Source organism: Salmo trutta, chromosome 14 (assembly GCF_901001165.1).
Source record: "Salmo trutta chromosome 14, fSalTru1.1, whole genome shotgun sequence".
Lineage (NCBI taxonomy): Eukaryota > Metazoa > Chordata > Actinopteri > Salmoniformes > Salmonidae > Salmo > Salmo trutta.
Window position 1 is genome coordinate 47,744,858 of NC_042970.1, and position 131,566 is coordinate 47,876,423.

General features: G+C 43.9%; 1 protein-coding gene across 2 annotated transcripts; it reads right to left on the minus strand.

Moving 5' to 3' along the window:
• Positions 1-28,504: 28,504 nt before the first annotated feature.
• On the minus strand, positions 28,505-114,538 carry LOC115208290 (plexin-A1-like). Of its 2 annotated transcripts, none has more exons than XM_029776225.1 (23): positions 114,314-114,538; positions 94,609-94,705; positions 91,117-91,307; positions 84,029-84,180; positions 80,303-80,426; positions 80,034-80,170; positions 75,764-75,931; positions 67,773-67,866; positions 66,266-66,502; positions 64,692-64,835; positions 61,124-61,358; positions 57,574-57,716; positions 54,850-55,106; positions 52,320-52,386; positions 51,316-51,462; positions 50,824-50,983; positions 50,571-50,674; positions 39,907-40,003; positions 39,344-39,534; positions 36,300-36,469; positions 34,417-34,629; positions 33,456-33,606; positions 28,505-33,150 (listed from the first exon to the last, which is right to left on the minus strand). In XM_029776225.1, exons 3-23 carry the CDS (start codon positions 91,264-91,266, stop codon positions 33,055-33,057), a joined length of 3,237 nt encoding a protein of 1,078 aa, XP_029632085.1. In that variant the 5' UTR covers positions 91,267-91,307; positions 94,609-94,705; positions 114,314-114,538; the 3' UTR covers positions 28,505-33,054. The 2 variants fall into 2 exon arrangements, with proteins under 2 accessions (XP_029632085.1, XP_029632084.1); XM_029776224.1 differs by having other exon boundaries at positions 57,568-57,716.
• Between the last annotated feature and the right edge of the window lie 17,028 nt (positions 114,539-131,566).

Consider the following 131,566-nt stretch of genomic DNA (forward strand, 5'->3'; position numbering starts at 1 on the left):
AGTCTTTGAACGGCACACATACACAATCTCTGAATGGCACACATACCCAATCCATGTCTCAATTGTCTCAAGGCTTAAAAACCTGTCTCCTCCCCTTCATCTACACTGATTGAAGTGGATTTAACAAGTGACATCAATAAGGGATTTCACCTGGATTCACCTGGTAAGTCTGTTATGGAAAGAGCAGTTGTTCTTAATGTTTTGTATAGTCAGTGTATGTGTGTTTATTTGTTGTTTTTTTTGTCCCACAGAAGATGAAAAAAATATAATCCGTAGCCTGCACTCGAATAGCGAAAGTAGGTTACTTGCGCTTACATTTTTAATATGCCAGTTGGCCATACTGTTTGTAAAGTGTATTAATGTGCTTAATTTTAAGAATTGAGCAATAAATATAGCAGCACGAGAAAGCTGGGATCCGCTTTTAAATAGCGGCCAGTCAAAACTCTGTTTTCACATGCGAATGCGCAATGACTGGGCTTATAAGAACACGTTTCCATAGGCTCTGTAGGCTACGGGCTCTCAAACCGTGTTCCAGGGGTCTTGGGTCTATAGACTACGTTTGGAGTTATTTGGTGACTTTAGTTGTGATATAAACCTTAGTCAAAACATATAGGCCTATGGGCAAGGCTACAGGATGCATTTAACTATGATTTTTAAAAAGTCGTCCCAAAAAAATGGCTGTTTATTGCCTTAGACTGCACACACTGGGCATCGTTCACAAGTGATACTACACACCCATCAGTCTATTCTCAATTTAAGCTTGTCTTTGCATATACTAAACAATATATGTGTGAAATTAGTTTTGATTTAGAATGGACCATTACCTGTCGGAACAGGGTAAAAAAAAGACATGTCATCCTATGCACTTGAATAGTGAACGGAGCACGCTTTACCCACAGTGAATGTTCATGCCAGCCAGGTAGGCTAAACAGGTTGTAAAGCGAAGCAATGTGCTTCATATTAGGAAAGTTGTGAAATAAATATAGTTGGCCTAGTCTATAGAAAGCTGATGCGAATCCTTCTCTTGTTAATAGACGCCATCAAAACTCTTTTCTCACGCAATTGCATAGCATAGCCTATAGAAATGTTGCGCAACATTGGCTTATAGGAAAATGGATTTCATTCCATGCATTAACCAGCTATGAGGAGCTGGCTCGCCTGCACAAAAGGTGATCCTATTCCGCTCAAACTCTGAATGCCAGGGGTCTCGTGAAGTGTTTGATTTGATAGGCTACTAATGACCATCAGCGGCATTAAAGCGCAGTTTTGGCAAAACCTAACTCAGAGGTCATGTGGAATTTGACTGAGGTCATGACCGGTGACTACCGGTGTAGCTGTAATTCGGTCATGGTAACATCCCTATCTACACTCTCTAGAAATTCCCCTGTGCTCACGCGATATCACATCAAATCAAATTTTATTGGTCACGTACACGTTTAGCAGATGTTATTGTGGGTGTAGCGAAATGCTTGTGTTTTTAGCTCCAACAGTGCAGTAATATCTAACAAGTAATATCTAACAATTTCACAACAATAAACACAAATCCAAAGTAAAGGAATGGGATTAAGAATATATAAATATTTGGACGAGCATAGTCGGAGCAGTATAGACTAAAATACAGTAGAATAGAATACAGTATATACATATGAGATGAGTAATGCAAAATATGTAAACATTATTCAAGTGACCAGTGTTCCATTATTAAAGTGGCCAGTGATTTCAAGTCTATGTATATATTGCAGCAGCCTCCAAGGTGCTACTGATGGCTATTATACAGCCTGATGGCCTTGAGATAGAAGCTGTTTTTCCAGTCTTTCGGTCCAAGTTTTGATGCACCTGTACTGACCTCGCCTTCTGGATGATAGCGGGGTGAACAGGCAGTGGCTTGGGTAGTTGTCCTTGATGATCTTTTTGGCCTTCCTGTGACATCGGGTGTTGTAGGTGTCCCTGAGGGCAGATAGTTTGCCCCCGGTGCACTCTACAATGACATGTTACTCAAATATTATTTGAGTCTTATTGACCAATGTTAGCACTGCGTTTTGCTACAATGCCATTGATTGGCTAGCTAAATGGATGGTGAAACCCATATGATGTGGTGTTTCCATCACCAGGTAGTTAGCCAGTAGCCACATTGCAACATGGCGGACTCCCAGCAAGGCACTTCTTCTCAGGTACGAAAGCTAGGTAGCAAATTAAGCTTAATACTATTTCAATGTTTTGATTATTTCATTTAGAGATCTGCCAGTGGATATCTGTAATGGTAGACTCAGTAATTCCAGTTTAACTATAAACCTTTTTCTGATGTGATCAGTCATTCCTTTAAGATTGAATCCCACTCAATTATCTACTGTCGCCCACATAGCTACTAATGTCACACATTGCATTCATCCTAGTTACTGTACTATCAAGTGGCTTGCTATATTAGGCAGCTCTAGATTTGAGGGGAAAACCAATATATTTATATTATCTATAAAGATTATTAAAAAATCATTAGATAGCTAGCAAGCTTAAATGCAATAGGATCATGATCAGGCTGATGCTGTCTAGTCTTGTCTGCAGTTCAGGGTTAGGGTTAGCAGTTTAAGCCTGTTTGATGATCTAGCTAGCTAGGTTGAAACTGCTGGGGAAGAGCTAACTCCCACCATCAGCTGAGTTCATCAATGTAGCTAGCTAAAGATTTTATTAAACAAAAACTATATATTTGCTAGCTATACTTTAAAGACTTGCTACTGACTATTGAACACATATTGCCAAACAAGTTCGTTCTCCTGACTGTTCATTTATAAATTGGTAACTGAAAAAGTAGCAAAGAGGCTATTGTTTTGGTACAACTTGGCTGACAAAGAATAGGCTTGTACATGTACATTGTACATTTGTGTTTCATTAGTTAGCTAAGTTACTGACTGAATAGGCACATTGTTATTCGTGTTTTTGTTGTTATTGCATTTCGGGCGAAGAGGGAGTAAGATCACTAGAGAGGAGCATGCTGACAGACCAGGAAGAAAACTGTTGTTGCACAGCAGAGGTATTACAGTCAATGCTTATGAACTGAATATGTTGTGCATTTTGCCAATTTTTTTCATTGGCACTTACAAAAAAGTTTGGATTGTTCAGCAACATGAGCAGTAAAAGCTAACACGGCTAGTGATGAAAGGTATGTGACAGAGGTGATTATGTATCTATTAGAAGCTGTCCCAATACATTGCATTATACGCCCAGAACCTAATTCACCTGGTACAGGTTTCACCGAGACAAATATAAGGTGTGCACGTCATTTTCCCCTGGTAACTCCTCCCCATGTTGATCGCAAGAGTAATTCATTGATGCATCACTGATTGGGACCTGGGAGATGCTTGCCCTTGTTCTTTATTTAAAGTGAACGCCAGAAGCAGCAACCTGTCAATGTGAGCAGCGTGGTTGCAGAGCCGAGAACCGAGGCGACAGAGAAGAACGTGCGCAGTTACAGCAGCAGAAACGGTGAGAGAAGGCCTTGATGGGAATTGGGAGAATGCGTCACCCTTCCCAAAGCTAAGTTCCTCTCTATACCCAACTCTAACTTAGTGCCCGATAGAGCTGTATTCAGACATTCTCTACTGTGTCGTGTGCTACGCAGTCATTAATGCCAGTGTGGATTGAGCATGTTTTTTTTCTAGAGTTCCATGGCCCAGCAGACTCACCTGGGGACAAGGGAAAGGACACGTTTTTTTTATTAGTCTGGGATACTTTTAGAGGGAGGAAAGAGCGTGAGTACAGTAAATCCAACCAGTGACCCTTGAATCTATGCTATCACACACAGATGGCCATAATGAAGGTGCATAATTATACTACTGCGAGCAAAGCCCACTTCTCTGTGCTCTTCGAGAGATCGCAGGAAGTTGGTCTGAAGGCTCTGGAGGTCCTTGGGAATATTCTGTTTCTGTAGCACCTGGAGAGAGATGGATAGAAGTACTGAGTGTGCTTGAAAGAAAGAGAGCAAGAGAGTTAACGTGTAACAAGGATTACATTGTCGATTATGGAGGACTATAAGGGGTCCTTCAAATCAGACGAACGGTTGTGTAAACGACGCAGCAACTCAATGGTTTTCAAAGGGAGGAGTGTGTTGGGAGGCTCTAGACTTGTGTTGCGCTGTCCTTCAGAAAAGTTTCAAAGATGTATCCATTGAAAACGTAGAGTAGTGTTTCTCTTCACCACACTGCTGCATCGGACATACATTATATGCGTTTTGATTTGAAGGCAGCCATACTCTGTATTTCAAGTAACATCACTCTTACTGGACGAGTCGGTTTTGCATGGCCCGGTGCCCCGGGTGGGTGGAGATTTCACTTAAGGACCAATGGAATGGTCTAAAATGTGCAAACTCCACACACCAGGGCACCGGGCCCACTCTCTCTGACCTAGAAGCCCTCACCTGTGACCTCCCATTGGCCCAGGGCCTCCTGTCTAACCCTCTAATCACAGTTTCCCTGACAGGAAGTTACTCCAGTAGACAGGTTTATGGTGCATATGGCTTCTCCACTACTCATATGACCACAGTCAAATTCCACAATTAAGCGTACACACAATTCAGTCCCCTGGGACTAGGATTGCAAAAGTTCAGTAACTTTCCCAAAATCCCCAGGTTTTCCAGGAATCCTGGTTGGAGGATTCCAGATTTCCTGGTTATTCCCTCCTGATTCCGGGAATGTTCCAACCAGGTTTTCTGGAAAATCTATGTGGGACAGAAATCACCCACATCTGTATTATAGAACGAGCTCCCTAAGTTTCAATGAGATGACAATTGTGCATGATATAAAGGATAACATGTGTGGATGTACATGCAACTGCCAAAATAAAGAAAACACCAACCTAACGTGTCAATGGGGCATTGCCAGATCAGCTTCAATGCACCTTGGCGTAGATTCTACAAGTGTCTGGAGCTCTATTGAAAGGATGTGACACCATTCTTACACGAGAACTTCCATCCTTTGATGTTTTGTTGATTGTGGTGGAAAATTCTGTCTCATGTTCAGCTCCAGAATCTTGTTCAATTCGGTTGAGATAATGGCCAAAATAATGGCCTGCCCAGCATTTATATACTTGACCCTAGGCATGTGGAATGTTGTCCCCTTCAATGGCTGTGCGAAGTTGCTGGATATTGGTGGGAACTGGAACACGCAGTCGTACACGTCGATCCAGAGCATCCCAAATATGCTCAATGGGTGACGTGTGTGGTGAGTGTGCAGGTCATGGAAGAACTGAGGCATTTTCAGCTTCCAGGAATTGTGTACAGATCCTTACGATACAGGGCGGTGCATTGTCATGCCGAAACATGAGGTGATGGCGAGGATTAATGGCACGAGAATGGGTCTCGGGATCTCGTCGCGGTATCGCTGTGCATTCAAATTGCTATCGATAAAATGCAGTTGTGTTCATTGTCAGTAGCATATGCCTGCCCATACCAGAACCCCACCTCCACCACGGGGCACTCTGTTCACAACGTTGACATCAGCAAACCACTTGCCCATACAATGCCAAACATGCTATCTGCCATCTGCCCAGTACAGTTGAAACCAGGATTCATCCATGAAGAGCACACTTCTCCAGCGTGCCAGCAGCCATCGAAGGTGAGCATTTGCCCACTGATGTTGATTATGATGCCAAACTGCAGTCACATCAAGACCCTGGTGAGGACGACGAGCACGCAGATGCGCTTCCCTGAGACGGTTTCTGACAGTTTGTGCAGAAATTCTTTGGTTGTGCAAACCCACAGTTTCATCAGCTGTCCAGGTGGCTTGTCTCAGACCATCCTGCAGGTTAAGAAGCTGGATGTGGAGGTCCTGGGTTGGCATAGTTACACGTGGTCTGCGGTTGTGAGGCCGGTTGGACGTACTGCCAGGCAGATTATGGTAGAGAAATTAACATTCAATTCTCTTGCAACAGCTCTGGTGGACATTCCTGCAGTCAGCATGCCAATTGCACACTCCCTCAAAACTTGAGACATCTGCAGCATTGTGTTGTGTGACAAAACTGCACAATTCAGAGTGTGCTTTTATTGTCCCCAGCACAAGGTGCAGCTGTGTAATGATGATGCTGTTTAATCAGCTTCTTGATATGCCATACCTTTCAGGTGGATGGATTATTTTGGCGAATGAGAAATTTAATTTTGATATAATGGATGGTCAGTCCTTGCATACAACGCTATGAATTTAATAGTGGCTATATTTCTCCTGTCCCATCCCTCAGCTTGTTACCGAAACAGGGGCAGGGAGAATGCTTTCAACTGCTGAACACGACATAACACATCAACTGGCATGACAGTCTGTCTCAGAGCAGGCCAAGAAGCACTAAGAAAAAGCCACGCTCCCAACACGGCACGCCTCCAAGTCTTCGAATAGGCTGCCACCACTACAATATATTTTGTCAAAATGCATCGTTATTGTACTTGACAGACACCAAAAGTATACCAAAAGCACTAACATGCATTTAAATTACAAAAGAAATGACTACAAACATGATACATTATCCGCCATGTAGTGACTCCATGTCTATCATTTGCATATGACAAACTTGACAGGAGCATTGCTGTCAACATCCAACGGGCAGAACTTAACGTGTACTGCGCCGTTCCGCGAAATGATTGCCTTTTGATATGTTAAATAGAAATGATGCACCAACATTGAATTGTAAACTCCTGTTATTTGAAATTAAGTGCCCTTTAATATAGACCACAAGAAGAATTCAATAAATACATTTTTAATATGAATAAAGACTTGTCCCTCCATGCACCCTCTGTGACTTCTAGGAAGATTAACTCACTATCACCCCAAAATACTCACATTTTTCACCATCATTGTAAAGCACTAGAAGATTATTACTCTTTTTGGCCATTTTCTGGTGTTTTGTGGTGAAAAACAGAGCAGGTTGAGCATAACACGTCAGCCCTGTTACTTATAGATAGACAGGCTAGAAATGTTTTAAATACCTTTCAAAAATTTGGGGTCACTTAGAAATGTCCTTGTTTTCCATGAAATTATTTGAATAGGAAATATAGTCAAGATGTTGACAAGGTTATAAATAATGATTTTTAATTGAAATAATAATCTGGTCCTTCAAACTTTGCTTTCGTCAAAGAATCCTGCATTTGCAGGAATTACAGCCTTGCAGACCTTCTAGTTGTCAATTTGTTGAGGTAATCTAAAGAAATTTCACCCCATGATTCCTGAAGTTGGATTGGCTTGATGGGCACTTCTTACTTACCATACGGTCAAGCTGCTCCAACAACAGCTCAATAGGGTTGAGATCTGGTGACTGGCCTGGCCACTCCATTATAGACAGAATACCAGCTGACTGCTTCTTCCCTAAGTATTTCTTGCATAGTTTGGAGCTGTGCTTTGGGTCATTGTCCTGTTGTAGGAGGAAACTGGCTCCAATTAAGCACCGTCCACAGGGTATGGCATGGCGTTGCAAAATGGACTGATAGCCATCCTTCTTCAAGATCCCTTTTACCCTGTACAAATCTCCCACTTTACCACCACCAAAGCACCCCCAGACCATCACATTGCCGCCACCATGCTTGACAGATGGCGTCAAGCACCTTTTAATTTTTTCTGCGTCTCACGAATGTTCTTCTTTGTAATCCGAACACCTCAAATTTAGATTCATCTGTCCATAACACTTTTTTCCAATCTTCCTCTGTCCAGTGTCTATGTTCTTTTGCCCATCTTAATCTTTTCTTTTAATTGGTCAGTCTGAGATATGGCTTTTTCTTTGCAACTCTGCCTAGAAGGCCAGCATCCCGGAGTTGCCTCTTCACAGTTGACTTTGAGATTGGTGTTTTGCGGGTACTATTTAATGAAGCTGCCAGTTGAGGACTTGTGAGGCGTCTGTTTCTCAAACTAGACACTCTAATGTACTTGTCCTCTTGCTCAGTTGTGCACCGGGGCCTCCCACTCCTCTTTCTATTCAGGTTAGAGCCAGTTTGCTCTGTTCTGTGAAGGGAGTAGTACACAGCGTTGTACGAGATCTTCAGTTTCTTGGCAATTTGTTGCTTGGAATAGCCTTCGTTTCTCAGAACAAGAATAGACTGACGAGTTTCAGAAGAAAGTTATTTGCTTCTAGTCATTTTGAGCCTGTAATCGAACCCACAAATGCTGATGCTCCAGATACACAACTAGTCTACAGAAGGGCAGTTTTATTGCTTCTTTAATCAGAACACCAGTTTTCAGCTGTGCTAACATAATTGCAAAATGGTTTTCTAATGATCAATTAGCCTTTTAAAATGATAAACTTGGATAACATGGATAACATGCCATTGGAACACAGGAGTGATTGCTTATAATAGGCCTCTCTAAGCCTATGTAAATATTCCATAAAAAATCTGCCGTTTCCAAGTACCATAGTCATTTACAACATTAATAATGTCTACACTGTATTTCTGATCAATTTGGTGTTATTTTAAATGGACAAAAAGGACATTTCTAAGTGACCCCAAACCTTTGAACGGTAGTGTAATTTTTTTTGTGAATCTTGCATTCAATTGCCCCTCCTTGTTGTACACAACAAGCTTCCATTACCCCTGTCACAAAGGGATTCATGGCTGATTTATCTAGTGATTACCAGTTGGAGGGCCGACTAAGCAGATTTTTCCCAGATGTGGTAAATTCCCACCTGGTTACAAACGCATATTAACACTGCTAACAATCTACTGTAGAGCTATGTAATGCCACGCATTGGAAGCAGAAGACCTAGACCTACACTTTGACATAATGTGTGGCTCAGTTGGTATAGCATGGTGATTGCAACGCCAGGGTTGTGTTTGATTCCCATGGGGAACCAGTACGAAAAAGTACTAAAATGTATCCAAGTCGCTCTGGATAAAAGCATCTGCTAAATGACTAAAATGTCAAAATGTGTCCCGTTTCAGGAATCTAGGCGTATGTCACAAGTCATGACTTCACACCGATCCTCTACAGGATCGGTGTCTCCCCGCGGGAAGGTTGTGCTAACATATGCTAATCACATTAGCCTGAGGTTGTAAGTAACAAAAGAAATCCCAGGACATAGACATATCTGATATGGGAAGAAAGCTTAAATTATTGTTAATCTAACTGCACTGTCCAATTTACCGTAGCTATTACAGTGAAAGAATACCATGCTATTGTTTGAGGAGAGTGCACAGTTATAACTTGAAAATGTATTAATAAACCAATTAGGCACATTTGGGCAGTCTTCATACAACATTTTGAACAGAAATGCAATGGTTCATTGAATCAGTCTAAAACTTTGCACATACACTGCTGCCATCTAGTGGCCAGAATGTAAATTGCTCCTAACCTGGAATAGTACATTATGGCCTTTCTTTTGCTTTTCAAAGATATTTTACCAGATCTAATGTGTTACATTCTCCAACATTAATTTCACATTTCCACAAACTTCAAAGTGTTTCCTTTCAAATGGTATCAAGAATATGCATATCCTTGCTTCAGACAGTTAGCTTTGGGTATGCCATTTCAGGCAACAACAAAAAATGTAAAGGGTCCAATCCTTTAATTAAAATGCTTTTTTTGGGCAGAAATGCCTTCAGGAACGTGAACTTTCATGTGCCTTAATAACAAACTTGTATGCCATCTGTAAATATGAATAAAATTGCTAAATTATGAGCCTTGTTGGTTATGCCACAGAAAAAGTCAGCAACCTTCCCGCTGGCCATGATTAGCTGAGATAATGAGTGGGCTGGACATGCCGAGATACGAGTTCGGATTAGTCTGCCATATACAAGGCTTCTGTCTATTTGAGCTGGTCAGTCTGTGTTGGTAATCCTGTCAAACGCAGCTTTTTTTATGTATCGTGTATTGGAGCTGCATAAGTGTTACTCTCCACTTTCTGGATGTCCGAGTTTTGAAATCAGTGGAATTAGAGTATGATAGCTAAAGAGATGGAGAAAACACTCTGGATTACATCTTCAAACTAAGGGCAACCGTGGCATGGCATCTGTGACAAGGAGACGTGTCCATCATGCATGATGATGTATATGGGTAAAATAGTCTAGCTAGCTACATTTTCAGATATTACAGCTAGCTAGCTAACATTAGCTGGCTGGCTCCCTAGCTATGTGCTATAACGTCATACATTATGTGTATGACATTATTATTCATATCCCAGAGCCATTTGCTTTGCTAGTTAGAGCCTAATGTTAGCTAGCTAACATTGAACCTGGTATATTAGCTCCCAGCAGATTCATGCAGGGTAGTAATGACATGATTTGGCACTATGTTCATTGTTGTTTAACTAGCTAACATTAGCTGGCTGGCTCGTTAGCTAACGTTACGTGACGTGTGTGATCTTACATGTTGTTTACCTAGCTAGGTTCATTGTTTACCTAGCTGGCTAGCTACATGTCTTAAGATAAAGTGTACAACACCCGGTGAATATGGCCGGTGTCAGTAAACATCGGCAAAAAAGCATTACGAATGTTACCAGCTAAGCTGGTTAGGCTGTTTTCATGTTATCCAGAGGTAAACAAATCATCGGTCAGGTGTGAGCTCTGAACGCCCCGAGAGCGAAGCGAGATGGGTGGGGCTAAAGTTGAAGAGGGTGTGAACGATGCTGAATGGGTGTAGACAAAGAAGAGTGCCTCACTAGATACTAAAACATTCAAAGGCCATTTTCTCAGAAGTTAGTTTACAAGTTTATCAACTTTCGTAGCAGAATTCCTTTCCCATTGTTCCTCAAAAATGCAGCGTATGATATACCATTTTGTAGCTCTGAGTTATCCCATGTAAAAAACATAATTGCAAATGCTGCTACTCACCAAATCAAGGTGGTGAGTCCCAAATGTACTAAATGTGTCAACTTCCCTTGGTTATTTTCCACACTTGGCTTTTCTCTCTCTCAACATTCTCATCTTTCTAATTGTTACCCTTTCTTCTTGTCAATTATCCCTCTCCCCCTCATCTTTTCCATCTGCTCCACTTCTCCTCCCTTTCCCTATTGTATCCCTTATTACACACTTATTCATGGTCCCCCTGTTTGCTCTCACCCTCACTCCCCTTTTTTCTTCCATCTTTCTCCATCTCATCTCTTCTTTCATTCTCTCTCTCTCTCCCTTGTCCCGTCTTCCGGATTCATACCTATACCCTCCCAGGAGTGGACTGGGACCAGAAAACATCCCTGGCATTTCTAACACACCAGACCATTTTTTCCCCCTTGAGGCCCCCATACCAGCCCATTATGTTCCTCATGGCCCCCATACCAGCCACTTTTTGTCATCGAGGCCCCCCTCACAGACCCATTTTTTTCCTTGAGGCCCCTATTATTTTCCAGATAACGATCCTTTTACCCCAAAACTCCAATTTAGACTGGCCCACTGGGCTACAAATGGCCCGAAATGCCAGATGGTCACTCCGCTCCTGTTCTCTCCTCTCTCTGACATTCTCTCTCTATATCTCTCTTTATCTCTCTCCTTCTCTTATCTACTTCTCTACCAGTACTGCAGCGCACACACACACACACACACACACACACACACACACACACACACACACACACACACACACACACACACACACACACACACACACACACACTCCCTAGTGTTGCAGTGGTGTTAACCAGTGTGACTGACTGCAGCATCTTCTTCCTCTCCATTACAGTGAGTGTGAGTGATCTCGATATGTCTCTTTGCATTACAGCCCCTCTCCTCTTTAGCACTGGAACACTTAGCAAAATAAACAGCACGCCTGCCATTCCGTTTCAACAGAGATTCAAGTATGTGTGTGTCCGTCTGTCTGTCTTACTGTACATCAGAGCAAAAACGTGTGTTTGTGTCTCAATGTGTACTTGACAGGTGTGTGTGTGGTGTAATTTCCATCTCTCAATTCGAAGGAGCAAGGAAGCATGTCGAGAACACGGAGGATAATGTTGAGTGCGTGGAGAGAGTTGAGAGTTGAAAATGTGGAGGGCGTAGAGGATTGTGTTGAGGAGCTGAGAGAGTAAAGGCTTCCGCATGCTTTGGTTAGGCTGGTGCCTAGCCTAGGTTCAAACAGGTGTGCTTGCATACTCCCTTAAATTTGACTAAGATGGTGCCGCCAGAGAGGGCCACCTCACTTCCAGTCCTTAGGAAACTTTGCAGTATGTTTTTTTTTTAAGTATTATTTGTTAAATGATTAGCCCAGAAAATCTTAACTGTTATTACATACAGCCAGGAAGAACTATTGGATAGCAGAGCGACGTCAACTTACCAGCAATACGATCAAAAATACGACTTTCCCGAAGCGGATCCTTTGTCTGAACCACCCAGGGCATCTCAACTTATTCCAGAGGTGAGGGCACTCAGAGTGTGGTGTCAGGAAAACAACCTCTCACTCAGCATCAACAAAATAAAGGAGATGATATAAAGGACCTCAGGAAACAGCAAAGGGAGCACCCCCCTATCCACATTGAAGGGACAGGAGTGGAGAAGGTGGAAAGTTTTAAGTTCCTCGGTGCACACATCACGGACAAAGTGAAATGGTCCACCCACACAGAGTGTGGTGAAGAAGGTGCAATAGTCTCTTCAAACGTCAGGATCCTGAAGAAATTTGGCTTGTCACCTAAAACTCTCACAAACTTTTACAGATGCACAATTCAGAGCATCCTGTCGGGCTGCATCACCGCCTGGTACGGCATCTGCACCGCCCACAACCGCAGGGTTCCCCAGAGGGTGGTGCGGTCTGCACAACGCATCACCGGGGGCAAACTACCTGCCCTCTAGGACACCTACAGCACTCAATGTTACAGGAAGGCCAAAACAATCAAGGATAACCACCCGAGCCACTGCCTATTTACCCCGCTACCATCCAGAAGGCGAGATCAGTACAGGTACATCAAAGCTGGGACCGAGATACCTAAAAACAGCTTCTATTTGAAGTCCATCAGACTGTTAAACAGCCATCACTAACACAATGAAGCTGCTGCCTACATACAGACTTGAAATCACTGGCCACTTTAATAAATTGATAACTAGCCACTTTAATAATGGCACTTTAATAATATTTACATACAGTATCTTGCATTACTCATCTCACATGTGCACACTGTGCAAAAGTTTTAGGCAGGTGTGAAAAAAATACTGTAAAGTAAGAATGCTTTCAAAAATAGGCATGTCAATAGACTATATTTATCAATTAAGAAAATACAAAGTGAGTGAACAGAACAAAAATCTACATCAAAATCAACATTTGGTGTGACCACCCTTTGCCTTCAAAACAGCATCAATTCTTCTAGGTACACTTGCACACAGTTTTTCAAGGAACTCGGCAGGTAGGTTGGCCCAAACATCTTGGAGAACTGACCACAGTTCTTCTGTAGATTTCGGCAGCCTCAGGTGCTTCTCTCTCTTCATGTTATTCCAGACAGACACGATGATGTTGAGATCAGGGCTCTGTGGGGGCCATACCATACTTCCAGGACTCCTTGTTCTTCTTTACACTGAAGATAGTTCTTAATGACTTTCGCTGTATGTTTGGGGTCGTTGTCAAGCTGCAGAATACATTTGGGGACAATAACAGATGCCTCCCTGATGGTATTGCATAATGGATCTGCCTGTACTTCTCAGCATTGAGGAGTCCATTAATTCTGACCAAATTCACAACTCCATTTGCATAAATGCACCCCCAAACTTGCAAGGAACCTCCACCATGCTTCACTCATGCCTGCAGACACTCATTCATGTACTGCTCTCCATCCCTTCGGCGAACAAACTGCCTTCTGCTGCAGCCAAATATTTCCCATTTTGACTCATCAGTCCAGAGCACCTGCTGCCATTTTTCTGCACCCCAGTTCCTGTGTTTTTGTGCATAGTTGAGTCGCTTGGCCTTGTTTCCATGTCGGAGGTATGGCTTTTTGGCCGCAGGTCTTCCATGAAGGCCACTTCTGACCAGACTTCTCCGGACAGTAGATGGGTGTACCAGGGTCCCACTGTTTTCTGCTAATTCTGAGCTGATGGCACTGCTGGACATTTCGAAGGGAAGTAAGCATGATGTTTCTTTCATCTGCTGCAGTAAGTTTCCTTGGCCAACCACTGTCTACAGTCCTCAACGTTGCCCGTTTCTTTGTGCTTCTTCAAAAGAGCTTGGACAGCACATCTGGAAACCCCTGTCTGCCTTGAAATTTCTGCCTGGGAGAGACCTTGCTGATGCAGTTTAAGTACCTTGTGTCTTGTTGCTGTGCTCAGTCTTGCCATGGTGTATGACTTTTGACAGTAAACTGTCTTCAGCAACCTTACCTTGTTTGGCTGTTTCTCACCCAGTTTTATTAATCCCACACAGCTGTTTCAGTTTATGATTGTGTTTCAATCTACATATCGAATTGATGATCATTAGTACCTGTTTGGTATAATTGTTTAATCATACACCTGACTATATGCCTACAAAATCCCTGACTTTGTGCAAGTGTACATACAGGAATTGATGCTGTTTTGAAGACAAATGGTGGTCCCACCAAATATGGATTAGATTTTTCTTCTGTTCACTCACTTTGCATTTAGTTAATTGAAAAATATAATCTATTAACATGTCTACTTTGAAAGCATTCTTACTTTACAGCATTTTTTCACACCTGCCTAAAACTTTTGCATAGTACTGTATATATTGTATTTTATACCATCTATTGCATCTTGCCTATGCCACTCAGTCATTGCTCATCCATATATGTATATGTATATATTCTTATTCCATTCCTGTACTTAGATGTGTGAGAAATCAGCAATAGTACTGTTTGTCCTTCTTGAGACGTCGTAGCCAGTACACACTTTCTCAAAATAGTCAGAATTAATCTAAGAAATCAATAATTTAGATGTTTTTCCCGAGGAGATCTTAGTAGCACAATTTTACATCTAACTAAGATGTTTGGTGCAGTATTTCTCAAGTGAAAAAATGTGCATGAAAAAGTTGTCTATCGTTGAATGACAAACACTTAATTGAAGAACCTCTACTGTTGACCAATAACCAACAAACGGGCATAGACTTCAGCTCCCTAACTTCGGCTTCCCTCCAGAAATATTTTTGTGTGCCCGAACAGCTGAAAAAACCCTTACCCAAAGACCAAATCAAACAAGGACATCACAAAATGTCATCATATGTCGCACGTCACTACTTCACAGGAGAGGCATTTGAATGTAAAAATGTTTTTTTTTTGGCAGAAATGCCTTCTGGAACATGTGAACTTTCATGTGCCTTAATAACAAACTTGCGTTTCATCCTTAAATATGAATACAATGGTTAAATTACGAGCCCAGTTTGTTTAGCCATGGAAAAAGGCAGGAACCTTCCCGCTAGCTATGATTGGCTGAGATAATGGATGAGCTGGACATGCCGGGAGATGAGTTTGGATTGGTCTACCATGTAGCATGCTTCTGTTTATAACGTGAGCTGCTCAGTATGTGTTGACAGTCCTTTCTACCGTGCCGTTTTTGAAAGATTTAACGTTAGCCATCGAGAAATTCAAAAGTTTTGCTACTTTTCTCAACAACGTTGATGCCCTGAATTTAGCAGGTGCTATCGACAGATCAGTTGGAAAAAGTGATGGGCTACTTTCTGCACATGCCACGGTCAGTGTGAACCGGAGTGACTTGACAACGCTGGCCAAACAAGATGTAGCTAAACAAAATAGAGTTAAATGTTTCCAGTCTGCCGTGAAGCATTCATCCACGTATACGGGTAAGAGTCTAACTACATTTTCAGTTATAAGTTTCTAATTTTGTCAGAAAGTAGTTTTTATTGCAAGTTAAAATGTACTATTAGTTAACTAGATTACTGTTAGTTACCTGCAGATTCATACTAAAGCTATGACAATGTTTGTATTGGTGGTAGTAGTATGAGTTGGGATTATGCCTGTTCATTATTTAGCTATTGTATCTATTGTATTTCATGAACATGACAATAGTGACCCATCCACTTAGCTAGATGTGGCTGGGGGGTAGTTATAGCATTTCCTTTACATGACACATCAATTTAGACAAGTGTCGGGTAGTCGAAATCTAATAATGTTAAAATATTTATAAAATATTTTTATCTGGACACTTTCTGTTTTTGGTATTGCTAGTATGCAAGTAACCACTGTACCTTCTGTATCCTGTGCATGTGACAAATAAACTTAGATTTTATTTGATATAGCATGTGTTTACCACAAGGCCTCACATGTGAATCCTTAAAGAGATGGGTGGGGCTAAGGCTTCAGAGGGTGTGAAAGATGTTGAATGGGTGTTGACAAGCAAGAGCTCTCCAGTAGGTGTACCAAAACATTCAAGGACCATTTTCTCAAAAGTGTATTTACAAGTTTATCAACTTTCAAAGCATAATTACTTTCCCATTGTTCCTCAACTCCAGTGTATGATATACCACTTTCTAGCTCTCAGTGTCTACTTTTATCCAATGTAAAAAACATCATTTCAAATTTTGCCACATAAGACTGAATCGAGGCAGTCGGTCACATATATACACAAACTGTTTCGGATGGGAAGTGAAGGGGGTTCACCTAGGGGTCATGATAGGGGCTGTACCAAATGTTTGATGTATTATAATAATTGATTATGCTTATGTTGTATTAATAGAAGGGGGGGTTATAAGACCCCTCCCTCCTTACATTTATAGGGTCCTAGACTACAGATGAACAATATATATACACATTGTGAGGTTTAATATTGTTTCACAGTACTTTTCTAGGCTCTCTGTCTCTTATGAAGAAACTGTCTGAGAAATGTGTGACTGTGAAGACAGAACTCTGCAGGGGAGTGTCAGATATAAGAGATTAGTCAGACATACCACTATAAATCAACTTGGACATTTACTGGTAAGGTTTTAGATAGCTATATAAACAAGAGTTTTAGTGTTGAGTAGGCATGGTTTTGGTCTCAGGCGTAGAAGATAATGACATAGGCAGTGACATCCCTAGGGCTTTACTTTGGATTTGATAAAATAACTTGGGACCTTTTCTTTGATGCAGAACTTACTCGGAAACATGCGTTATGTTCCTGTTGTCAACTTTTGTCTGCAATTGCATTAATAAAGGTTTTTGAATGATTTAATTAAAGATATTGTCACAATGCTAATTTTGCCAATGATTGACAAGGAACAAGGAAACGAACCCCAACAGAAGCAAGTCGCAAACCTTCAGAGCTCAGACAAAAATGTAGTTTGGAATTGAGCACAAGAAATTAAGTGCTGGGCACTGCCCACGGTACACTTGCCTGTGCTTAGCACTGTGGCGGTCCTTTAATTTTGTCAGTCGGTGATTGTCATGCAAATAAACTGCCAGTCTCACGGTAGTTGGCCGTTAATGAACACAAACACGTTAAGCATGTGAATGTGAACAGCAGATAAATGTACCGTATGAGTAAGTGTGTGTGGGCGACATGCGTATGTATGTGTGAGTGTATTCGCATTATACAAGGGGTTAGCCAAAAGCAAATTTGCACCCGTAGTCCCTGGGCAGATAAGGGCCTTTACACAGGCGCTATACAAATACTCACAAAAACAATACAAAATACAAATACATTACATCCAATAATATATAATTCTAACAACAACACTATCATCAACTGTCATCTTACATATGAGGAACCACAGATAACTCATTTGTACAGGTTTGGATAGATTTGAGCCATGTTTTCATTGAAATAAAAAGAAATACAATTATCAAGTCCATGGGCATTGCATTCCAGTATATTGTAGCTCTAACAGAGAAGGCCGATTGACCAATTTTACTGTGCAGAAAGGGGACAACGCAATCCCTCTCTAGTTACTGCCCTTGTTATCCTGGAGGTGCTTTCCTTTCCTTAAAGCTATCCAGACTAAACAAATCATGTTCGTAAATGATATGACAATGCTGGTAACTGTTTGGTTTGTTCTCAAAAACCTTAAGTGTTTGTTTGTAGAAGTGATTCAATTGGTTTCAGAATATTAGCTTCTGTTTGTGCCAAGCATGTGAGGCAATAAGATCTTTGACCCTTTGTAGCTTTCTCACTCATCTTAATTCACGATTCATTCAGGATTATCCGTACTCACGATAGCATCCTAATTGACGTAGAAGTGTTTAGAAACACATTCTATTCTTATTTACAATAAAAGTGACTCCAAAATGACACAATACATTATATGCCATTCATCATGTCTACTTGGCCGTGTTTTTGAATCCATGGTAGGACAGATGCTCTTCCCTTACCTCTCATTTGCAGAGAGAAAGCAGAGATTATCTCATGCTGCCATTGTGTGTGATATCTGCTGTGTACGAGATGTCTGCTATGTCGTATATAATTGCCTGTGCCTCACTATCCATCATTGAGTTGTATTTTTCCTCCATTCTTTGCTGTCGCCTCTCCAATATTTCTCCCCATCCTCCTCTTCCTCTGTGGATAGAAAAGCCAAACTTTTTTTCAAAATGGTTCTGACAAGAGTACTTTGCCAACTCAATAAAATTCATGATAACAAACTTTCTAGTGAAAGAAGCGTGGGGGAAAACATCATACCTGTCAAAAAGAGATGCCATTGAGGTGGATACCACATTAGTCACTGATGATTCAGATTTACCCAGGGAAATGAATATTCTTGTCAAAACAAGGTACTACGGTTTTCTTCCCCCACAGAAGCTGAAACAACCTGTCTACCTCTTCTAAACTTTCCAGTCCATATATATTCCACCTTGATTTGGAATCGTCAGGCCTAGTGAGATGCAGCTGGGCTAACTTTTCAGCAAATTATCTTGCGTTAGCTGGCTAATTGCCCCGCTCGCTTATGGCGTCGCTGTCGGAATACTAAACAGGTGTAAAGGGAGTAAAATGAGGGGGGAAATGAGTTCAAGGGAGCTTATTGCCACCTTTTAAAGACTATCATTATCTTTGTACACAAGATGCTTGTACACAGTCACTGGGTACATTTGAACCACAGCCATAGATAATTTGGCAGAGGCTCTGCATGTTGGCACCTATCATCCCATAACAATGTCATTGTAATTTGTTTTCTATTTACAATCTTATTGAATGACAACTTGGTGCCAACTTGGCAGCCAAATGAAAATGTTTGCTGAACTTTTTGAAATCTTTAAATGTTTGCTGTATATTATGTTTCACTGTGTTGCAAACATTCATTCGGTGTATCGCCTACAAACGTTGTTTAAACCCTATACAGAGGAATTGTTACAGTAAGTATTTAGATAGCATTGGCACTGAGGTTGTGAAATGAAATAAATCAGGTGTAGTGAGCGTTACTGCAATACTAAGGCTCATACCATGGAGTAAAAATGGCCGCCTGCCTGGCATTTCCTCAAACTCCATTGTAATGGAAATGCCTTTCACAGACCCGGGGCCAGTTTTTACCTGTAATCATGATAAATGACCACTCCACCGAGTACACTCAGAGGCACAAATCCCCTTATCTTCCTCCATTACAAAAGATTTGCACCAGTATGTCTCTTTTAGTCCAGTCAAGAGGGCACATTTTCCCCATCATATTAAGGCTGTAATCAGAGCATCAGATACAGGACTATCAAGGGTTGGATATGGTTTTGGGGGGTGTAGATTGGTGGTTATACTGGTAGCGTATATGATGTATGGCCCTCATCAGTGAAGGTTATACTCAGATGACCACTATAGCCCATGTCTGTCTGTAGGTCTATGAACACAACATAATGATCCATCAGTCAGTCCCCTCCCATCTATCCCACCGTCCAATAAAACAAGACGCTGCCATAACTGACACAGAACTAATATGTCCGCTCAAATGCCATAACTACAATTGTTAAATGTCAATATTTTGACATAAACTAGGCTACCATAGTATACTAGATCAGACAACGGCTCACAATTCGGGCAGACTGCCTTTGTTTTATTATTGACCTGCCTGTACATATATAAACGTCTTGCTTTAATGCCAGACGTCCAAGATTCAGCCTCAAAGGTTGAAATATTGATGCGTTTTTCAAAGATTCCTTTTGAGTTTGTGCTCTTCCCTCAGTTTGACGTTAGCTGGGGATGGGCATGATTTGGCAAGCATGAGCGTGTGTCACTTATTTAGATGGACAAGGACCAGAGAGACAGCTGCCAATGGAGAGAGAGAGAGAGAGAGGGGTGCGGGGGAGGGAAGGTTTGGGAGAGATGGAGGGAGGGACGAACAGAGAGACTCAAAAGCTCTGAAATATATGATATTTGCACTTCAGGTATATTATTAACGGTTAATTTGACAGTGACAAAACAAAACGTCCATCAGTTTTCAATGTGCAAAATGTATTAAACGCTGTCAGTTGCCTCAGCGTGCAATGTGTGAGTGGTGTGTGAGAGTGAGACCAATAATAATTCATGATAGTACTCTATTTATTTCTAGCCCCAGAGGGAGTTTTGCATTCTTCTTCGACACACAAAAAGAGAAAAATGAAGCATTTGCAAGTCAATTGAGCGGATTGACACGCCACGCGTTAACAAAAGGGACCTGCTGGTCTTCTTGTGTAGATATTATTGCAAACAAGAGGAGAAAGTATGTAAATAAACCCTAAGTTAAATCAAATTGGGATCAACAAGTAATGTATATGAAGTATACATTTTCCAGTAAAGTGTGTTAAGATGTTAAATATGTCAGCTTAGGTGGTTAAACCTCAGTCATTTGGATGTATTCTAATGAGACTGTGTTGATTTAAATGCACTTTAAATCAAGTTTGTTTTGAAGCGTGTCGATGCAGGGGACATGGCTGGTTAATGCCATGATAACGATGCGTGTCTCTCGCCCCTGTAGACACAGTCATACACGGTCAAGCCCAGTGACCAGGACACAGTTGTGGTCCAAGGCCAGGGAAATTGACCGTGTCTGAATGGCAGTGGACCCGGTCAATGTAAGGGTCAGCACACTCTTTGACTGGGGCAGAGCCAAGGGGAGCGCTTCAGCACAGGGGGACAAAAATTCTCCACTACACCTCATTGTGTAGCATCATGCAGCCAGTGTCATGCACAGCTTGAGTCAACGGGCACAACTGGTTACACCTTCAAACAGCCGCTATAACTGGAATTGTTTTATGATGTTACTGTCATTTAACAACGTAGTGTATTGAGATGTTGAACCAAAATGGTTGCATGCCAAGCAATCGTACATATTATCCCTTGAATGGCTGACACGAAAAGTCCTGGCCTACAATACGTCCTGCAAGGTCTTAGACAAATGAAAACTTTACAAAATAATGACAGAGAAAGGAGAAAAATTCACAATGAAAGTAGCAGCTTCTGGTGTATGGTATGATTTCTCCAGCCTCTCACTTCAAAGCCCAAAGAATCTGTCTTGCTGTGGGCTCCTGTCATTGTTGCTGTCACAGTGTTGTTGAGTCATCTCTCTGGCTCTGATGAGAGCTCATGTGGACATGGAGATGCGTATGGTGGGAGGGAGGATGGTGTGGAGTGGCTGGCCAATCTAAAGCATCTCCTCTCTGGGATCTCGGTCTCTGCCACCCCCTCCCTTTCATCTCTCCTTCCTTCTGCCTGGTGGAGCGACAGAAAAACATGCCTGGTCTCCACCTGATCATTATTATTTGTACACCTGCTCCCTGCCACTCTCCCTCCTTACTGTTTTTCTGTTCTCCCTCATTCTGACTCATGCCCGCATTAAGTTCCAGGTCCTTACCAGGTCTTAACTAATGGGTGTGAGTGAGTGAGTGAGTGTGTGTGTGTGTGTGTGTGTGTGTGTATGTGTTGATGGGTGGGTTCGGGGGCTGCATGTAGGATAGATCAGAAAACTCTGTTTTTGTGAGAACCTTAACAGGTGACGACCACAAACCAGCATTTTGTTAGAGGTGTCACCGCTGGAACACTAAATATCTTTCACCTTTGTTTAGCGTTACAAGTTGCCTTTTGGTCCTAGACTTGGTGCTCCGGTACTGCTTGCTGTGCGATAGCAGAGAAAACAGTCAATGACTTGGGTGACGGAGTCTCTGACAATTCTTTGGGCTTTCCTCTGACACCGACTAGTACATAGGTCCTGGAATGCAGGAAGCTTGGCCCCAGTGATGTACTGGGCCGTACGCACTACCCTCTGTAGCGCCTTACGGTCAGATGCCGAGCAGTTGCCATACCAGGCGGTGATGCAACCGGTCAGGATGCTCGATGGTGCAGCTAAAGAACTTTTTGAGGATCTGGGGACCCATGCCAAATCTTTTCAGTCTCCTGAGGGGGAAAAGGTGTTGTTGTGCCCTCTTCATGACTGTCTTAGTGTGTTAGGACCATGATAGTTTGTTGGTGATGTGGACACCAGGAACTTCAAACTCTCGACCTGCTCCCCTACAGCCCTGTTGATGTTAATGGGGGCCTGTTCAGCCTGCCTTTTCCTGTAGTCCACGATCAGCCCCTTTCTCTTGCTCACATTGAGGGATAGGTTGTTGTCCTGGCACCACACTGCCAGGTCTCTGGCCTACTCCCTATAGGCTGTCTTATCGTGGTAATCAGGCCTACCACTGTTGTATCGTCAGCAAACTTAATGGTGTTAGAGTTATGTTTGACCAAGCAGTTGTGGGTGAACAGGGACTACGGGGGGTGACTAAGCATGCACCCCTGAGGGGCCCCAGTGTTGAGGATCAGCGTGGCAGATGTGTTGTTGCCTACCCTTACCACCTCACGGCTGGGTTTCCTTTTGTAATCCGTGATAGTTTGCAAGCCCTGCCACATCCGACGAGCATTAGAGCCGGTGTAGTAAGATTTGATCTCAGTATTATATTGACACTTTGCCTGTTTGATGGTTCGTCTGAGGGCATAGCGAGATTTCTTATAAGCGTCCGAATTAGTGTCCTGCTCCTTGAAAGCGGCAGCTCTAGCCTTTAGCTCAATGCGGATTTTGCCTATAATCCATGGCTTCTGGTTGGGATATGTACGTACAGTCACTGTGGAGACAACGTCGTTGATGTACTTATTGGTGATGCCGGTGACTGATGTGGTAAACTCCTCAATGCCATCGGATGAATCCCGGAACATATTCCAGTCCTGTAGCTTAGCATCCACTTAATCGTACCACTTCCGTATTGAGCACGTCACTGGTACTGTACTTCCTGTTTGAGTTTTTGCTTGTAAGCAGGAATCAGGAGGATAGAGGTATCGTCAGATTTGCCAAATGTAGGGCGAGCTTTGTATGCATTTCTGTGTGAGGAGTAAAGGTGATCTAGAGTTTTTTAACCCTCTTGTTGCACACTTGACATGCTGATAGAAATTAGGTGAGACGGATTCCAGTTTTCCTGCCATATGACTATACAATTATACACGACATTACCACTGGGACCAGACTATGAACCCCACTCCCAAAAAAAACCTCACATTGCTTTCCCCTTTCATTACTACGGTATAGCCTACAGATGAACTACACTGTGACTAGTCTTGATAGACTTTGACTATGAAACATCATCCATGAAACGAGAGCGTAGCAATACAATTAACCCATTCTCTTTAAAAAGGGTGATGCCGGTCTTATCTCTTTGCTACAACACAGTCATAGGGCTGAACTGTGGCATGTTTGAACTGTGAACTGTTCTGTTGATCAGACATGAAGAGGCTTAAAGACAAGTGGACTAAAGGGAATAAAGACAGAAACAGCGAGGCTTATGGGTCCTCTTTGAAGGTTTTAGGAGTCCGCTGCTAGTGCCTACTAAGAATATGGTGTCCATCGGTCCTGTGATTCGGTTTGAGTTATACATCAACATATTTATGAAGGAATACGTTTGAGTAAATTGTTTTGGGGAACTGTTGTATGCTTAGAATACCAAATTGGTACCCTAATTTTCATCACTCAGGCGTCTGAGGGAAAATTCTAATCAAGGAATGTTCTTTAAAAGAGGTGTGCAACTCAAATGTGTAAAGATGTCTTTGCTGCTCACCCACAAAGCAAGAGCTACAATAGACATTTGGACTGTTTCTCACTGGATATGCCTTTCATATTAATTCCAATGAAAAACCAAGACACGTTTGAAAAATGTAAAAGCTAAGCGGCACATTTCCACATCAAAGACGGTTGCACTGTGTCTGTGACACTGGACTCCTCCAGCCATTAGCGACAATTCTAGATTCAGAACAGTCATCAGAGGTGACCCATGATTAAATGGAGCAGCAATGTCTGGTGAGGGACTTTCTGTGCATGACCCCGCTGAACTCTAACACACACACCTCTCCAACACACAAACACTCCTCCCTCCCTCACTCCCTCCCCACCACCACCTCATTCTCCATCCATGATTGAAGATGTGAGGACTGTTCCGGGTAATCGGATCGACGCCTCACATTCCACAGGGGGACTCACCCCATCACCAAGAAGACAGGAGAATCCGACAGCTGGAAAACCAGACCACCCCCGTGGACCACCAATCTCCAAAGGAGGGGGTGGAGAGGGAGGATGGGGTGGGGTCGGGGGGGGGGGGGGGGGGGCTACCGAAGGGCTCAATGCGAATGAGGTGCTCACAGGTCAGTCTTCATTGTACATCTCTATCAGTGATTTCAGAGTTGGTCTGTCCATAGAAAAAAAGGAAATAGTCACCTGTTGAACAGTTTGATGGAAACGTAAAGTTACAGTTTGTTGGAAACGAATGAAGTATGAGATGAATTCATTAACATTGTACTCATTCTTGTTAACTTAGTTATTCTTGTTTAAATTGATTGTTAAGTGTCTGCCTCATGTATCATCTTATTCTGTCATCTTTAACTTTTACTTCCTGTAAGCAAACGTTTGACTCCCAAGTCCATATTACACCAACATTTCTAGGTGTTACCGACTGGAATTGAACCCAGATCGTCTCCAGCTGTGTGCCACCAGGCTTTGCTAACCCGCAGAACTAAAGTCTAGGCATTAGCTTGGGGAGCTAAGGCAAGTCTTTAGGTGTCAGATAATTTTACTCAACACACAAGCATGGTTCACCGAACAACCTCTTTCAGACAGGCTCTAGCTGCATTGTATATTTATAGGGTTCATAAGGTTTATGGCACTTCAGCTGCCCATTGTGGCTGCAGAGTGGAGTGACTACTCTTAGGAGAGAAGAGGTGTGTAGGGCTGAACGTTGGCACTACCTGTCCCCCACCACACACACACACACACACACACACACACACACACACACACACCAGTTGCCTATTCAGTGCACCTATGAATTAAGAACAACACTGACAGTAATCCAGCTCGTAGCATCCCACCGACCGGTCACGCCTGTCACCTTGGCCTCGCACAGAACAACTGAACCGCGCAACGCCATTTAAGAGCCCCAGATATCGCCGCAACAGAGGGTTTTTGGTTCCGCTGTGCTCCTGACGCGATGCACTCTGACAGATATACCAAGAGTCCTCAGCGAAAAATAGAATTCCAATTTTATTTGGTTCAGTGTGTGATAACATAAAACATATGGCGCTGCTCTCTAATTGTAACTAAGCAAGATTAGAGAAGAAGAAAATAACAGCTCGTGCCTTTATTAAATAGCAACAGCATTTTATATGCAGGGACACACACAGATACACACGAGTGCACACGCAGACATGCACACGCATGCTTACGGGTACACACACGCTTACGCGCACACACACACGGAATTCATCATAGTGTTAGTGGAGGGAGATCATTTGCCTCAGACAGGTTCATACTTGATTCAGTGCTCCCACGACCATTACGCAATTTCAGCATTCCTTCTCGGAAAAAAAAATATTTTTTAAGATGAATAAAAAATAAAACAATAATACACGTTGCTTAGATAAGTATTCACCCCTCTGAGTCAATACATGTTAGAAACACATTTGGCAGCGATTACAGCTGTCTTTTTGGGGAAGTCTTATAAGAGCTTTGCACACCAATATTGCGCAATATTTTCCCATGAATAAACTGTAACTTGTCCACTCAGGAACATTCACCGTCTTCTTGGTAAGAAACTCCAGTGTGGATTTTGCTTTGTGGTGTAGGTTATTGTCCTACTGAAAGGTGAATTCCTATTCCTATTTCTCATCCTGAAAAACTCCCCAGTCTTTGCCGATGTCAAGGATACCCATACCATGATGCAGCCACCACCATGCTTGAAAATAAGGAGGCAATTACTCAGTGATGTGTTGTATTTTGCCCCAAACATAAGGCTATGCATTTAGGCCAAACGGGGTATTCCTTTGCCGTGTTTTTCTGTTGCAGTATTACTTTAGTGCCTTGTTGCATACATACAGTATGCATGTTTTCGTAATAATTGTATTCCTTTCACTCTGTCATTTAGGTCATTATTGTGGAGTTACTACAATATTGTTGATCCATCCATCCGCAGTTCTCCCATCACAGCCATTGAACTCTGTAGCGGTTTTAAAAAGCACCAATGGCCTCATGGTGACATCCCTAAGCAGTTTTTTTCCCTGTCCTTCAGTTCAGAAGGACGACTGCATCTTTGATGTGTCTGGGTGATTTAATACATCATCCACAGCATAAGTATTAACTTGACCATGCTTAAAGATATATTCAAAGTGTGATTTGTTATTGTTACCCATTTACCAATCACTGCCCTTCTTCATGAGGCTTTCGAAAAACTCCCAGATCTTTGTAGTTGAACCAGTGCTTGAAATGTAATACTTACCAGAGGGACCTTACATATGTTGTATGTATGTGGGACAGAGGAAGGGGTAGTCATGAAAAAAAATCACGTCAACCCCTATTATTTCACACAGAGTAACTTTTGCGATTTGTTAAGCAAAGTTTTACTTTTGAATTCATTTAGGCTTTCCTTAACAAAGAGGGTGAATACTTATGCAACAACTATTTTAGTTATTTAACTTTTATAAAATTGTAAAAATTTATTTTCACTTTGACATTATGGAGCATTTTGGGTAGATGAATTACAGTCTTACATGGAGCAGTACCAGGACTTTCTGGTACACATACTGTACATGTCCACATACAGTGCCTTTAGAAACTATTCACACCCCTTGACTTTCAATGTTTTACTGTGTTACAGTATGAATTTAAAATGTGCCACTGGCTCTCCACAAAATACCCCATAATGTCAAAGTGGAATTATGTTTTTAGACATTTTAACCCCTTTGTTATGGAAAGTTACTAAATAATTTCAGTAGTAAAAATTTGCCTAAAAGTCATAATAAATTGCATGTATTTAAATACTGTGCAATACGTGTTTAACATGATTTTAGGAATGACTACCTCATCTCTGTACCCCACACATACAATTATGTGTAAGGTCCCTCAGTCGAACAGTGAATTTCAAACAGATTCCACCACAAAGACCAGGGAGGTTTTCCAATGGCTCGCAAAGGGCGCCTATTGGTAGATGGATAAAAGACAAAAAACCTATTGGTAGATGGGCAAAAGTTTTTAAAAAAGCAGACATTGATAATCCCTTTGAGCATAGTGAAGTTAGTAATTACACTTTGAATGGTATATCAATACACCCAGTCACTACAAAGATACAGGCATCCTTCCTAACTCAGTTGCCAGAGAGGAAGGAAACCACTCAGGGATTTCACCATGAGGCCAATTGCGACTTTTTAAAACGGCTACAGTTACATACACATCAAAGATCCACCCGGCACAGCCAGAAAAGGACTGGTCACCTCTCAGAGCCTGGTCTCTCTCTAGGTTTCTTCCTAGGGAGTTTTTACTAGCCACTGTGCTCCCAGATCTGCATTGCTTACCGTTTTGTGTTTTAGTGTCTGCTTTCCAACAGACACTGGGAGACAAATTCAGCTTTCAGCAGGACAATAACACAAAACACAAGGCCAAATATACACTGGAGTTGCTTACCAAGACGACACTGTGAATGTTCCCGAATGGCCTAGTTACAGTTGACTTGAAGATCTATGGCAAGACTTGAAAATGGCTGTCTAGCAATGATCAACAACCAAATTGACAGAGCTTGAGGAATTTTAAAAAGAATAATGGGCAAATACTGTACAATCCAAAGTTCTTAGAGACTTACCCAGAAAGACTCACAGATGTAATCATGTAATCAAGGTTATTCTATATTGAGTCAGGGGGTTGAATACTTCTCCAATTAAGATATATTAGGGATTTATTTTTCATATCTCTTTTTACAAATGTGAGAATTTGTTAGAGTATTTTGTGTAGATCGTTGAAAAGAAATGACAACGAAATCAATTTTAATCTCACATTGTAACACGGCAAAATATGGAAAAAGTCAAGGGGTGTGAATACTTTCTGAAGGCGCTGTAAATTCAGTTCTACATTGAATCCCCCCCTCCAATAGTGGCACAGTTGAAATTCCCTCTGACATCCAGAAATAGACAGACATAAACAGTAATATGATTCATCATCATATATTAGAAACCTTGCCACCTGTAGAGACACATCGTTTCAGTAGGGCGTTATGGGACTTCAGGGAAACGAAAGACCATTCAAGGATAACAGTATTGTATTTTTAAGCATGCTCTGTTTTCCAAGTAATATCATCCTATTGTAAAATAAATTAATGAATTCACTCTGGCTACGAATAATTCAAATCCTGTGTGTGTGTTTGTGGACACTTTTCAACACCAAATAGAGAGCGGAAACCCACATTTTACTTAGCAAAAAATGTTTAATCTCTCCTTGATGAGTGTTTATTTACAAGTAGTAAATCTGCAAAATAGGAAACAACAGAATATTTACACAATGAACATTAACCTACACACTTGTGACAGTCACTTCAAGTCTGAAACTTAAAGTATCAGAATTATTGGATGTAGGAAAAAAAATACGTTGCCAGTTTGTCTATAATTGATTGATTTTGTATTTTCTTGTATCCTTTGCAGTTTTCAATTGGAAAAATTAAAGCTACTGAGTTGAGAGTTTGGCAAAAAGTAATGAAGAGGAAAATAAATGGTCAGAATCTTCTCAAACCAGGGCTTGGGAAAGGCAATAGTATGACAAGGCATGACTGGGTTGATCATTTTGGGTCAGATTCCCAGATCAGAATTAAACGTATTCCAGCTCCAAAAATCATGCTCATTGGAGAATCTCCTTTGAAAAGGTGCTTTTTAATCCAGGAATAGGCTTATTCCGGTTTCCCGGGAAACTGGCCCAATCTGTTTGGGTGTAGATGGTTCAGGGAAAGATTAATGATGAGTTAACTTGAGTTGATGAGAGATGGACAATGTGAGGTCATAACAGTTCATGACAGTTCATATGTATATCGACTGACAAAACACTATAATATGGCATGAGATGGTCAACCAAACATAATGTGGGGCTAACCACAAACGACTTCGGCAGGCTGTCGATCATATGACAGCACTATATCGGTCCTATGAGAGCTTTATGTCAGCCTGTGTCAAGTTTTAGCGCCGGTTCCTCTTGATCACATTAAATGGCCATGATGCTACTAAATCGACATGCTGTACATTGTACCACTTCAGTGACACCAACACAAGCCAATCACCATACAAACAAACAAACAAACAAACAGGGACAGATCATGTGAAACAATGAAATCTCACGTAGGAGCCTTCTGGACTTGGGGGAAGCAAATTGATCGAAAACTCAAGCAGTCATGCAAAAACAAGCTAAAGTCATCCTTCCCTCAAGGCCGTAACATTGAAACAACGGAACTACAGCGCAGAGAGAACGTCGCAAAACAACAGAGGAAATGTCCTGAGAAATGGAGAATAAGTTGCATCTTCATAAAAAAAAACAACCAGGGCAGTGATGGGAGAAACGCACATTAAAGAGTTTGGACAGGCCGAGCTGCCAGCGTGTAATGTATTTTCCGCATACATGGTTACGATGCGGTTATTTCATAGGACTGCTATTAACAAATTCACTGAGCTCCGGAGCTTTGGAGACCAATCTACTTCATTAACTTGTGATCTAAGAGCACAGAAAGATAGACGCAGCAAAAGAGGGAAAGTTGTGTACTCAGGGAAAAACATGTTTTTTAAAACCCTGTAAAGCTGACTAATCATTTAAAAAAGAAATTGCAGTATGTACAGTAGTTAAAAATGTTTTATGTCAAAATGTAAAGCTTTCTCCCAAGTTAGTCAGGTACACGGTTGCTTAGAAAGAAACCCTGTTCTGTTCGAAGAAGCTAACTTTGGAATGTTGTTTTGGCCCAAGAACGCTAGTAGTGCAAGACGAGTGGTCCCTAGAAGGGTTCTGTTTGGCTCTCAAAGCAGCAGCAGTATAGCCTGGTCTCAAATCTGTTTGTGCAGTCCTCTCAACACATTGTTAATACTGTCTTGGCTATACATCATAAACTGATCTGGGACCAGGCTAGCACCCCTATGTTAACGGTCCGATATGTAGAGAAAGGTACAACAGGAATGCAGTATAGCTATATACATCAATGTCTGCGTCCAAAATGGCACCCTATTCCCTATATAGTGCACTAGTTTTGACCACTGCCATAGTGCAATAGATGGGTATTATAGTGCCATTTGAGATGTACCAATGTGTCCTGTCTATTTAGGGGTGTTTTTTTTCTTCATTTCTGTGCAGAGGAATATTGGAAGGAACCTGGCATACAATGGAATTGCAACAGCATTTATTTCTGAGTAAAATGATAGCCCTGATGGTTTAAAAAAAAACATTCTGATGTGGATTATAGCATCAAGTCACTCATTCAATCGTGAAAAGACACAGATGCTTATCTGATGCAATGTTTTCCACTGATAGTGGAGATCAGAAAAGAAACCTTTAGATCGGTCAAGTACTTAAACTTCAGATAAACCAAAGACGTCTTTATCTTCGGCGTACCGTATTACGCACAATATACATGTTCAAAAGAGAGACGAGAAAAACAACGAAAACAACCTAATTACAATAAAATTGGCCAAAAGCTTCATTTCACTTCATCATCATGAAAAAAACCTAAGTAAATACAATGTACAAAATCAAACAAAAATACATTAGACCACAGTTTGGTTTTCGGCAAGCAATAACAAAAAAAATAAAAAATAAAATAAATAAAAGCATCGCACCACAAAGTCAAACTTTCAAAACTTCAAAAAAAGAAGGGAAATAGAAGAGCAAGAATAACAATTATCTGAAGAGAGAAGTATTTAAAAAAGCTTAAGCCACACATGGCATTAGGGTTTGTTTAGATGGAAACAAGTGCCAGGGGAGCTAAGGGATTACTTAGCCTTGTGTTGCTAATGAGTGGAGGGTGCATCTTCTCCCCAGTCCCAACCCCCCGATGGGTGAGAGCTAAAGCCCCGTCTTGTCTCATATCTCTGGGTTAGGAGAGAAAGAGATTTCCGTACCGTACTACCATCACCTTGCCTATTATTTGCATAATAGCATTGGGAAGAGATGAGCGAGAGGGGCCTGCAGCTGGAAAAGGCTTTCTGTCTTTCTCCACTTTGTCATTTTAGACTGAGAGGCTTAGTAAAGCCCTACCTGACCCCATTTAGCTATTTATTTAACCCTTATTTTACCAGTTAAGTTGACTGAGAACACATTCTGAGGCTAACACTAGTAAATAGGTGGACCAAGTCTGGAACCACCAAGAGTTTGACTGTTGTTGGATGTTACGAGGATGAGAGAATGCCTAGGGACGTACAGAAGAGATTAAGAGAAATACTGAAGGAGGGTGGATTTCCGGTTGTATAGGGGTGGAGATACGAGGCTTGTTTAGGGGTAAAACTGTGTTTTCATCCTGTTCACAGCCCCTCAAGACGTACTGTACCCAATACGTTATTTCAGGTCACATGTCGGGTAGAGTGGATGTTCTATCACATGTGCACTCGTTGACCTATGACCCCACTCAGCATTGGTCATTTCCTGCCAAGCTCAGCCAATCAGATGTGGTGATGTTAACTGGTGGTGGGGTAGCTTATAGATGGTTATTGGTTCAAGTAGTGCAATGCTCTACATTGGTCAACCACTGTAGCACAAACTGTCAAATTCTTTAGCCCTGGAAGATACAAATTAGCCTTCAAACTAGATTTAATCTGAAGTGTCTAGGAAAAGAAGCAACGCTTGCGTGAGTCTGTGATGCTTTTCAAAAAACGAGATTGCACAACAGATCGGAAATGACAGCAAATTCTTATTTTCGCAGGACCTCTCCAGCCCAACTTTCCAATACAAAAATTTTGACAATATAATGAGATGCCCTTCCTATGGTGGCCCTAAGGGACAAAGTTTACATTTTTGTATCTTTCCATCTTTTATTACTCAGAGAATAATTTCAGTCACTAGGCATATTTATATTTAAATCATACGGTAGCATATTCCATCTAACAAAATGTATTTTCACTTCACAACAACAACAAAAACATGGCACAGGATAACTTTTGTTTATTTTTCTTTTGCGGTTGTTTTATTCTTCTAATGTAGATTTTTTTTTTGCTCGAAATATCAAATTAAAGTTTCATTGTTGATGGATTTTTTAAATTATGTTTGTCAGCTAAAAACTGAAATGTTTTCACCCTAATCTTAATTTCTTAAAAAATGTAGTTGTATTTATATATAATATCTATATAGTCTTCCTTTGTAACTCTTCTGCAAATTGTGCAAATTCAGCAGTAACACAGGTGGCGAGAGATCAGAGTGGGCAGTTGATTACATTTATTGAAAAAAATTATACGAAAACAAAACAACAGTAATAATGTCTTTGACTCCTACAGGAATCATGTGACCCGAGGAGCCACTCTCTCATTGGCTCCGAGAAAGGCCCATGTCCAAACAACATTCCGTCCTTTTCGTGATGCCAAAACGGAGTTCCATTCCAAAACTCCCATCCTGTCTATCCGAGACACAGCTTCAGCGAAGACAAAATCCAGGAAAACTGACAGCGGAGAAACAAAACCACGACGACAACAGCTACGATAATCAAAATGCTTTCCGGTGATGTTGTCTCTCGGTGTATGTTCGACGAAATGTCCAGTGCCCCGGTCTCTGACACACATACACACTTATAGACCTGCATTTACACACACATACACACACGCACAGGCCCGCCCAGTACTGCTGAATCGCCCCTGTGCAGTGTACTGCCTTCTGTCCTTTGCAGTAGCTCATCACGTGTTTTTAGGAGGGTTTGAAAACCACACTGTCTGAGTTTCATTTTCTCTGGGTGAGGAGAGGCGGAGAGGAAGATGGAGAAGAATAGGATGAGAGGAAGAGTCGTTCCTCAGCTGGCCAGGGCCATTGTGTCAATGACCTGCTCCAGCTTGCTCCTGAGTCTCTGCCTCCGCGACTGCTCATCCCTCTCCAGAGCTGACAGGATCTGAGGATGGAGAGAGAGAGGGCGAGAGAAACAGAGAGAGAGAGAGACCGAGAGAGACAGAGAGAAGGAAAGAGACAAAGGGGAGGGATGGAGAGAGAGGGCAAGAGCAAATGAGAGAGAGGAGGGGAGGGAGGGAGAAGAACAATGAGAAACCGTCACCTTAATTTGACAAAAGCAGTAGTTGAGAGCAACAACGGAGCAGTTTCTCAAAGTGATATATTCCAAAAAGTAGGGTGCAATCCTTTCTAAATAAAGGCTAAATAAATAAACAAACAAAAAACCAAAATGGTGGCCACTGTCCTCACCTCGTCCTTGTACTTGACTATGTAGGAGTAGATCTCGTGCAGGGCGCTCATGCTGTTGAACTGGCTGAGGTGGAGCCGCGACTGCTCCGCCAGGTACGCACTCATATCCTGGTCACTGATGACAGGCATCCGCGAGATGTCGGAGTAGTACCTGAGAGAGACAACAGGATTAAAGTAGGGTGATTAAAGGAGAAAAAGAGAGCGAGAGAGGAGAGAAAGAAAGGAGAGGGAGAAGAGACAGTGAGGGAAGGGGAACAACAAAAAAAGGGATAGGAGAGAGGATCAAAAGACCAAATGATTCATCGAGGCGCTTGCCATTAACCCTGTCGACACCAGGTAGAATTCTCAAGTTTAGACCCCCCGTTGTTTATATCAAAGGCCCGGTGCAGTCAAATTCAGTTTTCTCCTGTGTTTTGTATCATATTGTACAACAGCTGATGAAAGTAACACTGTAAAAGTGTAAAAAATATGATCAGTGTTATTGATAGGTCCTGGTCTACACAGGACCTTCTAATCAGCAGGTTTTACATGGGTGAAGTTTCTCCTTGCCTGGTGATATCACCATGCGGTAAATTGGTTAATAGACCAATAACAAAGAGCCAATAACGGCTAGTTTTCTGTTTCTCCCTACCCACCCAGACAGTCCTAGCAATATTCTTGCTTGAGAAAGTTATTTGCTAAAGCACATAAAAAAAGACCATTAAATGGAAAACTACTACAGTAAGGTAATTAATTGTTACCCAGAAATTATTTAAGAGTAAGACACTTATTGTTAGAAAATACCTTATCTTGAACGGTGCAAATTACTCTTTCATACAGTATGATACATCATATGACGCATCAAAAGGCTTAAAAGGAGGATAGAACCCTGTTTGAATCCAATCTTAAACAAAGTGAAAATCAGGTTTTCAACCTGATCCAAAAATGTCTGCCAGGTGCATAACAAAGCTACTAGCCGTACCGTTCCACCCAGTTCTTGTAGTTGGGAATGTCTTTAGCGTAAAGCAGCTTGTTGGAGGGTGAGTCTTTGCCCAGCTTGTGTTCTGAGGTGGAACAGGAGTCCATGAAGGTCTGGGCCACCACAGACAGACAGGCGTCTGTGATGCTGTTCTTGTGGATGTCAAACACAAACTGGGGGTTCTTGATCACGTTCACCCAGAACCTCAGAGGAAGACTGGGGGGGGGGGGGGGGGAGGAGAGAAGGAACACATTTTAGTTAACCATAACCAGAGGAGGCCGGTGGGACGAACTATGCAGTGGCAAGAAAAAGTATGTGAACCCTTTGGAATCACCTGGGTTTCTGCATAAATTGGTCATCGAATTTGATCTGATCTTCATCTCAGTCACAACAATAGACAAACATAGTGTGCTTAAACTAACACCACACAAATTATTATTTTTCTTGTCTATATTGAATATATCATTTAAACATTCACAGTGTAGGTTGGAAAAAGTATGTGAACCCCTGGGCTAATGACCTCTCCAAAAGCTAATTGGAGTCAGGAGTCAGCTAACCTGGAGTCTAATCAATGAGACGAGATTGGAGATGTCGGTTAGAGCTGCCTTGCCCTATGAAATAAAACACTCCAAATTTCAGTTTGCTATTCACAAGAAGCATTGCCTGATGTGAACCATGCCTCGAACAAAAGAGATCTCAGAAGACCTAAGATTAAGAATTGTTGACTTGCATAAAGCTGGAAAGGGTTACAAAAGTATCTCTAAAAGCCTTGATGTTCATCAATCCACGGTAAGACAAAGTGTCTATAAATGGAGAAAGTGCAGCACTGCTGCTACTCTCCCTAGTGTGTGGAGAAAAAAAGGCACAGCACACCAACATCAAAACCTCATCCCAACTGTAAAGTATGGTGGAGGGAGCATCATGGTTTGGGGCTGCTTTGCTGCCTCAGGGCCTGGACAGCTTGCTATCATCGACAGAAAAATTAATTCCCAAGTTCATCAAGACATTTTGCAGGAGAATGTTAGGCTATCTGTCCTCCAATTGAAGCTCAACAGAAGTTGGGTGATGCAACAGGACAACGACCCAAAACACAGTAAATCAACAAAAGAATGGTTTCAACAGAAGAAAATATACCTTCTTGAGTGGCCCAGTCAGAGTCCTGACCACAACCTAATTGAGATGCTGTGGCATGACCTCAAAAGAGCAGTTCACACCAGACATCCTGAGAATATTGCTGAACTGAAACAGTTTTGTAAAGAGGGATGGCACAAAATTCCTCCTAACCGTTGAGCAGGTCTGATCCGCAACTACGTAAAACATTTGGTTGAGGTTATTGCTGTCAAAGGAGGGTCAACCAGTTATTAAATCCAAGGGTTCACATACTTTTCCCACCCTGCACTGTGAATGTTTACACGGTGTGTTCAATAAAGACATGAAAACACATAATTGTTTGTGTGTTATTAGTTTAAGCAGACTGTGTTTGTCTATTGTTGTGACCTAGATGAAGATCAGATCAAATTTGATGACCAATTTATGCAGAAATCCAGGTATTTTCAAAGGGTTCACAAAATTTTTCTTGCCACTGTAGGAGGACGTGCCCATTGTAATGTCTGGAATGGAGTAAATGGAACGGAGTCAAACGTGTATTTGATACTGTTCCATATTCCATTCCAGCCATTACAAATAGCCCATCCTTCTATAGCTCTTCCCACCAGCCTCCTCTGTCCCCAACACTCACCCCCAAACACTGCAAGGAAAAACACTATTACTCAACTTCTGTCACATATACTCTCTTAGACAACCTGCCTCACACACAAACTTGCTCTTCCTCCCTCTGTCTCACACACACACCCAACACACATGCACAACTGCCCTGACCCACTCACCAGTTGCTCTTCCACGTGTGCCGTACGTCCGAGTCAGAAATGGAGTGTTTATCGGCCTGCTCGTCCAGGAAGTCAAACATGTACTTGATGGCGAGTGGCAGGGCGCTACCTCTGTGGGCCGTGCTGAAGATAGTCTCAAACAGGTCGTCCACAAATTTCTGCAACGTACCCTGGGGAGACGAGAAGGAAGATGGAGATGAATCACAGACCTGGGTCAAAAAAGTATTGGTTTTCTTTCAAATACTTGGAGCATTTGATTGAGGCTGCTTGGAGAGCCAGATTGGCAGGGTTTGCACTTTGGGGATTAATGCACTTTTGGGAAGAATCGAAAGTATCAGGCACTATTACAATAAGTAGAAACTACACTTGGCCAAGTCTCCTGTTGTCCTCCCACTTGCGTTAATGATTAAAAACACTCCAACCCCCATATTCCTAACCTTGCACTTTTCTACCTGAAGTAACAATGGAAATCACAAGATAATGAGAAAAGAACAGGGGAGAGAGATTGCAAGGGTGAGCAAAAACGCCTTAACGTCGTTAGCGCCTGTAAATGACTGCATGGTATTGTGGGGCATTCTGCTCCTGGTAGATGATATGCTACCAACAAGGCATGGAGGAGCAGAAAGTAACAGGCTGTCGGTTAATAGCATAACACCGCCCTAGTGCTTAATCCTAGTGTCACTAGCACCAGTCTCATTAAAACATGGGCTGGGCCGCATTCACGTTGTGGAACGATCAGATAGAAACAAGAGCCTTCTACCTGCAAGAGCATTCCCATCTGGAAGGTTCGGTACGATGCACCCTTACGAACGCAACTCTGGACAGCAAACCTGGGCCCGGGTGACTTGAAGGAATGCACATTTTTGTTGCAGCCCAACACAAACCAACTCATCTGGAAGCGCTCGATTCAACCAAGGTGTGTTTTATAGCTGGGCTAGAACAAAAATATGGACACCCCATTAATCAATTCAAACACTGCCTTGAGGGTACCAATAAAATGTTCTAGGTCCTAGGAAAAAGCCCCCCCCCCCCCAATCCCCACCCCCCCGACCGGGACCCGATTCCAGCTAACACCAAACAGCTCAATAGCCAAAGGTCAGGCTGCTAATTAAGACACAACGTAGCGTTTGGGAGCTGCACCTCCTCATGCAAAAGGTTATGAAAAATGTTAATGAGCCTCTGAGCCAGTCGCCGGGGAAACAAAGGTCAATGAGCGAGCTGGCTGCGGGAGGAAAGCGGTTAGAGCTTGGACAGTGGGTGTTGTTTTTCTTCATTGGAGGAGCGATCCTCCTTTTATAGGATAGCTGTAGGCAAAGTCATTAATATTCATCAGTTACGTCGGGTGATTGGTTGAGCCTTCTTGGGTGTGAACCGTCACACAGACGCGCTGCGGAGCCGTCTGTTAAGCTTGCTCGCCGGCATTAGCAGTAAGCACCGAACGACTTGGGAAACCCAGCCTCAGCTTAATTAGTTGTGAAATGAATAAAAGCTTCACCAGCTAGCTACCAATATATTGTAGTTTCACTGCCTGATCATTCATAAAACTTGTCTACTAGTTGTTATTTTTACCTTTCCACAAACTGTCTATTGCTTGATATGAGCAAGTTGACCAAAATGTATCAAAGAATAAGACGATTAGTTGGCTAGATAGGGTATAACACGGGTAACCGGGATCCCGGTACATTGATTTAAACCGGTGTTGAGCCAAGGGCCTCTATATAGCCTAGGCTATTTTCCTATCATCCCAATCCCACTGAAACCAGAAATTCGCATAAAAATTCCTAACTTGAATCTATAATCGATAGGTTGCATTATCAAAGCACGTCTCGCCTATGCATGTCAAAATACCGCCATAAAATGTATTGCTGCCCATATGAGAGCTTCGGTAGAGAATGTGTGCTCAAGAAACGGTATGAGAGTAGATATGGATATTTTTTTAACAAAGTTGGTCTCCACCTTGATATTTAAACAATTTCCACTCTTCATCTCTTCATTATTCATGAGCTGATCTGCTATCTGTATAATTATCAACGTGATTTAGCCAAATAGTAGATATTCTGTCATTCGTTGGAGGTTATCTAGCAAGCTTAGCAACTTTGGTCATTTGACTTTCGTTTGACTGCCGTTACAAAGTTTGTATGATTCGACAACGCTAATACCTACTCGGGGTGCGCTCTGTGCGTCCTGAGCGCGCTCTGTGTCGAGCCTACTGCTGAAATGCACTGAATTAATTGAGGAACATGATAACGCTCTGAATTTATGAATGGCCTGTTTAGCAATTCACAACAATGTCATTGGCGACCAAAGTTATTCTATCATTACTAAATATCAGTTTCACTTGCTGTAAAATATTTACATAGTGGTGCAGCCAAGATGGCAATGTGGCACATCGACAATCTTATTTTGAGGGAACCCTGAGTAACCCTATCTTGGTTTTAAAATGCTTTCAAATGGACAATTCTGATTTTTAAGGTATTTCCCGGGACAAATATGAATAATTCCCGGTATAGAAACTCTGTAGATTTTGAGAAAATGTTTAATCCCTAGTGTGATTCAGCATGCTAGCTAGCTACATTTCAGTCAGTAGCTATCTTTCTAAATGTGGTGGATAAACTAGCTATGAGTTGAACATATTTGGCTGAAAATTAACTAGTAGCCAGTTGTTGTTGCCCATGGTGGAATCATATCTAACCAGCTGGCTCCTGAAGCCTATGTGACATGTCTATGTGCCCATGAGCTCCAGAGCCTAGACGCAGTGTAGCTAACGTCAGCCATTTTTTATAAGAAAACGTGGCTTATAAAAGGCTTGCTAACAAGCCCTTTTTGGCGACAATGTCATTGGGGTGCAGGAATATTAGTCATTGAAGTTCGTGGTTACAACTAGTTTTAGATCCGAGGGGAGAGAAATTGTCTGCCATTGTTTTGTGTTTTGTCACGCACCCAAGAAGGCTCAACCAATCACCCTGCCTGCATACCTGTCAGCCTGTGTGTGTGTGTGAGCTCTGCAATGCTGTAGAGAGGGAAAGTGTCTAACTTTGTTTTACCTTGGTGGCGAGCAGGCGGGTCAGGTAGATCTCAGAGACCATCTTGCTGCCGCGATCTCCCTCGCGCTGGTCCGAGTGGTCGTGGTTCTTGACCAGGTGCCACAGCTTGGTGCCACTTTCCAGGTCGGGCGTGATCATGGGGGTGCGGGAGCGCAGGCTGTCTGGACTACTGGCCGTCCTCAACATACTCTCTGGACGGGAAGATGGGGTAGAGGGGACATGGTTCGGATTCAGATGAATGCATTATGTGACATGTGATAGAGATAGGATATGAGAGGAAGAGAGGGGGGAGGGGGTAGTCTCTAGTCACTTACATCACTCTCAAACCTTACTGTCAAGACTTAGCAAGCATGCATCATTTCTATTGATATTTCTCATGTTTAGCAGTGCTTTCTGAATCATATTCACAGAAAAGCACTTAGCACTTTTTTCCACTAGTTGGTGTTTTGACCAATCATATCAGCTCTGAAAAAGACCTGAAAATAACTGATGTGATTGGTCAAACAAACAGTGGATAAAAAAAGATCAGAATTGGGCTGCCTGTCTAAACGCAAAACACACACCGTATCTGCTGAGGGACTTGGTGAAGGTGGAGGAGTTGGAGATGTTGTAGGCAGAGTTCTGCTTGGGCACTAGGGCGATCACAGAGCCATCCGTCACCTGATTGGGAATATAGGGAACGTCAAAACAGTTAGACTCACCGGCCAGTTCACAAAAATGGATCGCTTTTACAGACAGTGAGTCACGTGGCCATGGCTTGCTATATAAATCAGGCAGACAGGCGTCCAGCTACTGTAAAAGATAACGCTAGAATGGGCAAAATGAGTGACCTAAGCGACTTCGAGCGTGGTATGATCATCGGTGCCAGGCACGCTAGATCCAGTATCTCAGAAACGGCCGCCCTCAAGGGCTTTCCACGCACAACAGTGTCTAGGGTTTCCAGAGAATGGTAAGACAAACAAAAAACATCCAGTCAGCAGCAGTCTTGTGGGCGAAAATTGCTTATTGATGAGAGAGCAACCCAGAACGAGAGTGGTGTGCAGAACGACATCTTGGAACGCACAACTCGTCAATCCTTGTCACAGATGGGCTATTGCAGCAGACGACCATACCGGGTTCCACTCCTACCAGCTAAAAACAAGAAGAAGTGGGTCGAGTGGGCATACGATCACAAACACTGGACAACTGAGGAGTGGAAAACCTCCCATGGTCCGACGAATCCCGGTTCCTGTTGCGCATGCTGATGGCAGAGTCAGGATTTGGCGTAAGCATAGATGAGACCATAGATTCATCCTGCCTGGTGTCAACGGTACAGTCTGGTGGGGGAGGTATACCGCCATCCAATCTGCAGCAACTACATGATGCCATTGCGTCAGCATGGACCAACATCCCTGTGGAAAGTTTCAGACTTGTAGAATTCATGCCCCAAAGAATTCAGGCTGTTCTGGAGGCAAAGGGGGGTCCGGCCCGGTATAAGATGGGTGTACCTAATAAGCTGTCCGGGTATACATGTATTGGCACTGTACAAACAAGTAGTGACCACTCAGAACACTTTGCACATGACATACGGTCAGAAAATACTGATACACATTTCTGGTGACTGGAGTGATTGACTCCAGTACACTGTAAAGCACTTTGGGAGGTACTTTTCCCTCCTGGGATTGGTTGGTTCCTTGTGGTAAAAGGCATGTTCAGGAAGGAACCATAACCCCGCCATCTGGGAGGGGCGGACACTGCGGTCATGAGTGGGTGTATGATAACAACAAAGGGACTATGGTGGTCTGCTTGAAACATGTTGGTATTACGGACTCGGTCAGGTACAGGTTGAAAATGTCAGTGAAGACACTTGCCAGTTGGTCAGCACATGCTCGGAGTACACGTCCAGGTAATCGGTCTGAATGTTGACCTGTTTAATTAGGGATAGGCGTCCCGTTAACGGGACAGTTGTAAATCATGCAGCGCGTTATGTCAAGATCGCAGATTTTAAAGAAACAACAAATGTCGGTTCATATAAGTGTCTTATATTGGCTGAAAATAATTAAATTCTTGTTAATATAACTGCACTGTCCAATTTACAGTAGCTATTACTGCTAAAAAAAATGGCATGCTATTGTTTGAGGAGAGCTCCTAACAACAAAACACTTTTCTCAACGTGATAAATTCACCTCTGAAGGTGAAATCTGTACTTACATTCTGATATCTTGCTCTAATTTATCATCCAAAGGGTCCCAGAGATAACATGAAGTGTTGTTTTGTTAGATAAAATCATTTTTCATATCCTTAAAAGGTCCATATAGCGCGCACAATCAATTTTGTATTTCCACTCGTTCAATTTGCAAAGAAAGGAATCTGTGAAAGTCTCACCCTAAACGTTGTTCGAACGAGTCAAATCACGTTCGTATCTATTCCTCAGAGATCCTAGAAGGACTTCAATATTTCATTAGGGGTGTAGTATATCCTTTAGGACACCATATTTGGTCAGAGAGTGATGCCTTCATGGCACACCGATGACGCGGCCGGCCATCAAATAAGCACATATGGGTTCAAACAAAGCTAGCTAGATAGCCAATGAGCTGGGCTTTATGGGAGTATCCGGAAACCCCGTCTTGGTAGCAAAATGTAGGCGCTAACCTTTTGCGAAAGCATGCCTTTTCCGTTTGGACACAACGTATAAGAATATTCAGAGTTATGAAGTTATGAAAACGGGTTGTTTTGCAAATCTTGAACTTATAATATGGCTACTAATACTTGGAATGCTAAATAAAAGTCCAAGTATATAGATTTGACAATATTCTTGCAGAAAAATGGAATATGAATGCAAATGTCTCCTTCACAATTTCCCCAAATGTACCCGAGGACTTCACACTAAAAGTCTTCTTGTTCACTCATTTTTCAAGTTATCCATTTGCACATATACTGCTGTCATTTTGTGGACACTATCGGAATTACAACAAGAGTGATGGCTATAACTATGACCTTTCTCTTGCATTTCAAAGATGGTGGTAGAAAAAGACCGGTTGTTTTTTTCTTTGTATTTTCTTCTACCAGATCAATTGTGTTATATTCTCCTACATTCAATTCACATTTCACAAAATTCAAAGTGTTTCCTTTCAAATGGTACTAATAATATGCATATCCTTGCTTCAGGGCCTGAGCTACAGGCAGTTAGATTTGGGTATGTCATTTAGGCGAAAGTTGAAAAAAAGGGGGCTATCCCTACATCGGCTACGGCGAGCGTGATCACAGTCGTCCGGAACAGCTGGTACTCTCATGCATGATTCAGTATTTCTTGTCTTGAAACGCGCATAGAAGTAATTTAGCTCGTCTGGTAGGCTTGTGTCACTGGGTAGCTCCAAGATGGGCTTCCCTTTGTAGTCTGTAATAGTTTGCAAGCCCTGCCACATCCGATGAGCATCAGAGCCGGTGTAGTAGGATTCAATCTTAGTCCTGCAATTACGTTTGCCCGTTTGATGGTTTGTCGGAGGTCATAGCGGGATTTCTTATAAACGTCTGGGTTTGAGACCAGCTCCTTGAAAGCGGCAGCTCTACACTTTAGCTCAGTGCGGATGTTGCCTGTAATCCATGGCTTCTGGTTGAGGTATGTACAGTTGAGGCCGGAAGTTTACATACACCTTAGCCAAATACATTTAAACTCAGTTTTCACAATTCCTGACATTTAATCCTAGTAGAAATTCCCTGACTTAGGTCAGATAGGATCATCACTTTATTTTAAGAATGTGAAATGTCAGAATAATAATAGAGAGAATGATTTATTTCAGCTTGTATTTCTTTCATCACATTCCCAGTGGGTCAGAAGTTTACATACACTCAATTAGTATTTGGTAGCATTGCCTTTAAATTGTTTAACTTGGGTCAAATGTTTCGAGTAGCCTTCCACAAGCTTCCCACAATAAGTTGGTGAATTTTGGCCCATTCCTCCTGACAAAGCTGGTGTAACTGAGTCAGGTTTGTAGGCCTCCTTGCTCACACAGGCTTTTTCAGTTCTGCCCACACATTTTCTGTAGAATTAAGGTCAGGGCTTTGTGATGGCCACTCCAACACCTCGACTTTGGAAGACCCATTTGCGACCAAGCTTAAACTTCCTGACTAATGTCTTGAGATGTTGCTTCAATATATCCACATAATTTTCCCCCCTCATGATGCCATCTATTTTGTGAAGTGCACCAGTTCCTCCTGCAGCAAAGCACCCCCACAACATGATGCTTCCACCCCCGTGCTTCACGGTTGGGATGGTGTTCTTCGGTTTGCAAGCTTTTTCATCTAAATATAACAATGGTCATTATGACCAAACAGTTCTATTTTTGTTTCATCACACCAGAGGATATTTCTCCAAAAAGTAGGATCTTTGTCCCCATGTGCAGTTGCAAACCGTAGTCTGGCTTTTTTATGGTGGTTTTGGAGCAGTGGCTTTGATATAGGACTCGTTTTACTGTGGATATAGTTACTTTTGTACCTGTTTCCTCCAGCATCTTCACAAGGTCCTCTGCTGTTGTTCTGGGATTGATTTTCACTTTTCGCACCAAAGTACGTTCATCTCTAGGAGACAGAACGCGTCTCCTTCCTGAGCGGTATGACGGCTGCGTGGTCCCATGGTGTTTATACTTGCGTACTATTGTTTGTAAAGATGAATGTGGTACCTTCAGGCATTTGGAAATTGCTCCCAAGTATGAACCAGACCTGTGGAGGTCTACAATTGTTTGTCTGAGGTCTTGGCTCATTTCTTTTGCTTTTCCCATGATGTCAAGCATAGAAGCACTGAGTTTGAAGGTAGGACTTGAAATACATCCACAGGTACACCTCCAATTGACTCAAATGATGTCAATTAGCCTATCAGAAGCTTCTAAAGCATTGACATAATTTTCGGGAATTTTCCAAGCTGTTTAATGGCATAGTCAACTTAGTGAACTTCTGACCCACTGGAATTGTGATTTGGTGAATTATAAGTGAAATAATCTGTCAATAAACAATTGTTGGAAAAATTACTTGTGTCATGCACAAAGTAGATGTCCTAACCAACTTGTGAAAACTATAATTTGTTAACAAGAAATTTGTGGAGTGGTTGAAAAACGAGTTTTAATGACTCTAACATAAGTGTATGTAAACTTCCGACTTCAACTGTATGTACGGTACCTGTTGGGACAACGTCATCGATGCACTTATTGATGAAGCTGGTGACTGATGTGGTGTACTCCTCAATGCCATCGGATGAGTCCTGGAACATATTACCGTCTGTGCTTGCAAAACAGTCTTGTAGCTTAACATCTGCATTGTCTGACCACTTCCGTATTGAGCGAGTCACTGGTTCCTCCTGCTTTAGTTTTTGCTTATAAGCAGGAATCAGGAGGATAGATTTGCCAAATGGAGGGCGAGGGAGAGCTTTGTACGCATCTCTGTGTGTGGAGTAAAGGTGGTCTAGAGTTTTTTCCCTCTTGTTGCACATGTAATTAGGTAAAACGGATTGAAGTTTCCCTGTATTAAAGTCCCCGGCCAGTAGGAGCGCAGCCTCTGGTTTATCATGTTCTTGTTTGCTTATGGCTTTATACAGCTCGTTGAGTGCGGTCTTAGTGCCAGCATTGGTTTGTGGTGGTAAATAGAGAGTTATGAAAAATAGAGATGCTCTACCTCAGGCGAGCAAAACCTTGAGACTTCCTTAATACTCGATTTTGTGCACCAGCTGTTATTAACAAACAGACACAGACCACCACCCCTTGTCTTACCGGAGGCAGCTGCTCTGTCTTGCCGATGCACGGAAAAAACAGCCAACTGTATATCATCCATGTCGTTGTTCAGCCACGACTCGGTGAAACATAAGATATTGCAGTTTTTAATGTCCCGTTGGTAGGAGAGTCTTGACCGGAGCTCATCAAGTTTATTCGCCAGTGATTGCAATTTGGCCAATAGGGTGGATGGTAGAGGCTGTTACCCACTCGCCGATGAATTCTCACAAGGCACCTGGACTTGCGTCCCCTGTATTTGTGTCTTCTCTTCTCGCGAATGACGGGGATTTGGGCCTGGTTGGTTATTTGGAGTAAATCCTTCGCTTTCGACTCGTTAAAGAAGTATTTTCTGTAATAAAAGCCCCCCCCGTTGCAACAGACTCTTTGGTACCTTATGATTTATTTAGTGTTGTTTACATTGCTCCAAATGATCGGAAAATGATATTGTAAACAAACAGCACCTGTTTGCCATAATATGCATGCAGCGCTTGCTCCTTACCTTATTTTTCTTGATCAAGTATTTTTACTCATTATTTCCACACATTTGACTTTCAAAATACCCCCTGAGCAACCAAACATTCCCACATTTCAAGTTTATTTGTCACATCATTTGCATCCATTTTGCTGTCACATGTATTACGGTGTTCAGAGTTTGTTATAACCAATTTATTAATATGATTACGAAGTGCTCTAGGTCAGGCCCTATTGGTCACGTGCATGCGATGCATACATTTGTCACGTGAAGAGAGACATGGGGATTGTTTCTCCTAAACGAGGGATTTCGGTAACATAACTTTTCAGTCAGAAATGGTTGTAATTCTTATTTTTTTTACCTTTTATTTAACTAGGCAAGTCAGTTAAGAACAAATTCTTATTTTCAATGACGGCCTAGGAACAGTGGGTTAACTGCCTTGTTCAGGGGCAGAACGACAGATTTTTACCTTGTCAGCTCGGGGATTCAATCTCGCAACCTTTCGGTTACTAGTCCAACGCTCTAACCACTAGGCTACCTGCATTATGATGCAGCTTCAGCAACACAGACAGCATGATAAACACTGCTGATGTTCTGTGCTGGTCACTGCAGCAGGGAGGAGAGAGAAAGAGACAACGGTGCTAGTCACACAGTCACTCACTGTTATTATTATAATTCTTTCTTCAGTGCAGCAAGTCTCAAGCCGGCCCAGCACAATCAAATCAGTTGCGGTCGGACTCCCTCTAGTCATCTGTGTGTCTTAATTATTTCATCAAACAGTGCTCTTAAAGCGTCAGACAAGCTCAGTGGATATAGCTGATTTGATTGAAACCCAAAGGATGTGTCTATGGAAAATAACACATTTGAAAAAGACTCGGTCGACCAATACTTTTTTAGTCGGAGTCAGCCCTAAATATCCTGAAGCTCAATGACTGACGTTTTTATTGGTGTGAAAGCAAAAATATGTTTATAATCAGTATACAAGTAGCATGAGAGTCGTTTCACGAAATGAAATGAGTCCCTTTTGCGTCCCTTTGATATTTGAAGAAGAAATTGTGCACCAATATTGGATTTTAAAAGCCTGTTATATTAAATGAAGTGCCCTTTAATATAGACCACATGAAAATGCAATTAATATGATTTTTAATATGAATAAAGACTTGCTAAAGCGCCAACATTTTGGCATGTCCCTCTGAATTCTCAGAAGATTTCTACCCACTTAAACTCAAAGTTTCTCCAAGTTTTCACCATCATTGTTACTTTGGGAAAGTAATTTCTGAAGATTACTATTTATTTAATGTGATTAGTGATTCATTTTAAGGTAAAAAACAACAACATGTCCCTCATTTTGAGGTCAAGCATGTTAACGTGAACTCAACTTTAATATGGTAAAACTATTTCTTTTTAAATCCTGAAAAAAAGCATTGAACGTCTACTAGTCAAATCATAGTGTAAAAGCAGGTGAGCTGGTTCTACTCTTTTGGCTATTTTCTGGTGTTTTGTGGTGGAAAACTAAGTGGGTTGAGCATAACACGTAAACCATGTTCCCCATAGACAGACAATTGTTTTTTTAAACAATTGAATCTTTTTTTTGTGAAGCTTGCATTAATTTGCCCCTCCCTGTTGCACACAACACACTTCCATTCCCCCTGTCACTAGGGGATTTATGGCTGATTTAAGATTAAATTGCCCCTTAAAGGAAAGATGCACACATTTTAAATGGTATATCGTATTTGTGCATCTCGGAGCGATGTTCTATCACTGTATTAATTTGGGATCTATCGCATCCCACCACTGTCCCAGAGTATGTTTGGAATATTTATTTGTTGCACAGAAGAACAAGTTGACCAATAGAATAGGTCAACTTTTGTGCTATGGGGGATAGTAAACAGTCCCTTTTTCAGGACCCTGTCTTTCAAAGATAATTCACAAAAATCCAAAATAACTTCACTGTAAAGGGTTTAAATACTGTTTCCCATGCTTGTTCAATGAACCATGAACAATTAATGAACATGCACCTGTGGAACGGTCATTAAGACACCAACAGCTTACAGACGGTAGGCAATTAAGGTCACAGTTATGAAAACTTAGGACACTAAAGAGGCCTTTCTACTGACTCTGAAAAACACCAAAAGAAAGATGCCCAGGGTCCCTGCTCATCTGCGTGAACTTGCCTTAGGCATGCTGCAAGGAGGCATGAGGACTGCAGATATGGCCAGGGCAATAAATTGCAATGTCCGTACTGTGAGACGCCTAAGACAGCGCTACAGGGAGACATGATGGACAGCTGATCGTCCTCGCAGTGGCAGACCACGTGTAACAGCACCTGCACAGGATTGGTACATCCGAACATCACACCTGTGGGACAGGTACAGGATGGCAAGTTACACCAGGAACGCACAATCCCTCCATCAGTGCTCAGACTGTCCGCAATAGGCTGAGAGAGGCTGGACTGAGGGCTTGTAGGCCTGTTGTAAGGCAGGTCTTCGCCAGACATCACCGGCAACTATGGGCACAAACCCACCGTTGCTGGACCAGACAGGACTGGCAAAAAGTGCTCTTCACTGACGCGGTTTTGTCTCACCAGGGGTGATGGTCGGATTCGCGTTTATCGTCGAAAGAATGAGCGTTACACCGAGGCCTGTACTCTGGAGCGGGATCGATTTGGAGCTGGAGGGTCCATTATGGTCTGGGGAGGTGTGTCACAGCGTCATCGGACTGAGCTTGTTGTCATTGCAGGCAATCTCAACACTGTGCGTTACAGGGGAGACATCCTCCTCCCTCCTCATGTGGTACCCTTCCTGCAGGCTCATCATGACATGACCCTCCAGCATGACAATGCCACCAGCCATACTGCTCGTTCTGTGCATGATTTCCTGCAAGACAGGAATGTCAGTGTTCCACCATGGCCAGCGAAGAGCCCGGATCTCAATCCCATTGAGTACGTCTGGGACCTGTTGGATCGGAGGGTGAGGGCTACGGCCATTCCCCCCAGAAATGTCCGGGAACATGAAGGTGCCTTGATGGAAGAGTGGGCTAACATCTCACAGCAAGAACTGGAAAATCTGGTGCAGTCCATGATGCACTACAATACTTAATGCAGCTGGTGGCCATCCAGATACTGACTGTTACTTTTGATTTTGACCCCCCTTTTGTTCAGGGACACATTATTCCATGTCTGTGGAACTTGTTCAGTTTATGTCTCAGTTGTTGAATCTTGTGATGTTCATACAAATATCACACATGTTAAGTTTGCTGAAAATAAATGCAGTTGACAGTGAGAGGACGTTTCTTTTTATGCTGAGTTTAGATGACATAGGCTAGTGCTTTTGCTGTTCGTTAGGCCTATTAATCTTGTTGGCTGACAAAAAGTAGGTTAAATGTGGACAGTTTTAACATCTTCAACATGCGCCTCAGATTTTAATAAGAGGTTGTGTCCCCGATGTGTCTGTCTTCATTCACTTGTAGCAAACTCTTAGCTGAAATGCTTGTGAGCAGGACCCGATCACTTGACAGGCATTGGCTACATCTGAGAGAGCCATGTGAGTGAGAGGTGCTTCTTAGCACGGCAGCCTGGAGAATGGAATTATAATTAGCCTATTATATTCAGCCCAAGGGCACAACGGCCACTTTGGCTGCAAAAGGCATGGATTTTTTTAGGGGGGCATTATGGCCACTCAAGGGGCATGCCGCCGGGAGATTCGAGGCCTGGTGTGAATATTATCAAGTGCTTGTCAAATGGTGAATGAGAGACTGATGAAGTGTGTGAAGCTTGCAACTTTTTTCAAATCATCATTAGAGTCCCATCATGCAGCCATAGAATGTATTAAACATCAAAACATATAGCTCAACGTTTGTACTATTAAAGTTGCATAAATAACTCTAAATTAAGCATATAGGAGGGCCAGTTTCTTTGTTAACCGCTCAACACAGAGTACATTTGCACATTTGCTTTGAAATCGTTAGGAGAAAACATCCTTTTTATTTTATTAAGCTATGATAAATTGAATTCTTCATACTATAAAATAATTTTAAAAATTATGCCATGGAATTCTAAGCAAATCTTGTCTGCTAAATGAACTAGTGTAGCACACAGCCTTATTGCATAGCCAGATCAGGGCCTAACATACTGTAAGGACAACTCAGAGTATGTTATTCTGTTCTTCAGAAACATTTTCTTCATATCATGTTTCTTTAGACCTGTCTAAAATAAATCATTGATTTATTGTGATGGTGTAGGCTATATTAAATAGATTTTTTCAACTTTTTTAAAATGTAGATGTTTCAACGGTCTGCGTCAATGGCTTGTAGGCTATGCGTGGAAGCCAGGAGATGCTAAGCGTGTTAATGTTAATTAACAGTCAATTACTGTGAGACCGGCAGTTATTTGCATGACAATCAGCGGCTGACGGAATTTCATGACCACCACAGCCCTATTCACACCCCTTGACTTTTTCCACATTTTGTTGTGTTACAGCCTGAATTTAAAATGGCTTAAATTGAGATTGTGTCAATACCCCATAACGTAAACATTGAATTATGTTTTCATTAGTTGTTTTTTTTACAAATTAATAAAAAATGAGAAGCTGAAATGTCTTGAGTCAATAAGTATTCAACCCCTTTGTTATGGCAAACCTAAATAATAAAAATGTGCTTAAAAAGTCACACAATAAGTTGCATGGACTCACTCTGTGTGCAATAATAGTGTTTAACATGATTTTTGAATGACAACCTCATCTCTGTACCCCACACAAAAATCATAGAGAAAAACCTGGTTCAGTCTGGTTTCTACCAAGACACAGAGGGGAAATTGGTGATATGACACCCATGAATTTGTGGCTGCAGACACCAAGTGATGTTCGAGTGGTGTCCTACGTCGATGCAGAAATATTTGTAAATCTGTAATTGTAAAGTATAGACTACAAATAAAATGTAATTGATTGAATAATTGACTGATTGATTAAACAACATGACTTAGTCAACTTTGAGATCTAAACCTAAAGCATGAGAGACTTGCCTGGTAATGGGCCAGTGTATTGAGTCTCTTCCAGTCGTTGTCTATCTTGGTGGTGACGTCCTCGTCCTGGAGGATGATCCGGGCCATCCTTCCCTGACGCCACTCTGAACACAAACATAGGGGACAGAGAGAGAGGGGTGTTAGTGTGTGTGTGTCCGTGGGTCTGCATGCACTCATTTGTGTGTATGTGTGTGTGTATGACACGTACGCAGGTGTGTGTGTGTGTGTGCTTATAAGTGTGTGTCCTCCTCACCGAGGTCCATGTCTCCAGCCTTGGGTCTCTGGGAGTAGGGACTGCCTTTGTACACCGCGTCCAGCAACTTCTCCTTCACCTGAGTCACCGTGTCACAGTTCAGCCCCTTCACCGTCACCTCTGGGGAATTCTCGTTCTCCGGGTTCACACAGTGCAGGGTCTAGAGGGTGTGTGGTGTTAGGGTAAAGGTCAAAGTTCAGATTGGGAGGGAGGAAGAGTCACTGGACTAGAGGCTTGAAGCAGAGCGATTAGTGTGGGCATGTGAGGTGACACTGTGTGATACACGACAGTTCAGCTAATATGTTTCATATTACATATTAACTCATATTATACTGTTATGCCAAGTCGCTTTATTGACGTCTATGCTATTCTAGCTACTATATTACCTAGCAGGCCAGACGAATGGTTCTCAGGGCAATGAATTGATTCAGTGAGATAATGTCAAAGTGTTCTGTTTATTTTTGTGATTCAAGCTCTGACTGCGGTACTGACCAGGGTCTTGTAGTCAATCTGCTGTCTAATGAGCTTGTCCTCGCTGAGTGAGTAGCGCGCCTCTCCGGTGATGGAGTCTATAGGACCCTTCTCCATCTGCTGCTTGATGGCACAGTACAGCATGAACAGGGGCTCGCCAGCACACTCCTACACACACAGGGGCAAAGGTGAGAGGTCAATTACACACATAAATACACTTGCAACATGTCACTGATACATACACACAACCCTAATTTCAGTATTTCGGAAACAATAGGAAATAGAGTAGTCTTCAAACGCAAGACAACAAGTATGCTTTCTTAACGGAGAAAGTCAAGTTTGATAATGCATGAAAGGTAAAATTTGTGCATTCCAATCTGCTGTTAGCCACAGTGCCTACGGCACTGCTAAATGATAAGGTCGTAGCAAGCCTCCCACGGCTATTGGCATGGTGACAAGTGAACCACTCCCAGGTAGCAATTTCTCCCGTGCATTTTAACCCGGGGAAAAACAGCCTTTAATAAGGCAGAACGTTTCGAAATGAACACTCAGCTTGGGGCCAACGTTGAGAGAACGCTAGCGGCAGTCGATGGAGGAGTTAACAGTAGGTTAACGAGTCAGGAGCGGAAAAAGCACTCTGCTGCGTGAAAGGTGTCAACGAGGAAATGAGAGGTTGGCTAGCGGGGTCTCTGGTTTTTCATCCTTTTCTCCCCTTGTTCCTCCATCGTTCTGACTTCTGCCTAGCACAGTGATTCTCACCTCCAACTCTTGCTAGTCTCGTGCTAGTTTCTCCCCCTGGCTAAACCTTTTTCTCCATCTCCTTATATTTCTCTACTCCTTCCACCCAGCTGGTTCTTAACTTTTGTGATTTTTTCCTCACTTTTCCTTGAGACTTGAGTAGACGTATAAATTCAGAGCCTTTCTTATTGGTCAAATCCAGGTCGTCCTTCCCCGTTTCAGTTAGTTTGCTTCACTTTGGTGCCTAACGAACACGAAACACGTGCTTGCGTCCCTGACAGACTTACCTTGAGGAACTTGTAGAGGAGGAATGTGAACCAGTTGGTGAGCATCTTCTCAGCCACCGACTCAGTCCTACGGGGGCGGGGGGAGGAAAAGAAAGATTGAGAGAAAAACGTTATCTTCTGGAATGACAAAGTTTTAATGGCAACAACATAAATCGACACTTGACTGACAGAGGAACGACTGTACAAGGGTTGGAGATTTTGGAGTGAATTCTGCCTTCTTCCTCCTAGTAACAAGTGACCAACCTACCCTCGGGCTAGTAACTGAGAGCAAATACACACCATTTTCCCTGGGAAAAGGTATTTAACATGGAAGTTCACTTCAAAGAGCTTAACTTAAAATTATTCCACAGAATGCTGGTAGGCTATACCCTTCTCTCTGCACACAAACAAATTAACTCAAATAACAAAACCCACATTTCTTTTTTCAAAGCAAACCCAGCAATCTTCATTAAAAACACAGCAATTAGTCTAATTCGTTAACGTCTCTTGCTAATCACCAACCTGGCTCGTAATGAGGAGCCTCCAGAAAGGTTCCCCCCCTCCAGAAAGAAAGTTAAAAACACAAGTAATTAAAAGGCATTGTAATTAACGCGACTTACTACATTTAATTTGTTAACAGCAACGAGGGAAGAGTGTGTGTGCGCACGCGTGTGTTTGTGTGTGTTTGTGACACAGTATGAAAGGAAGGGACTTAAGGGGGAAAAGCTTTGTTTTCTCACCCACCCCCTCCTCTGTCCCTCCTTTTAGAATCAGTGCTGCCGTCTCCTGAATAATACATTCCCAGAGACTATGATTACTCAGAAAAGGATGAATCAAGGATTGTGTGTGTATGTGTGTGCCAGCAAGCAGGTTATCCAGGGTTGAGACTGGGAGCAGAGATTGTGCGAAGAAAAGTCAATTTTTCTAGAAGTCTGTTCAGATTTGTTTGATGTGGGCAAAATGTGTTATTTTTCCTTCGCATAGAGGAGAGGAGAGGTAGAGGAGAGGGGTTGAAAGTAGAGGACCAGGAAAGAACATGCTTTTGTCCACTACCTGACCTAATACTTGGGGACAGGTGAACACCAACTGAGTGCGTGAGTGAGTGAGTGAGTGAGTGAGTGAGTGAGTGAGTGAGTGAAAGTGTGGGCATGCGTGCGTGCGTGGATGGAAGTGTAGTATAATTCATAATGAACATGGAAAATGTTTTTGGAATAGTGTAGTCTAAAACCTAAAAACACCAACACACAAAGGGTATTCTGTAGCTCAAATCTGTGTGTGCGTGCAGCCATATGTGTGTCATCTTCATAACCAGGACAGTGTATGTGCCACATTCCTCCAGCGGGGCTTTTAGCAACATCATGTCAATTTCACCGCCGCAGCAGACTGGCTCAGTCATTTATTTGATTCGATTTTAATTACATATCTCTCAATGGAGAGGGAAAAACTTCCCTTTTTCATGATTTCATGTTTAATTCCTGTGTCTATCATTTCTCTCTATCCCTTTCTTCATGTCTCTCTCTCTCGGTCTTACCTAACTGATTACCAGTCTATGTCTCCCCTGGGATATTTCTCCCATTTTCTGCCTTAACATTCCATTCTCTCGCTCCCCAGTGCCGTGCACTCTCTCTCTCTCTCTTGACCTTCCTCTACCTCCATCTTTCTCTGTCTGTAATCTGTCATTCGTCCTCCCACTAGCACTCAGTCTCTCCGTCCCACCCTCCCTCCCTCCCCTTCTGGCCACCTTTGTTATTCACCTCTCTTTCCACACTCCACAACCCCTTTCACACTCTCCCCATCTCGCAGTCTTCCTCCCTCGCCTTCTCTCTCCCTGTATCTCTCCTTCTCCTTCCCCCCCTCCTCTCTCTTTCCCTCTCCTTCCCTCCCCCTCTCTCCCTTTTTCCCTCTCTGTCTGGCTCAGTAGTCCTGTCTGCCCTGTGGCTGGCTGAGTGGCTGGGCCTCCTGTGGGAGTCAGTGGGTGTGCTCAGGGGTGTAATCCTTCCTGACAGAGACAATGCTGAGGTGGAGGAGAGGGAAAGGAGGAGAGGGGGAGAGAGAGGAGAGGTAGGCTACAGTTACTGGCCGTCTACAGCGTCCCTCTTTAGTGTAACACGCGTTAGAACGGATAACTGGTAACTGAAACGGCTAACTGATAACAAAAAACGGCTAACTCATAACAAACACGGCTAACTGATAACAAAAACGGCTAACCACTAAGCTATGGCAGATCAATCCTCTCTCTTTCCTTTCTTCCAGGCTCAATTGTACACCTCATAGGCTACGCAGATAGGCTAGCCCAACCCACCCTTAATCATAGCCTAACAGAGGCGGACCGTACCTTCGAAGCAGAACCTTTGGGGGTGGTATTTGCTTTCCAGGTTCTTGATGATTATATAGCAAAGCCCAACCCAACCACACCCCAACCTACGCGGATCGTACGTTCTGAGCAGCAGCTTGGGGTGGTTCGTGCTCTCTAGGTTCTAACCCTCTCTCCCCTCCCACTGCTACACAGATAGACCAGCCCAACACAACACAACCCAATGGTGGACCGTACCTTCTCAACAGTAGCTTGGGGTGGTTCTTGCTCTCCAGGTTCTTGTCGATTAGGTCCGAGAGGAGCTGTTTTAACACCCCTGTGGCGTACTCCATCTCGCCCTGGAGCGCAGTCATGACCAGCGACGCCACGTTGCCGCGGTCTCGCATGGAGAAAGAGCGTTGAGCTTCTAGCGTGCGGATGAAGGTCAAGAGGAAGTGCTTCTTGGTGAGCAGCTGGCCGAACAGGGTGAGAGCCTTCTCCACATTGGCCTGAACCTATCAGAGAGAGGGGGCAGAGCAGTCTTTGAGGTACAAAAGACCCAATATCACAGACGTCTGGTCGCGCACACAGGCACAAACTTGCACACACACTCTCCATGAAGCTGTATGAATCAAACAACTACAGCCCCACCCCCAATAGAACACCAGGTTATTTTGAAAGCAGCCAGTGGTGGCTGGTTGTCTTGTAGGGAGGCGAAACCTGGTGGTGTGAAGGGAAATTGTATTGGCGCACCACAGTTGAGGCTAATCGCATCTGGGATACAAATGAAAATCCGATGCTAGGCGCCAGACAGACGTGCAATACAGTTCATAACTAGTAGATATGCCGTCTGTCACGCTCCCCTCTCTCTCTCCTCGCCCCTCAGAGCTGATACCGTACAATACATGCACCATCCAGAAAACGTATCTTCTTATAAGTCTATGTATGTATGTACAGTTGAAGTCGGAAGTTTACATACACCTTAGCCAAATACATTTAAACTCAGTTTTTCGCAATACCTGACAAAATTCCCCGTCTTAGGTCTGTTAGGATCACCACTTTATTTTAAGAATGTGAAATGTCAGAATAATAGCAGAGAGAATTATTTATTTCTGCTTGTATTTCTTTCATCCCATTCCCAGTGGGTCAGAAGTTTACATACACTCAATTAGTATTTGGTAGCATTGCCTTTACATTGTTTAACTTGGGTCAAACGTTTCGGGTAGCCTTCCACAAGCTTGGCCCATTCCTCCTGACAGAGGTGGTGTAACTGAGTCAGGTTTGTAGGCCTCCTTGCTCACACAGGCTTTTTCAGTTCTGCCCACAAATGTTCTATGGGATTAAGGTCAGGGCTTTGTGATGGCCACTCCAATACCTTGACTTTGTTGTTCTTTAGCCATTTTGCCACAACCTTGGAAGTATGCTATGGGTCATTGTCCATTTGGAAGATCCATTTGCGACCAAGCTTTAACTTCCTGACTGATGCCTTGATATGTTGCTTCAATATATCCACATAAATGTCCTCCCTCATATTGCCATCTATTTTGTGAAGTGCACCTTTTCCTCCTGCAGCAAAGCACCCCCACAACATGATGCTGCCACCCCCGTGCTTCACGGTTGGGATGGTATTCTTCGGCTTGCAAGCTTTTTCCTCCAAACATAACAATGGTCATTATGGCCATTTCATCAGACCAGAGGACATTTCTCAAAAAAGTACAATCTTTGTCCCCATGTGCAGTTGCAAACTGTAGTCAGTCTTTTTTTTCATGGTGGTTTTGGAGCAGTGGATTCTTATTTGCTGAGCAGCCTTTCAGGTTATGTCGATATAGGACTCGTTTTACTGTGGATATAGATACTTTTGTACCTGCTTCCTCCAGCATCTTCAGAAGGTCCTTTGCTGTTGTTCTGGGATTGATTTGCACTTTTCGCATCAAAGTACGTTCATCTCTAGGAGACAAAACCCGTCTCCTCCCTGAGCGATATGACGGCTGCGTGGTCCCATGGTGTTTATACTTGCGTACTATAGTTTGTACAGATGAACGTGGTACCTTCAGGCATTTGAAAATTCCTCCCAAGGATGAACCAGACTTGTGGAGGTCTACAATTTTTTTTCTGAGGTCTTGGCTGATTTCTTTTGATTTTCCTATGATGTCAAGCAAAGACTTACTGAGTCTGAAGGTAGGCCTTGAAATACATGCACAGGTACACCTCCAAATGACTCAAATGATGATCATTTTCTGGAATTTTCCAAGCTGTTTGAAAGGCACAGTCAACTTTTCATATGTAAACTTCTGACCCATTGAAATTGTGATACAGTGAGTTATAAGTGAAATGATCTGTCTGTAAACAATTGTTGGAAAAATTACTTGTGTCATGCACAAAGTAGATGTCCTAACCGACTTGCCAAAACTATAGTTTGTTAACAAGAAATTTGTGGAGTGGTTGAAAAACTAGTTTTAATGACTCCAACCTAAGTCGATGTAAACTTACGACTTCAACTGTGTGTGTGTGTGTGTGTGTGTGTGTGTGTGTGTGTGTGTACGTGATGGTATCGTAATAGGTTATAGGCCATGCTATCTTGACCTGATGATGCAATGTGGCGCAGTTGAGTGATCAACACATAACCTCCCTTGGGTGGTGAAATAGTGGAATAGAATGGAAGAGTGTTTCATTGAATGTGTGAGTCCTGTTTCTCAGACCCTGGACATGCTATGGCCATCTATCAATCTCAACGTTTCCACAGAGTGTTAGAAAGGTCTCTGGCTCCGTATTCATAAAGTGTTCCAGAGGAGTGCTGATCAAGCCCTTATTAGATCATAATAGGCCTATTAGATTCTCTTAGGATCAGGAGGACCTGATCCTAGATCAGCAGGGCTATTGGGTTACCATGGTTTGAGTACAAGCCCCCCCCACCCCCCAAAAAATTACATCACCCCTAAGAATCAATGCATAATTGGAACCCTGGGCGTTACTGACCCGTACCTCCATCTCCTTGAGCACAGGGTGGTCCTCGATACCGGGGAAGAGGACCCTCATGGCATAGGTTCTGTAGTCCAGGAAGGGGATGCCAGCTCCGTCCAGCTCCTGCGTCAGCTCATGGATGTCGGTCTGCAGCTCCGCAAAGGCTTGGGAGAGAGAAGGGAGGGAGGGAGGGAGGTAGGGAGGAGGAGAGAGAGTTAGAAGGATAGTTAATCTATTGTTAATGTACGTACACTATTGCATTGACAGTTTTAACATTGGTCCCGTGTTAAATATTTGTCAGTGTTGTTGTTGGATAAAAGCTAAACATTTTGGACTGATTTTAAGTGAACTCGGGTAGAGTAGAGAGTACACAAAGAGCTGGAAATATGGAAATATGGACACACACCTACGCAAACACACATTTCAACTCTCTCCCTACCGCAGAGCTCTCCACGCAGCGGAGTGGCCACAGTGACATATCTTAGTGTGTCCCACTGCTCATACACATTTTGCTCTCTACATGCATGTCCTGTGACCCATTGTATGTCCCCTCCATTTCTTTCAGTGGCTTCTAAAGTCGGTAGCCATGAAGTGCTTTGAAAGGCTGGTCATGGCTCACATCAACAGCATCATCCCTGAAACCCTAGACCCACTCCAATTCGCATACCACCAACAGATGCACAGATGTCGCAATCGCCATCATACTCCACACTGCCCTTTCCCACCTGGACAAAAGGAACACCTACGTGAGAATGCTGTTCATTGACTACAGCTCAGCGTTCAACACCATAGTGCCCACAAATCCCTCTGCAACTGGATCCTGGACTTCCTGACGGGCCACCCCCAGGTGGTATGGGTAGGCAGCAACCAACACTGGGGACAATCAGGGGGTGCATTCTTAGTCCACTCCTGTACTCCCTGTTCACCCACGACTGCAGGCATGACTCCATCACCATCATTAAGTTTGCTGACGACACAACAGTGGTAGGCCTGATCACCGGCAATGATGAGATGGCCTATAGGGAGGTCGTCAGAGACCTGGCAGTGTGGTTTCAGGACAACAACATCTCCCTCAATGTGAGCAAGACAAAGGAGCTGGTCGTGGACTACAGGAAAAGGAGGGCTGAACAGGCCCCCATTAACATCGACGGGGCTGTAGTGGAGCGGGTCGAGAGTTTCAAGTTCCTTGGTGTCCACATCACCAACAAACTATCATGGTCCAAACATACCAAGACAGTCGTGAAGAGGGCACGACAACACCTTTTCCCCCTCAGGAGACTGAAAAGATTTGGCATGGGTCCCCAGATCCTCAAAAAGTTAGAGAGCTGCACCATCGAGAGCATCCTGACCGGCTGTATCAAAGCCTGGTATGGCAACTGCTCGGCATTCAACCGTAAGGCGCTACAGAGGGTAGCACGTACTGCCCAGTACATCACTGGGGCCAAGCTTCCTGCCATCCAGGACCTATATACTAGGCGGTGTCAGAGGAAGTCCCCAAAAAATTGTCAAAGAGTCCAGTCACCCAAGTCATAGAATGTTCTCTCTGCGACCGCACGGCAAACGGAGGGCCAAGTCTAGGACCAAAAGGCTCCTTAACAGCTTCTACCCCCAAGCCATAAGACTGCTGAACAATTAAATCACCTCAACTAACTTGTTCCACCGCATATTGACTTGGTACTGGCACTCTCTGTATATAGCCTCGTTATTGTTATTTTGTTGTGTTACTTTTAATCGTATTTTTTTTACTTTGTTTACTTTGTAAATATTTTCTTAACCTGCATTGTTGGTTAAGGACTTGTAAGTAAGCATTTCACGGTAAGGTCTATCTATACCTGTTGTATTCGGCGCATGTGAGAACTCTGTGTGAATAATCTCTCTGTCTTGTAGTGTAATCTTGACTAAAGAAACCCCACAAATAAATAAGGAAATAAACACAGTCTGATCGATCTCCCTCTCACTCTCTCTCTCTCATATCTTTTTTCTCTGTCCTTCATTATCCACCTTTCTGTGACCCCCCCCATCGCTCTCTATCTATCTATCTTACCCTCTCTCTGTCCCTTTATCCATCTCTCCTTATGCCCTTTTCTCTGTTTCTGTGTCCCCTCATCTCTCTATCCATTTTTACCTGTACCTCCCTCTCACATACCCTCCTTCCCTCTATCCATCTCTCGGTTGCTTTATCATACCCTGCCTCTTGTCCCTCTATCCATTCGCACCTGTATCTCCCCCTCTCGCTATCCATCTCTCCCTTCTCTGTGGCTCTATCCATCTCTCCCGTCTCTGGGGCTCTATCCATCTCTCCCTATGCACCTTTATCTATCTCTCCCTGTCGCTCTCCATCTATCTGTGGTGACTGTGGGGGACAGACAAGGTGGTGACCCCTGGATGGACAGTGTGGCGAAGAGGACGGCCAATCGGTGTCTGTTGCCATGTGGCGCTGGGCAGAGATGGCCATTGTGATGACAGGGACCACAGCCTGGTCTCCTGCATTCTGTGTTTGTTTTTACTGTACAATGCATTGTTACTAGGACTGCTTCATATCACACCAGTCTTGCTAGCCTGGGTACCATTCTTTGGCAATGACACAGTATAAGGAGTGGAATGTTAGATAAACAGACTGGTACCCAGGCTACAGTCTTGCTACCTTGTGACAATATTTAAGCATGGGATGAGCTACTTCTAGGTTCTCTAAACTGCAGAGCAGATGCTGCAGTTTGATTCCCCTTATGGCGCCTTCAAATCTATACACTATCCAAATCTCTCTCTCTCTCTCTCTCTCTCTCTCCTTATGGAACCCTCAAACCTCTCTCTACTCTCGCGCTCCCATTGTCTCCATCTATCTTTAAGGAGCCCTAAAATCAAAATCTACTCTATTTCCACTCTCTCCCAAAACAGAGAGACAGACAGTATCGCTGGCCTCCCACCAGATCAGGAGTGTGCCAAATGAACAAATGTTAATGTGGGAGCACGCGTTGCAGACACCTCCCGCCCTCTCTTTCCTTCCCCCGCTCTCTCCCCATCCCTTCCACCCGCTTTTCATAACTCTCCATCCACCATTCTCTCCCCTTCCCTCCCTCCCTCCCTTCCTAAAACAGAAAGGCCATCCAAGCAGACCTCGCATGGGGAGGAACCCAACATCTGGCGCCGGGCGGCGGAGCCCCGATCAAAGTGTTCTTCTGGATGGGTACCAAGAGCAAGCAGCACCCAGTGGGAGGGCCATTTTGTGTGTGTGTGTGTGTGTGTGTGTGTGTGTGTGTGTGTGTGGGGGGGGGGGGTTGGATGGAGAGGAAGGACATGGATATATTGAGCTTGTCCTGCTCTGCCTCTAGAACGATGCTCTCCTATTTCGATTTGTTTTGTATACTTCTCAGGAAGACCACGATTCATCGACTGTTCGTGTGCTGGGCTGGAACAGATGTCTGCACCACCGGTGCAGCAGCCCCTCAAGTCGCGAGAAACCTGGCCTACTTTTTGTTGATTGACAGCTGTTGCTTAGCCTCCTCGTCCTGAATAGGTCAATGAAGTGGAATTGAATTGAATTTAATGTAATTGATTGACAGGTGTGGCTTACCTTCCTTGCACTCCAGCGCCACCCGGGACTCCAGGTTGTCCATTTGGAGCTGCAGGCGTTTCAGCGTGCGGTCGGCGTCCCTCGACTTCCTCTTGTATGCGATGAGCACGGCGATGATGACCAATAGGAGCAGGCCGCCGCCCCCTCCGATGCCGATGATGACGGGTAGGGTAAGCAGGCTGTCAGAGTAGATCTGGAGGGTACCGGGGGAGTACTCAAAGCCCCCCACGCGCACCTTGGGGGGGGGGGGGGGGGGTGAAACACTGTTTTAGATTCTTCATAAGACAATAACTTTAAAACACACATTTCTACACAGACATCTGGTGCATTAGTAATTTAGCTGAAAAAGAGTGTACGTACACACACACACACACACACACACACACACACACACACACACACACACACACAGGACTTCCAGCTCTTTGTCGCTGCTATTTCCATCTAGTCATTCATTACCTCCCAACCCTCTCTCAGTGAGGATCTGTTAAAGGGAAATGTCTATATTTTTCAACTTCATATTCATAATTTCCAGCACCACCCCAACGTCAACATATGTAATAAAAAAAATGGTGTGTTTCTGTTTTGTAGTAAAAAATAGAGAGAAAGATAAGTGTTTCCAATGACATCATCGGTGTGCATTGTGTGACGTTAACCAATTATGAATAGGCATTGCCTACTAATTGGTTGATGATGTCATTGGAAACAATTATCTTTCTATTTTTTACTACAAAAAAGAAAACGCGCAAATGTTTATTATTTTTATTTATATTTTCCATATGTTGACGTTGGGGGTGTGCTGGAGGTTATAAATACGAAGTTGAACATTTTTTGAAATGTCCATTTAACAGCCGTAATTTGCACAGGCAGAACCCAACAAGCCATCTAGGGTCTCTCTCACACACCAGTGTCTGTCACGCATGCTAGTGTTACGTTCCCCGGCAAGAAAACCAAAAACGTCACTCAAACAGAAGTGGGAAACTAACAGTCGCTGACCACTAACCAAAACAGCTGGGGGTTTAGGAGTTTTTTTTTTGAAAGACACTCATGAGGGTGTCCAACAACTGGAACCTAAAAGACACACCCACCATGAGCCCCTCAACATTTTCCCAAGGAGAGGAAAACAAAAGACAAACCCCCACCAAACAAAGACAGGAAACAAACCAAAAAGGTGGAGCAAAACCAAATACGGGAAATCGGACAAAGGAATATTATTTTTTCGAGAAATCAAATAGGGAGCACCAACTGAAGGCGTTGACCCGCCACTTCTCTCAAGACAATTGGAGCACTGGAACAGCCACTCTTAAATAGCACCTGGGCCAGCACAAGTGAAACACATTCACACTAACAAGATGGCAACCAGCACAGGTGTAACACATGCTGACTAATGAGTCGACAGCAAATCGGTGTGCCCTGCGTGCTAATGAGCACGAGTCCAACCTCAAAACATAAATTGAAAAACCAAAGCTTGTAACACTAGCGCTACACTACAAAGCTAGTGTATGTGTGTGACAGCACGTGAGCATATTCCAAACCTAGTTTTATACGTTTCCTTGTCGCAACGCCCGGGCTAGAAGCAATAGTCTTACCTTCACACAGTATGAATTACACAAGCCCTAGTTTCAACTCTATAACTACAATAAACAAAAATATAAAATGCAACATGTAAAGTGTTGGTCCCATGTTTCATAAGTTGAAATAGAAGATCCCAGAAATGTTCCATATGCACAAAAAAAGCTTAGTTCCCTAAAATGTTGTGCACAAATTTGTTTACATCCCTGTTAGTGAGCATTTCTCCTTTGGCAAAATAATTCCTCCACCTGACAGGTGTGGCATATCAAGCTGATTAAACAAACGCATTGATAATTACACACCTGCACCTTGTCCTAGGGATGATAAAAAGCCACTTTAAAATGTGCAGTTTTGTCACAACACAATGCCACAGATGTCTGAAGTATTGTGGGAGCGTGCAATTGGCCTGCTGACTGCAGGAATGTTCACCAGAGCTGTTGACAGAAAATGTAATGTTATTTATCTACCATAAGCCGCCTCCAACATTGTTTTAGAGTATTTGGCAGTACGTCCAACCGTCCTCACAACCGCAGATCACGTGTAACCACGCCAGCTCAGGACCTCCACATCTGGCTTCTTCACCTGCAGGATCGTCTGAGACCAGCAACCCAGACAGCTGATGAAACTGTTGGTTTGCACAACCGAAGAATTTTTGCACAAATTGCCAGAACAGTCTCAGGGAAGCTCATCCGCGTGCTCGTCGTCCTCACAGGGTCTTGACGTGACTGCAGTTTGGCGTCGTAACTGACTTCGAAGGTGAGCGTTTGCCCGCTGATGGCCACTGGCACGCTGGAGAAGTGTGCTCTTCACAAATGAATCCCTGTTTCAACTGTGACGGGCATTTTGGGTTGCTCTGGATCGATGTGTACGACAGCATGTTCCAGTTCCCGCCAATATCCAGCAACTTTGCACAGCCATTGAAGAGGAGCAGGACAACATTCCACTGGCCACAATCAACAGCCTGATCAACTCTATGCGAAGGAGATGTGTCGTACTGCATGAGGTAAATGGTGGTCACACCAGATACGGACTGGTTTTCTGATCCACGTCCTTTCTTTTTAAGGTATCTGTGACCAACAGATGCATATCTGTATTCCCAGTCATGTGATCTCCATAGATTAGGGCCTAATACATTTATTTCAATTGACTGATTTCCTTATACGAACTGTAACTCAGTAAAATCTTAGAAATTGTTGCATGTTGCATTTATATTTTTGTTCAGTGTAACATTACTTCCGAAAACTAGGCTACTAAGATGCAGCTCCAATTCTTTTCCTTGTCACAACATTGTGGTAATCAGTGCAGAAGAAAAGGAGACGAGGAGAGGAAACTACAACAGTGTATTGAGATGCACCCTTAGTAACCCTTTCAAATCAAGAACATAACGCTATAGGCCTTGAATTGTAATTTGCTGGCCTATATCTATCAAACACCACATGCAACCGAGGGACTGTAAAATATAGATATGGACCTCTTTGGCCATACGTCATTTCTGGGCTGCATTGGATACCAATGTCTATGCAAATCCCTGAAGAAATGTCAGCCAAATTAAGAATTGAATTCATCAGGTTGCCGTGCCTATAAACACAGTCAACGTTATGCACCGGAAGCCTCAATGTGTGTGGATTTGTATGCGAACGGAAAAAAGAACAACGCAACGGAGAGAGAGCGGTAGCCCAAAAGAAGAGTAGAAGAGACGGCGAGAATTAAAAAGGTCCATCCTTCTAATGCTCTCTCCATCTCTTCTACTCTTGCTTTGAACCGAATCCAGGCAAGAAGAAAAGAGGAAGGAATAGAGGGATGGGCATATGACATGAGTAAAGAGGAGACCGGACTGTCATGTGATATTGAAAGAGTATAGAACAGAAAGAGGACAAGATGAGCAAAAAAACAGAGAGACGAAACGTGATTGGGACACAGTGCGATCCAATGACGCACAAGACGACACACGGCACAGCCCAACCCAAAGTCGAAGAGGCTTCAGTAGAGTACTTACGGTGACTTTGTGTTCTCCGGTGAAGTTGGGCCACTCACAGAGCAGCTGGCTCTCTGACAGGGTGAGGACACAGGGTGTCTCTCCGATCAGGACCGTGTAGTTGAGACGAGCGTTACCAGGAGCCGCCGGGATTAGGTTCTTACCCTAGGAGAGACCGCGACAGACACACACCACGTTAGACACACAGCTCAGGATAATGCATAGGAACGCATGTGCGCACACACACAACACACTCAACACACACACATACTGTGTACACGCAAGCACGCGCGAAAACACACCCTCTCACCTCTAACCGTCAGTCACGTACATGCCTATTTAATCATACATTAAAAGGGGGTGATTTCTGATGATCGAGTCCTAATTCCACAGATGCCGTAGCGAGGTCTTATTAGCCATAGGCGGTTCTTTAGTAAAGTCAAGACCTAGCGTAGGGGGACCTGGGATTCTGGTGGCGTTTAGTTGAGCCTGACGGGGGCTTTCGCGGCGTCTCATTGGCCGAGAGGGAACCAATTTAGAGGGATAAATAAACCCACCAAAACACACGTCTCTGCCTGCCCCCCCCTCCCCTCCTCCACTTACCCACGAGGCTTTGCAGGGAGAGGAATTAATTGCTTGGAAAATCTGATGCACATCTAATTTATCCACAATTATTTAATATGATGCCGGTTTTATGTGTCCCCCCCCCCACCCCTCCGGCTTCTCAGAGAAACGGAAGACGCAGCAATCAAAGGATTGTAAGGGTTCATTATGGAATCTTTATTTAAACTGTGAGGGTCACAATTTTCTCAACTCCCCAGCTCGTTTCTGATTGGCTATAAGGAAAATAAAGCTGATTTCATATAAAATATCCATGATATACAGTATCACGGTGGAGTTTTTTTTTCTCCGGAGGAACGTCTTTGAAGTTCAAGGAGAGAGGGGAGATGACAAAATAAGCGAGTCAGTATAGAAGCGCAAGAGGGATTCAAAGGCTCTGGTATAAAGTTACCATTTGGCTGTGAACTTGCTCTGACGTTATCTGATGGGGGAGCAGGAGCAAGTGGCACATCTGCGTTGTATTTGGGATGATACTTTTCAAAGGGCTCTCGGCCTATCACAGCAGCGAACGGCACAGGTAGCGCCTTTTAAGGTGACGTCGGGTCTCAAAGCGTTCTTTTGAAAAGGCAATAGCTCAAAGGGTGGCAGGGAACAAATAAATAGGACAACCATTTCTGACGGAAGGTTTTAAGAGAAAGAGGACAATTAAAATTGACATCAACGTCATTTCATAAATATATTGGATGCAGCTGTGAAGTTTTAACTCTTTTCTAACCCGAGTCGGTCGGTGAGATTGAAGTCTACAATTTGACGGTTACAATTGAACCTGGAGGCATTTATACGGTGTCATTTCTCCTCCCTGGGAGAGATTTAAAAAAATATATTTTGAACGCTCCTCCACCCTTGGCCCCACACAATAACAGTGCTCCACCCTGTTAGCTTCCTCAGAATCCCCCTACTCCTCCCTAGGACCCCCCCACCACAATCATGGACGCTCCTCCCCCACCCTGGGCTCCAGTCTCCATCAGTCTCACCTTGAGGATGAGTGGGGAGCTGGGTTTGAGCTCCAGCAGGCCCGTGAGACTAAGCGGCTCTATCACAGGATCCGGGTAGAAGCTGAACGTCTCGTTGACAACCAGGGTGGCGCGCACGTCGTCCATGATGAAGCCGATCTCATCGGGACCGCTGCCCGTCTCGGAGAAGGCCTTCTCCGAGACGGCCACAGAGGGCGCCAGACACACCATCACCGTGTTGTTAAGCACTGTGCAGTTCTGAAGGAGAGAGAGAGCGAGAGCGAGAGAGGATGGATAAGTTCATTATGTACATTACGATTACATTTAAACGTTAGCTTCCATAATATAAATACAAATTGCTCACAAAATGTAGAAAAAAAACACAAAACAAAAAAAAGGGAAGGTGGATAAGTTCATTATGTAACAGTACACTGACATATAGCCCCCCCCAAAAAAGATAACTAAAGTAAAATAAAAAATAAAAAAATATGTCAACAAAACAACATCTGAGTAACATCAGCGCTGAGAGAGGACATTGGACAGGTTCATTATGTACAGCGAAGTCATAGCTTTCATAATCTATACAGGAACGTAAACAAAAACATAGGACAAAAAAAGCCAATACCATCTCCTGCCGTTTCCCCCTGTGGGCTAAACATTCTCCGCTCCCATTAATGTAGAGCGACTGAGACGGTAAGGGCATATACAAGGGTTAGCAAGACTGATGCTAACACGCTAACAAACAATCCTAAAAAGCCCGCTTGGAAACGTTTTGGGTCGCCTCACGACTCTCCTTTTCCACAACATGCCATCCAGCCTCCCTCTGGCATGCCAAGTAATCACAGCGCATTAGCTAGCGTATGCTAACGGGGTCTGAAATCGCACGGGGGGGGACACGGAAGACAGATGAAAAGGGAAGACGGATAAAATTTGTGACGCGGAAGAGGGAAAAAGCAGGAAAATACACTTTGTTTTGGTCTGGGATATTTTGTGCAGGTAGTGAGAGAGAGAGAGAGAGGGGAATGGAGAGGGTAGACTGAAAGAGAAAAGGTTAGCCTAGCCCTGTGGTGCTAGGTGAAGGAAGGATGGAGGGATTTGCCAGACAGCCCAGGTTTATTGCTGGTTGACATTTCAAAGGTTAACCTGCTAAATGGAGATTCACCATCTAAAACACACACCCATAAATAGGCCCTGGGCTGGTTGATCACCGGGTCAGGTGTGTGTGTGTGCGCGCATCTGTTTGCCTGGACATGTTTAACTATACTTGTGGGGACCAGAAGTCCCCACAAGAATAGTAAACAAACAATCATTTGACCAACTGGGGACATTGTTAGTCCCCCACAAGGTCAAATACTATTTCTAGGGGGTTTAGGGTTAGAATTAGAGTTAGATTAAGGGTTAGGTTTTAGAGATAAAGTTAGGGAGTATAGGATTTTGAATGGGACTGAATTGTGTGGTCTCACAAGGTTAGTTATACAGGACGGTGCGTGTGTGCAGTATGTATGCGTGTTGGGTCAGTAGTACTCACGTTGACAGATTGGGCTTTCCCGTACTTGGCTCTCATCTTGGGCTCTCTGATGGTAGCCAGGTTGGTGCCAGTGATGGTCAACAGAGTCCCGCCACTGAAAAAGGGGAAACCATCAACAACAAAACCCATAACAGCACATACACACATATACATTACAATAACAAAGCCATAATCCCATTCCCTGTTCGATCGCATCAAAATATTGAATAAGGGCAATGTTTTTTCTAATATTACAGAGTCCAAAATGGGCCCAAGGGATCCGGTCTAAAGTTGTGCACTATATAGAGCAGGGGTACTCGAGTACTATTTGAGAAGGTCCGGTCACACAAATTTCTTAGGTGGCAAAGGTCTGGATGGATGTTGTCATTTATCGGCGTAGTAACAAACCCCCACCTCGCAACCCCAAACTGTTCACACCCCTCTTGATGGAGAGAAAATATCGCAGTTTTAAAGCTAATTTCCTGAAATTCTGCAAATTCTTCCATGCCTTATGCGTGTTTATATGATAACAGGGGTCGAAGCCTGAGCATTTGTGTATTTATAATTATTTTTCCCCGGACCCGAGGACCATATTGACCCCGTTCTGGGCCCGGATCGTTGTCCGCGAGCTGAGAAGGGGGGATATAGGGAATAGGGTGCCATTTGGGATGCAGTCAAAGAATTAAGGAGAGGGACACCAATTACCCCTGAAACCTCCATCCACTGGAACACGCGATTTTTCAACTAATATCTTGCAGTTATACCCAGTGATATCTTCCCTGATATCTTGAAAAAAGGCTATAACAAGCATACCATGGATGAAAGGCCTCTGGTAAAAAGTAGTGCTTTATGAAGGGAATAGGGTCCCATTTGGGACGCAGACCATATCTTCCAGAGAACCACACGTTTGCCTGATAATTCACATTTTTGTCAAAGTGAAAAAGGCCATCCAGTTACGGCATTAATGTTAATGCGTTCTCGACACCGTAGAGTATTTGAGCCATTTCACGCACTCCATCAGAGGTAATGATGGCAACGCTGAGGCACTTGCATATTAAAAGCTTGTTTAAACTCGAATAGCTTCAGGGAAAGGACCAAAATACTAGATTATTACCTCAATGAACTTGCCCGGCTACCTAGACTCCTTGCTCTGGCCAAACGCTACGCTATTGCCCATGGCCATTCTCTGCAATGACTCTGGATCTGAGTACCTCCCTGACCCTTTGCCGAACGCGAACACATACGGGGGCCGTCTCATTGGTCCAGAAAGCGATTGGTTGGGCCAGAGCCAGAACACACGTGGGTAAAGTGGCAGTTTGTCATTGGCTTTGATACTCTGATTGGTTAGAGACGATCTAATCGCTGATGACTTAATTTTTTTTACAACACCACTCGTCACAAACAACTTCAATGATGGCAGTCTCAGACTAAAGTATGTAGTGAACGACAGAGCAGCGGAAGAATTTAGTGTGAGTTGTTAGGTTATCAATGAACCACCTCCAAATGTCTAAAACCCAAAATGATATCGTCCATTTCAGGTACTGGAGAGGTACAGGATGTGCAGGCTTTTGTTTCAGCCCAGCACTAAGACACCTGATTAAATGAATCGTCGTCTGTGTGAAGATGGCACATCCTCACCAAAACACTCATACATTCCCCAGTGTGTGTGTGTGTGTTAAATGTTTCTGTTGAAGGGCCCTGTTTTTCTGTCATAATTACAGTTACATTTAAGTCATTTAGCAGACGCTCTTATCCAGAGCGACTTACAAATTGATATCATGTCATAGTTAACATGTTTTTCCCCCACCATTTCACCTGCAGCAGTTAAGTGTGTTGAAGAAATGTGTGATTAAAATCAGGATTTGCTAATTGTGTATGGTAAGCCCCTCCCACCAATATGAGTTCATTGAATACAGGTGCATGTGTGTTTGGGGGAGAGAGGCAGTTGGGGGTGGAAAGCAAGGTTAGAGGAGAGCAGGTTGGCTCGATATTATGCTCTTAACTTTTTATCCTTGTTTTAGCCTTTTAGTTTATGTCCGGACTTTAACCGTTGTTGCATTTATCTATTTAGTCAAATCAATTCTCCATTGAGTTAAAACGGTTCCTTACTTCAAGAAGCCTTTTTACGTGCACAAGGGAACGGCCAACTTCGTCCCAGTCGTTTAGACTAGCTGGTTATGAAAACAATACTACCTTATTATTTGAAACAGGTGTGTTAGTGCTGGAACAAAAGCTTACATACAGACTAGGGCAATATGGCCCAAATCCCATATCTCGATTGTTTTCAAACGTATGGGTGATTCATACAGTGCATTCGGAAAGTATTCAGACCCCTTCACTTTCTCCAAATTCTTTTACGTTACAGCCTTATTCTAAAATGGATTCAATAAATAAAAAATCTCAATCTACACACAATGTCCCATAATGACAAAGCAAAAACAGGTTAAGACATTTTTGAAAATTTACAAAAAACTAAACAGAAATACCTTATTTACATAAGTATTCAGACCCTTTGCTATGAAACTCAAAATTGAGCTCAGGTGCATCTTATTTCCATTGATCATCCTTGAGATGTTTCTACAACTTGATTGGAGTCCACCTGTGGTAAATTCAATTGATTGGACATGCTTTTTAAAGGCACACACTTGTCTATATAAGGTCCAAAGGTTGACAGTGCATGTCAGAGCAAAAACCAAGCCATGAGGTCGAAGGAATTGATCGTTGAGCTCAGAGACATGATTGTGTCGAGGCACAGATCTGGGGAAAGGTAACAAAACATTTCTGCAACATTGAAGGTCCCCAAGAACAAATTGGCCTCCATCATTCTTAAATGGAAGAAGTTTGGAAGCACCAAGATTCTTCCTAGAGCTGGCCACCTGGACAAACTGAGCAATCAGGGGAGAAGGGCCTTGGTCAGGGAGGTGTCCAAGAACCCAAAGGTCACTAAAAGTTCCTCTGTGGAGATGGGAGAACCTTCCAGAGGACAACCTTCTCTGCAGCACTCCACCAATCAGGCCTTTATGGTAGAGTGGTCAGACAGAAGCCACTCCTCAGTAAAAAGGCACATGACAGCCCGCTTAGAGTTTACCAAAAGGCACCTAAAGACTCAGAACATGAGAAACAAGATTCTCTGGCCTGATGAAATCAAGATTGAACTATTTGGCCTGAATGCCAAGCGTCAAGTATGGAGGAAACCTGCCACCATCCCTACGGTGAAGCATGGTGGTGGCAGCATCATGCTGTGGGGATGTATTGCAGCGTCAGGGACTTGGAGACTAGTCAGGATCAAGGGAAAGATGAGCAAAGTACAGTGAGACCCTTGGTGAAAACCTGCTCCAGAGCGCTCAGGATCCGAGACTGGGGCGAAGGTTCACCTTCCAAGAGGACAACATCCCTAAGCACACAGCCAAGACAATGCAGGAGTGGCTTTGGGACAAGTCTCTGAATGTCCTTGAGTGGCCCAGCCAGAGCCCAGACTTGAACCCGATCGAACATCTCTGGAGAGACCTGAAAATAGCTGTGCAGCAACGCTCCCCATCCAACCTGACAAAGCTTGAGGAATCATTTCACAAGTTCTGAATTCAGCTAACAGGGCAAAACAGTTGAATTGTTATACGCACAACCTTCAGTAACCTCCAACTGTTTGTTCACTACCCGCTATTCAAAGTGCTCTGAACAAATTAAGGGAATCGTTCACAAACATTGGCACATTCTAAGATCCGATGCCAGTATCGGTATTGTGTTTTCGGACCCTCCCTTGGTCGTATTCTCACGGGGCAGAAATCTCAGAGATCAATTGGTAAACTCTGATTTACCACCCCAAAAAACCCTGCACAACGTCTATTTGTGCCTCTACCGGATGGAAACTACAAGTGTAATGGCTGTGCTCAATGCAATGGCACTTACAAATGTAGATCCTTTAAACACCCCCAAACAGGGAAACTGGAGCTATCACTTGCTCCACTAAGGCAGTTATTTATCTTATAACTTGTCCTTGTGGTAAAAATGATGTTGGAAAAATGAAGCGGGAATTCCAAGTACGAATCTCAGAGCATCTTAGTACCATTAGGGGCAAAAACATTGACGTACCCAGTTGCGGACCACTCGATTTCGCCCCTAAGTTATATCGGCATCGAACACGTCACCCTCCCTAGGAGAGGGGATGACCTTGACAATTTGTTAAAATCTTTTATTTAAAGACCCTTGCTCCCCTCGGTCTCAACATAGACTCTGAAGCCATTCTTGTGACTTTGCTATTCATTATAAATGTTGTTGGCCTATGTAGCCAAATTGTATATATGATCCCATGCTATCCATTCATGTTTTTTGTATGTTCTATTTATATCTGAAAATTAACCAATGATATCAAACCACACCCAGCCATGATTACAGACACCTGTGTGTGTCCTTTCACATATATAAACTAGTGACCCGCAGTGTTTGTCATTATACCCCAGTCCACCTAGTCGTGCTGCTGCTCCAGTTTCAACTGTTCTGCCTGTGGCTATGGAACCCTGACCTGTTCACCAGACGTGCTACCTTGTCCCTGGCCTGCTGTTTTCGACTCTCTCTACCGCACCTGCTGTCTCTAACTCTGAATGCTCGACTATGAAAAGCCAACTGACATTTACCCCTGAGGTGCTGACCTGTTGCACCCTCTACAACCACTGTGATTATTATTACTTGACCCAGCTGGTCATCTATGAACATCTTGGCCACGTACTGTTATAATTTCAACCCGGCACAGCCAGAAGGGGACTGGCCACCCCTCAGAGCCTGGTTCCTGTCTAGGTTTATTCCTAGGTTTCTGCCTTTCTAGGGAGATTTTCCTAACCACCGTGCTTCTACGTCTGCATTGCTTGCTGATTTGGGTTTTAGGCTGGGTTTTTGTATAGCACTTTGTGACATTGGCTGAAGTAAAATGGGCTTAACAAATACATTTGATTGATGAAGACAGCGTGTCTGTCGAAACATCCGGTTATTCAATTATCGCATCTGAGCTCCTAGAGTCTACGGCTCTCCTCCTCGTTTTCAAGAAATCAAGTGGCCGACCTTATTTCTCACAATGAGAACGAGTTGCCAATTCCTCATATATTTGTTTTATGCTTATTGCACATTTATAAAACAGACTAGGCAGCGAGTATAGTAATCTTTATTTGACTAAAATGCTACTAGCGATACGTGTTACCCTAACGGGCGCGCAACAAACTGAGCATTCATTTTCCAGAATGAACGTTCATTGGTACATCCGTTTTAGTAGTGTCTGCTCTGCTTGAAATTTGAGGAGTTGAAACATAAACAGGGTATGGTTCGAAAGGTTATCTTCTCCTCTATTATAGTAAAATGATGTCTCCATGTGTTTTTGTATGCATATGACCGATTCTGTTGGACCAAACCTCAAATGCAAATAGCGAGTTTAAACCATTTGTCAGAGAGGAAGAAGTGATCTCTCACCTTTGTTGTTGTAAGTGGTAGGGAGAGGGGCCTTGGGAGAAAGAGGAGCGCTCTTGCCAAAATCTGTCCAAAATAAGCCCAATGCATTCCTATGCGCTTATTTCGAACCTAAGCTTGTCGCCTGCCTTTCCGCCTCTGGGACAACGACTCCCATTGTTAAGGCGGAGACATGAGCATCTCGTCATTACATACCGATCTCTGGTGTAAATGGGAAGGTGAACACAGCACAGAAGAAGCGAACGAGACCAAAAAAGACAAAACTAAAAAAGCAACTTGATTCTGCGATACAGGCATTTAGAATATTGCATTCATTCGATATCGCCCAGTCCTGACCCAGACTGTGGAATTGCTGGTTCTCTGAACTTTCACCATTTGACTTTTTCAACTCACCTGACAATTACCCGTAAGGACAAGGGTAACATGGGCAAGAGTCACGTCCCCACCAGACACCCCTTCTCAACCACAGGAGGCTGACCTCCCTAAACCAGAGTGACATGACGCAATGTGACAAGTTTGAATCAGTAAGCATGCAAGCTAACCTGCCCTAGGCTCACCTGCTCATCTGTGTAAAGACACTAAAGCAAATACTTGTTACAGACAAAGGGGTCGATAGAACACCACTCAGGAGGCGGCAAGGTGGAGTGGGGTAACTAAGAGTGGCACTTGGTAGGAGTTGACTACTATTGTACTGATTCCAGGTGACGTTGAGAAACCCATTCCTATGTGACATCTCCCCTGTGCTGTTTCGTCACTGTGAGGTTGGCACAGGGAGACCGTCAGTGTCCCAGCACAAGCTGAAAAGTAACAAGTGAGTTGTGTCGACCCTCTGTATGTTTAACCAACATTGTGTGGTGAACGTGTGTCGGAACCACCGTTGTCGTTTGTTGCGGGCGTGTGAAAAAGGTTGCCGGAGAGGACGCGGCGACAAATTTGCTTTTGCGACATACACACGTCATGATTGGCCGGGAGGAGAAACAGCCAATCCCCCGGGAGCGGTGAGAAAAACACCAAATAACAAGCGAGCCAGTGAGGTCACGTTCCCTCCTGAGGCTAACGCTAGCGACAATAACACCTTTTCCTCCTTCTTTCTACGTCTCCACTCCTTCATTTCACACCTCCGTTCCAAATGAGACCGCTCGCCGCCTCGCACCTCGGTCGTGTGTCGAGCCTGCCGATCGTCTCTCTGCCCCTACGGAGATTTAAAAACGCTTCTCCTATTTTCACCTCTACTATCCCCTCGTGGTGTCTCCGTAGTGGTTTGTCCCGTTCCCCCTGGTGACTGGCGGACACCTGGTCCGACGGCATCATGTCTGTTTGGGTGCCCTTGAAATGCAGCTGCCAATCATCCGGTGGCTGAATGGAAGCACTTAAATACTTTGTGCATACTTCTCCAGGGTAGCCATTTTAGGTTTACCAATTAGTTTTCAATCTTCTATAGGGTCCTTATAAGAGACTATAAATTCATATTAAAAGGGGCACTTGACCACTTTTTATCACATATCTATTATGTCCAGCAGCACCCGACCAGCTTCTAAATGTGTGAAAATGGACATTTTCTACATGTAGTCAAAGATATATACAAGGAAAAGGACCTCTTATGATGACATCGGGGGTCACTTTAAAAATAATTGAGTTTCGAGTTGAAAAGTGTTGAAATGTCCCTTATAATAAATACCATATAATGTCTTTATAATACATTACAAGACAGGTGACCTATAGAAGGTGTTCCAGAAAGATATTACTTCAGTCAATTAGACTGTTTGAGTTGATAGAAGGCCACATGACTATTTAGGGAGCATCAAGTGTGCTATCTGCCTCCCTGCCTGAGCAATGAACACCAACTCAGTTTTTCTAGGTCATTCTTTCAAGCCCGTTTTGCATTGGAATCCACTTCCTGCTCTGTACACAGCTTGTGTTTGTTCATAAATATTCCTGTGGCAAACTGGCTCACTACATTGTCTCATTTGAATAAGTCAGACAATATTTATACAGTCTTTGCGTCGACTGCAACACAAACTACCAGCGGCTTTCGAGTCCCTTTTCAGCAAAGATTTGCTGTTGTATCCGTTTTCAGGGGGAAAATAATGTGGGAAAAAATACCAGCGCCTGCGTGTTTGATATCACTCGATACTGTGTGTGAAACTGAAGTGTGCCTGCAGCATACTTGGCTCAGTGCTAAGACTAATGCCCAATCCCAAATCAACCCCTACCCGCTGTGCACTTGTGGAAAATCTGAGACGACTGGATAGGTCTAAGCAATATAGTTGCAAGGGACGCTAGTGCCACATTATTTGCCTTACACCTATCCAATCCTCTCAGATCTCCAAATATAACTAAAATAAAACTGTCCATCAAAAGACCTAAAGCAATCTGTTAAGACCGGTTAAGACTAGTTCCAACCAGTTTTCGACCAGGTCCTGTGTCCACTGGGTAGGAGCGCTGATCTAGGATCAGCGTTGCGTCTTAAGATCCTAATGATTATATAGACAGAGCCTAGATCAGCACTAGTCTCGGATGCTTTGTCGATACAGGCCCAGTTCCAACCGGTTCCCACTCACCTTGCAATACTCCAGTCAGGTTCGATCTTGAGGATGGTGGGGTCCTCGGTGTAGTTGAACTTGACCTCTGGGTTCCTGAGCTCAGCTGAGTTGATGTCCACCATGACGGGGGTACCGCCGGGAGTCAGACCCGCCGGCGTCACACACACTATCTCCCTGGCACTCCGCCTGGAAGGGCAGAGGGAGTGTGTTACATGAGGAGGGAACATAGGCCGTCATTGTAAATAACAATCTGTTCTTAACTGACTTGCCTAGTTAAATAAAGGTTCAATTAGATAAATAAATAAAAACAATGGACAATAAAGTATGTCACCGTGTGATGTGTGTATTTGACATGAAGGGAAGAGTATGTCACACACACACACACACAGAGTGCAGAGAGCCCCAGTGCTTTCAGCATTTCAGACGGGGGTTTCGTCAGACAGACATACCCAGAGCTCTGGCTTCAAAGACCTGCTCTCTCTGCTCTCTCTCTCCCTGACTGATCTGGAGTGGCAGAGGCCCAGAGAACGCCGGTCATCCCTAGATGATGCAACCCCCTCAGACACCTAGCCAGCTGTGCTGTGTTACGAAAGTTTTGCGGTTCGGGTTAGTTGGACAAACTTTGCACTCTACTTCCATCTCCTCTGATGAAATGTTTTTGTGTTGGCAAAGCAGACAGCAGAAGCCTGCCGTGTTTGAACATCTGCATAATGTGAGTGTTCCTGCGAGTGTACATATTAGGATGCATGTGTGTGTGTGAGCGCGCGCACGTGTATATGTTTGCAAGATTCTGTAGAATGCATGTGAATCGATGCACATGTATGGCGCGTGCGCATACACACGGTGTGTGCATGTGTGTGTGTGATGAGTGCACACACTTAACTATCCTACACAACGGCTATTTCATACACAAATCCCATCTGTTATGGACAAGAAATTGAGGGGAGAGAGAGGGAAAAAATACTAGCGAGACGACAGCAGCTGAGGGGGAACTAAGTGGAAGGGAAAATAAGCAAGGATGCTTTTCCGCGAGCACATCCCTGCTGTCTCGTAAGAAGCAATTTAAAACGCCCCGTCTTCCAGGGCTCCGCTGAAAGGTGTACGGGGAAGAAGGGAAGGAAAAAATAAAAAAGTAAAGCGCCTTTTCCATATTCCATATGCACCACTATGTTGCCCGGGCAACCGCATCCACAACACTCGCCGGCGACACCCGCGGTATGCCGTACATATTTTGACAAGGTTGTTGTCAGCCGGTTCAAAAGAATGGGAAAAGAGAGTGAACGAGAAAGAAAGAGAGAGAGAGAAGGGGAAGAAATTGGTTTCAGAGGGAGATAAGTGGCTGAATGACTCGGGTAAATAGGCTTTGATTAAAGCGGCCGCGTTGAACTTGGAGATGAAAGACAAAACGTTTGGACGTGACGCGCAAAAAAAGAGAAAACGCTTTCCAAGTCCATTACTTTAGAGACATAGAATGTTGCTAAGCTAGAGTGGGTCTGAAAGAACAATGCTTTGTATGTGCTGTGCGAGGTTTGCATCTCAATAGTCTAGAGTGGCTTCCTCTCCTCGCCTTCATCTGCACTGCTATAAACTAGACAAGGTGGCATCAAAACTCCGGTGGGAATCCATCACCTTGAATTCACCTATCCTGTATTTTCAGATCAATGCAGATGAAGGTGAGGAGAGATGAAGGGACCTTTAGACTATTGAGATGAGCCCCATGTGACTGGACCAAAACAGCTCAATATGTAGCCCATCATACAGTATATTATTGATATTGCCATCAATTTAGATACTATTTTTGGTAATTCCAATACTATATCAAAAGACAGCAGCTTTCTTTTCAGAGCCAGTCAAGGATTTAGCTCAACACGTTTCCCCGATATCAACAGATGCCATTGCTGCACGCATATATGCCTCTTGTACAAACCATGTCACATACGGCTGTCTATATACCACCCACCAATCATGTTGATAGTGCCTTGTGCACAATTACGTCTAAAGCTAATTGGTCAGGAAAAAAACAGTCTGCTTTGCAAGGTAAATGTATGGGTATATCCTGGGTCTTTTACTACGGTGAAGAACGTTTGTCTTCTCCCATGTTCGCCTCTGATTCAGTTCGCTTTCTTTTCGTTTTCTACATTTCAGAGAAATTCCCAAACCCTCTTCTTTGAGAGGTGTTAACGAGGCACTCATTCTTCTGTGAGGTGTTCCTGCCATCTGCTAACACATGTTCATTTGAGGCTTTAGATGAGTGCACGGTACGCTGCGAGTTCGCTGTGTGTCTGTGCGAGTGTATATATACACAGTACCAGTCAAAAGTTTGGACACCTACTCATTAAAGGGGGTTTTCTTGATTTTTACTATTTTCTACATTGTAGAATAATAGTGAAGATATCAAAACTATGAAATTACACATATGCAATCATGTAGTAAACAAAAAAAAAGTGTTAAACAAATCAAAATATATTTGAGATTTGAGATTCTTCAAAGTAGCCACCCTTTGCCTTGACAGCTTTGCACACGCTTGGTATTCTCTCAACCAGCTTCGTGAGGTAGTCACCTGGAATGCATTTCAATTAACAGGTGTGCCTTGTTAAAAGTTTATTTGTGGCATTTTTTTCCTTCTTAATGCATTTGAGCCAATCAGTTGTGTTGTGACAAGGTAGGGGTGGTATACAGAAGATAGCCCTATTTGGTAAAAGACCAAGTCCATATTATGGCAAGAACAGCTCAAATAAGCAAAGAGAAACGACAGTCCAACATTACTTTAAGACATGAAGGTAAGTCAACACGAAAGTCAACAAGAACTTTGAAAGTGTCTTCAAGTGCAGTCGCAAAAACCATCAAGCGCTATGATGAAACTGGCTTTCATGAGGACCGCCACAGGAATGGAAGACCCAGCGTTACCTCTGCTGCAGAGGATGTTCATTAGAGTTACCAGCCTCAGAAATTGCAGGCCAAATAAATGCTTCACAGAGTTCAAGTAACAGACACATCTCAACATCAACTCTTCAGAGGAGACTGTGTGAATCAGGCTGTCATGGTCAAATTGCTGCAAAGAAACCACTACCAAAGAACATCAATAAGAAGAGACTTGCTTGAGTCAAGAAAAATGAGCAATGGACATTTGACCAGTGGAAATCTGTCCTTTGGTCTGTTGAGTCCAAATTAGAGATTTTTGGATCCAACTGCTGTGTCGTTGTGAGTCGCAGAGTAGGTGAACGGATGATCTCTGCATGTGTGGTTCCCACAGTGAAGCATGGAGGAGGTGTGGGGGTGCTTTTCTGGTGACACTGTCAGTGATTTATTTGGAATTCAAGGCACACATTACCAGCATGGCTACCACAGCATTCTGCAGCGATACGCGATCTCATCTGGTTTGCGCTTAGTAGGACTATCATTTGTTTTTCAACAGGACAATGACCCAACACACCTCCAGGCTGTGTAAGGGCTATTTTACCAATAAGGAGAGTGATGGAGTGCTGCATCAGACAACCTGGCCTCCACAATCACCCGACCTCAACCCAATTGAGATGGTTTGGGATGAGTTGGACCACATAGTGAAGGAAAAGCCGCCAACAAGTGCTCAGCATATGTGGGAACTCCTTCAAGACTGTTGGAAAAGCATTGCCAAAAGAGAATGCCAAGAGAGTGCAAAGCTGTCATCAAGGCAAACAGTGGCTACTTTGAAGAATCTAAAATAATATTTGATGCCTTCACTATTATTCTACAATATAGAAAATAGTGAAAATAAAGAAAAACCCTGCAATAAGTAGGTGTGTCCAAACATTTGACTGGTACTGTACGTGCGAGTTAGAGCGCGGGTTTCATCATGAAAGACTATGGAGACAGAGAGCACTCGCTACAGGAGAACAGACATCTCCGTGTCGTGCCTTCTCACCTTTTCTAGCTTCTCCTGTAGAGTGTTGGAGAACTTACCCAGCCCGTAACATAAAGCACAAAAGGGAAACGTGATTCACGTAGAGCATTTTTCAACCCAAATTCCAGATCACTTGTCGTCAACGGAAAGCAAATAAGAAAAATCCATACACACAGACCTCGGTCATCCCCATAACAGAGGAAGTCATTCCCAACACAAACGGTGGGCAGTCATTCCCAAAACAAACAAAGTCATACCCGTAATAAGCCATTCCCATCGCAAATGGCGGGCGGTCATTCGCATCCAAAATTCTGGTTCTTCATTGCCATAACATCAAATAAACCAATATAGTTAGCAATGCAGCCTTAAACACAACAGTCATTGTTACAGGGTTGTCAGAGAGCTCACCTCTCGAAGCAACAGGGGTGGAGGCCGATCTTGACCGCCACAGCGCTGCCTGCATTGAGGTGGCTCCCCTCGATGGTGATGCGGGTGCCCCCCGAGAGGGGGCCTTTGGAGGGCAGCACACGCGTGAAGTATGGAGACTGGGGGAAGAGGAATACATCAACACATGTCAGGAATTCATTTGTTCTGGGATCAACTGTTTTTTTCCCCCAATGATGAAAGGACACAACATTACAGAAAGACAATTGAGCACAGGTATGATTGGGGCTTACCACAAAAGTGAAGGCCTTGGGTGAGATGGCTTTGTAGTCGGCGTGTGTGCAGTCCCTCACACACACTTCCACGTGAGCCTCTTGCACTCGGTAACCTGTCGCGTCAGCCAGCTTACAAACGATCCTGAGAGAGTGAGAAAGAGAGCGAGAAAGAGAGCGAAAGAGAGCGAGAGAGAGCGAGAGAGCGAGCGAGAGAGCGAGCGAGAGCGAGAGAGAGAGCGAGAGTTGGTGAGTGACACTACAAATATGATCATCATAACCATTGACCTATCCACAGCATCAGTCCAAGGGTAACCATGCCACAGAGTATAGCAATAGCCTTGCCCATATCCATAGCCCGGGATACAGTGTGTGATGGTGATGACACCCACTTGTACCTGGAGAGGTATGATAGGAGAGAGAGGCTCCATTTTGTGTCTGTACGACGGTATTAGAGGATATTATAACCCCATAAGCCTTGTGTTTGGCTTTGGGCGGCGGCTGGCCAAATGAAAATCCATTTTAGAAATGATTGAGGCAGAGGACGAGCGTCTGAGGAGGTTGGGCACCGCAGGCGAGAACACACACACACACAGACATGGGCACATGTCAGTAATCTGCGCACGCACGCACACACAACGGATTGTGCACACACACACGTAGCCCTAGACCTCATGTTTCACCCGCCTCAGACACTCCAGACTGTTAATTAGCCAAATAGAACGAGAGAGAGAGAGAGAGAGAGAGAGGAAGAGAGAGAGAGGCGTGAGAGAGAGCGAGAGAACTGGGTTTAAGTGGGGGGAGGGTGGTGATTAATTGAACGAGCTCGTATCCTTCCCATCTCGTTGCTGTCCCCCCCTCCCTCCCTCCCTCCCTCCCTCCCTCCCTCCCTCCCTCCGCCTGCGATGAGTTATTAACTCTGCTGCTTTTGTCCTCGCTGCAGGTGGCCACGGCAACCTCTCTCCATCGCTGCAGCGATGACGTCCGCATTCCGATGCAATTGTTTATTTGTTTGGTCTCACGCAGGGAAAGACAATGATTACAGCGAGGAGACTTTTTAGCAGATAATTAACATTCTCACTGGAATCATTACAGTGAAGATAAGGGGACTATTAAGCAGTCAAAGTGGAAGAAAATAAAAGAGAGAGAGCTTAAGAAGCTTGATGAGATGTACAGTTTTGTTGGTAAATGTGTGCGTACTCCATTTTGCATGTGTGCACATGTCTGTCTGTCTGTCTGTGATGTACAGTTGAAGTCGGAAATGTACATACACCTTAGCCAAATACATTTAAACTCGGTTTTTCACAATTCCTGATATTTAATCCTAGTAAATATTCCCCGTTTTAGGTCAGTTAGGATCACCACTTTATTTTAAGAATGTGAAATGTCAGAATAATAGTACAGAGAATGATTTAGTTCAACTTTTATTTTTTTTTCATCACATTCCCAGTGGGTCAGAAGTTTACATGTACTCAATTTGTATTTGGTAGCATTGTCTGTAAATTGTTTAACCTGGGTCAAACGTTTTGGGTAGCCTTCTACAAGCTTCCCACAATAAGTTGGGTAAATTGTGGCCCATTCCCCCTGACAAGAGCTGGTGTAACTGAGTCAGGTTTGTGGGCCTCCTTGCTCACACACACTTTTTCAGTTCTGCCCACAAATTTTCTATAGAATTGAGGTCAGGGCTTTGTGATGGCCACTCCAATACCTGGACTTTGTTGTCCTTAAGCCATTTTGCCACAACTTTGGAAGTAAGCTTGGGGTCATTGTCCATTTGGAAGACCCATTTGCGACCAAGCTTTAACTTCCTGACTGATGTCATGAGATGTTGCTTCAATATATCCACATAATTTTCCTCCCTCATGATGCTATCTATTTTGTGAAGTACACCAGTCCCTCCTGCAGCAAAGCACCCCCACAACATGATGCTGCCACCCCAGTATTTCATGGTTGGGATGGTGTTCTTCGGCTTACAAACATCTCCCTTTTTCCTCCAAACATAACAATGGTCATTATGGCCAAACAGGTCTATTTTTGTTTCATCAAACCAGAGGACATTTCTCTAAAAAGTATGATCTTTGTCCCCATGTGCAGTTGCAAACCGTAGTCTGACTTTTTTTTTATGGCGGTTTTGGAGCAGTGGCTTCTTCCTTGCTGAGCGGACTTTCAGGTTATGTCGATATAGGACTCATTTTACTGTGGATATAGATACTTTGTACCTGTTTCCTCCAGCATCTTCACAAGGTCCTTTGCTGTTGTTCTGGGATTGATTTGTACTTTTTGCACTAAAATACGTTCATCTCTAGGAGACAGAATGCTTCTCCTTCCTGAGCGGTATGACGGCTGTGTGGTCCCATGGTATTTATACTTGTGTACTATTGTTTGTACAGATGAACATGGTACCTTCAGGCATTTGGAAATTGCTCCCAATGATGAACCAGACCTGTGGAGGTCTACAATAGTTTTTCTGAGGTCTTGGCTGATTTCATTTGATTTTCCCATGATGTCAAGCAAAGAGGCACTGAGTTTGAAGGTAGGCATTGAAATACATCCACAGATACACCTCCAATTGACTCTAAAGCCATGACATCATTTTCTGGAATTATCCAAGCTGTTTAAAGGCACAGTCAACTTAGTGTATGTAAACTTCTGACACACTGGAATTGTGATACAGTGAATTATATGTGAAATAATCTGTTTGTAAATAATTGTTGTAAAAATGACTTGTGTCATGCACAAAGTAGACGTCCTAACCGACTTGCCAAAACTATAGTTTGTCAACAAGACATTTCTGGAGTGGTTGAAAAACAAGCGTTAACCTAAATGTATGTAAACTTTCGACTTCAACTGTATGTGACCTGTGTGTGTGTGTGTGGGCTGAGCTTGACCAGACCTTATTCCACTACGACCTTCCTCCAATCTCCACACCGTGCACACCATTTAACCCTTAACCTCTGATGCTCATTGCCGTAACCCACCTCCCCACCCTAACGCCTCCGCCATCACGGCTCTGACAGGGTTACGGAGATGACACGGCCAGTCGCCCCCAGAGTCGCTCCATGTGCAGGACACCCCTTTTAATTACCCTGGCAACTTCGGCGTGTGGACCACCGCCGTCACCACCGTCCTTGTCATCAAGCAACGCGCCTTAATTGTAACAGGGGTTAAGCGTTAGCCCCTGGCGCTTGGAGGTGATTGTGGTGGTGACATTAACCCATGACGGTGACACAAGCAATATATTTACTTGTTGGTGGCCTATGTGGTGGTTGGGGGGGGGGATGCAGCATTCCTTTTGTCCTTTATGTCTCTAAAGAGATCAGGTCCTTAATGTCAGCGTCACACTATGAGTCAGTGTGAGTCCGTGACGTCAACCTGAATTGAAAACGGACGAAAAGGGTGCTTGCGCGAGCTCTGTATCTCTCTGGGGATGGAAGGGAGTCCGTCAAGTCTCCTAGGAGACCAGGAAGTAAGAGAACGCAAACAATGGGTTAAAAGAAGAGGGACGGGAGAGGGAGAGACTGGAGCATGTGTGGACAGAGCAAGAGAGATAAATATATATCTATAAAATAGGGCTAACGGGGGAGGAAGGGGGAGGGAGGGAGGGATAGACAAAGACCAGGAGAGAGAGAAAGAGTTAAGCATCAAAACAGAGGACAGAGGCCGCAGTTAAAAAAGAGCGAGAGAGAGAGCGAGAGAGAGAAAGAGAAACGGAGTGAGGAAAAGAGAGCGAAATTAAAAGTTGCTCACTGTTCAGCGCTGATGTACTCGGCCTCCACGGGGGTGCAAGCCACCTTGCCGATGCGGACCCCTGTCTGGATGTCCTTGAACTGCAGACCCAGGTTCTCCCCCGTGATGGTCAGCATGGTTCCACCCTGCCTGGGACCCGTCTCTGGAGACAACTGGAGAGAGGACAGAGATTAGGGTTGTTCGAAAAAGAAACATAATTTACTAGACCAAGGAAAGGCCCTCTGACTATGGCACTTTGACTGCACCCTCATAGGTACAGTCAATTCGGTTGAAATGGTATTGTGAACCGGAATGTCCGTTCGAGTAGCCTATATTCTTGTTCGCCAGAAAATCTTCGAGAAGTCTTCAGCTATGTGAATGTCTATCGAGAGAGACTAGTAGAGTACATCTAACGTTTCCACAGGGTGCAGCGTTATACTTTGACCACAAATGTGGTACAGGACCTGGACGAGAAAAAAAAAAGGGAAAAACTGAAACACAAGTTCATGTCCGGTCCGCTGACTATTTGCAACTTCCACAAGTGATCTTGAACACAGCTTAGTGTCCGGAAAAATGACATTTTCAAAAGGTTGCGTTAGCAGTTACTACGATGTTTCTTCACCCATCCAACTCCTTTGTCAAAACCTCTCCCTCTCTATTAATCTACTAAATGCTATTAGAAAGAGTTCAAGTTATGACCCCTTTTCTGTAGTGAATGACCCTGAGGGTGCTTTAGAGGTACTCACAGTAATGGCTGCCCACAGCTGCCCTGTACTAATCAGTGGACCATTCATCTTGCCCCATACAGACAGCGGCCCTGTCTCTATCGTTCATCACTAGCATGATTAAGACCTGCGCTAATTACATCAGCGCTGGGGGCGACTTCCATTTGTCTGACTCCCCTCTCCCTGGTTATTCATGGTTATTCGCTCAACCCCCCTACAACTGCTGGTCTTTGAGGTGACATTTTGACCCCCGGCTGGACATATTTGGTGTGTGAGTGTTTGCATGGAAGGTTATACACATGTGAGGTAAGCACTCTCACGGGCATTAGTGTCTCTCGCTCTCTCACACACACACACATTCACACATGCAAATGTGCAAGAACACACACACACACACACACACACACACACACACAGGCCCTACCCCTAATTGGAGGACAGCAGGGCACATTGACTGAACACAAACAATGCCATCGCTGCGTAACTACGGCTATTTTGGCCTCGACCCGCTGTGACCCCTCTCTCTCCCTCCGTCTCTCGGTATCTATGTGTGTCTATGTGTGCGTCTCTCCATTTCTCGCTCTCTCTCTCTGTCCATCTACTGTTTAGTAACGTTCATCTATAGGAACTGAATGCATGTCTGTATTTTTGTTCCCTTTCAAGGGACGTCACTAGCCCAAGGCTAGCATGCTAGAGGCTAGCAATGACATACTGTCACATTACAGCAGGGGACCTTCCAGGGGACCTGCTAACATGGCACCACCGAAGCACAGCGGTTTAAAAACAGTAAATATGACACGGACGTCGTACAAAAAAAGCCAAATAGCAGAGAGCAGTTTTTAACGACGGTTGCATGTGGTGCATTATCAAACAAAGCGGGTGCGTGTCACATGTACTATCAAACGGACAAAGGACAACACTGAACGTTACACCTGGCTGATTCTTTGCACAGAACGTATCTATCAATCCAGTGAGAGAGCGAGGAGAAGAGAGGAAATTCAAAAGCGAGAGAGAGAGAGAGAGAGAATAAGAAAGAATAGCGAAAGAACGAAAAAAAAAGACTCCGATAAAGAAAACGAGAGAGCGTTTTGACTGCGCCGCGCTCTCTTTGTGTGGGGCCTATTGTCGTCACTGTGTGCAGCGGGTCTGGTCTGGAGATAGCATCTGGTAAGGGGTCTGAGAGGAGAGGGCTGAATCTAAGATGAATACAGTGGAGCAGGCAGAGCCCTATCACCCAAATGAAAGGGAACATCTACAACTGGGAGAGAATCTACTCAGATGGAGAGGGGGGGCTGAAAATGGCCTCTGGGTTTCGTTTGCAGACAAAGAGGAAGCGCAGAGGATCTGAACGTGTGTGTGCACGTCACGTCAACAGCACACATCTAGTCGGTACAATTAAGTCTCAGAGAGTCATATTAAAGCATGTGAGCCATAAAGACTTGGACATGTCTGGACATTCAGTCGTATGAATTTACTGCGGCAAGAAGAAGAATGTGAACCCTTAGGAATCACCTGGGTTTCTGCATAGATTGGTCATCAAATTTGATCTGATCTTCATCTAAGTCACAACAATGGACAAACATAGTGTGCTTAAACTAATAACGCACAAAGTATTGTATTTGTCTTGTCTATATTGAATACATCATTTAAACATTCACAGTGTAGGTTGGAAAAAGCATGTGAACCCCTAGGCTAATGACCTCTCCAAAGGCTAATTGGAGTCAGGAGTCAGCTAACCTGGAGTCCAATCAATGGGACGAGATTGGAGATGTCGGTTAGAGCTGCCTTGCCCTATAAAAAAAACCTCACAAAATTTGAGTTTGCTATTCACAAGAAGCATTGCCTGATGTGAACCATGCCTCAAACAAAAGAGATCTCAGAAGACCTAAGATTAAGAATTGTTGACTTGCATAAAGCTGGAAATGGTTACAAAAGTATCTCTAAAATCCTTGATGTTCATCAGTTCATGGTAAGAAAATTGTCTATAAATGGAGAAAGTTCAGCACTGTTGCAACTCTCCCTAGGAGAGTCTGTCCTGCAAAGATGACTGCAAGAGCACAGCGCAGAATGCTCAGTGAGGTTAAGAAGAATCCTAGAGTGACAGCTAAAGACTTACAGAAATCTCTTGAACATGCTAACATCTCTGTTGATGAGTCTACGATACGTAAAACACTAAACAAGAATGTTGTTCATAGGAAGACACCACGGAAGAAGCCACTGCAGTCCAAAAAAAAACTTTGTTGCACGTCTGAAGTTTGCAAAAGTGCACCTGGATGTTCCACAGCGCTACTGGCTAAATATTCTGTGGACAGGAACACACAACACTATGTGTGTGGAGAAAAAAAGGCACAGCACACCAACATCAAAACCTCATTCCAACTGTAAAGTATGGTGGATGGAGCATCATGGTTTGGGGCTGCTTTGCTGCCTCAGGGCCTGGACAGCTTGCTATCATCGACGGAAAAATGAATTCACAAGTTTATCAAGCCATTTTGCAGGAGAATGTTAGGCTATCTGTCCGCCAATTGAAGCGCAACAGAAGTTGGGTGATGCAACAGGGCCACGACACAAAACACAGAAGTAAATCAACAACAGAAGAAAATACGCTTTCTGGAGTAGCCCAGTCAGAGTCCTGACCAAAACCAGATTGAGATGCTGTGGCATGCCCTCAAGAGAGCAGTTCACACCAGACATCCTGAGAATATTGCTGAACTGAAACAGTTTTGTAAAGAAGAATGGTCCAAAATCCCTCCAGACCGTTGTGCAGGTCTGATCCGCAACTACATAAAACGTTTGGTTGAGGTTATTGCTGTCAAAGGAGGGTCAAACCGTTATCAAATCCAAGGGTTCACATACTTTCCCCACCCTGCACTGTGAATGTTTACACGGTATGTTCAATAAAGACATGAAAACGTATCATTGTTTGTGTGTTATTAGTTTAAGCAGACTTTGTTTGTCTATTGCCGTGACCGAGATGAAGCTCAGATCAAATTTCATGACCAAACTATGCAGAAATCCAGGTATTTCCAAAGGGTTCACACTTTTTCTTGCCGCTGTATGTATGAATTCATACCTGAAACACATCATGCATATTTCACATGAAGAAATAATATATGTTCTGAAACATAGGAAGAATATGATGGACCTGGTCATACGAACTGGACTTAAATCCAGAGATAGAACGTTCTAGAAACAAGCCCTACAGGGTCACTATGGAGCTACCGTTATACATCCAATATATTGGTTTTTCGCAAATCAATCATTGTCCCTTTCACTGAGAAGCACTAGCTGTAGTCAACATTGCACTGTAGAAGTACCGTTAAGGGTGGAAAAACTGGATAAAAATATACCCTTGTACTCAGAACTAGTACTCTTTAATAAAATACATCACAAACATGAATAATGTTGTTTTGAATATCAAAATGACAGTGGAAGAAAGGTCCTTTGTCACACAGCTGTGGATGTGGTATTCATTGACTGCTATAATACTGCTGTGGTGGTGTGTTTCGTGTTGTAACAATGGTAAATCGCTGTGGCTAGGTCGATGCACTCTAGAGGGGGAGGAAGAGAGAGAGAAAGGGAGAGAGAGAGAGAAAGAGAGAGATAATTACAGGAGAGAGAAATGGAGAAAGAGAGCGCTTAACACACAATGTCCAGCAATAGCCAATATTGCAGCTTAACAATACATAGGGGAGGGCGGGGGAGCAAGGAAATCAGTCGCCTTTTACAATGAGCAGTTCCAACAGAGAAACAACACACACACACACACACACACACACTTAATTGGTTTCCGAGGGGTGGTCTTAATGCTGCTCCGCAAACCCTATGAGAACTGCTGGGGAGATGATGGATGATAGAGGGCCAAGAAGGAGGCAAGACCAACCCTATGACAGTTCATTGCTGCATAAATGACGTGTGTGTGTGTTAGGTTACGAGTGGCTGTATTTAAGCGCCAGTGTGTGTGCGTGTGTGTATTTGTTGATATTTGCGGGGACAAGTCACAAGGGAGCCAGTTGTTTTTGTTTGTGAATGCAAGATCAGTTCATCTTTCTCCCTCATGGGAGAAACGCATGAAAACATCAGGAAAATTAACACAATTCTTATAAGTACATTTTATAGTAAAATGAGGGGGAGAGAGAGAGAGAGAGAGAGAGAGAGAGAGAGGAGAGAGAGAGAGAGCAAGAGAGGGAGGAGAAGGAGAGGGAGGGAGGGAGAGATAGAGGGCCACAGCAGGCATAGGTGGTAAATTACTTATAATTATGGTGAAATGGCCTTTCAGTGTGCCCCACTCCACATGCGAGCGAGAGAGAGAGCGAGACTAATGCAACTACCACTAGCAATATTAAAGCACTACGGTGTCCATATTAGGACACCGTCAACCTCACTTTGACAGGCTAACAATGTGGATCCTACTGCTCACTATTGTACAATGTCAAACTGAGCAAGTTTACAGGGAGAAATATAATTAAATGCCTCTCAATCCCAGTCGTCCCAATGAAATGACTGGCTAATCCACTAGGTCATAAAGGGCCACACAGTGGCTAATGCACTTAGCGAAGTACTAGCATTATAACAGGCTAACAATGTGGTACCCTACCGCTCACTATTGTACCGTATCAAACTAAATTTAGAGCAAGAAAAAGCACAAAATGCCTCTCAATCCCCATGCCTTGAATCCCAGTCGAACATTTGTCCAAATGAAATTAGGGGCTAATCCGCTAGCTAATAAAAGGGCCACAAAACGGCTAGCGTACTTAGATTAGCGTGAGCAAGAGAGCGAGCGAGAGAGAAAAGAAATAACAGAGCACAGAGAACGAGTCCAAGTTTAGGGAAGGAGGGATTTGAGAGTAGGGACGTTGAGAAGTAGGGTAATATTCAATTTGGGTGGAAGAGGAAATGGTCTTTCTAGCGTTAGAGGGATATGTTCTTCAGGGAAGAATGAGATTCTTTCAGTTTGTCATCTGTCCACTGTCGAACGTTCCTGTAATGTTAATGTCGGAGGAAAATAACATGGCAGTGTCAAGGCAGCGTTGTAACAATGCTTGGTGGGCGCTAGTTATTTTTGTCCTTTTTGTGTCTCACTGTCGAGTCTCTCTTTCTATCTTCTCTTTTCACTCATCTTCTTGCCTTCCAAACCCTCTTCTCCCACCTCTCTTTTTGAAGCTCTTGTACTGTACCCTTGCTTTTTCCACTGTATGCTGTTTGTGGTACCAACATCTTCCCCTCAGGCTAAGCTTTACCCCCACCCCTCAGCCCCCTCCCCACACCTCGTGCGCTTGTTTTAAAGAGATAAGTGAAGAGCGGGTGAGAGAGGGAGCATTAGCTAATGGATTTATCTGTGTGCCAGTGCCCCAATTATCCCAATTAAAGGAGAACTTCACTACTTAGGAACCTACTCTTTATTTTTTGATGTACACAATTTCACCTGTACGGCATCTTAAGACCTGCATCACGATACTGAGTGCCATTTGTAAAAGGACGCATTTGTGTTTTTGTTGTTGTTGTCTTTGTACATGATTTTTGGATGCCCTGGAACTCCAGAATGAGGACCAGGAAGTCAATCGCTGCTGGGGGTAAGTGTCTCAAAACCAATTAAAATCGCAAAAGAAAAATGTGTGGACCTTTCTATAACATGGCATTTCCACCAAAAAATACAGATTAGCTTCCTAAATAGTGAAATTCTCCTTTAAGCATTCAGAAACTGAGGGGATACGTGATCCTTTCCCTCCGAAGCATACACATATTTCAAGGTGGTGGTAGAGGAAAACAAATGAAAAAGAAAGGGGCATGCATTTCATTTTTGAAAAACAGTAGACTCCCCATCTCATTAATGTAACAATTAGAATGAGAGAGAAGGGGAATAGAGAGAGAGAACAAATCTGTCTACGTTCATGCTTGACGTGGTTCATACAGCAGTGTGTGTGTGTGTGTGTGTGTGAGACAGACACAGTGCTACACTGTTGGGACAGTGACCTGGGCCACGGCCAGACGAGGACCACCGCTATGGCTACCCACTGCAACAGCTGGTAACGTCACGCCACTCTCACACACACACACACATACACTCCTCCCTTCATCAGTCGTCTCGGTGATCCGTGACGGCCCGTAGACTGCCTCCTCTGTCCTGCCCATCTGTAAGACTACACAGGGGGGGGGGGGGGGTCAAGCTACCTCTCTAACTGTGTCCTCTATCCCCTATTATCCCCTTTATGCCATGTGTTGCAAATACCTCACATTGAAACTTGACTCCAATTCCTTGTACACTTAAATGTCTGAGGATGTCCTAATATGGACGTCGTATTGTTCCCCCTGAGTTGAAGGAGTTCCTTATATGGATGCTGTTCGCCGCCCACCCTAGTACCACCCTTCCCTTGCCATCCGTACCTTTATGATCTTGGGGTGGGCACAGCGACTGTTGCCCGTGGTGGCATGCATCCAGCTGCTCTCCAGGGGGGCACATTCCTGCCTCAGGGAACACTTCTTCTCCTGGACGCACCAGCCACACTCAAACCTGGGGTCAGCCTTCAGACACATCCCACAGCTGTCCCTCAGGGCAGGGCACTTATACAGGTGGGCTGGAGGGAGGAGAGGGAGAGGAGGAAGTGGGGGGGAGGGGGTGAGAGAACATGTTCAGTTGGCATCCGAAAGTCTGAAATGACACCAACCCTTTCCCACATCGGTCACAATTTAGTCTTGCAAAGTATGTCTCACATGTCACCTCTAAAAACCAAAAATCTTCAACGATATTACCCCCCCCCAAAAAATTACACGACTCAATATTTTTTTTTATATGCAATGAAGCCAAGCGGTACTCAAATGGCCGCAAGAATTCGACGGAAGAACATTTTCAGCCTCTCAAATCCCATTGGTCATGCTTAAACTTGAAAGTAACCCTGGGCCAATTAAATGATACTAAATGAGTGATTTAATTACATTTACATAGCGGGGGTTAAGCGAGGGAGCATCGTTATATGGTTATCTTCGTTAAAATGAGGATGAGGAGAGAAGTGACAGAAAGAGGGAGACACATTGAGAGAACGTGAGAGAGACACACACACACACCACATGAGCAACACACCGAATTTAACTGTGATTGAAAGACTTAATTGACTCGGACAATCAGGTGTGTTGCTGCTTGGTTGGAGAAAAACCCTGCACCCATACTTGTCTCCCTCCCAATCTGTCAATGCCCAGCTTTCACCACCTCAAACACTCACCCATCATTGACACTGAGATACATTGTACTCACTATTCAGACAAGTACAAAGCTACATTTCTCATTGTGGTACATTGTGTCTGAATCTGGTTTGTTGTGGGGTTTGTCTGTAGAGGCTTTAGTGAACACTTCCCTAAATGTGATGTTATCTTCCATCTCACATCGCAGCAGGAGCCCCCTGCTTTACAACCCCCCACTGCCGTGGTGACAACAACAGCAAAACGCTGGGCGTACACAATTTATCCACGGAAGACATCACTTATTTTCTTTGGGGGGGGGGTTCTACTCCCTAGTTGGTGTGTGTGTGTTTAATCACGACCCACAGGGCCCTGTTTGTGGAACGGTGGCGCTAAACACACACATGCGAAGCCACACACACACGAAGGCGTGCACACGTCTAGACACCCACCCACACCGAACCACCCACTCTACGCCTAAGTAACTGACATCACAGAAAGGTGAGTGTGAAGTGACTGTGTCCAGTTTTGCGGCTATGGGTGTGTGCCGGCGCGTGCGCGTGTGCTCATAACATGTGTGCATGCATTTCTGTGTCTTTCTAAATACCACACAAGGGATGTATGGTAGTCTGCCCACATCCCTTACACATGCAACACACCCTTGCCAGCCACACAGTTGCCGTCCAAAGAGTTGCATTTTAGCACGGGAGAAACTTACTGAGCTATTTGAGAGAGTATATTTTAACCTAATAGCGTGTCAGAGCATGTATATAACTTCCCGACTTGGCTTCCAACTAGCCCTTTTGGTCACTGTACGAATGATTTAACGTGCAGCGGTAGCTTACATAAAACTGAATCTCCATGCTACTGCCGTGGCTGTGGCCATCCGCTCGGAGAAGCTCCCACAAGGCGTCGTACAAGTGGTGACAGTGGGCGGCAGACATTTTCAGAGCTTTTCTGGAGTACCACAAAACTGTGTTACCCTTCTTAGCTAAAGCCTAAGACATGACCGCAGGGAGCTAACACAAGTCACGCAGGTTTACTCATGACAGGCGCGTGGTTCACCGAAGCGCCTCTGTTACGCACACATTGCTATATGTACAGCGCATTCGGAAAGTATTCAGACGCCCTTCCCCTTTTCCACATTTGGTTAAGTTACAGCCTTATTCTAAAATGGCTTAAATACATTTTGTTCGTCATTCTACACACAATAATCCATAATGACGAAGCGAAAACAGTTTTTTTCTCAATTTGAGCACATTTAAGAAACAATTGAAACATTTACATAAGTATTCAGACCCTTTGCAATGAGAGTCGAAATTGAGCTCAGGTGCATTCTGTTTCCCATTCATCATCCTTAAGATGTTTCTACAACTTGATTGGAGTCCACCTGTGGTAAATTCAATTGATTGGACATGATTTGGAAAGGCCTACACTTCTATATAAAGGTACCACAGTTGACAGTGCATGTCAGAGCAAAAACCAAGCCATGAGGTCAAAGGGAATATCCGTAGAGCCCCGAGACAGGATTGTGTTGAGGCACAGATCTGGGGAAGGTTACCAAAGCATTTTTGCCGCATTGAAGGTTCCAAAGAACACAGTGGCCTCCATCATTCTTAAATGGAAGAAGTTTGGAACCACCAATAATCTTCCTAGAGCTGGCCACCTGGACAAACTGAGCAATCAAGGGAGAAGGGCCTTGGTCAGGGTGGTGACCAAGAACCCGATGGTCACTCTGACAGAGCTCCAGAGTTCCTCTGTGGAGATGGGAAAACCTTCCAGAAGGACAACCATCTCTGCAGCACTCTACCAATCAGGCCTTTATAGTAGAGTGGCCAGACGGAAGCCACTCCCCAGTAAAAGGCACATGACAGCCCGCTTGGAGTTTGCTGAAAGCCACCTAAAGACTCTTAGACAACGAGAAACAAGATTATCCAAGACAATGCAGGAGTGGCTTCGGGACAAGTCTCTGAATGTCCTTGAGTGGCCCAGCCAGAGCCCGGACTTGAACCCGATCGAACATAGCTGTGCAGCGACACTCCCCATCCAACCTGACAGAGCTCGAGAGGATCTGCAGAGAAGAATGGTTGAAACTCCCCAAATACAGGTGTGCCAAGCTTGTAGAGTCATGCCCCAAAAGACTTGAGGCTGCAATCGCTGCAAAAGGTGCTCAGGGTCTGAATACTTGTGTAAACCTTCTTTTTATATATATATATATATATATATATATATATACACACACACATTTGCAAAAATTTCTAAAAACCTGGTTTTGCTTTGTCATTATGGGGTATTTCGTGTAGCTTGATGAGGAAAAATACAATTCAATCAATTTTAGAAGGCTGTAACGTAACCAAATGTGGAAAAAGTCAAGGGGTCTGAATACTTTCTGAATATACTGTATATACGGTATTCTAGTAAATGCCACTCCGACATTGCTCATCCTAATATTTATATATTTCTTAGTTCCACTTTAGACTTGTGTGTATTGTTGTGAATTGTTAGATACTACTGCACTGTTGGAGCTAGGAACACAAGCATTTTGCTACACGCGCAATATCATCTGCTAAATACGTGTACAGTATGCGACAAATAACATTTGATTTGATATAACAAGACAGTTCTTGCATTTGACATCCAAATTCGGGTCTCAGGCGTGCCACAAGACTGTGTTACCCAGCTGAGCTAAAGTCTAGTGCTTACCTTGGATGTTGTAGGGGTTGTCGATGACAAAGTTCCCATTCCACACCACCGATAGGTCCACGGGCAGGTCGCTGATGTCATTACCTTCGTAGTTATACTGCAACGACACAAATACAACAACGACACAGTCAGACTTGCATTACTGTAATGTTGTTACAGTGTCCCTAAAGTTCACTGAAAGACAACACATTGTTGTTGCGGAGAGTTTATGGTGTTTATTTGTATCATGTTACCCCTGCCTGAAACCAAGTTTCCCCTTGGGGACAATAAAGTTTGAACTGAACTGTTGGATTTCTGTTCAAAGTATTTGGGTTTTGGTTGACTGAAAAGTGAATAAATAAAAACATTTTTTAAACAGTTAGTACACTAATATATTGTCTTTGTTTTATTTACATTGTTTTAACGTTCATGGCTCATTTGAGTCATAAGCACAAATTGGACTAACACTGTAAGTACACTTGGCCTTCTCTTGTTTCTCTCAGTGAAGACAATTACCCTAATAGGATAGGGTTACATAGCTGCTGATTGTGTAATTCCAAGAACAAGTCCCAGGATGAATTCTTAATCAATTAAGTTCTTAATATTATTGTCCATGATTAACAGGAGCTCTTGTTCAACAGAATTCTCTCAAGCACTGATCCTAGATCTCCACTCGTACTCAGATGCTTTGTGAATACAGGCCCTGCGCAACAGATGGTACGCGTCTAAATCTCTAACGACTACCTATGACGATGATCCATCTATGTGACACTAACCTAACGTAGCGGGCATAAATGAAACGCCTGAGCAGCGTTTTTTCCTTTCTGGTCCTGATAAGAGAGAGAGAGGAGAAAAAAAAAAACAGTGGGGTAGGTTCTCTTATGCACTGTTTAATGAATCAAGTAAACGTGGAGTTAAGATGGAGCTTTGCCTTAAGGTCGCAGGCTCTCTCTCCATTTCCCCTGAAAACTCGGATGCATCCCGTAGGTATCTGGCCACGGTAAGGGTGATCTGCCACTGTCAGCAATATGTGAGTGTGGTACTCTGTTTAGATCGTTTTTCGGCACCCCTGTTTCGACATTGTGGTCCCAACATTTCACATAATATGCCGTTGGAAACAGTAAAAAAAAAAAAATGGAGACACAGCAATGTGCATTCAGTAGATAAGGACTCCAGCACACAGCAATGTCACGGTACGTGATTGGTTGGTTCATTCGCCACATGGTGATTGGATGATTTTCCTTCTGTCTACACAGCCTCCTACAACTAATGAATATTCACAGATAGAATTTTTTAAATAAAAGTTATGCTTTTAGACTGAACTTAAAAGGACTATTTATTTAGTAGCCATTATATATTTATTGGATCACTTTACTCAGGGTTACTGCAATGCTCACCATTGAACATTAATGCGACTTTAATCCAACTTTTCAGTGGTAAAGTATGCTTGCTTCTATATGGACTCCGGTAGCGTAGCCGACTTAACTTTTTACACCGTGGTAGAGAGGTAATAGAAAAGGATAGGGTAGGATAAGGAGAGGGTGCTGTGTGTGTGTATACAGTATATGGATTGAGTGTAGGGCTGTCCGACCCCCCCTCCCCCAAAAAATAGACTGGTAGACATTTTTAAACGTTTATTTTTTCCATATGTAGACACACGCTATGTGTTTTACTCAAATCAACTACATGTAGGCTACTGAGCTTGTCTGATGTCCTAACACTGACTAAATAATTAAGACACACACATGACTCAAGAGGGAGCCAAAGATCAAGATAGCCTAACCAGAAAGAAGAAAAATAATATTCCGAACAACCAGATTCTGCCATTCCGCTCCCAAAGTTGCCACTAATAGGGTACACCAGGGGTTTGCAAACTTTTCCATTTGGAGTGCCAATTTATCTTACCATGTCTACCGACCTGCGTGCCAGTTATGATTTTTTTTTAAAGTCTTCGTATCTCAAAATCATTGTCATGTGGTTAATACAAATTATATCTAACTCTAAATTAAAATTAGACAAATCTAAAAAGTGGCTTGTATTGCCAACTATGTAAAAATTGCCCACATAAAGCCAACAAATAAAAAGATTGCAGACTGCAGGTCGAAAAATATCCTGATAGAAATGAATGACATTGGCTACACAGGGCCTGTCTGCAAGGAACTTGACACATTGTATCAACGATCAACTTGGTCCATCCCAAAGCTTGTGCTAACAATCTTGAAACATTGTACATTGGTTTCCTGCACCCTTAGCTCCCGGACAGACACAGACGGATGCTATTTTGCGCAAGATGATGAGTGTGTGAGAGAGATATTGATAATGTGAGAAAAGAAGGTAAAAAAGAGAGGAGCCTGGCTGAGAGGTAGGTGAAATTAGCATCTCACTCATTATCAAGGTACACTCGGAACAACAATAATAATAATAATAATAATAATAATAATAATAATAATAATAATAATAGTGGAAAATGTATTGTGATTAACAACAACTACAACAACATTAATGATAATAATAATAAATTAAAAGTAGTAGTAGGCAAGTCTGCCATGTGGCTTTTCAGTCATGTTCAAACAAAATGGTAAATATTGACATTACATTGCACTTTCCACTGGCCGTTCCTTCTGTTGTGGCAGGAGGACACATATTTGGCTGTCAAAACTGCACATTTTGGCTTCTCATCCAATAAATATGAGCTTTTTCTTCAGATTCTCTGTACTCTAAAGAAAGATTCTCTTAGGTCTGAGTATTTGTCACAGTGTAATAGGGAATGCAGCTCTGTCTCTACCTCTCCCCGGGGGCAGAGTGAGCACAGCCTGTTCTCTCTGGGCAGCCAGGTTTGCCTGAGTCGACCGGTCTCTATGACCAAACTGTGCTCACTGAGTCTATACCTAGTCAGTGTTTTCCTCAGTTTTCTATCAGTCACAGTGGTCAAATAGTCTGCCACCATGTACTGTCTGTTTAGAGCCAAATAGACAAAAAAAATCTAAGTAAACCAATGCTATCTTTCCAATAGGTGATATATTTGTATTTTTGCTTTGTGATAATTTGGATGGGCCAGATTTTCTGAGTACTGTCCTGATGCTTTGTTCAGTTGGTAACGTTTAATGAATTGAGCTGCTGGTTGAGGGGACTCTTCTCCAAGGTCACCTCTTGGCAGTTGAGGAATGAGATAAGTGGTGGTCACTTGTTTTTAAATGAAAATAACATTTGGTGGCTCTTTTTTGGATATTAATCAGAAGGGGGAATTGGCCTAATTCTACTCTACCTGCGTTGTTTGGAATTTCTCTCTGTACCCTGAGGATGTTCTTACAGAATTCCGCATTCAGGGTTCAAATTGGGTGTTTGTCCAATTTGTCAAATTCTTGTTTTGTAAGCGCACCCCACACGTCGCTGCCCTATAGTGTAATTGGTTTCTCTAATGACTGTCTCGCCTGGTTCACCAACTACTTTGCAGACAGAGTTCAGTGTGTCAAATCAGAGGGCCTGTTGTCCGGACCGCTGGCAGTCTATGGGGGTACCACAAGGTTCAATTCTTGGGCTGAGTCTTTTCTCTGTATATATCAATGATGTCGCTCTTGCTACGGGTGATTCCCTGATCCACCTCTACACAGACGACACCATTCTGTATACTTCTGGCCCTTCCTTGGACACTGTGCTAACCTCCAAACGAGCTTCAATGCCATACAACACTCATTCCGTGGCTTCCAACTGCTCTTAAACGCTAGTAAAATCAAATGCATGCTTTTCAACCGTTCGCTGCCCGCACCCGCCTGCCTGACTAGCATCACTACTCTGGACGGTTCTGACTTAGAATATGTGGACAACTATAAATACCTAGGTGTCTGGCTAGACTGTAAACTCTCCTTCCAGACTCATATTAAACATCTCCAATCCAAAATCAAATCTAGAATCGGCTTTCTATTTCCCAACAAAGCCTCCTTCACTCATGCTGCCAAACTTACCCTAGTAAAACTGACTATCCTACCGATCCTCGACTTCGGCGATGTCATCTACAAAATTGCTTCCAATACTCTACTCAGCAAACTGGATGCAGTCTATCACAGTGCCATCCGTTTTGTTACCAAATCACCTTATACCACCCACCACTGTGACCTGTATGCTCTAGTCGGCTGGCCCTTGCTACATATTCGTCGCCAGACCCACTAGCTCCAGGTCATCTATAAGTCTATGCTAGGTAAAGCCCCGCCTTATCTCAGTTCACTAGTGACGATAACAACACCCACCCGTAGCACACGTTCCAGCAGGTATATCTCACTGATCATCCCCAAAGCCAACACCTCATTTGGCCACCTTTCCTTCCAGTTCTCTGCTGCCAGTGACTGGAATGAATTGCAAAAATCGCTGAAGCTGGAGACTTATATTTCCCTCACCAACTTTAAACATCAGCTATCTGAGCAGCTAACCGATCGCTGCAGCTGTACGTAGTCCATCTGTAAATAGCCCACCCAATCTACCTACCTCATCCCCACATTGTTTTTATTTACTTTTCTGCTCTTTTGCACACCAGTATTTCTACTTGCACATCATCATCTGCTCATTTATCACTCCAGTGTTAATCTGCTAAATTGTAATTCTTCGCTACTATGGCCTATTTTAATGCCTTACCTCCTCATGCCTTTTGCACACACTGTATATAGACTTTCTTTTTTTCTACTGTGTCATTGACTTGTTTATTGTGTTATTGGCTTGTTTATTGTTTATTCCATGTTACTCCATGTGTAACTCTGTGTTGTTGTCTGTGTCGCACTGCTTTGCTTTATCTTGGCCAGGTCGCGCTTGTAAATGAGAACTTGTTCTCAACTAGCCTACCTGGTTAAATAAAGGTGAAAAAAAATATATAAAAAAATTAATTGGTTCTAAGACGGAGAGAAGACAAAAGGAAGAGACTAGCTAACATGTCCCTAGAGAAGGGTTGATTTCTCTCAACCTGAAACTTTGACCCTAACGGTCATGGCTAGTAGAGCCAATGGGATCTCCCCATCGTCTTTCTGAACAACCAATCAGAACATGGTATGACTTGCACGCGCGCAAATGCACGCATAAGCACACACTGTTGGCCACTGGGGTGGTTTGGGTTTTGTCCCCACACAGGGACCTACTGTTGAGAGGGGATGTAGAGGCCTGTTGTTCAAGCAGAGACGTACACAACAGACAAGACTCCCCTGATACACTACACACATTCATATTTTTTCACAGTGGGGTGGCATGGTGTGTGTGTGTGGGGCAGAGGGGTTAGGTCTCATCCATACCTCCATCTCTATGTGTACACCAACGCCTGATTAAAGTTTAATATCTCCTATCCTCAAAGGGCCACACACACACACACAGCCTCCGAGCGAGAGTGAGTAATGCAAAAAAAAAACGCATTTCCAATTCACACACTTGTACATGTGCGAAATAGGGCAGATATAAGCACCCACCAGATGATGATTATTCTTACACACACACACGGTTTATTCACATAGGTATATTCTGCTAACACGTGGCCAGAGCACAAAAGTTCTAGAGGTCGCCCGGTGAGGTCAGACACGTGCCAAACGTATCTCTCTCACCGACATGCAGTTCTGCACAAAACCGCTGATCAACTTACTTAGCCCATATGCTATGGCGAGAACAAAAAAAACATTCATTCCTGTTTACGGGACACCAATTGGCTTGGGATTATCTCATATTTATTAGCCCGAGCCGGCGATGTTCCTCTCTCACTAAATGTTCCTGTTGCATAAGATGTTCAAACCAAAACAAACGGAGCAGCACAAATTAACAGCGTGCCTAAAACCGTTCTCCCCAGAGAGACGGGGAAGTAAACAAATACAAACTACCCTGGGAACGTTTAATGAAGCTAAAGGAGAGAGAGAGAGAGGGGGACTGAGATAAATAGAGGGAGGGGGCGAGAAAGAGAGACACTTTCCACTTTTCCCCCCTCTTACTCTGACAAGTGATATAGCTCAAGGAAGGAAAGATAGATAATTAGAGTTTAGTCCCAAAAAGTTATGATAAGTGTACATATTACATCCTTAAAAAAATAAGACTTTTACATTACCCTGCAGTTTACCTATAAAATGGGCTGATGGTGAAGTACAGTAGACATTTTAGGTATCCATCTCACAAAATAAATAAAATGAGCTCTCCACAAATAAGTTCAATAGAAAACTAGTAAAAATAGACAATATCCTGCAACCATGGAGAGGTAAATATATGTATGGAAAAATTGCAGTGATTAACTCCTTAGTCATATCTCAGTTTACTCACTTATGGCGCTGCCTACTCCTGATGATTTGTTTTTCAAATCATATGAGCAAAAAATATTTTCACTTTATCCGGGACGCTAAACAAGAGAAGATAAAGCGTGCCTATCTAAATAATGAATATGAACTGGGTGGGTTGAGATTATTAAATATAAAAGCACTAAACCTCTCTAAAAGCTTCACTTACACACAAGTTTTACTTGAACCCTAAATGGTTCTCAAGTAAATGACTAAGAAAAAGCTCATCCATTGTTTAAAAATTGCCTTTTTTTCCCCCTTGTGCAGATTGCCATGTCTCATTTTCGATGAATTCTAAATGAAACCTTTTTCAAGGTCTCTCTTTTTCAAACAAGCATTGCACAGCTGGTTACAATTCCAATTTCATCCCCTGAAAATATAGAACAAATTATACAACGAATATTATGGTTGAACTGAAATGTGCTGGTTGATAAAATACCTTTGTTTATGGAAACAATGTTTGAAAAGGGTATTTTGTTTTTGAATTATATTGGAAATTGGAATGGTAGAGTTATGTCTTTTATGGGGTTATCGGAATTGTATAGTAAGGTCTGCTCAATATAAGATTACAAACAAATGATTACAGCATTACCCCAAAAATGGAAGAGGCAGGTGGCAACGTGATGAGGTAGCGAACTGGTCCGTCTGCCAAATATAAAGGATCAAAACTGTCGGAGGAACAAAAAGAACATAAATAGGAAAGTATACCAGTTTCATTTGAGGACCAGGATGTTGACAGCTGTGCCATACAGATTGCAAAATAGCTGGGAAGAGATTTCTGATGTAACGATTTCATGGCACAGGGTGTATGAGTTGATATATAAAACGACGTAAGATTCCAGACTTTGTGCTTTTCAGCTAAAATTACTGTACAGAATTCTGGCTATCAACAAAATGAACAGAATTCTTGCTATCAACAATAATCGCAGCTCTGCAGATTTTGTTGTGAGGATACAGAATCAATAGACCATTTGTTCTGGTATTGCCCTCAGGTAGCCTGTTTCTGGTCTCAGGTTCAGGAATGGCTGAAAACGCACTGCATGAATCTAAAATTGACCATAGAAATAGCATTGTTGGGAGATCTGGAGAGACCTGGTCAGTCAATTACTAATACTCTTAAAAGTACTTATCTTCAACTCGCAATCTGGGGATTATATTCGATCGGATAGATTCAAATATCGGATGGTTGAAGAGCAGCTGTGGGGGTGGGGGGGGGTTCTTAGAGGGTTGGTGGCCTGGCGGTTGAGAGCTTGGGCCGGTGGCCAATAGGTCGCTGGTTCGGGTCCCCGTTTTGACTTGGTGTGGAGATCTGTCAGCGTGCCCTTGGGCAGGGATTTGACCCTGCCCAAGTGGGTCGCTCTGGATTGAAGTCTGTTAGACTGACTGTAAGTAATGTAAATGTTGAGCGGCTTCACTGCAGGTAGATTGTATGCTTTAATATTCAATCAAATAAAGAAAGGAAAGGTAGAAGAGGGATAAGAGATACAGTAGTAGCCTAGATACTATGGGCTGTGATTGTCATGGAATGTTGGATGCCGGTTATTGGCCAGCCAAATCTGTTGTGAAATGTAATGTGAAGTTTTGTTTTTATTGTATACAACTGCCTTAATGTTGCTGGACCCCAGAAAGAGTAGCTGCTGCCTTGGCATGGGGATCCATAATAAATACAATACAAATGACGAGGCTACCGTAATAACAGTTCGGTTACCACACAAAAAAATATATTGTTAAAAACGCACATTTTGTCCTCTCCTCAGCTCCTGACCGCATGTGCTGCCGTAGAAATAGAATGAATAGAACAGGCGTCCCCATTTCAAGTCTATGATGGCATAATGGGTGGACTGGCAGCCATTGCTAGTGTACCCATAGGAGCAAAAGCAGGAAGTAAAAGCAGGGAGGAAAAGCAGGACGTGTACCCATCAATCTATGCTGTGATTTGTGGATTAAATTCAACTGACATAACAAAAACTACCTTCCATTGCAAGAGCCACGTCAGTTAACATCATTTGAATGTACATTACCATGGAAATTGCATCACAATACCAGGCAGGCATTGCGAGTGTACCCATGAGTTTACCAGTGAAATAGCCAAGGTTAAGAGGTTCCAAGCCTGTTATATTCATTCCATTGCTATGTGTGCTGCTGCTGCTGCAGGGTGGGGGCATTGTCTAGGCAACCGAAGACTTGTTTGCTACGGGACCAATAAAATGTGATTTGATTGCTTGTTTCAGCAAGGATCAATAAAGTTTCATCACGTTGTCAAGAGTCCACGTTACTGCAGAAACTGACACAACCACAAGAATTCCCGGCTGTCTCGTCGTATGAAGGCCATTATATTTTCATGACTGTCTTCATTCATAAACGTTGGTTATACGGTAATTGTGCCAGACCTACTAGATACAGTAGCAGAACAGCTCCTCGGCTGAAAAGCGCAGATGATAACAAAATAAGACAGAAGGTTACTTCAGGCAACAACGAAAGGAGGGTGGTTGGTCGGGGTGGATGAATGGTGGTATAATGCGAACATCTAGCAACCTGAATGTTTGCACATTCATGGACAACTTTAGCATTTTAGATAATTTGCAACTTCTTACTACTTTTGAGCTACTTTGAAACTACTTAACATGTTCGCTAACCCTTCCCCTAACCCTAACCTTAACCATTTAACGTAATCCTAACCTTAACCATAGCTAACGTTAGCCACCTAGCTAAAGTTAGCATTAGCCACCTTGCTAACGTAAGCCACAACAAATTGGAATTCGTAACATATCAGACTCATTGCAAATTCTTAACATCTTGATGTCATCCACAAATTAGCACATACCATATGAAACGTGACATATCATACTAAATGGGATCAGGCTAAAGAAACGTTTACTATGTTACGTCTACACCCGAGTCCAGGTTGCATGCAAGAGTCACACACAGATCCAGATAATTAGTCATGTTGAAGGGGTACCAAAGCGAAATTCTAAAGATATCAACGTGCCAAATGCTAGCCTATGCCTATGTGTGCGGTGCTCAGATATTCCCAAACATCTCTCCCCACCCCCTCTCCTTTTCCCTCACCAGCCAGGTAAAATTGACAGGTATGTACAGTGGGAGAAAAAAGTATTTGATCCCCTGCTGATTTTGTACGTTTGCCCACTGACAAAGAAAGGATCAGTGTATCATTTTAATGGTAGGTTTATTTGAACAGTGAGAGACAGAATAACAACAAAAATATCCAGAAAAATGCATGTTAAAATGTTATAAATTGATTTGCATTTTAATGAGGGAAATAAGTATTTGACCCCCTCTCAATCAGAAAGATTTCTGGCTCCCAGGTGTCTTTTATACAGGTAACAAGCTGAGATTAGGAGCACACTCTTAAAAGGGAGTGATCCTAACCGCAGCTTGTTTCCTGTAAAAAAGACACCTGTCCACAGAAGCAATCAATCAATCAGATTCCAAACTCTCCACCATGGCCAAGACCAAAGAGCTCTCCAAGGATGTCAGGGAGAAGATTGTAGACCTACACAAGGCTGGAATGGGCTACAAGACCATCGCCAAGCAGCTTGGTGAGAAGGTGACAACATTTGGTACGATTATTCGCAAATGGAAGAAACACAAAAGAACTGTCAATATCCCTCGGCCTGGGGCTCCATGCAAGATCTCACCTCGTGGAGTTGCAATGATCATGAGAACGGTGAGGAATCAGCCCAGAACTACACGGGAGGATCTTGTCAATGATCTCAAGGCAGCTGGGACCATAGTCACCAAGAAAATAATTGGTAACACACTACGCCGTGAAGGACTGAAATCCTGCAGCGCCCGCAAGGTCCCCCTGCTCAAGAAAGCACATATACATGCCCGTCTGAAGTTTGCCAATGAACATCTGAATGACTCAGAGGACAACTAGTGAAAGTGTTGTGGTCAGATGAGACCAAAATGGAGCTCTTTGACATCAACTCAACTCACCGTGTTTGGAGGAGGACGAATGCTGCCTATGACCCCAAGAACACCATCTCCACCGTAAAACATGGAGGTGGAAACATTATGCTTTGGGGGTGTTTTTCTGCAAAGGGGACAGGACAACTTCACCACATCAAAGGGACAATGGACGGGGCCATGTACCGTCAAATCTTGGGTGAGGACCTCCTTCCCTCAGCCAGGGCATTGAAAATGGATCGTGGATGGGTATTCCAGCATGACAATGACCCAAAACACACGGCCAAGGCAACAAAGGAGTGTCTCAAGAAGAAGCACATTAAGGTCCTGGAGTGGCCTAGCCAGTCTCCAGACATTAATCCCATAGAAAATCTGTGGAGGGAGCTGAAGGTTCGAGTTGCCAAACGTCAGCCTCGAAACCTTAATGACTTGGAGAAGATCTGCAAAGAGGAGTGGGATAAAATCCCTCCTGAGATGTGTGCAAACCTGGTGGCCAACTACAAGAAACGTCTGACCTCTGTGATTGCCAACAAGGGTTTTGAAACCAAGTACTAAGTCATGTTTTGCAGAGGGGTCAAATACTTATTTCCCTCATTAAAATGCAAATCTTTTTATAATATTTTTGACATGCGTTTTTCTGGATTATTTTGTTATTCTGTCTCTCACTGTTCAAATAAAGCTACTATTAAAATTATAGACTGATCATGTCTTTGTAAGTGGGCAAATGTACAAAATCAGCAGGGGATCAAATACTTTTCCCCCCCACTGTAGTCACCAGACTAAGACAATGTTTATGCAAGACTTTTCCCCCCCCTTTGCCTCCTCTTTTGTTCAATGTTAAAATTAGACAGCTTGAGGTAATCACCAAAATGTGGATCCTTTGAACAATAACTTTTCAACCTGCTACGTGCCATTAACTCAGGCAACGAAACAATTCTTTAAAGCAAGGTAAAAAAAACCTCTGTTGGGAAATAGATGAACGAAAAATGTTGCTCATTGATAAACAAAGGGATGGAAAAGCAACGAAAATGTCGTTGGCAAGGTGATTAACCTTTTACATACAGAATAACACAGGCTAATTGACATCCAGAGGCCGCGTTGTATCGACCTTGATAAACCCCAACACACACGCAAACGCATTGAGACGTGCACACACAGAAACGCACGCCGACACAGACCGACAGACACACACAGTCCAGATATGAAGGCATAATCAAGGATCAAGTGGTAATCCGCCCGAGGATTAGTGTGGGGTCAGTCAGTATGGAATTAGGCCCGGCTCATAACATGACTCTGTCTGGGCTAATCTGGCTAGCATAACAGGATTGGAACAGGGCCAGAGCAAGTTAGGATCTCATCACGTCGCCCACCACATTTTTTTCTTCTTATTATTGTTAAAAAAAACACAGAGGAAGGAAGAAACTGCTGGCTCGAGGAAAACCGCAGTTATATTCGTATAGTCCAACCAACGTGCATATTGGCCTAGTCCTGGCCATTTCAAATGACAAGACGCGGGGGGGGGGGGAATTTTGTCAAATACACCCACTCGTTTGCTGCCCATCTCACTAACTTGGTCAGTCCTCTACGAACACCGTTTGTTCTCCTCTATTTCTCCCATCTCGTTTCCCCCCCAGATTTAAGGAAAACAATGCATGCAACACACCATCAAAACCTGACACGAGGCGTTTCTTGGAGGGAGGGATTAAGGAAGAGAGTATGGGAGGCATGGAGGGAGGCAGAGAAGGGAGGCAGAGAGGGAGGGACGGAGGTGGATAAGCTGACATATGCTGATAGCCGGTCGGCAAATTCACTCTTATTTAGACAGGACGGCGCATGGGAGCTGTGTACCGCCTCACCCATCAGGAGAAGGAAGGGGAGGCGGGAGAGGGAGGAGGAAACAGGCTGGACTGAGCAGCAGGCTGTGAGAGTGGAGAAGGGGGAGAGAGGAATAGGGTTGATTCCTGATGGGAGGAAAGGGGTGGATAGGGGGAGGAGGAGTGAGGGTAAGGCTGTTGAACAGTGGGTGTTGTCTCCCTCTCCCTCTAAACACACACACACACACACACACCACCCTAATTAAAGAAGTTGCCTGCCTTATCCCGTTTTAACGAGCGACCTCGGCGGCAGGCCCCCCCCCTTGTTCATCATGTCCGGTTAACCATACTGTGTCATGCTATACCATACATGACTGGGCACCCCCTTCTCTGAGGGAGGACCGGCAGCGATACAGTTACTCCTCATTATATCCAGTGCCTTTCTAACGGGTCAGTGTTTTCACACACAAACACTTTCAGTGTGGCGCATATGCAAGACTTCAGCTCTAAGCCTCCCTCCTTTCCTCCGTATTACACTCCTCCGTCTAGAGGGGAGGGATAGTTGGATACAAAAGGAACAGGTCAAATCCAAAAAAAAATTGGGTCACATGCGCCGAACACAGGTGTAGACCTTACAGTGAAATGCTTACTTACAAGCCCTTAAGCAACAATGCTTTAAGACGTTAAGAAAAAAAAGTGAAGTAAAAAATAGATTAGTAAAAAAATAGAAAATAAAAGTAAGAACTAATTAAAGAGCAGCAGTAAAATAACAATAGCGAGGCTGTATACAGGGGGGAACCGGTACAGAGTCAATGTGCGGGGGGCACCGGTTAGTCGAGGTAATATGTACATGTAGGTAGAGTTAAAGGTACTATGCACAGATAATAAACAGAGTCGCAGCAGCGTAAAAGAGGGGTCTGGGTGGCCCTTTGATTAGCTGTTCAGGAGTCTTATGGCTTGGGGGTAGAAGCTGTTAAGAAGCCTTTTGGACCTAGACTTGGAGCTCTGGTAGCGGTTGTATAAGTACGTTTAGTGATCACCATTATCCCTGCAGCTACACTCCGCCTCTACTTCTCTGACCTCTCGTCTCCTTTCCTCCTTATGCCCCTCATCCTTATTCCCCTCATCCTTTCCTCAGCTGTGTCCTCCTCCCGTCTTCCAAACTTCTCTCTCACTCCATCGCAATTACGTTTCCTGTGTCCCCCCCCCCATCTCTCCGAGCAAACTTCTTGGATCTTTTCTTGCTTTCTACTCCACTCTCTTTACCCACCCCTCCTCCTTCCTGTAAGCCCCCTCTCGCCTCTTTCCTTCTACCTCCCCCTCTCGCCTCTTTCCTTCTACCTCCCCCTCTGCCTCCTTCCTTCTCCTCCATCGCTTCCTCGGCCCAATTTTCTAACCGTCTGCCCCTCTTGCCCACCTTCCCCCTCTCTTATCCTTTTCCTGGGTCCTGGGAGAGGGGCTGGTGTTTGTGTGTGTGTGTGTGTGTGTGTGTGTGTGTGTGTGTGTGTGTGTGTGTGTCTCAGCGCCCGACTGCAATTCATCATCATTTTATCATCGTCCACCTTAATTGGAACCCATCAGGCTCTCCCAGTACTCTTAATTTTTGTTTAGAAACAGCTGCTGTCCGCATGCACCTGCGCACGCACACACGAATTGAGAGGAAGATCCGAGGCCAAAGAAGATTTCTCCTTCCTTCCCGTATAATTTTCTCCCAGACTGTCCATCCCTTTCTCTTTTTCTCTTAATGGAGGAGAAGTGAGAGAAAACGGGTGATGGAGTGGCCCAGTCTTTCATCCGACTGAAGGTGGCGGTGTAAAGCCGGCGCTGATATTATCTGTCCCCTCTCTTTATTTTCCCCCGTGGAGGGAGTGGTAGGAGGGAGAGTGAAAGAGGAAGGAGGAGAGAGACACACCAAAAAAAATTTGGAAGAGAGAGGAAACAAGCGAGTGAGAAAAAAAATACAGGAACCAAGAGAGAAACCATGAGTTAGACAAACTTATTTTCATTCTCCCACGCTAAATCCTCTCCACCCCTCACCTCCCCCTCTTGAACTAACAAACTAAACTAGCCAATCAACTAAACTCACTAAGAGCATGAAAGGTTGCTGGGTCGAATCCCCGAGCGGACAAGGTAAAAATCTGTCGCTCTGCCCTGAGCAAAGCAGTTAACCCGCTGTTCCCTGGGCGCTGAAGACGTGGATGTGAATTAAGGCAGCCCTCCGCACCGCTCCGATTCAGAGGGGGTGGGTTAAATGCGGAAGACACATTTCAGTTGAATGCATTCAGTTGAACAGCTGACTAGGTATCCCTTTACATGCTCTCTCATTTCATCCCCTCCTCCCCTCTCTTCCCCTCTCCTCTTCTCTCCTCTTCTTCTTCTTTTCTGTCCTCTCCCCTTTTCCCTCTTCTCCCCCTACATTTACATTTAGCAGACACTCTCATCCAGAGCGACTTACAGGTGCAATTAGGGTTAAGTGCCTTGCTCAAGCGCACGGCGGCCGATTTTTCACAGTCGGCTCGGGGATCAGAACCAGCAACATTTCGGCCCAACGCTCTTACCCGCTAGGCTACCTGCCGCCCCCTCCTGCCTTCTCCTCCCCCTCTCAGAGACCAGCTGTGGTCACTTATTGAGTCTCGTGACCCTGGCTTCAGCAGCCTGGCTGTGTTTCCTCTTGTTTACCAGCTCCCATGACCCCCCTCTGGCGGGCTGGATGAGAGGAGATCGCCTGGACACTGTCAACAAGGCGAAAAACAGACACACTCTCCAGGTCCTATCCCTTGTGAGAGTTGAGACCAGGGGAATGTGTGGTGTGTTTTGCTTTTTGTTTGTTTTAACAGGCGGCAGGTAAGCTAGCGGTTAAGAGCATTGGGACAGTAACCGAAAGGTCGCTGGTTTCGAATCCCAGAGCCGTCAATGTTGAAAAATCTGCCATTCTGCCCTTGAGCAAGGTAGTTAACCCCCAACAACAACTGCATCTCGGGCGCCGAGGACGTGGATGTCGATTAAGGCACCGCTCTGATTCAGAGGCATTGGTTTAAACGCGGAAGTCATTTCAGTTGAAAGCATTCAGTTGGGCAGCTGACTAGGTATCCCCTTTCACTTCCCATTGTTTGGCCCGCAATATTGAGACAGTTTTGATTGCGCATCCATTACTGTTACGATTTCCATTATTTTACAGACAGTTCCTCCCAAAGAATTCCAGAAAATACTGTATAAACACCGACTATCCGATAATAGGCAGAGCTGATCTGTATAATTCTCTTTTAAAAAACATGTCTTTTCCTTATGTAGTACAGCTCTGTCTATTAGCGGAGAGTCACTGTGTTTATGCAGTATTTACTGAAATTTACTGACCCATTGCCATAGCCTTCCAAAAGTCTTGCACATACAAAAGTATTAGATCAAGCTTCTATGGACAATTATTGAGGAGCTGCTTAGTTACTCTTCTCTTTATTACACAAATTATCCTGTACCGAGCTCATTTATTTTTCCTCACCAGGGTTGGGTATGTTACTTTCTAAACCTAATACGTTATAGTTACTAGTTACCTGTCCACATTTGTAATCAGCAGGGGCGCAACTTTTACTGGGGAAAGGGGGGACATGTCATCCCCCCCCCCCAACACATTCAGAAATTGCATTTTTTTGTCCCCCCCAGTTTTATCATTGGAATGTGATACAAAACGAGGCTTCGGTGTTTATGCGACTGGATAAAAATATATATATTTATATATCATGTCCCCCCCCACACTTCTAAAACCAAAGTTGCACCCCTGGTAGTCAGTAACTTAATGTTTGAATTACCCAAACTCAGTAGTGTAATCCGATTACCTGCAGTTAATTTTGGACTACTTTCCCTTTAAGACGCAATAGAAGACAAAAAGGATCCATCAAACGCATCAAAACAAGAGCAAAAACTGTATGGAGGAAACTGGCCACAGGTTTGCTTACACCTTCCAAACCATCCCTCTCTTCTGCCGCTGCAATGAAAACTCTTCTTCCCATCTCTTTTTCCCCACACATCTCTCGCTCTCCTCACTCCATTGAGTGGCGGAAGATGAGTTGACAAGCTGACAAGAATACTCTAGTAAAACACTGCATTTCAACATAGTCTGGGCTAAAATTAGGCTTAATTTAAGATTTACATCCATGTGTTGACTCTATTGAGCAACAGTACCCCACAAGATCCTCTCGTTCTGCCCGCAAGCAAGCACAAACACACACACACTCACCCCTCTCGCCATGTAACTCTGCATTCACCATGGCAAGGTGTACCCACAGCATACCAGCTCTCCATTTTTACTGCAGCATCATACATGATTCATATCATGGAAGCAGCACAGTGAGCAGCACAGTGAGCAGCACAGTGAGCAGCACAGTGAGCAGCACAGTGAGCAGCACAGCCCGAGCAAGGAGCAACTGGCTCACGTGGAATGATGTGCATCGGAAGAACAGTGGTAAGATCGAGAAATGAAGATCAATATTTGGGACGTCTCCTTTCATTTCAGTGAAATATGTTTCTGAATTTGATTAAAATTGGATGAAAATGATACAAATTCCATTGCATTTAAGTAACAACCACTCCTAGTAATTTAGAAAGTGGCAGTAAAATCGTGGCAGTAAAATCGTGCCACAAAAGTGGTGTGACTTAACAACAAAGCAATGTCACAACAATGGAGTTAGCGTAGGCTTCAATGGACGCTGGTATTATCATACCAATAAACTACAGGTTAGCATACAAAACAAGTCGGATAGCTAACTGCTAAGAGCTAATCACTAAGAGCTTACAGTTAACCACTAATTAGCCTACTAGCATATCTTCCTGTCAGCTGTCATGTGTAGAAATAGTGTTTTGGCCTGGCCTGAGTCTGCTGCTGATTATCGCTGGCTGCTACATTTAACAAACAGTCAATAAAGGGCCCTCTTTGGAGACAGCGCTGTCACTGGCTAATTAGCCTTCCTTCAGAAACAATGGGGGTTTTGGTGCGCGGCGCGCTAATGACTAGCTGTCGATAGAGACAGCCTCGCACTGGAGCCCTTATGCTACGCTGGGAGGAGCTACGCTAACTTTCAAACACACTAGCATTGCTAAATGCTAATCATTATGGCAACAAGGCTAAGCCCCGGGTCCTGTTGGACATGCTACATGTGTGCGTGTTTAGCATAGTGAGTGAACCCACGGCTACTTATCTCTAGCGTGTAGCTGTAGCGTGTATTGACATCCACTTGCAGGTGTTCAAAGCTAATTAGTTTGATTCTCTGAAGGCTTTCCCGGGATGTTGTGCTGTTTTTTTTTGTCTGCAACATGGCTGATGTTTCAAGTCTAGGGGGCACCTGTTTGACAGGATACCCAGAGAGGTGTGACACCCCTAATACAAACAGAAATCAATATGGCAGCCTTCCTTGGCGGTGTTGATAGGACGAGTGTCCCATAAAGAGAGAGAGAAACAAGCAGCTTTGGAGGAGAGAGAAAGATAGAAAGGGGGGTGAGAGAGGGAAAAGAACGACAGGTAAAGACCTTCCTAATGATCTGAAGGAGCCAAACAGGACAACCAAAAGCCTACAGACAAATGTAAAGTATAATGGTCATATCATGGAGCCTATAACTGGTGTGTCATAGTCGGTGGCACAAGCGTCCACCTCCTGTCCCTCTAGTGAAGAACACGTCACCCTGCTTACGGCTCAACCTCTCCATGAGACAAAAACAAAAGAGGAAGAGGGAGGAAGTTAGAATAGAAGAGGGAGTGAGTGAGGGTAGAGAAGGACAACAAAACAGAGAGCGAGTGGGTTAAGAGAGAGAAAGAGAGGAGTGCTGAAGGGAGAGAAAGAGGGGGAGAGAAAGAGATGGACAGGGAGAGAGAGAGAGAGAGAAAGGTAGAGTAGATGGGTAGAGAGTGAGTGTGAGAGAGGTGTAAACATGATCAATCCTGTCTTGACTAGGTTCAAAGATGACAGGCTTCCTCTCCACATTTTCAGCCTCAGTGAAGCGCATCGTCACTTCTTCTCTCTCACACACACTTCCTCATTTGCTAATCAACTGACAGATGGGCCTACGCGCGTGAGCAGGGAGGCGCGCACACGACTTCCAGCGCACCCTTCAGCATGCTCTCTGCGCAGTTATTTCCTACAATCCTAAAACCGGCCAAACTCCCTCTAAGCATGACCATTGGTCAAAATACTAACCGCCAACCCGTTGATTTATTGAATCAGGTGCATCCCTGCTGGGCTAGAAAAAAAATTGCGCTGACCAAAATCCATCTAGATAAAACCAAATCAGCAAGCATTTGGTTTATTACAACAACAATGTTCCATTCGCACAAATTGTGCGCACAAATTTGTTTACATCCCTGTTAGTGAGCATTTATCATTTTCCAAGATAATCCATCCACCTGACAGGTGTGGCATATCAAGAAGCTGATTAAACATGATCATTACATAAGAGCACCTGGGGGCAATAAAAGGTCACTCTAAAATGTGCAGTTCTGTCACAGAACACAATGCAATTTTTTTGCATCCAATTGGCATGCTGACTGCAGGACTGTCCACCAGAGCTGTTGCCAGAGAATTTAATGTTAATTTCTCTACCATAAGCCGCCTCCAAAATAATGTTAGAGAATTTGGCAGTATGTCCAACCGGCCTGACAACCGCAGACCACGTGTATGGCGTCGTGTGGACGCCATTCATCCGCTGCCATCACCTCATATTTCAACATGATAATGCACGGCCCTATGTCGCAAGGATTTGTATACAAGTCCTGGAAGCTGAAAATGTCCCAGTTCTTCCATGGCCTGTATACTCACCAGACATGTCACCCATTGAGCATGTTTGGGATGCTCTGGATCGACGTGTACATAGCGTGCTCCAATTACCGCCGATAACCAGAAACTTCGCACAGCCATTGAGGAGTGGGACAACAATCCACCGGCCACAATCAACAGCCTGATCAACTCGATGTGAAGGAGACTGCATGAGGCAAATGGTGGTCACACCAGATAATGACTGGTTCTCTGATCCACATGCCTAGCTTTTGTTGTTGTTGGCAATATTAAAATATCCTAATATTTATAAAGGGTCTGAATACTTATGTAAATGTGATATTTCCCTTTTTTTCTCTAATACATTTGCAAACATTTCTAAAAACCTGGTTTTGCTTTGTCAGTATGGGGTATTGTGTGTAGATTGAATTGTATTTTTCCTCATCAATCAATTTTAGAAGGCTGTAACGTAACAAAATGTGGAAAAAGTCAAGGGGTCTGAATACTTTCTGAATATACTGTATATACGGTATTCTAGTATATGCCACTCCGACATTGCTCATCCTAATATTTATATATTTCTTAGTTCCATTCTTTTACTTTAGATTTGTGTGTATTGCTGTGAATTGTTAGATACTACTGCACTGTTGGAGCTAGGAACACAAGCCTTTCGCTACACCCGCAATAACATCTGCTAAATATGTGTATGTGACCAATAAAATTTGATTTTAAAGGTATCTGTGACCAACCGATGAATATCTGAATTCCCAGTCATGTGAAATCCATAGATTAGAACTTATGCATTTATTTAAATGGACTGATTTCCTTATATGAACTGCAATTGAGTAAAATCTCTGAAATTGTTTCGTTCATGTTTTTGTTCAGTGTATATCAGGTGCGTTAGTGCTGGGCTGGAATAAAACTGTGCACCACCACTCACCGAGGTCTTCTGACACTGGATGCTGGTGCTGTTGAAGCGCAGGGCGGTGACGCTATGTTCCTCTCCCTGCACGTGGAACACACACTCGTAGTTCCTCTGGCCAGACTGGGGCTGGGGCAGGTTGCGGGCGGCCAGTGTGATGGGCTTGGTCACGCCCACGGGGATATAGATCTGGGTAGAGGGCAGGATCTGGGGACAGTCCTGGGGAAGAGAGGAATGGAGAGATTTAGGTTATTCAGGTATTCATGTTGTTGTGTGACGTTTTAATGTTTTTTTAATCTGATCTGGGGACAGTCCTGGAGGAGAGAGGGAGAATTACAGTAACGCCTTCGTTCATGTACCGTTACGTCATGTCTGAATGTGTCCATCTGATCTGGGGACAGTCCTGGAGGAGAGAGGGAGAATTAGAATAACGCCTTCGTTCATGCACCGTTACGTCATGTCTGAATGTGTCTATCTGATCTGGGGACAGTCCTGGAGGAGAGAGGGAGAATTAGAGTAACGCCTTCGTTCATGTACCGTTACGTCATGTCTGAATGTGTCTATCTGAGCTGGGGACAGTCCTGGAGGAGAGAGGGAGAATTAGAGTAACGCCTTCGTTCATGTACCGTTACATCATGTCTGAATGTGTCTATCTGAACTGGGGACAGTCATGGAGGAGTAGGGAAGGAGGAATGGAGAGATGGAGGGCGATAAGGAGAGGTTTGGGTTAAACGGTTGTTCGTAGACGATGTCAAGTAGCCACAATATCATGTCGGCTTATGACTTGACACGATACTCAAACGAGTCGCATGAGAAAGAAAGAGTGAAAGAGATCTGGAACAAAGTACATTTAACGGTATTAATGGCTCTACATAACACTCGGGCTAAGGCACTGCATCTCAGTGCAAGAAGCGTCACTGCGGTCCCTGGTTCGAATCCAGGCTGTATCACATTCGGTCATGATTGGTGTTCCCATAGGGCGGCGCACAATTGGCCCAGCGTCGTCCGGGGTTTGGCCGGGGTAGGCCGTCCTTGTAAATAGAATTTACAAGAATTTGTTCTTAACTGACTTGCCGAGTTAAATAAAACTTTTCAAAAACAATGACATGTCACGTGTATGACTTACACAACAGAGACAGAATGCCATGTTACCACTGCCAACCTTATAAAGCACCATACTTGTGATATCATAGCATCCCCAAGACTTCAAAAAGAGAACAAACTGCAGTTTGTCCTTGTGTGGTCTCCATTGTCTGGTAATGAACTAGTGTGACAATGTTTGAGAAAGCCCATTGATTCTGTAACATTCACCAGAGATGAGATGATGGCTTAGACCATCTGGTAACACTTCGTGTATTGTCTTGTATCACTGGGGTGTAAAGCCTTGGGGGTCCAGAGAAAGTGTGTGTTCGTGCGAAGGAACGCATGAAGTCATTACATTGTTTATACCACGCTTTGGCGGAGTGCTTACATCATCAACTCCCACTCAATTGAACAGGATTTGCACAACGAGGAACCCGCCCCTACTCTTTAGACCAATGCCATCGAAGCAGTTCACTCTGTAATTCCTCGTCATGTCATTCTAAAAAGCCTATTACTACACCCAGTTAACAAACGCAGATAAACATTTCACAAACAAAAATTGCACGCAAAAGGGGTTAAAAAAACGCGAACGCAGCAACTTTATAGCAGTTGATACTAGCCTGGTATTGCTTGATATCGGAACAATTTCTTTTTTTTAAAAACGGCCTATGTCGTTCCATTCCTTACAAAATCGCCTGACAAACGCACACCAAATGATGAGAAAACGACCAACACGCCTTACACAAACCCCAGGTACATCTGGGGTTTGTACATCTATGCCTGAGATGCTAGTGTACTGTAAGCTGCTCTGAGAAACATACCAACAATCCTCACATTGGCCCCATATCTTCACTACAGTACGTTATTGACATTTTAGTCATTTAGGAGACGCTCTTATCCAAAGTGACTTACAGTTACTGCATTCTCTTAAGATAGCTCGGTGAGATAGTCATTTTTTCCCCCCTCAATAAAGAAGTTATCAGTAAAGTTAGTGCTAGTAGGAAAATATAAGATAATGGGGGAGGGGGAGGGTTAGACTGACTGATGTCTTATTTAAGATACTGTTTGAAGAGGTAGGGTTTCAGATGTTTTTGGAAGATGTGCAGGGACTCTGCTGTCCTAGCATCAGGGGGGAACCTGGTTCCCCCATTGGGGTGCCAGGACAGAGAAGGGCTTTGACTGGGCTGACAGCCAAGAGACCAGAGGCCCCATCTGTAGCTTAGTTGGTAGAGCATGGTGTTTGCAACGCATGGTGTTTGCAACGCCAGGGTTGTGGGTTCGATTCCCACGGGGGGCCATGTATGAAATGTATGCATTCACTACTGTAAGTCGCTCTGGACAAGAGCGTCTGCTAAATGACAAATGTAAATGTAAATGCAGAGGCGGCAGAACGGAGTGCTCGGGTTGGGATGTAGGGTTTGAGCAGAAGGTAGGGAGGGGCAGTTCCCCTTGCTGCTCCGTATGCAAGCACCGTGGTCTTGTAGTGGATGCGAGCTTAGACTGGAAGCCTGAGAAGCAACATCAGGGATTTTTCTGCCATTGAAATCCTTGGACGGGCCGCTGTCCAAACAGTGTAAAACAAAATGTTTATTTTGTGTGTATACAGACGGAAAGAGAGAGAGAGAGACAGAGATTTTTTGGATGGAAAAATGCTTTCAGTGTAAACTTCAACGACTAAAACCAGATAAAGTATATAGAAAAGATAATGGACCTGTATATTTTATATAATATAATCTTTGAGAACTAACAATCAATAAAATAAAAGCTAGATAGTCAGGGAGAATTGAAAAATGCATAGAATTGCAGTAAAATTTGCTTAAAAATGTATATACACCACCAAGATGGGGGCCTCTAAAACAGGGATGGGCAACTTTGATGGGGTTGGGTGCCACAAAACAAATCTAACCTCATATTGGGGGGCCACAGTGGCTCACGGCTCTGCGTACCCACATCCATACTCACACATGCAGTCAGAGCCAACCCTAGCCTTTCGGGGGCCATAATTTACATTTTGTTAGGGGGCCCCACCTTCTGAGCAAAACATTTTAGCGTCCCCCCTCTTGATGGCGGAGTGACTTAATTCCCTGCAGCGCTACACATTTTGCCATGGGGGTGGAAAGAAATGTTTGCACTTTTGAATATGATATCTGAGTGCGAGTGACTAACAAAATCAATTTGTTACAGTAATCTGACCATGATTACTACAAGTTTAGATAGCTGGCTAGACTAATTTACCAAATCTAAAAATGTTTTGCTGACATGGGCTAACTAAGTGACTACCCATGACTGAAATAACAAGAGGGATTGCTGATGCACAACTTCTACTATTCTAACTCCACATTAAGTTGAGACCCCGGGGGCGCCAGCTGCCCGTCCCCTGCTCTAAAAATGTCTCTAAAACTCAGCCACGCCGACCTCACACACTGCCGCGCCCCATGCCAGGCCCCATCATGCCACGCCCACCACCTAAGCCCCTTTTTTGTTTTGATCCAGAAGAAAACACGGACCATGCAGTAACAGTAAGCGGTCCTGCTGTGCATTAGTGCAACAGTGTACCCCCGGGCCCGCCAGACAATGGTGCGTTTGTTATTCGCTTATTAGCCTCCTCCAACGTCTGAACCCGCTCCGACGCTGAACTGATCATGAGCACGGCATTACAATGGCGAGAAAACCAGTCTGGTGACAACACCCTGACAATAATTGACTAGCAGGGAGGTAGGCGGGTTGGACGGACGGAGGGGAGATGGTGGCGGGTAGGATGATGGGGCAGAGGGAGCGATGTGGTGGGGGGGTGGGGGGGAGAGTGAGAAAGAGATGGAAGCAGGGAGAAAGCGGGGAGCAGAACTGCATTCTGACTTCTCCTCTCCCCCTGTATCAAAGTCAGAGCGATGGATCCGTTCACGCTAACAACCGGCTCCGTTTCACCGCGTCTCGCCGTTAATGAATTGCCCGCAGCCTCGGACGTGGGTGGAAGTTTAAGTGGGGAGCTAGATCGAGTCGTGTAATGACATTTGAAGTCTCGGATTTTGAAACGGAGAAAACAGCGCTCTCACTTTCCAAGCACAAACAGCAATTGCAACGGCAATAAAAAATAAATAAAAAAGCCCTGCATTTGTATATTTGGTCTGTGGTTTGATAGTGTCACTTTTTACAGCGAGACAATGTTACATTTACATTCAATTTAAAATGCCAATGTTGAGTCTAAATCAAATAACATTTTATTTGGTCACCTACACGTGTTTAGCAGATGTTATTGCGGGTGTAGCGAAATGCTTGTGTTTTTAGCTCCAACAGTGCAGTGATATCTAACAAGTAATATCTAACAATTTCACAACAACAACACACAAATTCGAAGTAAAGGAATGAATACATAAATATTTGGACAAGCAACGTCGGAGCGGCATAGACTAAAAGACTGTAGACTAAAATACAGTAGAATAAAATACAGTAGAATAAAATACAGGATATACTGTACACGAGATGAGTAGTGCAAAATATGTAAACATTATTAAAGTGTCTAACAAAATGTGCTAGATGCTAACGTAATAGCAAAACATATATTGTATTCATTTGTCTATCGACTTTGTGACCGATTCCCCTTCCCAAACAGTAAAAGGATACAGTTATACTTTAATCTTTGTTTCAAGTGTCAACACACTACTCAACTACTGTTCCACTACTGGCGGAGCATCCAAACTTAAGACACTGTAAGACACAGCAACCCCAGTGCACTGCTTACAGTAAGATTTCCAAATGGCAGTCATGGAGTTCTGTAAATCGCGTCACATTGAACATTGTCCCCATTCTCTCGAGAAGCTGCTATCGCATTACTCCAAAACATGATCAAAGCATTAGCAGAGCGAGAGACCGAGGCATCCTATTTTATCAACATTTCTGACAGGTGTCAAAACCGTTCAAAGCTTGCATTAGGGCTACAAACTGCAGACTACAATGGAACCATATTTCACCGGGGGATTCTTTTGAAGCTCAGATTTATTTATTTTTTCACCGTTGAAATGGAACTAGCGGTTTCTACACGAGTTGTGAGTTCATCATCCGGCTGTTTCCATGAAAACAGGCTGAGGGAAGAAGTGTGCGCACGTGCGTGCAAGAGAAGTGCCAGGTAAGCTGGCACTATAAGAAACGTCTGAGGGAGGTTGGTGGCTACCCACAGGGAGACTGGCTCAGCGTTTCTCTTCCCACAAACCCCCTAAGCTTAAGAGTAAAAGGAGCTAAGACGGATCCCCGGGGATGGCATTGCACAGTTGCCAGACAATGAGACTTTCTGATCATCACATATACACAGTTTCTTTTAGCCAAAATAGACTCTCATTCCACTTTCAATGACTGTCCCTCCTGGCAAACCTACACAGCTGCCGGAAAAACGATTCTGGAGAAAGTAAACACCCACAGCTTGGTCCAAAGCAAAGCTCAAAACACACTGCGTGATTGAATTGGGCATAAAACAGACACATGTACATGTGCACATGCGTGTGTGGTGTTTTTGGTAGAGGACGTCCAAGTTCTCTATCCCTGTTCTATGGCAGACTGAAGGGGCCTTCCCCTAGCCCACTTGTTTGTTTTACTTAACTGCTGCCTTGGAATGGCAATGGCTTAGCCAGGCTGAAAGAAGAGGGGCATTGTGGGAGATGAAGTCCACATACAAATGGATTCCCTTGTATGCATGTCAAACACTCATTTGCCAGTTTATTTGTTTACAAAAATGGATTGCTTCTACAGTGAGTCACGTGGCCATTGCTTGCTATATAAAGCAGGCTGACAGGCATTCAGTTACTGTTCGATTGAACGTAAAAATGGGCAAAATGAGTGGCTTTGAGCGTGGTATGATCGTCAGTGCCAGGCACGCCGGATCAAGTATCTCAGAAACTGCCCCCCTCCCGGGCTTTTCACGCACGACAGTGTCAAAGGTTTCCCCGAGAACATTCAGTCAGCGGCAGTCCTGTGGGTGAAAACAGCTCGTTGAGGAAGTCGAAAGAGAACGGAAAGAATTGTGCACGCTAACAAGCGGGCCACAAACAGACACATAACGGAGCAGTACAACAGTGGCGTGCCGAATAACATCTCAGGAACGCACAACTCTAGTCGATCCGTGTTACAGATGGGCTATTGCAGCAGACGACCAAACTGGTTTTCCACTCCTATCAGCTGAAAACAAGAAGCGGGTCCAGTGGGAACGCGATCACCAACACTGGTCAATTGAGGAGTGGAAGAAAAAAAAACATTGCCTGGTCTGATGAATCCTGGTTCCTGTGATGGAGTCAGGATTTGGCGTAAGCAGCATGAGTCCATGGACCCATCCTGCCTGGTGTCAACAGTACAGGCTGGTGTGGTAGTGTACTGGTGTGGGGAATGTTTTCATGGCATAACATGGTCCCTTAATACCATTTGAGCAAAGATTGAATGCCATTGTGCATCTGAACATTGTTGCTGACCAAACCATATAGAGCATCTTTGGGGTGAGACGGAACGGGGCTGTTCGCAGCGTCAATGTACCGCCGTCCTATCTGCAACAAACCCTTGACGCCGTCGCGCGTCGGCATGGACCTACATCCCGGTGGAATGTTTCCGGCCACCTTGTAGAACCAGCGCCCCGAAAAATTCAGGCTGTTCTGGAGACAAAAAGAAGGGGGGGGGGGGGGGTCCGGCCCGGTACTACATGGGTGTACCTAATAAAGTGTACGTTCTGAAAGACATTAAACATCTTTGGGCAAGGGGGCAGTATTTTGATGGCCGGATGAAAAGCGTACCCAAAGTAAACTGCCTGTTACTCAGGCCCAGAAGCTAGGATATGCATATAATTGGTAGATTTGGATAGAAAACACTCTAAAGTTCCTAAAACTGTTAAAATAATGTCTGTGAGTATAACAGAACTGATATGGCAGGCAAAAACCCGAGGCCAAACCATAAAAAAAAACAGCCTACCACTGTTTTCAATGGCTGTCACTTTTATTATAAGGCGAAAACCTCCCAGATTGCAGTTCCTAGGACTTCCTTTCCGTTTCAAACGACAAAGGCTTCATTAATTAGACCATTCTAAACGCCGCAATTCTTGCAGCACAAGACAAATGTCCCGTCTCACTTCCAGACGCCTAATCGTATTTTCAGCCAATGGTTTGAAGCATGAATCACCGGGCAGACGTCCGAGATACATTTCGCCTCTCCCATCAACGTGTGCTCCCTCTGATACTTCAGCTGATAGGTCCACACTCTCACCATGTTGACGGTGGAGGGAAAACTAGTGTCGGCGGATAAAATGATCTGCACCTCACAGGTGTGAGCAAAACACCATTTTAACACCGGCCAAGTGCATATAATGAGACAACTAGAGATGTGAGTAGATTAAAGCGAGAGAGAGTGTACGTATATAAATAAATAAGTTCTTAGGCGAGAAACTGACAGGATGTTAATAAATAACGCAACGAAAACATTGTGCATAAATAATGAGGCGACTGTCTTCATTTTTTTTATTTTTTAAGATCAATCCGATCCATAATTAATTAGGTCTCTGATGTGGTGGAATACAGATAAGAAGGGGGGGGAGGGGGATTAACATAATATGTTAAATAATGAAATAAATTAGTTGAAAACCTTCGGGGGAAGAGACGGTGACACCTAGGTCATCAAAGTGGCGGGACTTGGGGACGATGTTGGGGTACACGGGGGAGCGTGTTGCGGCTTTGACACAGGGGAGCGTGTGTTACGGCTCTGACAGAGGGTGAGCGGGGGGGGTTCTAGATCTCCCATGAGCGCCGTTGACATGCTTCGCAGCTTGGCCCCACGGCATCGTACTGTATCTTCTTGTCAGGCATTGAGCTTCTATTATAGCAGGCGTCGCATCAGAGTTGGGGATGGAATCGCTTGTACCACTGTTCCACCCGAGCCTAACCCGAGTTGTGGGCACCTAATCTTTGCATTAACATTCCTATCGAGGTCAGGTATTGAGGTAATATGTTTTTCGACGAGGACACCGACGTGCCTTCTGAACTTAACCAATGAATCAAAGCTCTGGGAAAAGGCGGACATGGGCACAACAGAGACAACAGGGTCAATATAAGGGCAACACTCCGAGGGGGTTTTTAGAGGACATGTTTGCGGTAAAACAGCTCAGCGGGCAGTCTCATCTTTAACTACAACCTGACCTTCACGGGGCTCGCATCTGATGGGGAGACGCGCTAGAGCTGCCTGTAGACTCGACCGACACAGTGTGTGTGCTTGCCTGTGTGTGTGTGTATGTATGCGTGTATGTATGTGTGTATGTGTGCTAGAGCTTGCCTGTATGCGTGTGTAGTTTTATCCCTCTTGCCGCCCCCCCCGTTATTTTTTGGCAGATCTATTAGGTGGAACGGCCGAGGTATTCTCATTAAGCTGCGAAACGACGCCCCTTCGACAGGCGAGAGACGGATCGCGGGGGAAAGAGAAGGGAAAAAAAATAAACGAGAAAGAGAGAGTAACGACTTAATAAGCGAGCGACGTGCAGGGGAGCGCAGGAGCAGAGCGGAAAGCAGGACTTTGAACCACGAAAAGGGACTCGGGAGGGGGGGGGTTTCGTCCACTCCCGATTCTCATCCTCACTCCCTGGAAATAGTGGAGCAGAGAGAGAGTGTGAAAGGGAGCGTGACAAAAAAAGAGAGAGATGCACAAATTATACAGAGGTGGTGTGAATGATCTGTTATACAGGCGGAAACTACCGGTGACAAAAAGGTGTGGTACACATCACTGTAGGTTCATGGGATATTTAGAGCGGCCCAGTGCCCAAAGTGACTATTCTTATCAACCGTATACAAGAACCTCCTCTGTGTTGTCTTAGGAATTCAGCCTCCTCTGTGTTGTCTTAGGAATTCAGCCTCCTCTGTGTTGTCTTAGGAATTCAGCCTCCTCTGTGTTGTCTTAGGAATTCAGCCTCCTCTGTGTTGGACTTACCAACCCCCATTGTCACACCTCTGAGAAGCAGAGGTGACAGCATGTAGGTCTGATCTCTGATTGGAGGTTAACCTTACAGTAATACTATTGCTCAACAACACCGTTTTTGAATCCAAACAACCCAGATGCTTATGTAAAAAGGGTTTTAGATTCATTGTTCTTTCTCTTATGTTCCTGACTTGCTGTGGTGAGATACCTACAGTACACTCTTTCTCTCCCTCTCCCAGGAGCTATGGGCCATGGCTCAAGCCATGGATTCTTTGTCTCTCTAACCCTCTCTCTAACTGCATCGTCTTATCACGAGTCTCATGTGAGGTACACTATGTATATATAATGTATATATGTGTGTGTGTGTGTGTGTGTGTGTGTGTGTGTGTGTGTGTGTGTGTGTGTGTGTATATATATATATATATATATATATATATATATATATATACACACACACACATATATACATTATATATATACATTATATATATATACATATACACATACATATATATATATATATATATACATACATATATACACACACACACACACACACACACACACACACACACACACACACACACACACACACACACACACACACACACACACATACATACATACATACATACATACATACATACATATATATATATATATATAAATAAATAATATACTGTATATATACAGCAAAGACTTGGAAGAAATCATTTAGTCCAGATACAGATATGGTTCTAACCTGAGTCTCATTTTCAGAGGTTACTCTTCAATCTAACCATGTTATGTGAGATACTGTCTCTTTGTGATGATCTAGGAAAAAGAGATGACGCTCGGCCGCGCAATCGTGGAAAGTGGCGGAATCAGCGCAGGTCCCTTTCTAAAAAAAGAACATCCTACAAACCTTTACCTAACAGAGCAGGTAGGAAACCTTAAAGAGTCCCATAGCGTGCTTTGCCATCTCTGCCTTCCAGTATCCTTCAGTCTCTTTCTCCGTGCCTCTTGTTCAACAGCTTTTTTGTCCCTCTCTGCCTTTCCGTATCCTTCGGTCTTCTCCATCTCCTCTTCTATCTCTACATGCCCCCTCTCCCCAACTCACTCCGTCTCTTTCCACCTTCCCCTTTCTTTCAATCTCTCTCTCTCAACTTTGCCTTCACCCTTCTCTACGATTTTTTTCCCCACCCTTCTCTTCTCCATACCTCTCTGCCCTTCAGTCTCTCCCTTCTCTCGCCATTTACATCTAACTCTCCTCCAGTCTCTCCAGCGCTCCTTTTCCCCGCGTCTTCACTCTCCCCGTCTGTGACTCCGCGTTCCCCCTCTCTTCCAATATTCATCTGCGGTCTCCATTAAGGCAGGCAGGCCAACTTTGAGGGTGTGTGGAAATGAACATTTAATACACCATGAATAATTAAACCACAGGGAACTACTGTGACTGACAGACAGACACCGCCTGGGGGGATGGGGGGGTAGTGTGTGTGTGTGTGTGCAAAAAAAGAACAAATCTCAATTTAGTCTACCCATACACTTCCAGTCATCGCGCTAACGCTAGTTAGCATTGGCTCGCAAAACTACCTCCAACTTCCTTCACACTGGACACAGACACATAAAAATGGTATCCACCAGCTCATCGGACTCTGGGGAAGTAGATAAAGGGCATTGCCAAAATCCCGAAGTATCCCTTTAATGAATACGTTTCAAGTACAACAGTCAGAGAGTCCTCCTTGGATTGGCAAGGGTTCTAAAAGAGGTGGGTGTAGCTTGGGGGAGGGGGGGGATAAATGTCGAGGATTCAGTACTTCTCACTGAGGACAAGAAAATTAAATAACGCGTCAAATCCTTCGCAAACTTCAAACTTCCTTTACGAAGTCGGGGTCAAGCATCCGCTGCAGTTACGTTGAACGCATCCAGAATGTTTCTCCTTGACTACAGTTGAGTAAACATTTGTCGCATGCGTATTTGTGCAACTTTGGCTCTGGACTAGGGCCTGCTTTACGAAGCCTTGCTTCCTCTACCTTCTAGTCGCGCCATTGAAGCCACTTTGCCAGGCACCGCAGATACTTCTACTTCCAAGCAAGAAGCACAAGCTAACACTTTTAAGGGAGTCTTCGGAGCCACTAGCCTGTATCGTGTCAAAAGTACAAGACAAGAAGAGATAAGCACCGGGGCGTTACGGCTAAAAATAGACGAGGGAACTGTACCATTCTCTGAGGAGAGTTGTTCCGTTCATCCTTCAGGGAGCGGATCCAAATCCCACTTCTCTTCTTTTTTTTTTCTTTTTTCTCATTTTCTTCCCCGCTCCCGTTTCTCGGGAACGTTAACAAAACGAGTGTGTGGGAACGTTATTGAGGAGCCGTGTGACAGTGAAGAGGCTGTGAATTGCATTATGCTGCATAGCATTGCATGTTCACGTTGCGCAATTGTTGTCAGCGGTCGGTGCTCTTGAGGTTCACTGATCCGCTTGTTAAAGATTCATAGAATTGGAATGGAAGAGAGATGGGAGGAAAGAGAGGGTGGGAGGAAAGAGAGGGTGGGGTGGGGGTGGGGGGGTGAGACAAGCACCTGATATTTTGCGATTGCGTTTGAAGGGGGGTGGAAATCGGATTATGAATTGGAAACACAAGTCTCCGTTCATACATTTCTAGAGGGAAGGGTCCGGAATGTTCTCAGGAGCTAGTGTTAGCGGCGAGTCATGTGGTTGTCGACCGCGGTGCTGAGCGGAGGGTTATACAAGGAGGAGCCGGCTCGGTCACGGTTGAGTTACGGTCCATCTGGCTCGGGATGCCGCGGTTACTTCACCCACCATCGCCTCCGTTTCCTCCCTCCCGTGCTCTCTCTGTCCTCCCCTCCCTCCTACTCCTCTCTCTCGCTCTCTCTCTCTTAATCCTGCGAGAACATTTGGAAAATAAATTGCGTCACTCTGAAAATGTAATCTAGGGCTTGTTATTGCCAGTTTCTCTTTTCTTCCCTCTGTTTCTGTCCTCCCTCGTTTAGCTCTCTCTCTCTCTCTCTCGCTCTCTCTCTCGCTCTCTCTCTCTCTCTCTCTCTCTCTCTCTCTCGCTCTCTCTCTCGCTCTCTCTCTCGCTCTCTCTCTCGCTCTCTCCCTACCTTACATCTGGTCTCAATCTGACCCGTTTCTGGTTTCCCTCTATCACATGGAGCGTTGGAGGAGCTGAATTGTGAATGTGTGTGCGTGTGTGTGAGAGTGTGTGTGCGCGTGTAGGGAGAGATCCCCGAGAGAGGTTGTGGAATGGGTGGAGGAGAGGCGATGTTCTCTCTCTCTTCATCTCTTCTCTCCCCTCCTCTCGACAAGGTTTATATTTTATTAAACATGGCCAGCGCCTGTCTCCTCCTCTCAGTGGAAGGCAGCGAAATGTGGGGGAGAAAGACCCGGAAAACAGGGGGTGGGAGAAAAGGGAAGAGGAGAACAGGAGAGACGGGTTGGAACGGAGAGAGAAAGAGAGCGAGGGAGAAAGTATGGGCAGTTCGAAAGGGGAGGAGAGGAGGAAGACGAAGGAGGGCGCGGAAAGGGAAGACAAATCTCAGAGGTAAGAAGAAGGGATGGGGAGGAGGGGACGGCAGGGGCAATGCTACGCTCACTGCTGGTGCCATTTTTTTTTTTGCTCCATGGTCTAATTAGCCGGCAGGAGATAAGTTCTATCTGGAAATCACTGTTTTACTATGGCTGAAACAAAAGCAGCTCTAATGATCATAAATGAGAGAGCGGTGACAGCAGCACCGAGGCGGTGTCCCCAAAACGGCAACATACTGTATTCCCGTTACAGTGCCCCACTTTTGACAAGGGGTCCACGGGGTTCAAAACTGGCGTACTACATAGGGCACGAGGGTGGCATTTGGAATGCAACCTGAGACGGTCCACTCTGGCTTGAGAGAATGGGACTGATAGAGAGAGAGGGATGGGTGGGTGGGTTGGAATGGGGTGGGGGGGAGTGTATGGTGGGAAGAATAAGAGAGATGAACAGGGATGTGGAATAAGAGAAACGAGTGGGAAGAGGAATAAGTGGAGAAAATAATGAGATGAGAATTGGAGGGAAAGTGTAGAAGGAGAGAAACAGGAGGGGGGCAGATGACAGTTGAGAAACTCAAATGGGGATGGGGGAGGGGAGGGTGAATACACCCTCTGGGGGGACGGGGGTATAGAGAGGGGATATATTACACCCCCCCCCCCCCCGGCTCTCCGGCCTCGGTTGTGCCTTGCTCAGATAACACCCAGGCGAGCTACATTTGACAAGATCACCAAAGGCCTGGTGAGGCGGGACTCGATGGAGGTCTGGATGTACAGAATATCGACTGCCCTATAATAACCCTTCCTTTACATTTGGTTGGGCAACTACACAGGATCAAACCCTTGCCCCAACGGGATAGTATGGAGAATGTCCTAGTCTACGTCCCCAATGGCACCTTAGTCCCCATTTAGCGCACAACTATTAACCAGGGCCCGTAGCGCACCATATAGGAATGGGGGTGTCATTTGGGATGCAGCCCTGGTATACGGTTCTCCCTTTTCCACGCTGGTAAGGGAGGGTGCGGTACAATACGTCACCACGTAAGAGAGGGACCAGCCGAAGAGAACGGAGGAGAGGAGGAGGGCTGACCCCCATTCAACTAGGGCTGACCCCAATTAGTCGACTGGTCGATTATTTTGTCGATAGGGGAAAAAAAGAAGCTTGGTTCGACCAACAGCCTTCTTTTTTTTTTGGAGCAGTAGCAAATATAGAAATAGAATTATACAGCACAGGAGACACCTGTCTCGGGGAAATAATCGATTTCGGAGGCCGCGGGGAAGGCACAGTCCAAGAAGAAGGGGAGGGTGGCTGAGATGCCCAACGCAAGTCTCTCTCCAATGTGCGCTCTCCGGCCAATTTGTGCACATTCATTGGTTTCATAACTTCATCGTGTGAATTGTTTGTGTTTGATTGTTAGTGTCTATCAATTCCCCACTACATGTATCTCCAGTAGTAGCCAACATGTACCTCTAATTCCTATCATTTCTAATCTACGATTTTTTTGGATCATGGTCATTTCTGTTGATGCATTTCAATATATTATTCCAGTCGTTTACCGTTCTCATTGTCGGAGTGGACACGTTGTTTGCAGAGCGCACAACCTATGCTACACTTGTGAGAAACAAGTTTCGGGTTTATTTCATTCCATTTATGAGTTTTGTCCATTTAGTCCTCGTCTTTTGTTCGGAGCGCTACTGTCAATGTCGAGTACGAATGAGCACCTGGCCTGTGAGCAAATGTAGGTATATAAATGTTCCCATTTGGGCATCAGATAGTATTTCTGAGTCCACGTCACTGGCAAAATAGCCTCACACACACACACACGCACACGCACACCTCCTTAACATACAAACCAAACACATTCAAAACAGACACTAATGACCTATGGAGCTTCTCAATGGAATGTTTTCTTCACCTCAAAACAAGCAAGCAAGCGTGGTCTGTTTTCACATCATTGAGAATGACAATATTTCCTCAATGTATTTGAGAAATCTTTCCAGCTCTCTCCCTTTCGATAACCACTCAGTGTGAAAAGGGACAAATGCCATGCTCTGATCCAGTGGAAACTTCATAAAAATAGGCATACCTGATTACTTCTTATCCTTTGGGCAAATAGCCTACAGCTGTGTCTGTCCTGAGCTCACTGGCACAGAATATTTTATAAAATGTTGCAAGTTTGCTAGCACGATCTTCAGGCTGGACCCAAGTTAATAGTTGATACAATGATGCAGGTTTGTTGCAGACGGGCCCCAATGCGAAGCCAATGTGATTTATAGGATTTTTGTATTTGACTTATTTATTTGCAATGTTTTTTATTTGTTGGCTTTATGCAGGCTTTTTTTTATTACATAGTTGGAAATGGCAATAGAAGTTACTGTTAGATTTGTATCATTTTCATTTAGATGTGGATATAATTTTGATTAACCACATGAATGATTTTGAGATACGAAGACATTATTAGAAATGAAATGAAACTGTTCCACAAAAATGAGCAGATGCAAATCATAACCAGCACGCAGGTCGGTAGACATTTTAAGACAAATTCGCACTCCCCACGAAAAAGGTTGCCGACCCCTGGTGCAGCCGACCCCAGGTGTATCCCTATTACCAGCAACTTCAGCTGAGTAACGGGAGAATGTGCGAAGGCCAGCCTGAGAGGCAGGATGATAAGTCGGGTCAGGTTAAGGTTCTTCTCCTCTGGTTATCTTGATCTCTGGCTCCCTCGAGTCACGCGGGTCTTATTTCATCAAACAGCATCAGACAAGCATATAGTTCATTTCATTAAAACACATAGGGTAATGTTTAAAAATTGATTGGTCCAAAGAACAGACCAATATTTTTTGTATTTTTTTTATCGAATTATTATTTTTTTGTCGGCGACAGCCCTACATTTACCCCCTCTGTCCATCCGTGCGTATCAGACCAGAGGGAGAGAAACAGGGTGGTGAATTTATGAGGAGGACTAAAATATTCATCCCGGCAGCGACACATTCCAGGGCGCGGAAAAAAAAATATGTCGGTTACTTGAATGTATAGAGCAGACAGAGAGAGAAATAGAGTGACGGAGAAAAGTGAGGGAGGGAGAAATGGAAGGGGAGAGAAGAAACGTACTATAGTAACTCACAAAGTGAAGGGTCTCTGTCTCTCTCTCTCTGTCTCTCTCTCTGTCTCTCTCTCTCTGTCTCTCTCTCTGTGTCTCTCTCTCTGTGTCTCTCTCTCTCTGTGTCTCTCTCTCTCTGTGTCTCTCTCTCTCTGTGTCTCTCTCTCTCTGTGTCTCTCTCTGTGTCTCTCTCTCTCTGTGTCTCTCTCTCTCTGTGTCTCTCTCTCTCTCTCCTCTCTCAAAGTTATTTCTTCCTCTTTGTAATTTTCTGCCTGGTTGCATCTGACGCGCTGCTTTGTTTGTCGCCCTGTCGGTGGCACGTTGATTTATGCATATTTGATTTGTAAATGTCACTCATTACATTCCCCCCCCGACTCCCTCAAATGTCTCGCATCTCATTCGCATAAACAAATACAGCAGCATTTTGTTAGTCAGTCGGCTTCTTTCAACCAATAACAACCAACAAGGGCCTCCCTTTGATAAAGGTCTTGGTCTGTATTCAGAAAGCGTCTCAGGGTACAAGTGCTGATCTAGGATCAGGTCCCCCCCTTCTCCATTTAAGCGGGTTCCTTATGATCTAAAAAAAGGCAAAACTGTTCCCAGGTCAGCACAGCTAATTTTGGGTTTCATTCTTAAAATGGGCGACACACGCAGGTTGACCTTGATTGTCACAGGAATTGTCCTGGAGGCAGAACGGAGCAATTTCCCCTTAGATAGGCCAGCTGCAAAGTCAAAATTGGCCAAATTGTAAGAATCCATGGGGGGGGGATGATAACTTAAGGTTAGGTTTAGTGTGACGACGGACCTCCCGCTCTTGTCTGCCAACTTCTTTTTCTGCTCTTGTTTTCCTTAATAGGATGTCGGTGGGCGGAGCTGTGAGGGTCGTCAGCGAAATGGGACACACCTGGGCCCGGGTGCGTCCCGGGGATAAACGCACCTTTCCCCCCCATACATCAAGGAGACTCACTCCATGCAGACACGCCGTCGTTTTTTTGTTGTGGCATTCTGGGGCTTCTTTGTGTTCATTTGTTTTGGCACCTCTCAACACCCCTCATTATCACCGTCTAGGCACGCATCCACTCACACTACTGACTACACACACCACTGTTACTTGGATATAGTTCACTCTATTTAATAAGTATGTTTGTTCTATTTCTTTATATCTCTGCGTTGTCTCCCTCGGTTACGGGCTACGAGACGGTTCGTAACATTAGGCATTAGGGTTAGCAGTGTGGTTAAGGTTAGGGTTCAGTTAAGATTTTATGACTTTGTGGCTGTGCTAGCTAGTGATCACACTGCAGAGCTGCCTCCAGAAATAGATTGATGACGAAAAACACTAACCTGCAGGCCATACACACTGAATATAGTACACTCTCTCTCTCTCTCTCTCTCACACAACCACACACGCTCTGGTACTGTGCCCAGAGCACTTGCCGACCCTTGACAGATGGGGAGGGAGACATAAGGTGTATAGGAGGAAAGAACACTAAAGGAGAGAGAGACAGACACAGAGAGAGAGAGACAGACAGAACGAAAGGGACAGAGAGAGAGAGGGACAGAGAGAGAGAGACAGAACGAAAGGGACAGAGAGAGAGAGAGACAGAACGAAAGGGACAGAGAGAGAGAGACAGAGAC

Bases quoted from the DNA above. Each gene is read 5' to 3' on its own strand.
- LOC115208290 (XM_029776224.1), bottom strand. From the start codon at position 91,266: ATGTGTCTGAAGGCTGACCCCAGGTTTGAGTGTGGCTGGTGCGTCCAG. The intron at 64,836-66,265 runs GTGAGACTGATG...GGTCTCTCCTAG, and splicing joins GCTCCCCACTCATCCTCAAG to GGTAAGAACCTAATCCCGGC. The intron at 39,535-39,906 runs GTGTGTGTTTTG...CTTCCCGTCCAG, and splicing joins CAAGTCCCTCAGCAGATACG to AGAGTATGTTGAGGACGGCC.